We start from the raw sequence: 144,179 nt of genomic DNA, 5'->3' as shown, positions 1-144,179 counted from the left end.
AATCCTAATAAATAGATAGAAAAGGTAGATAGATGATAGATAGATAGATAGATAGATGATAGATAGATAGATGATAGATAGATAGATGATAGATAAATAGATAGATGATAGATAGATGATAGATAGATGATAAATAGATGATAGATAGATAGATGATAGATAAATAGATAGATGATAGATAGATAGATAGATGATAGATAGATAGATAGATAGATAGATAGATAGATAGATAGATAGAGGCATACCAGTGTACTACGAAAATGATTACCAGATACATTGTTGGGTGAAATAATTGCACAGAAAAGACACTTTCTAGTTTATCAATTTTTCTCATCCACGGTTTTTAATTTTTAATTTTAAAATTTATTTCATTTTTGAAATTATAATATAATTACATCCTTTCTCTTTTCTCTTCCCTCCCACACGCTCCTCCTTGCTCTGGGGTTTTGTTGGTATGCAACATGCTGAGGGCTTTGCTTAGTTGTGCACAGAATGTGTTTGTGAAGAGTCACATGACACGCATAACACTGCTTCTGTGGGAAGGAACTGTGTGGGGGTGTAAGAAAGAATGATGGCACTGTCTCCTGCAATAGTTAGGGTGTCCATTCATTTTAGTGTTTCACTGAGGATCCAGAAAAATACTTGATGGCTTTGGCCTTTGCCACGGCACGTGCTTTGCTGAGGATCGTGCACTTAGAGCTCTGCTTACCCACTCAAGGCTGCAGACTAAGCTACTGACCCTTCAGAGTAGCTCCTCAGCACTGAGATCACAAGAACCAACCCCGAGGTGGTCAACAGCCCTACCTGTCTTTATAGCATCATTTGCTTTTCTCTCAACAGCTCTTTCTTGCATCTCTTTTCAGTCTGTTTCAGCTGACTCATTCCTTCCCTGAGCCCATTCTGACTTAATATTTATTTCTGTTGTTCACAGGTAGTGGAGAGGGGAGGTTCCAGGAACCTGTCAGAGGTCCAGTATGATGTGCTCAGTGTGCAAGCACAGGGATGCATTATTCTATAGGACAGGACTTGATCGATAGATGCATTAGTTGTACATGGCCAAATGCTTTTCAAAGAAATGCTATAATATACACAGTAACAATTGACACCCCCAGAGTACTAGTCACACGCCAGGTCATATTCTCCAACTATTTTACATTTCTATCTTAAAGTTATTTTTTAATCTGTATAATTTTCCTTTGGCTCAAAGAAATGAAAGGCAAAAGTGTTCACAAATACACTCAAAATTGCGCAATTACTAGATGTGATTGGTAAGAAGTTGTTCATCATATTATTGCTCATAATGGCAAACTGAGATGTAAACCTGGTTGGCCTTATGAAGCCCAAACCCTTTTCCATTCTATTTCCAGATACTTGGTAGATATAAAAAGAAGTCACATTTGTTTCTTGATCCCTTCTGGTCTAGCATCAGCTCTAGGCTCATCTAATGAATAATCTGAGACCCAGCTGTGACTCACAGACTCTATCCAAGCACTTGCCTCTGTCAGCTCCTTAACTTCTCAAGATGGAAGGAATAATCCCCTTGCCTCATCACTCCTAAGACCATGGCATCTACGTATGAACCTCTCTGGCCTAGACAGTTTGCTGAGGAGCTGGGCATGGAAAGGCAGAAGTCCAAGTTGGAATTACAAGAATGATAATAATAACAGCAATAGTAATAACAATAACAATAACAACAATAGCCCCTATTGTCTGCTTAAGATCTGTGAATGTGGGATAGTGGCATAGTGTTTGACTACCATGCACAAGGGTCTGGGTTCTGCCCCCAGAACCTCAATCAATCAATTAGTAAGTAAACTGTTCATTAGAGAGAGGAAAGTACACAGTCTCTTGGGCAAGGTCAGAAACACCAACTCTCACTCTATAGTCAGAATCTACCTAGCACACCCCACCATGTTACAGAGCCATGAGCTAAGCATAGCTTCTATATATAACAGGGCCACCAAGGGCACACAAAAAACCGAGAGGGCTTATGTGGGGTAGAAAAAGAATAGGATGTGAGGTTGTGCCTACTTGACACATGGAGGCTCCCCTATGTATGTAGAATAAAGCATACATCTCATGTGAGGCTAGAGAGCCCAGGAAAGAGGTGAGCCACAATGCACATGAGAAAAAATGAGGGGGTTGGCGGGTGATATAAACCGTCTTGTATCCAAAACCCTTCAAGTACCACTAGCATCTGAATACACAGCACTGAGGAGCTCGAAGGAGGTTCTGAGCTATGCCAGACTCTTTCAGAAATGTAGTCTGAATAGATCAATGTCTTCTCTTTATTTAATACTCATTTTTGATAGTTTATATGGCACCCATTAATTTAGCACCCAGATCTTCACAGTGTGGAAATGTTTCTTCTCCTCCTTGATTTCACACAAACTCTTTGTGCTCCTGTTTGGGTCGCAGTGGGGCAAGATGAACATCACTTTTCAGCCAGGCAGAGCCCTTACTAAAAGCAGCTAAATAACTTATTCAGCTAAATAACTTTAACGTTTATGTGAATACAATATTTTGGCAATAAAAATTTATCTTAAGTCCCAAAGATCGATCTGTTTAAGACTTAGTAGAATTTTTAAGAGCTATTTTCTAAATATTCTTGTGGTACTTACAAAGGAGCCCCATTGTGATGCCTTTAGAATATAAGCCCCCCAAACCCCATATTCAATGGTAGGTGTTAGGACTTTCTTTTTGAGAAGAAATGTCCCTAGAAATTGTGACTAAACTAAATTTGTTGCCTTGAAAAATCTCTCTCTAGTCTGATCCCCTAACAACCCAACAACTAAACCGCAATTAAACTTCTGATTTTGTCTGGCATAATACAACTGTACTCTTCTCCTGCGGCCCTCACATAGAGTGTAACTTACCACGCAGACTTTGGGGATAATTGTAGCCCCCACCCAGCCCCGTTCTCACTACAGTTCTTTTTGACCCCATTATTCTCTGAACTTTGCGATGAATGTCTACTGTGCTGGTCTCCCTCCTTCCCAGTATACCCGCACCCCAGACTTTTTGCCTTCTGAGTTCCAGCTCCAGTGGCATCCCTAGCCCAGTGGCCATGTATTTGCAAAATGGCAACAGGGTCAAAATTCTGTAGCCTATGTTGATCTCCCTTTTGCTGCTTACTCCCAAGTCACTTGCGTATCTTCCTATTATGCACAAAAACCTGCTGTGGCCCACCAGTGCCTCTGTTTAATTTACTTTCTCCTGTGGGACACTTGCCTCCCAACTCTGGTTTCCTATAAATCCCTTCCTTTTCCAGGCCCCGTGTAGTGAATGCAGAGGTGCCTAGGCCTAGTCCCCACGGAGAGGTGCTCTCTCTCCAGAGGCCCACAACACAGCACCAGGCATCACACTGCCTTTGAATTTAGTTATTGACTGGGGCTCTTCTTTTCCTTATGGCTAATTCATAAAACAAGCCACGTATTTCTGTGATGGCTTAATATTTTTAATGACTTCTTTAGAATTCAAAGGAAAGCGTTAAAGGTATATAACCAGCTTCCCAGAAATATTCTATGTGTAAAAGAAATCCAAGCATTACACTGTCATACTCCAGGGCTGGTCTTAACTCTAGGTCATTGTGGCACTGGACTGTTGGCACCTGTGCAGCCTAGGAACTAAATTCTTAGATCTCACCCTGCTGGTCTAGTTAGTTGGTCAGCTATTCTGGGTGAGCCCTTCCAGGAGCCTAATGCTAATTAAACCTAGAGAAGGAGTGCTTTGAGAAAATGACAGTAAATCAGACTGGAGCAGGTAAGCTGGGATTTGAGGAACTCGTAGACATCCAGCCACCTTAAGTCCACTCTCATGCCTTAGGCTTTCCTACCCTCTAGTTGAAAGCAAGAGGCAGAAATGCCCCTCCGTGTGTTGGGCCTGTCACAGGTCAGTCATCCCAACTGCCTGGAAAGGTAAGGCAGAAGGATGAAAGTTCAAGGCTAGCCCAAGTAACTAAGGAGGACTCCGTCTAGAACAAAATCATATAAGAAGGCTAGAGTATATGTAGCTCAGTGACAGAGTGCTTGCCTCGCATATGTGAAGCCCTAGGTTCAATCCGTAATACTGAAAAAAGTGAAAGAAGAAACAAAAGGAAAGGAAAAGAAAGGGACAATGGCTCTTCTTGGTTGCTAAGAAGAAAGGGATTATAGCTTTTCTCCTAACCTTTGGAAGACTTCAGTTTCTCTGCCACTGAAGAGAGAAAGTCAGCTAGGCGTGAGTCATAGCTAAGTCTGTTTTCTGTTGCTATCGCTTGAGATCACGGAGTCAAGAGTCCATGAAGAATAAAGGTTCAATAGCTTTGGGCTGCGGAAGGTAGGAGGTCTAAGCTTAAAGAGCCCCACCCTGTAAGAACCTTCCTGCTGGTGGTGGTCTCTGTAGAGTTACAAGCTGACGTCACAGGCACAGACCGCCTTGTGAAGTAACCAATGAGCCCATCAATCTCTCTTTGTGTGAATTATTATATTCATGAGAGAAGGTGCTATTGAGAACAAGTCTCCTCCTAAATACTCCGCTGCGGACCTGCCTCTAAATACCACACAATGGAGCTTAAATTTCAGTATGAGTTTTGTTGGGAGCATTCAAACCAGAGCGGAGGGTCTTCCGTGTCTCAGGTTATCGCTTCAGTAGCGTGCAGGAGAGAGAACTACTAAGTCTTAGTACCACTATCTCCCATGAGCATGACTCAAGCAAGCATCCTAATATCGGAGTATCCAAGGAAGGCAGTGAAAAAACAAACTTCCCTTGGAGTGCTGGGAAGAAGTCCTCCTTCTGCTCTGCCCCAGGTCATCAGCTTTTCTGGCTTCTCTCCCTCCCACATCACTGTGGGAAATCAACTTCCTGTGTTGGTTTTAATTAATTGATTTACTTTTGGTGGGATGAACTAAAGTACCCAGATCATGGAGGTTTTATGGTGCGTGATGGGAGTTAGTTATAAGCAATTGCTGTAAACAGTTCTCCCATATCAAAAGCCTGGGCATGCTCCCAAGAACAGAACTTTCCACAGCAAAACATCATCTGATTTCAAAGTACTCTAGAGGTCAAAGGCAATCAGAGTATGGAAACAGTTAGAAGGTGCCAATTAGAAATATAGCGTTGTCTGACTGGGCTGGCTACTTTCAGAGCCCACAGACTTTCACCAGACACTGAAGGGCAGTCTGTGTTATAGGCAGTGTGGTAAGAATGAAGTAGTCAAGCACTGTTGATTTTTATTTTTATTTTCTTTTCATTAGAGTCTAAAGCTAGAATTTTACTTTGCTTAGTTCTCTGGTCAAACATCAATAATATTCAAAGTTTAAAGCCAAACATGGTTCACACCTGTTTTCACACCTGGTTCACACCTGTCATCCTGAAACCCAGGACGATGAGACAAGGAGAAATTACCAGAAGTTCCAGGAAGTCTGGACTACACCATGAGTTCCAGGTCAGCCTGGGCTACACAGTGAGTTCCAGCAAAGCCTGGGCTACACCATAGGACAGCCAGGCTATAGAGCAAGACCTTGTCTCAAAACAAAACTGACTGACTGACTAACTAACATAAAATTTGAGATATTTAATTCTGAGTAGTATTTAATTCTGGAACCTAAGTCTCTGTGACATGCTTTCAGCAAAGAAAAAATACAGTCCTCCTTGGGGATAAAAGTCTTATGGAAATGTTCAAAACTTTTATTTTATTGTTGTCCTATCTTTTATTTTTCATTTTCATTTGCAAAGCCATGCCTTTCCAATTCAGTTCCCATTAGTCACAGGCTAGGTGAGGTAGGCCACTTGGTTTCCATGGTACTGTCACCTGGGAAGCAACAGGGTAATTATTTCTTCCATTTTGTCACAGGAAATGCTCACTCCACCCTGACATGCTGTTAGACTCCACAGCAGCCTTGGTGTTCCAAAATAGACTAATTATGACTGATCTTCACGTAAGTCTGCTACTTTCCAAATCACAGCCTATCTGCCTGCCCCTCTTACATATCTTCATCTGTGAAGACGTCCTGAAGGCGGCTGACACACAGGATGAGTCTGATGTTCATTTTCTATTTTTGAAAAGGCCCCAAAAGCACTGGACCCTAGACCAGTCTGCCACTCAAGTGAAGCAATCCTGTCATTAGTGACTGAATGGCTTTTTGAGCTGGCAGGCCTCTGAAGAGGACCAGAGAGCAGGGGCTGGCAACTGAGAGGGCACTGGGTCTATGAGCCCTACCCATTAATCAGTTTCTGTGCAGGATGTGTGTGGGATGCAGAAAATGCCATGTTGTCCCTGCCATGGAGAATTTGCACTAGGCCTACAAAATGAGATAAGCTCACGGTCACAAACTCCTTCATGGCTTTATTTGGGAGCTGTGAGCAAGTTTCTATTGGTCTCAGATGGGTACCAATAACAAACCAAAGAAATTACTCCACCCAAGTCTAGACTGGTGAACCACTGTGTTTTGGGGGTGTTACTCACAGGAGCATGAGTGAGGGGTTATCTACAGGAAGGGGTGATTTGAAAGTAGCTACTTCACTGAAAAGCCTACCCAATATGGGTGAGGATTCCAAAGCCACACCCTGGTGCTCTCTGCATAACATTCAGGCAGCTAGTGCATCTTACCAGTAAAGATCACCACCAGTCAGAATTCGGGACAATTTCTGAAGCTATGAGAAGTTAGGAAAACAGTCAGGAATACAATCTCGGATTGACCGAGATAGAAGCTTTCTCTTATTTTGTGGTAAATGGTGCACAATCCTTACTTTTGTCTGTGGCACCCGGTGGCTAACAGCTAGAGGACATGGCCAAGCTCAAGCTCTTGCTGTCTGATCTCAGAATGCACATTAACTGAAGGGGTACGGTGTTCAGCACACTCTAGGGAAGAGCATGTCTGGAAATATCTATTGACAAATTACCGCTCTGAATAAAAATAAAACTACAACTTTCACTGAGAAATTTTTGTTGAAAATACATGTATAGCATATATGTGTAACATCCAATAAACATGGGCATCACACACATATGCACTGGGAAAGAGAATTGTCTATAATTCTAATGCCCGGGCAAAACTCCGTTAATTATTGGTCTTCTGAACTGAAGCAATTTGACTTTTGACTTATTTATTTAACAAGGTCTATAAGCTTTTTCAAGGTAACTAAAAGTCACCACAGACAGCATATCGATGTATGTGCCTGCCCTCTCTGCTAATCCCTTTACTGGCATAGTCAACCCTTGTTTGTAGCATTGCCATAGAAGGTATTCAGCAGAGAAAGTACCAGGATAACTTGCCCCCCTTTAAAAATTAACATTTATCAACTGTACAAAATAGTGGGCTTCATTATGCCATGCCCACAGCTGTATGAAATGTATGATTATAGATGCTTCCCTCTCTTGTCCCTAGTTTGATTATACCCTTGCTTTTTCCAAAAAATCCCCTTCCTATTTTCATGTCTTTAAAAAACAAATCTATAGTCAATGTAGGAGACGAAAAGGACAAAGTCTGTTTTTCTGGCAGCTTACTTTCAAAAAGGGCTAACTTTTCTGGAGTTGAGTGTTTGGATGATGGATGGGGGTTCATCATATTTTCTTTCAACGTGTATCTTTTCCATGACCAGTGACAATACACTGGGGGACAGCAATGTACTGACTTACTATTTGCATGTAATTTTAATACTTGAAATGGAGCGGTTAGTGGAAAGACAGGAGTAACTTTGAGGATGCCCACACACATTCCCAAGTTATCCTTGAGAGATTTGCACCAATCATGACCAGGGCAGAGCCTCCGTCAACCACACCATCTTAGATGATGATAGCTTGGAGGCAGCTTTCTACTTTTATTAAGAAAAATATACCACACAATTTCTGTGGTGAGGGGTAAGTTTGAACACATCAAAGTTTTCCGTTAGCTCCTTGTACTTCCTTCTTGAACTGTAATTTTGATCCATTTTTCCACTGAAACTTTAATGTTTTCTCATGCCCCCGAGACACATTCAACATTTAAAGGTTTGTGGCGTGAAGCAGTCACCCTGGGCTCACTTGGGCCCTCTCCAGAGGTGACCTGGGCATAGCTGTTTCTTCTGGCATTTTCTCTAAATGACATGACATTTCTTACTTTTTTTGTCTTTTGGTCCTGTTGTCAAATCTACTAACACATGTGATTTACACTCGAGAATCTGTATGCATTTTAACCGTGAAGTTTGATTGTTTTCTAACTGTGGCTAAAAACCAACACAGTTTATCCCCTTAACTATCATCCACTTCACAACTGAGAACACTGACTTGATTCATACTGTCAGGCAAAAGATCTTTAAAACTTTTCAGCATGCAAAGTTAAAACTACATCTATTGAATAATTCCCTATTTCTTCCTCTGCCCTGCTTTTAGAAATGACAATTCGACATTGTACTTGCATTAGTTTGAATGTTTTACAACCCTCAGGAGAGTGGCATTATACAGTACTTGTCTTTTTCTTTTTTTTTTCTTTTTTTTTCTTTTTTTCTTTTTTTATTTTTTATTTATATGAGTACACTGTAGCTGTTTTTAGACACCAGAAGAGGGCATCAGATCCCATTACAGATGGTTGTGAGCCACCATGTGGTTGCTGGGATTTGAACTCAGGACCTCTGGAAGAGCAGCCGGTGCTCTTAACCTCTGAGGCATCTCTCCAGCCCGTCTTTTTCTGACCAGCTTATTTCTCTTCACATGGGGTCTTAGGTTCCATCTATAATATATGATGGGGAATTTTCATTTTCTAAGTTGCATAATATTTCATTGTGGGTTTAGATGTTTTGAGGTTGCTTCCACATAAGATCTTGTAGATAACGCTGTAATGGCCATGAGGTTATAGATCACTAAGCCTTTGTATTCATTCTTTGGTATAAACACCCAGGAATAGGACTACTGGAGTATGTGGTAATCCTGTTTTGAACCCAGGGCCTTGTGAATACCAGGCAAGGGCTCCATCCCTGAGTTACGTCTCCAGCTCCTGTTGTCAGTGTACTGGGGAACTTCTACTAAGTAATAGGATTTCACAAATACTTCCTGCAGCTTTGAACTTTATACTTTGAGAAACAGATTTTTCTGCACTCTGAAAAATCATGCTTCAGCATAAACCTCTGGCATCTCAATTTCTAACTCTACCGTCTTCCATGAGTATTTATACTACAAACGATGGTGAGCTTACCGTTTTATGTTTACATTTTCACGGCTACAGGAGCATCGGTTATTCAGTTTGCAGAACTTTTGTTTTTCCAGGAGTTAAGGGTTGCTTTATTTTTGGTGCCTAGTCGTTTTTCACGTATTTATCATGTAGCAGATTCACTCTGAGGAAAGTTGTCCTCCGGGTAGCTGTGTACATCAGCAGCCTGCTGGTCACACACATCTCCCCTCTTTGCCCATTCTTGCTCCTCTGCTTCCTTGCACCTTCGGTGGAGATGGGATTTTAGAGATCGTTTCTCATGGTTATTCTTGTCATTTTTTGCCTGTGTTTTCCTGATTCCCACACCAGAGCTTTAAGGCAATCACTGGCTGTTTCACTTAAATTTAGAAGTTGTAGGCTTTAATAAAAAAAACAGTTGTTTTTTTTTAACTAAAGAATATGTTTTAATGTGTGTAAATAAGTTGATAACTCAATGAGTGTAGACAACTTCAGGGTCTTTAAATATTATAGTTGATTATATTTGTATATTCTTGGTAAAATGAGTGCCCTTTCCCATCTTCCCCTCCCCAACTCCATGCTCTCTCTCTCTGTGTCTCTGTCTGTCTCTGTCTGTCTCTGTCTGTCTCTCTCTCTCTGGAAAACAAACAGGCAAATAAAAACAAACTAGAATTTTTTAAAAAGAGAAAACACAAGAAATGCACACTCCCAGAACACAGACAAATGCAAATGCAAAATCAGAAACCATAATGTACAAGCAAAAAACAAGTAAGGCAAAAATGCCCAAGCAGAGCATTAGGAGAGAAGAATGTTGGGAGAGCATTGGGAGGCTGGTGGGATGGCCCAACTGTTGGAAGCACTTGCTGCTCTCCAGAAGAACTTAGCTGGGTTCCCAGAACTCACATCAGGTGGCTCACAAGCAACTGTCTACAATTCCATCTTCAGGAGATCCAACACCCTCCTCCGGTCTCTGCTGCCACCTGCACACATGCGACAAACACACACACACACACACACACACACACACACACACACACACACACACACACACAGAAGCACACATACCATAGATAAACTAAACAGAGGAGGGAGAGGGGCAAGACCTCTTGTTATATCCTAGGAACAACAGACTGATTACTTCGTATGTCTGGGGACAGTGGTAGCACAGGCTTGAATCATCTGCTCTTTCTGAGAAGAAGCCTTCCTTCCAGAACATGTTAATGATAATGCCAGTAATAGGGCTAACATGTGAGAAGTGCCTACTGTGTGTATGCCTGATAAATTCCCTACTTAAGTCCACAGTTTTCATTTGGCTATAAAATAATGACCATTTCTGCAGTAGTAGAATCTGATGATGTTGGGCAGAGTGATTCACACATCGGTACTGACAGAAGACTGCAGAGTTTGACAAACAGTTTTTATCCACATTTTGTCTTTTCTTCAGTTTTAGTCCTCTTTGAAAATGAAATAATGCTTCATTACCCATCATGCTGTGCAGGACTGTATTATAACTTATCATTTGTATAAAAAGGGATGGATCATGCATATATTACATAAATTGCATACTTTGCTTACATTTTTCTAGAAGAACACTCAATATAGTGTGGGCACCTCCCAGAAGGGCTGGGATATGTGAATATGTGTAGGTTAGAGGGGAGCTTTTAACGTGTTCAAACCTTCTATTGAGGGTGAACCCTTTCAGCCATGTGCAATTATTATGTTTCTATGGCTATAAACTATCCACAGCAAACACTGATCATATGAAAAGGCACGATGCACTAGTGACGTATTTTAGAACAATGATCACTCTACCAATAATTCTCCTCAGTGCCCCTTCTCAGGACATAGTCTCAAAGGCTGGACCTAGAGCTTTGTAAGGGCTTAAGAAACACCCACAGTGGGCATCAAGGTAGGGGTAGCTGAAAGACTGATCTTCCCCTCCACGGCCTGCTCACTCCTGACCTGTAGATGGCTGTGTCCTGGGTCAGAGATGGAGGTTCTGCTGATCTCAGGGCTCCCCTTGCATTCCTCTGCAGTGGTCACAGTTTGACAGAGTTACAGCAGGACTAAAGAAATGTATTGCTCTGGCAGTAGAGCGAACTGCTGAGAACAGCAGTCCTAAGCGGTCAAAGTGGAGATCTGTGGAAGGAAACCAACATGCAGACATGAGTACCAGAGGGTATTTAGTGGTTGTCGTCATGAGGAAGGTGGCTACCTTCTCTAGGAGCTCGCTCAGACTTTGAAATCTGCTTACTCACTTAGTTCTCCCAACCTCTACAAGGTGGACTTTATTCTAACCCCCACTGTACAGATGCAAAGTCCGAGGCTTAGAACAAGAGAGTGGTTTGCCAGTCATATAGTTCGTAGGTGTTGGTGACAGAATTGGCATAGTAGCTTTCTCCAGAAACAAGAGAAACAGGAACAGTGCCAAGATTAGGGACAAGTCATTCACAGCACTAACTACTATCTCTAAAAAGCATGGAATCACCAGTTGAGGGAGGAAAGCCAAGATTTGTTTAAATACAGTTTATAGCTATCATGTTTGACAAATACTTTAGGGTGAGATAAGACTTTTCTGAAGGAGAAAAGCTTAACTGAGGTCCAGATATTGACTTATCGCCCCGAGAGCCCAAAGCAGGGGAGTCTGGGAAAGAAAAGTAACTCCAAGGAAAATTAATAGGGCCAATTTCTCCTGGGACAGAAAGGGCTTGAGTTTGAGGAGAGTCCACATAGCAAACGTTAGCTGCTTTGGGCATTAGCCTAAGCCAGGGACAAAGCACTGGAAGTTGAATGGTTCTTGGCCGTTGTCAAGATATCTTGTATTTATGGGAAGGGCTCTAGGAGGGTCTCGGCTTCTTACAGAGATTCAACATGAGTGTGCTGTCAGTATTCACACTATACTTGTCTCTGGACAAGGACACGTTCATTCTGTCCCTCTGGCACCCCTTCCTTCTGTTGTGTCTCCAATTCTGTGGCAATGCCCTGGTTGTACAAAAATGAAGATGTTGGCCCTTGGGAAGAGGCCTTTCTCCCAACTCTGCCCACCTCTCCTTTGGAATGACTCACCACAGAAGCAGACAACTGAAGTAAATTTGGCTGAAGCCAAAAGCACATTTTGTTGCAGGGTGAGTTGGCTTTCAAAAGCAATACAAATAAGAGATGGACAAGATGCCAGGGCCCACAGATCTGTGTCTGTCAGAACCGAGCTGGATGGCAGCTGTGTCCCCATTTGGCATTGCCCTTCTGTACCCTGCCAGAGAGGCACCGGGGAGAATGCCTACAGCGTGGGGGGGGGGTGGACAACCGGCAATCTGCCTTCTCACTCTCCTTGTCTGGGTCTATGCACTGTGGCAAGGCCTCAGTCTACCACAGAACTACCAAGTTATACTTGCTGAACTGTGGAGTTTCAGCTAGTTTTTTATTCCTGTAAGATTGCCCACTAAATAACCAGAGGGCAGTGGGTTATTCAAGAAGGTACTGAAGCCTGGGTATAGTGCTGCATACCTTTAGTTCCTGAACTCCTTCCAGTGGGAGGTGGAGGCAGGCAGATCTCTGTGAGTTTGAGACCATCCCAATCCGTGCAGTGAGTTCTAGGCCAGTCAGGAAAATATGGTGAGCTATTATCTCAGAAAGAGAGGGGGAGGGAGGGGAGAAGAGGAGAGAAGAGGGGAAGGAGGAGGGAGGGAGGGAGAGAGGGAAGGAGGGAGGGAAAGAGAGAGAGAGAGAGAGAGAGAGCACTCTGCAGGCATTACAGGGATTCATCTTTGACCCTCAGAATGAAAGACAAGAGACACTCAGAATGCTAAATGGAGCCAGTGCAGGAACTGTTAGTTACACAAGGGGGATGTTCGCTCCATTGGAAGAAGATCCTCCCCAACCTCCTTCCAAACAGCACTGGACAGGTGAGGTCATGGCTTTCACACTGAAGCTGACTCTACTAACACTGAGTCTTAAACTAAAAAACTAGTCACCATCAACACTTATCTTCGGCATGGCCCAGCTGTGAATCGTGGAGTGGGAGTGTTGGCCATTCATACCTCAAGGCTGCCTCCTCAATCACTGACAGATGACACAAAGCATGATGGGAAAAAGTGAAAGCCAATCAATTTTGGGAGTGTCAAAGAAAGTCTCAAAAAGCCATCTTGTCTTTACATACTCTTCAGAAGGACTGTGTTCAGTCCTCCCTCTTGGAAGAGAGTTTGCAACACGTTATATAGTGTAAGGGCCCAGTCTCGCCTTCTTTAGCTGTCATCCTCCTGTGTGCCTTTGCTGGAGTCTTCTGATTGAGTTCCTAGCCGAGCAGCCACAGTCAACATTTATTCAGTTCTTACTCAGAGTCAGCCCCCATCCAAAGGAAGTCCCACCCTAGTCCCACAACACAATTACTTTCCTATCCTCACACTATAGATGAACTGAGACTTGGAAAGATTCTTGGATTGTCCCAAGTCTCACAGGGACGGAACCCAGAGCTAAAGGAACAGCCCAGTCCTGGAAATGCTCTGAGCCAAGAAATAGCAAACTATAGCAGATGTGAAATGTGGGCCACTCTGGTTTTATGTCATTGTTGTTTGCTTTTTGTTTTTATGTTGTTTTTGTCTTTAAGATCTGCGTAGCCCTGGCTGTCCTGGAACTCACTCTGTAGACCAGGCCTGAAACTCAGATCCACCTGCCTCTGCCTTCCTAGTGCTGGGATTAAAGGTATGAGCCACCAATACCCATCACTGTTAGTCTTTGTAAAATAATTTCACCATCTTTTTGCTATTTTCTGTGACTGCTCTCATGCTGCAAAGACGTTTATGCAGTTGTGACAAGAATTGTGTGCCCCTGCAAAGTCTAAAATTTACTGTCTGACTCTTCAAAGAAGGTTTGCCTGCCCTGTTCGTGACACAATATTTACTAAACAACCTCCTTTCCTATTAAGTCTGTTTCTCAGAAAGTACAGTTGGCCTTCAACATCGCTGCTTTCCCATTAACCTCAAGTCTATTATTTATTATTATTTATATTACTATTATTTACATTTATACTACATTTATTACAGTATATTGTATACTATATATAGTATAGTGTTATTATTTATAGTTATACTCCAATAGGCTGTATCATGCTTACTCAATTGCATGTTTAGTCTGTTTAAATAATCTTCAATCTCCTTCTGAATATGCAAAGACCTAGGCAAATTTGACATTTGCTGCAACCTTCCTTGGGCTAGACAAATCCCTGAGGTCAAGACTGATGGCTTTATCCGTGTAAGAAGGGCAACGCTGAATTAAAGTGAATGCTACCTCGGTAGCAATCTCTTGTTTAATACAGTATTCCTGTGAGCTCGATCTGCAGGGAACCGCCTGCAGGAGAAGAAAGAAAAGCCAGCATATCTCTTACCACTTTGGAAACTGGAAAGTACACATAAACAAAACCTTAAGGAGACAAGAATAAATAAGGGAATTCTACAGTAAGTCCCTGGCATCTTGCAGGCAGGCAGTGCTGGTTGGAGAAGCAAGAATGGAGGATAGAACTGATGTTTTTCCATAGCAGCAGGTAGGGGATGCTACTGGGGGTATTCAGACCAGGAAAAGGTCCCCAAAACTGAGTGAGAACATTCCTTTCAACCCTACCCAAGCTTTGCCAAAGTTTGTCTAGTTTGTGGCCACAAGAGCTGTTGGTAAGGGAACACCTACCTGGGCCTATTCTCTGGTAACTTCCTGACTATGTTACCTGACACAGAGCCTACCTGACAAGTGAGGGCTGCTTGCATGCATGAGTGCATATTGGCATTCTGGGATACTGGTGCTGGCACTAATCCCAACCATGCCTTTGCCAACTCCAGCACCTTATAAACCATTTGCAAATCAGATTAAATCTCTTTGAAAGCAGGGATGTGTCTATTCCCAGAATAGGAACCCATAGGCATTCAGTGCTGAGCAGAGAACTCTCTTTAAACCTCTGGTTATTGTGAACATGAAATGAGAGTGTGAACTGCAAGTCCCAACTGCTGTTAGTGTGAATGAAGAGGACGCCGGGAATAACATCAATGAAGCAAAATCAGTTTCTGACTCTCAGTTTCCTTGACAACAAAATAGTCATAATGCCCGACAGGACCACAGCTGTTCTAAATTAAGGGTAGAATGAACACAAAGCAGCCTTCTCACAGCAATTTGTGCCTGTCTCCATGATAGCATGTTACCCTTCAAGGCTAGTACTGAGATTCAAGGCTCTATCACTTAGTACAGACACTGAAAAATGGGTGTTCAACAAACACATGCCAAGGCTGGCAGCCATTGAAGGTCACAGAGCAGTAGAGCCATGGGAAGTGACTCTATACAACCAGACCTTTCAGTTCTGAATGTGGTGGACATTTTAGTTATGCAGTAAAGAATCTTTACAGAGGGCTGGAGAAGTAGTTCAGCAATGAAGATCAAGTACTGCTCTAAGAGAGGACCCAAGTTCAGTTCCCAGCACCCATATCCGGTGTCTCGAAGCATGAGTACTTGCACCTACTCACCCCCACATGCAAAAGTACACAATTATAAATAAAACAAAACAAAACTTTCATCTAAAAAGGGAATATAAGCAGAAAACAAGTGACTTACAAGTTATGGCTCATCTGCCAATGCTTGCATTGATGATCTCTTGCTTGGCCAACTTGTAGGGTTTCCCACTTACAGAGTCAGCATTTCAGATCCACGTGCTTTTCAAACTTTGGTTCATGTCTTTCATGAACTAGGGAAAAATGTCTGTTCCTGTCCAGATGTCTGACGTCTTTGGTATCAGCTGAATCATTTCATGGGTAGCGTTTCAAAATTTGCTGGTCCACTGTATCAGCTCACTGATTTTCCACAGATAAAATGTACTTCTCACCGAAGTCTCCAAAGCACCCTCTGGCCATGGCCACCAGCTTCTCACCAGGTTCAATGACTTATTTTTAGGTGCATTAGATTTCTGGACAAACATCTCCGGAGGTTTTACAGAACTCCAAATGCAGTTAACTCAGTACATCTATAAGATTTGTTTGGCTGGAGCCGGAGCTCACAGCTCACAGGTTGAGTACTTACCTAGCATGTGTGGGGCCCTGGGCTCACCCTCCAACAAAACAGAAAAGGAGCAATCAATCCTACAGCAACAAAGCATGCCTACTGCATTCTCTCCTGCTATCCAATGCAAGGGAGGGACGCCAGCCATCCTGTTGAGAAAACTTGGAAGTCACTTAAGTTTGTCATTGGTTAAAAAAATAGTGTATAGTACTGACAGGTTAAAAGAAACTAGTCACTTAGAGTCTGAGGTGCTTTGAATGAGAATTACCCATACAGGCTCATATAGTTGAATTCTCAGTCTCCAACTAGTAGAACTGTTTTGGAAGGAGTAGGAGGTGTGGCCTTGTAGGAAGACATTTATCACTGGGAGCAGGCTTTAAGGTTTAAAGGCCATACTAATTAGCACTGCCCCCTTACTTGTGGATCAGATGTAAGCTCTTAGCTACTTCTCCAGTATCACACCTACCTGGCTGCTGCCATGTGCCACACCACGACATTCACCAACTCTAACTCCCTGAACTATAAGCAAACCCAACCAAAGCAATGTATCCATGGTTGCCTGTTGGACCCTCCTGGACTCTGTCAGTGTTTGCCCCCTGCTGAACCTCGATGATGCATATGAAAGCCTTTGTTCTCTTGTAGGAACATCCTGGCCTTCCTGTCCACCACAGGGGGTAGCTAACACTGAAGGCTAGATCTTTTGATCTCAGCTTTAGTTTCAGTTCTGTTTCTCCATTGTGCTTCCACTCAATGGTTGGGGTATATATTCTGTGTACCCAGTAAAAGCTTTGGCATTCATTCTCTTGAAACATGAGTGACCCGAGTCTGTGTGTGTCTTCTTAAATCTTGCAGGCCTGCGCCCAGTTCTCAGTATCCTGTGGACTTTCCACCACCGCAACAGAAAAGTATCTGAGACATAGCCCCCTTGTATCTGCTTATAATGCGTTCATATATACAGACCTATCAGAATCTTCAAGAAAATTTGAAATATATGCAGTTTTACTGAAAAACAAAGCCAATCAATTAGAGTAAAATGTAAGGAATAAGACTCACGGCCAGCCAGGTAGATATGAGAGAGAAACACACAGGAATTAATTGACACAGGGAAGCACCTTCAGGAGCTGCAGAGAATGCAGTAGAGCCTGCTTGCTGCTGCAAAGGAAATACAGCTTCCATGTCATACAGAAAAGGAAGATTAAGAACTTTAGACTGGAGAGATCAATTGCTCTGGCTGCCAACAGCGAGGAAGGACAAGGCCTTGGTGCCTCCTGACTGACTGCCATTCTACTGGGAAAAGCTGGAGGCTGCCTAAGTTGGCCATTAGTAAACTCGGTGTTTCTGGTGGCAGGCTGAGGTAGACTAGCTTGCTCTATACTGATGTAGTCTGTGAGAACTTTCAAGAAAGTCTAAAATACAATAAATAACGCATTATGCGTAGACACTGCTATGACCTCAGTGTGCGTGTTCCCATCTCCCCAAATACAAACGTTGGGATTCTGTCTCCAAGCTGATGGGCTTCTTGTGAGGTGATGTCCTCCTGAGGACCATGCCTTTATAAAGAGGCCCCACACAGCTATTTCCTTTCATCAAATCAGAAAGCAACATGGACTGTAGGCCAGGCCAAAAGTCCCCACGAGACACCAAAGCTACTGGACCTTGATCCTAGAGAGCTTCAGGAAGTGTCATACACAAACTCCTGCTGGTTATAAATGATCTATTCTGTGTTATTTTGTTAGAGTGGTCCAACAGACCAAGACAGGCTAAGACAGGCTAAGGCCTTCCACACAGTCTCACCCAGAGTCTGACGTCATTGTTCTCAGTAAGCCTGACAGCTTTTGTCTAGAAAGCAGTTTAATGATACTAAATATCCACTTGCCTTTTGTAATGCAGTCTTACACCACACACACACTCACACATTGATTTGATTTACACACTTAAATTTTGTTACATTATTTGTGTATATTGTGGGGTGAGGGGTACTCACATTCTGACATGTGTAGAGAAGTTGGAGGACAGACTGTATTATCAGGTTTTGGGTTTTGTTGTTGTTTTGTTTTTTTCTCATATGGGTGGGGGTACGGCACTCAGATGGTCAGGTTTGCAGCAGGCACTCTAACCACTGAGCCATCTTTCCCACCCCATCCCCCAAATTAGTTGGGTTCTTGAGATCACTTAAGAGGAACTACAAATATGACCTGCAGTACAACATGAACTTGCAGAGAAAAGTCTAATGGATTCAAACAACTAATTTCATTCTTCTTCAAATGTTTATTACACGTTGAGTGGTAGTCCTGGGCTGGCTTGAAGAACACTCCATGCACTAAGATAATATCCCTCTGGGATCTTGGGATCTCGGCTGGCAAAGGATTGCTGGGGGCGGGGTGGGGTTGGGGGGTTGGGAGAGAATAGGAGGAGACAGCTGAAGTTTTGGAGGATCAGGAAGGCTGAATTAATGGATTTGCTTTGCAGGGCTGGGGATTGACTCCAGGGCCTTGCACATGGAAGGCAGACACTCTACTACTGTGATGCATCCTCTGTCCTTGTCCATGGGCATTCATTATTTAAGAGCAATAAAACTGGATTTTCATTAGTAAAGCACTGGACGCGGGGTGGGGAGGGGTGGATAAACAGTTCCATTTGCACAGGAGAACTAGCAAGATTTAAAGTGACCCATGAAGCTGAGAACAGCAAAAGCCAGGCAAGTGAAAATTTATGTAAAGCGTGTTTAAGGGCTGATCAGTGCCACCCCAGCTAAAGGGGCCTTTCAGATTCCTAACTCGGACCCTGGGAAGCCGGACCGCTGCCCCTCCTGCAGTCATGTGGCCTTCTGTGTGTCGGAATACAGCTCAAAGTTTTAAGTGGGTTGGGTTGTTTGGGGTTTCTTTGGCTGCTATTTGTTCTAAGAAGGCAAGGACAGGAGGGAGCCTTTCTTCAGATGTGGTGAGAACACCTGCAACCTTGAATTTGTCCAGACAAAAACTCAAGGATGGTGAGAGGGTCAGCTGTGGTGTGGGAGTCAGCTCAAGTCTTTCAGTGTGGAGCCTGCCCAGGAAACAGGTGTTTTAGACTCAACTTTTGCCTCCTCAAGCCTCTCTGCTTGTGAGCTTGCACACGCAGCATCTGGATGCACATTAAAAGGCAAAAGGCACCTTTCTGGGAATGTCCGTGGGAAAGACACAAATCCCTGCTTCCTTCCTTCATGTTTACTTTCATCTCATTAGTCAAAGGAGGTCAGATGGTCACACCCTTCTTTGAAGTAAGAGAGAAGAAACTGTGTGTGGTGGAAGGAGCCCCAAGCTCGTGCACCAGGTCTGCAGAGGGTGGGAGGGACAGCCCCCACCACTTCTCCAGCCAGCGGGACCTTTCTGTGGAGCCTTTATCTCCAAGGGGTTGGGGAAATGACCATATGGCAAGCCCTAGTGCATCCTGGTCATCTATATAGTTCACTCAGAGAGTTTCTTTCTGGAATAAGAATGGGCTTGTGTAGACTTTGTTCTTCCTAACTCACTAAGACAGTGTCTAAGAGTAGGGATGTAGCGGTGAACAGTCTGAGATAGGCACTGTGCGTGGCTGCCCATTTGTGTCTTGAACCTGCCATGAGGTGGTTGTAGTGGGGCCTTGAACCTCGAGTGTCCAGCTTTGACCAGTTATATTGTAAGGATCTGAAAATCGCTGAAGGAAGGCACCAGATTCAGATATAAATCTGTACCACCTCTTCTTTAGGTAGATTCAGGAAGGGAAACACTCCTCTGTGCTCCAGACAGAACAGCAGCTCCCAAGAAAGAGTTAGACATAGATAGTCTCAGGCCCTGCCCCACTGCCCCAGACCTACAGAGCCAGAAGTTTTTTTTGGGGGGGGGTCTGTATTTTAACGGTTCCCCCAGGAGGCTTTGCAGTTTTGAGAAGTATTAGACTTAGATTATGGGGTGTGTAGAATTCTTGAAAATCAATCACCAAATTGTTAGGATTTCTATGGGAGATTCTGGATCGACTAGGTTGTCTTGGAGCATGTGTAGGAAGCCTCAACACCAAAGAAAAGCAGATGGAAAAGGGACCTCTGAATACCTCACCTTTTTAAAAGGAAGTCCCCCAAAGTTCCTTCTAGGCTTAAGGTTCTGGAGTTCAGCTTTCGATGACTAGAGTAGGGCAGAGAGAGGGCGTTTAAGCAGATGGCTGGGTGGGGGTGGAGAGGTAGACTTGCAACCCAGGATGGCAGGACAAGGTCAGATAAGGTGACCTTGACAAGAGTCAGGCATGACACGCATTCATACACACATGCTACCACCACCATAACAACAATGGCTCCCATCTGAGCCTACCATCCTAAGTTCAAACCTTAAAAGGAAGGAACTGACTCCACAAAGTGGTCCTCTTTTTCCGCACGTGCACACACACGTGTCGTTTCATACATAATCATGAACAAACTTGAGGCAAGGGTGAAATGTTTCAGCCATAGTGAAGAGCAAGTCAGAAAGGGCAGGGTTTCCCACTCCTGTGGACAGACATCTCGGGGCAGGTCTCTGGGAGAAACGTAGCCCAAGGAGCTACACAAATCCTCACCCGGCATCATCCTAAGTTTATCCACGTCTTGTTTTCCCTCGGTCTGCAGGCTCCCAACTTACCCATTTCACTACAAGAAGCCCAACTATGAGTTGAAATAAGTCTCCTTGGCAACTGCTTTGTCCTGGCGTCAAGTGGAGAATAAGTGCCAAGACAGATCAAGACAGTCTTTCCCTTGGGGTTGAAAATAGGGAAAATTGTTCAGTTCTCCTCAGTCAATGTGCATTGAGAGGGTCAGAGAGCTGATCCCCTCCTGTGTACCTTAAATGATAAAAGAGAACTCACAGAATGTCTCATGTGTGGGGGGTGAACTGTACCGGATATAGGGGGCACATACTGTGTGGGGGTCCATTTTGTGAGGGTGTGGCCTGACTGTGTGTGTGGGTCTGTACTGTGTGAGGTGAACTGCACTGTGTGGGGAGTCCTGTACTGTGGGGGGGGTCATATTTGGGAGGTAACAAGTACTGTGCATATTGGGAGGGGTCTGTTCTGTTTTGGGGTGGCCTGTGAGGCAGGCTAGGCTGACTCCATGACAGGGTTCAAATTGGCAGTTCAGGAGACGAGGCCTAAATAACTGGGCAAGCCCAGGCAAGTCCAAGCAAGAACAACAACAACAACAACAGCAACAAAAAACGCCAAAAAACTAGGCCTCAGAAACTGCCCTGAGGCAAGGACAATGGGTCAGCAGTAGTTTCCAGATTTCACAAGTCACAGTTTCCAGTCCCCCAGAGCCCAACAATGGTTCTTGAATGTCCCTAGATATAGAGAAAGAGGTCACCTATTCCTTCCAGAACTCTCCTAATGTGCTTTAAAATCAGCCCTGCAAGCTCACTGGGGGGCCTCCATCTTGGAAGATGGTCGACCTGAGCATGCTGGACTTCTGCTGAATAAAAAAAATGCTTTTTTGCGTTTGCATACTATTTGAGAATCATGGACTCTTCTACCTGTCCTGTGTGTGTTGGGGTCCCTTCTGTGGGGGGTATCCCCATTGTTGCTCACAGCGTGAGACTTTGTGCAGCACAGCTATTTTGAGTCTTTTTCTGAAACAAAAAAAGATGCTTAAATTTTTTGAAAATAAAATGTATCCTGTTCTTCCCAACCTCCCATTTTTCCCTCACCAGCCTCAGATTACATTGAAATGTAGAAGAAAGGAAAGTAGGGAGGTTCACAGAAGGCTGAGCCTTGTGTGCACTGGGCCAACCAGGGAGAGCCTTCTCCTTATGTGTGACAATGGTTCAGCCTTCTGTGGTCCCATGTAGCCTTTGCCTTCCGGTCTATACTGAGAAGCCCCAAAAATGGACATTTAATTTTAAAAATTTTTGCTGAGAGGTTATTTCTCCACCAGTGAAATGATCCAATTCAAGCCAGATTAAATTATACTAAAGGCAGTTTTACTGGGAAAGGGTTCACAAGTGGGCCAGTTCACTGGCCCCAAGGAAGGAGGCCGGGGAAGTCTCAAAGGAAGGGGGAAGGAGAGAAAGTGCTCACACACAGAGAGAGGAGGAGGAGAGAAGAGAGAAGGAGATGGGGAGAGAGAACCCAAAATGTCTGGATTAGATAGAGAATGTCTGGGGGAAGGGCAGCCCAGGCCCTGGGCTGGAAAGTTCAGGGTTGGGGGCAGGATATGCCAGGTTGGGACTGAAGGATGCTGGGGAAACCTGGAGGCCATGTCTGCTTTGGCATGTAAAATACACACCTCAGTCTATTGTCCCAGGGTCCAAAACCAAACAACTGCATCTGTGCATATATGTCTATGTGTGGGGACGAGTGCCATAGGCTCCAGTTAGAACGTCAGAGATAACTTGTGGGAGTCCATTCTCTCCTTCCTCCGTGTAGGTCTTGGGGATTGAACTCAGGTCCCTAGCCTTGGCAGCAAATGTCCTCATCAGCTGAGCATTCTCATTGGCTGTCACTTGAATTTTTTTTAATTTAAACATGTGTAAACTGCTAAGCACAACACTTAGAGTTCTCCTGGATAGGTTTGACCATCTGCCTATGCAAGTGTTAGGACCATTATATAAATATTTTGAATACAATAACTCGCATAGTGTCTGAAACATGTCATAAGTTTTGGCTGCTGATAATCTCTCAAACTCATTTTTAATAGAAAATAAACACATCAATTCTTCAGATCTGTATTTTGAATAGTTAAAAAGTTAATCCTTGGCCTATGAAGAGTAGAAATATCCTATCATCAAATATTGTTTTATTTCACATGTCTGGCATAGAGTTCCTTTTTTCAGACCTACCAACTGCCTTCCCAGATTTCATTTAGGGTCTGGAAGCGTGGATAAGCCTTTCAATGCTAGTTTGCTTTGTCACTCTTGAAATAGGGTGTGTGTGTGTGTGTGTGTGTGTGCGTGTGTGTGTGTTGGGGAAGGGGTTATCTGTCATCCCACAAGAGTCAATCTTGATGTCATCAAGGAGTTATTCCACGATGCCGTTCTTGACAACCCTGCTCTGTCCCGGAAAACATTAAGAGAGTGTTGTCTTAAGCATAAGCTTCTGAGACAGATGGTCTCGTGGAGGGGGAAAAACCCAGTCTATTCTTTGGAATGTTCTAATGTGGAAACCAGTATCCAACAATGAACTGTGAAAAACATCGTCTCTGCTATTTTTGGAGCACCCACCCTCTCCCTTCTCCTCCTCTTGAATAATGAACCTGACCCTGACACCTAGACTTAGAATTCGAGGACCAAAAGCCAATAAGAACTATATCAGATTCATTTTTGACAACATTATCCCCGTTGTGCTCACAGCGATACTCGAAATTTTCCACTCTGTGGAAAAGGACAGTGTGGCCAGAGCAGGCGATTTCACGTGCTCACAGGTAAGGAGGGAGGATCTAGTGGGGGTGGAGAAGAAGGCGGAGTGCGTGACTCTGAGAACCAATCACCTGTGAGAACAGCTGCAGTCCTCCTCATGAGTAAGGAAGCAGAGCCGAGCCTGTGATTAGCATTGGTTCAGAGGAAAGTTCTAGGTGGCTGTGACCTCAAGGTGAGCTTTTTCTCCCCCAAATTTTTTACTTTAAAGTCTTGCCCCACAGTTCTTGATACTGGAAACTCTTTTTCTTCAGAATCGCCCCCTGGTCACCTGCCTGAGTCTTAAGGAAACTGGAGCCAGGCTGGAAAAGGAACACTGAAAGAAAGGAAACCAATCCTTCAAAGAAGTGCCATTTATGGGTGGGTGCTCACTGTCTCAGTTCCTCTATGCCCCAACTCCTGTCAGCCTGATGGGGCAGTCATAACAGAGCCCTGGGAAACAGCGTACCATGCTAGGATGGGAGGTGGTTTCTTCAAGAGCCCTGGCACGGGAGGACGTTTTCCCACTAGTTCTTGTGACCAGTACTCACAGATAGCTAAATCAACATACGTATATCCCCAGCCTTCTGTTTCATCTTTTCTGTAAATTGTTACAGCATTCTGGGCAAGACAGAAAGAAGTAGAGTCCTTCTCTCCCTAGTTCTGATCCCATTATACAAATTTTTGAGAAATTGGTGTTTAGTTGTGTGTGTGTGTGTGTGTGTGTGTGTGTGTGTGTGTGTGTGTGTGCGCGCGCGCGCGCACTTTTAACATGAATGACTATTGAGACCCAAAGCCTACAGCTAAGCTTTTACGAGTTCTGATAACATTGGCCCAAGGAATCCCAGTTGCCCATCTAAAATCCATTTTGCCCATTCCTCTGTGAAGCAAAGAGCTTGAGGCAATTTCAGATGGTTTATCTGAGCAAAGAATGCCTCAAAACAGAGGAGACTCGGAGTTCTGCCCAGCATGGCGCGCAGAGGGCTTTTGTGGGCTGGACAGGAGCAAAGTTGCAGATGCGATTGGCTGCAGCTAAGTGCTCCCTTATTTGGGAACGGTCTCACCGTTTGGCTATGTGTTACTAAATACGCTCTTAGATCAGATTTAGGTCATGTACGAAGTTAGGCTGTGGTTTGTTTTGTTGGAACTCAAAGAATGGAGACAGCCTCACTGAAACGGTCTCCTGCTTGTACAATTTAACACTTTTAACAGAATCCCTGTTTTCTTCTTGATATGGCTTTGGGGAAAAACAAACCACTGAGTCCCTGTTCAGGTGTTGGGCTCCTGCAGGGCAAGTGCTCCTCCCTCCCAGCCATTGGCTGGAGAGCAAGTATACCCGCCTCTCATTTGGACAGTGAGATGAGAGGAGGTTGCCTCTGGAATTGTCTCAGAAAGTTCCCTTTACCTTTGGTGCCTGGAGGACCTTTGCCATAGAGCTGATTAGCTTAACAGAGCCAGGCTCAACCTGACAGAGCCAGAAAGGGGGAATGCTGTCCTGAACCACACAGGTGAGCCTCGGAGTCATCAGCCTTGAGTTCTAGATGTCCTTCCTATTAAGTCAATTGTAGTTGAATCATTCCCGTGCTTGGAGGCAAAAGCCTTCCCGATGATACACTGCTAACATTTCTTCTTCACTTGGAAATCAAATCAGGCAGCTGAGGAACGTATCCAAAGTGTCCACCAGTGAGTGAGAACCGAGTTCAAAGCCATGTCTCTCTACTGTAATGACAGGTTCTGTCCTGCTAATGCATCTGAGGATGGTGCATAATCACAGGAAGGCACACCGGTCAACATTCAAGGCATTGGGAAATAAGAAAGATCTGATTTTATCAAATGAGAGGCCTGAGGCAGATCCCCTATGCAGTCAGGGAATGCAATATCCTGACCTTTGGGTAGGACAGGAATGGAAAGGACCCCTGACCCAGTAGGTCTTCTAAAGCAGTGGCTCTCAACCTATAGATCTGACCCCTTCAGGGGTTGAATGACCCTTTCACAAAAGTTGAATATCAGATATCCTGCATATCAGATACATGCATTATGATTCATAAGAGTAGCAAGTGACAGCTATGTAGTAGCAATAAACCTAAGTTTAAGATTGGGGTCACCATGTATGAAGCCACATTAGGAAGGTTGAGAACCAGTGCTCTAAAGGGACATTAGCCATTCTCACAATATTAAACACAGGATTCTGCAGCATTTTTCTAGAAACAAGTGCTTTTCTGACATGACCTTAATTTTTTGAATAATCCTACCAAGGTATAAATTTTCTCCCATTTTATGGATGAGGAAATTGAGGCTCTGTGCAGTTTGGGACTCGTCCCAAGTCTCTTGTTTAAGTAGCAGACCTGGGAACGTGATCTACAGTCTGTGAGATTCTAAACCTCATGTCCTTTCCTTGTCACTGTATCAGTGAATGTGACTCGTGTTCCTCAAAGGGACATGTTCAAAGGCATATCGTTTTTAAAATTTTGCAAATAGTTGGAGAATGACTATTTAAGCCGTTAATTCTGTAACTAAACATCTTAAACAGTGGTCAAGTCTCTCCCTTCTACAGGGGTAGAAAATGTGCCAACTGCCTTGTCCCAAGCAATGTGCGTCCTCAATGCCTGGAATCACCTATTGTCTGAGAACAGGGGCAGCCCATTAGGGCAAGTGGAAAATCTCAGTGAGGAATCAGGCCTCTTGTGGGATTAGAACCTGCAGCACTGACAGCGCCTTCATTGAAAGCACTTTGCTCTTTACCAGTTCCTGAAAACTGTAAGGGAAGTCTCCCATCTCTCTTCTGCCCACTGCCCCCAATCCCTTCCCCAGCAAAACTGTTTTACTGAGGAAATCTCATACCATGGATTCATGGAGAGATTCAGTACTGGTTTCCTACATGCAAGTTTTTTTTTTTCTTTTCTTTTTTTCGGAGCTGGGGACCGAACCCAGGGCCTTGCGCTTGCTAGGCAAGCGCCCTACCACTGAGCTAAATCCCCAACCCCGCCAGTACTGGTTTCCTACTGCTGCTGGCTGTGGTCTCGCTTTGGTGCTCTGTGAGCATGAGTAGTATATATCCTTACACATATTAGCCAGGTTGCCTCAAGTGAGCACACTTCCCAGAGACCCATTCCTTCACCCTGTTTATCCTCAAGGCACACTTCCAGAAGAGGTCCCTCCCTGACATTCCTGGGGAAGGATTAGTTGTTCGATTTGCTAAAATTTTCTGATTGTATTGCTTGTGCTTTTAATTAAAATATAATTACATCCTTTACTTTCTATCGCTCTTCCATATCCCCCTTCTTCAAACTCATAGCTTTATATTCCTTAATTATTATTGCTCTCTCTCTCTCTCTCTCTCTCTCTCTCTCTCTCTCTGTGTGTGTGTGTGTGTGTGTGTGTGTGTGTGTGTGAACAGATAAATGCAACCTGCTGAATCTACTTAGCATTGCTTATATGCATATATTTTTGGGAGTGACCACTCCATTCTGGATAACCATCTAGGGCAGATCATCCCCTGAGAGACTAATTTTCCTCCTCGCAGCAATCTTTAGTTGCCTGTAGCTTTTCATCTGGGTGTGGGCTCCCTGAGGTAGTCCCCATCCATGTCAGCATGTCAGCTGGTATTGTCGCTGTTGTTCAGGTCTTGTTTAAGCAGCCATGTTGTTGAGATCTCATGGATGTAGCTTTCATGTCATATCCAGAAGACCCCACTCAGGGCAGACTTCCTGGCTGACTCCTCCTCTGAGATGTTCCCTGAACGTTAGGTGTAGGAGCTGTGGCATAACAACTGGACACCCCGCAGTTGGTTATTCTCTGCGTGTTGTGGCTTTCTGTAACGGTCTCCAACTGCTACAAAAAGAAACTCTTCGATGAGAGGCGAGAGTTGTACTTACCTGCTTCCAGGACACATGGGTGTGCTAGAGAGAGCGTGTAGTTTTTTCGAAGACTTTTCTTTTAAAATACCAAGTACTAGACACTAACCTGTCTTTAATCTTTACTAACAGTACCTATTTTGGGCAGCGAATTTCAGAGGAACCTGAAGATTCGTTAAGATTTACAGAAGCCTAGGCTGACTTGCTTAGTGAACCATACTAAGTCGGAGTTAGAAAACTAAGGATCCCGTGAGGGTGAGCTTACATATACTATCTACCATAACCAAACCTTGATCACATTATGGCCACAAGGGGCCAGGACAAGACCTCACAGCAGGTCTGTATATTATATTACATAAATGCTTGGTGAGTCTGGCTGCCCCCCCCTCCCCGCTTGGCCCACAGCAAGTTTCCACTCCACTGGAGGCAAATGGCACAGAAGCTGCTAGTTGAAATCCAATATTAATTCTCCCCCTTATTTCAAAGTTGTAAAATTTTTAACTGAGTATATGATTATTAACTAAATCCTGTACTTTTGGGCATCCTTTGCAGCTACATGTGGCCCTATAGCAAAATTCTGGATAATGCAATAATTAAAACGAATCTGTAGAGTGAGTCAGCTGTGCATTTAAACAGCATGTGTCTCTCCTCCCATCGCCTTGCTCCCACCAGCACGTTGCTAGATGTTAACGTCCTTCTTGGTGCTTGGGATGCAGACAGAATGACAGAGTTGGAGACGTCACCTAGAATCCTAGAAATGTGATTCTACTGGTGCCACCGAGTAGAAGGAACCAGGGTACTAATGGCTGAAGCCCTGTTATAGCAGCCCTGGACCGGACTCTAGACTTTCAGCAGAGGCAGAAGTAACATGTATGCTGGTTATCTTTGTTAAAGCACTAAGGAACGGGCCCTTACAAACAACATGCATTGCTGCTGAAGGGTTAAGAATCTTCTCGCCTTAATTCTCTCACTGAATGCACTAAGCCAACATAACCTTAAGCTTCTTGGGTCCCTTTAGTGAATACTGAGTTCAGGGGCTCTGAGGAGTGTGTATTATGTTAAGCCTGAATGTTTTGTGACTCATGAGATTCATCACAAAGCTCTCTCCAGAGACACAAAAAGGAGACACACTTGCCAGATTTGAGCATATTTTTCAAAGGCTCTGTTGTGATGTTATGCAGCCTGAGGTCAACACACGTACCTGCCCATCAACGCTGTGATAGTCTTGTTAGTGCCACACATAGAAGGTGTTTCCTGCTTGATCCCAGGAGCCCCCCAATGCTTCACAAGGGCTGCCAGCCTGTGGTTGACACCCATACTGTTCCTCTTCGCCCTGTCATCCTCATAGCCTTCACCATGGTGCTTCCCCTGTCACAGCCAGTCACACAGATCTCACCACCCAAACCCCTATCCAAGCCTCCAAGCCTCAGAGGAAAGAGGGTCCACAAGTTCTTTGCGAAGCTAGAAGGGCTTGTTTTGTGTCTTTGGCCACTGTCTCTCCTGGACTGTCAGGCCAGTTCTGTCCAGACTCCTCAAGACACTACTGTGAGCACTGGGCCCACTTTCTATACCAGGGCTGTCACTCATCCAGAGAGCCAGCCCTGATAATAGACATCAGCTAACCTCTTCACTAGTCTTCTTCTCCAGGACCCCATCTCTACCCTTCTCTGCTTACCATCCCCAGGCTGCTATGAGAATCAAGGTAAGTACTTATAAGGTAAATTGAGCTTATGTATAGGGAATCTGGAAGAATGGAGACTCATGGACAGTCATAGATGACTAATATGTATGCAGTCATGGTTGTGTGGTAGTGTTGGGTAATAGGGTTAATGCAGGAGTCCAACAGTATGCTGGGGGCATATAGAATAGAGAAAATTTTCAGAGTAAAGCATTCCCAGGTGACTTCTTAGAGGAAGAATTCTTTTCCAGAGCCAGGCTGGCTGCAGGAAATTCAGAACAACCAGCCTTCTAAGCTACTCTGACGTCATCAAGGTGACTTGGTAGAAGCTGGTGGCAGAGCCTAGGAGTGAACTCTTGGAAGCTCTTCCTGCCTCTGTTCAGTTGCTTTGGTAGGTTTATCCAGGACTCCCAAACCTAACATGTCTGCTATGACCCTGAAGGAGATGCCATCAAGTGGAGCGAAGGCTGAGGTCATATGAGCAGGGCCCTGTATTAGTGCCAGGTTATGTGCCTATGTGAGGGTAGAAAATAAACACAAAGTTAGGACTGACTCGGACCACTGGACCACTGCTGTGCTCTACAGGGACAAGGATGGTGCAGACACAAGTCACTGCAAGGCTTGTTGGAGATACCCAGGATAGGTTGAAGGAGACTGTGTCCAATATTAGAGAGCAAGAGGAGATTCCACAGCACCAGATGCTACTCGGATGGTGACAGCAACGCTAGGGCTACTCACCTTTGGGTTTGGGTGAGTTTGTTAGTTTTGGGAAATCAGGCTGGGAGTGTGGCTCAGTGGCAGGGAGATCTCCTGGTGTATTTAAGATTCTCAGTTCCACCGTCACTTGTCACCTTCATGAAGCCTCTAAATGCAGGCTACGTACACACCTACATATGTGTCCCAAGAGAGGGGATTCCAGAAGTTAACAGATGGAGCTGGAGGTACAAATAGTTGAGAGGATGGACCAGTGCAGGAAGAGACATGGGATGAAGGATGAGGAATCAGGAGCACAAGGAGGGATGGAACTGTGGCATTATGGGAAGAAGAAATGCAGAAGCCAGTGAGGTGGATGATACAGAAAGAACAGAACGGAGATAGGAGGAGAGGACTCATGTACAGTCAACCTGGTTTGGAGAAGAGACTTCTGGGAGAGTGGAGTCACATTTTCTTTCTTTCTTTTTTTTTTTTTTCCGGAGCTGGGGACCGAACCCAGGGCCTTGCGCTTGCTAGGCAAGCGCTCTACCACTGAGCTAAATCCCCAACCCGTGGAGTCACATCTTTGAAGACACTGCAAATCCTGAGACCATCCCCGGGATCCATTTATTTTTTAAACAGCAGCGATACAAAAATTGCTGTGTTGGATTATTGTCAAGAAGAAAAGAAAAATCTTTTAGAATGATTTCCATAGACATCCATCCAGAGAATAAATCTTTTTGATTGCAGGAAACATCTTTGAAGCAATGGGAACGTGGTGGAAAGCTTCAGACAGGGTTGGAGGCAATACAAGTACAGACGCATAAAATTCAGCTTGGCAAAAGAGGAAATCAGGGTGAGATTAGCATTAGTACATCTAGGGTAATGGAAAAAAAAATGTCCTAAGAGACCATATTAGTAGAGCGGGGTTATCTGCAGTGGCGGAAGATAGCTAATGCCTGTCTGGTTGTGAAATAAAAACAACAGGCTTAGAGCACCGTGGATTGTTTTAGGAAGGATTGGAAAAGTTCTGTCGCAGTGCATCACAATCCCCTTTCCAGCAAGCGAGCGAAGCTTGTGTCCTCAGCTTGGCTTAGTTCTTCCCAGTAGATCCCAGTGTCAAGCTTGTGTGGACTGCTTGGTCTTCCCCACGCTCTCTTCAGCGTCTTAACATTGAACGGCGATGGTGATGATAATAAAGGACTCTATGCCATACAGCTGTGAAGGTTAAATGAGCTTAATGCACTGAAAGTCCTAAACCAGTATTCTGTATTCAGTGAGCTCCCCATAAATACTAACTGGTTCATCATTATCAGTACAGGACCATTCTGTTTATTGTGCACATTAGGAACTTGTGTGTTTAAATTCTGTTGATGGCATTAACTCATCCAGCTAGAAAATGCTAGGGCTGGGAGATACCAGGAACTGTCTTTTTTTTTTATTTAAGGAACTAATTGGAATGATAGGTTAACTGCTCCAGGAGTGAAGAGAGAAAGGTGAGGTGCCAGGATGTGTGGGTACCAGGCCCTCACCCACTGGTTCCTACTACAAGCAGTGGGTGACTCAAGTCTTGCTCCTTGAATCTGTCACCCACTGGGTGGCCCTGGTTTCTCCTGGGTGGTAGCTGTTCTTTGGAATTTTGTGAGCATCTGCTTCTCTCTAAACGAGTAGAGTGGAAGCCATGTATGGGCAAGATCTCTAAACCTTGGCCACAAATGTCTGCTAACTGGAGAGTTTTGATCACTGTCAGGGTGGTTCGTCATGTGAAAAGCAGCGTGGGTCACGGGACGTGCAAATGAGTCACAGACTAAGATTCCTTCAAATAAAGCATCAAATTGGGTGCCTGTGAGGAAAACATTGTGCCTAGTTGAGTATTCCCGTTCATCTGGAAAACTGGCTCCGTCTCAGTTCACGTCCCTCTAAAAATCCCAACACGCCAGCCATCGACATTCTAAAGTGAATACTGAATGAAGTTTTGTTACACTGTATAAAGACTTGCAGCCTGCACATAAGGATTCTGGTGAACAATGAGGTCTCCAGCTACTGACCTATTATGTCTGCATGACTAAGGGGGAAGCCTGGCGCTCTTGTGTGCTACCTCTCCATCTTTCCCAGTGTGTCAGTTGTTACTGTTGTCATTATAGATGTCAAAGTGCAGGTTTGTCCAGGCTAAGAGCTGGCACTAATGTTACCATCAGTCAAGGGGAGGGCTAAATGGATACATTTCCCCTTTTTTTGCCTGGTCTAATCCCCCACACCTTTGTCAGCAGGGTTCATAAATGTGACATAGTCTCCTCTCTAGAGAGTATGTGGTTGCAAGAAAATAAAATTCAACTTAATAGCTGTTTAAAGAAATGGAACTCTTTTGCATAACAGGCTTAGCAGCTCATACCATCAAACTGTCAGCATTTCCCCAGCCCTCCATTCTCCATCAACTTTTAAAAACCAACGTTATACATATTAAAGTAGCTCTCTGTAGCCAGCATATATTGGTTGCTCTTCCAGGGTCCGGTAGAACTCAGCAATGAACCGGTGCAGTCCTGGACATTTTGTTTGTTTGTTTGATGGGAAACATTTTATTACTATGCCAATCTCATGAGATATTCAGAACAGGGCCTAGCATTCCTCTGGGCTCAGTGATACATGTTATGATATCATCTCTTAATGTCTGACATTGTTGATTTGGTTCGTCTCTATCTTTTAGTTTATTGGACTAAGGGTTTATCAGTTTTCTGCCATCGGGGGACCATGGCTTTGTTTCGCTGATCCATCATTCTTACAGTGTCTGATTCATTACTTCCGCTCTGAACCTTTATCATCTGTTTCTTTTTATTGCCTTTGGGTTTGGTGTGTTCCTGTTCCTCTAAAACCTTGAGATTAGACTATACATTTTCTTATTTTTTTTTTAAAGGTAGGCACTTCAGAGCGAAACCTCTTCCCTGTGTCATACAGATATTTCCATGCTGTCTCCACGTTTTCCTTTCATTCTGGAATTTTAAGACCTGTGCTCCCCATGTCACTAGCCCTGATTGCTAGAAGGACCTTGTTCAATCGCTGCGGCGTCCTTTGATGCTGAATTCTTATTTTATTAAGATCTGATAAGGGCTTTTATAGTATTTATTTTGACTTGCAATTTATGGCCTAAAGTATGATCTATTCTGGAGAATGTCTCATCGACTGCTGAGATTAACGTGTGTTTTATAGATATTTCGCTGTTGGCTATTTTGTTTTTGTCCAAATGACTGTGAGTCACTGAATAATATTGTACTGTGGCCTCTCTGTTACTTAAAGCCCACCAATGTTTGTTTGATTAAATTGGGTCGAGGCCTTCTTTTTGGCACAATTTTAATTGTACTTCTTAGAGTATTTTTTTTTCTAACCATGACGTAGTTGAGTTTAAAGCCACCATTCGACAATATGCCTTCCATTTTCTCTGTTTCTACTTGGCCTTTCTTCAGGCCAAAGCCACTTCATGTACAAAACGTCTTTACACATTGAAGAAATACAGTAAGCATAAGACACACATAGGTGGTGCTGTCATAACACGACATACCATCTAACAGCAAATGTTTTTATGAGTAATGGTATCACATCCTAAATAAGGCACAGTACATACCTAACCAGGAACATAAATATCAGTATCAGTGCTCAGTGCTGTGTCTACCTGGCAGTGCAATGGGTTCGCATACACCAGTATCCCCACAGATGTAAATAATGTGTTGCCTTATCACAGAGCAGGGACCCCCCCATGTCATGAGTTTTAGAATAGGCACTGTCTACACAGAGCATCCTTCACATAATATTGTACCATTTCATGTATAAAATACCTTACCAATATACTTCATCACCTAGTATACTGATATTTATGTTCCTGGTTAGGTATGTACTGTGCCTTATCATTAGGATGTGATCCCATTACTCATAAAAACATTTGCTGTGAAATGGTATGTTGTGTTATGACAGCACCACCTATGTGCGTCTTATGCTTTTTTTTGGGTATATTCTTATATTGCTTTCTCATACATTTTACTGTTACACATCATGAATCTGAAAATATATAATTTTGTTCCAATAGCCAGTTATGTTTCAAAGAAAAAAATAGAAGTCTCTGATTGATGCTCAAGCACATATTTGCTATACCCAGTATATTTCATCCTATTGAAGACTCATGCTTCTTCAGTGAATCAGCACCAATAGGACATATGTAATCTATAGGATGACATTTATTATGAGTCTTGTCTCTTCTGGTTATGAAGACTGGAAAGGTCTGGGACTTGCTGTATGTAAGCTGATTGCCCTGGAAGGCTGGTGTCATTGTATCTTAAAGCAGAAGTTTAGAAACTCAAGGGGTTGGCATAAATCCTACTGGAAGTCAATTGTCCATGAAGCATTGACTGAGAACAAAGGCTGTGCTCAGGCAGAGGGAACAAGTGTGCCCTCTCTCTGCCTTTCTGTCTCATTCATGCTCGACTTAAATGATGCCAAGCCATACTGGTAAGAAGACCAGTCCAAGTCAGCAGATTGAAATGGGAATCTTTTCCACAAACATCTCCAGAGACACACCCAGAAATATGATTGGACCAGAGAGCTGGGAACTGCCTAACCTAGTCAAGGTGATGCATGAAATTAACTATCACATCTGTGAAAATCCAACCTCCACCAAGTAGTATTTTTCCCCTTTGCCTCCCAAATGTTATTTTACCAATTTTTAATATTTCTAGTAGAAATATTACTGGTAACAAATTCCTAATCTTCTATTTGTCTGAAACAGTTTTATTTTATCTTTTGAAAGTTGGTTGGTGATTTTGTTTGTTTTTACTGAACATAAAATTCCAAATTATAGGTTTTATTTCAACATTAAAAAAATCCCCATTGTCTTCTGGTCAGCATAATTTCCAAGGCCAAGCCTGTATCTTTGTACTTGTCCTCCCCTACCCACCCTTTGTCTGCTTTTAAATTTCAGTCTCATCATTAACCTTGCTAGAGCTTCATTAAGGTCTTCTACAGTGTCCTTTGGGCTTGGGTGAGTTTATTAGTTTTGGGAAATCAGGCTGGGGGTGTGGCTCAGTGGTAGGGAGCTCTCCTGGTGTATTTAACATTCTCAGTCCCACTTGTCACCTGTCACCTTCATGAAGCCTCAAAATGCAGGTATCAAAGGAATTCTGTTAAGATGTTTCTTGAGTCAAAATAACTACACTGATGTGGGTGCTGAGCCTGGCTCTACCTGTCCTTTTGAGTGTGTCTTTTTAAAAGAGAAGGTGATTTAAAGCAAATACCATTAAAAACAAAAACAAAGAAACAACAACAATAACAGCAACAAACCTGACAAGATGAATGGGAGGAGGGGCTCATAAAGTCCCACCCCTAATGGAGAAGCTACTGGGAATTGGTGGCTCTGAGGGTTTCCGAGTGGTGGGAACAATTTCTCTTCAGGGATGTGGCTCCTGAAACTCACGTGTTCCAGTAGTTAGACCTTCACCATGTAGGGCCCTGACTCAACTCAGTGGTCATGGAGTGAGGGAGAAGAGCTGAGAGGAGTAACTGCAGGGAAGTGAGGGGGTGGCTCTGATCAAAACACCGATTCATAGGTGAAATGCTCAATTTCAAAAAAAAAAGGTAGATAAAGGAAAATAAGACAAATGAGACATACTGGGGGGAGGGGGAACAGTTTGGAAACTATTTGGGTAGTGACAACCTGTTACCTATTTTGTCTCTCTAATCAAACTAGATTGGGATGTATTAGAATTTTCTTTATTTTTGCTTTTGTTTTTTTTTTTTTTTTTTTTGTTTTTCTGAGAATAGGTTTCATGTAGTCCAGAGTCGCCTTAAAATGGCTATGCAGTTGGCTTTCAACTCCTGATCTTACAGAGTGCCTCTTCAGGAATCGAGATTACAGTCACACTACCAGAGCCAGCTGTAGACTGGAATTTTTCTACCAAACTTTCATGACGTAAGAGAGCCAAGTACAAATGAACTCTGTGGAGACATCCATCTCACCAGGTGTTTAGGCAATGGCGCCTTCTGGGTCTTCCCTTAACTCTGCAGGGCCAAGCCTTGTTGCTGGACATGTTGGGAGAGCAACGGTGTGCTCCTCTGCATGGAACTTGATGGACTGCTCATGCTACAGGGAGGAGCCAGTGTCTACTGACGCTGCTCCTAACATTGTAGGTGATGACAAGGCGAATGTCGATGACCTTGTGTCGTCTCAGTCACTGCTTCCAGCCTCGTGCAAAGAGAGCTCTTTTACTAGAACAAACTTTCAGAGTTTTCGAAGCATATCCTCCCTCTGACCTCTTCACAGGAAACTGCATTTGATGTATTCACTTTCCAATTAAATGACTATTTACTGATCATCTAACACGTATTAGAGACCCTGAAATCAATTACTTTAAATGGCACAGCCCTCTGTAAGGATTAGCTTCCTTTGAGTCAGGGGTTGGAGGTATATATTCAGACTGTAGCACCCATGGGAAGGCACACCAAAGATGTTTTTTTTTCTGCTACCCAGTCTGACGACGCCTTCAGAAGCGGGTGGGGAAGAATGGATTATTCATCTTTTTGTTTTCCACTTTGCTCTTGGAACATATGATTCCGTTTAAAAGTTGGTCGTGTTTGTCCTGAATTTGTTCATCTGAAATGATTTAAGGCAACTAATTTAATGATTGGGACATTTGGGAGCTTTTTCCAGGGCACCAAAACTCCTAACATGGTTTATGAATTTTGTTGCACTCAGCTGACTGTTCCCAGCTGTTGTGTAAGCTTTTACACCTTTCTCAGCTCCCTGTGCGATTCCACCAATGGACCTCCTAGAAACGAGCTTTTATACCGACGTTTAGTGCTTGGTCTTAGAATGATGCTCTCCCTGATAATGATAAAATAGCAGAGTTAAGATTGGCCTAAGATGGGCAAACATCACAGTAAATATGGACTAGTCATTTTGAGATTACCTTTGGATAGACCCTAAATAATAATAAATTATTATTTAGAAATATCCTTGAACCTAGAATCTGGGTACATCCAAAATTACACACAAAGACCAGATAGGACTACGAAGTAAATGGAAAGGGAACTCCAAAAGCAAAGGTTGTTGCGATTACTTCTTATGGATAGGAAAGTAATAATAGTCACTTGTGGGCTAAGCTGTGGAAATCTAAAGAGGCTCCTTAGCTGAGTTGGAGCAAACACCCTGCTGGCTGAGATAGCTTTGAGACCCCACTGACAGTAGGCATCACCCCCCACTACAGAGAGTACCACTTCATTAATTTCTTTTCTCTCCCCTTTTGTGACCCTGAGAATTTTACCATACTTCCTTTGTATTCTAAATATTATTAAGTTACAGGAAAACCTTACAAATATTATTAATATTAAGCTGTTTTAAGAAGCTGAACATAAGTCAAAAAGAAAACCATTAAGGGCAGAGTTCCAGAAAGCACATACCTGAATGATTCATCCCTAACCCTGTCAGATGACCTGTCTTTGCCAAAGTGTAGCAATTAATATTCCCTCCAAACTCCGGAACAGCTAGAAGCTTCTAAAAAGTGATGTGATTTTGTTAGGAGCTTTGAGTTGTTCTAGTACTAGTGAAAGGTATTTTGGGCTCATTCTTTCTGCTCTTGTCCAATCTGGTCTAATTTGGGATAAGGAAAAGATGCCGAAGTCAAAACACAAATCAGTTAAGATTTCTTTTCTAGTTGAGTTTGACAAGCATGGCAGGTTTGGGGTTATATGGTGTTTTAACCAATTTTCCATCGATGTAACAAAATAACTGAGGAAATCAACTTAAAAGGAAGAGAGGTTTATTTTGGCTTGTCTGTTGTCTGTTGTCTTTGATGCTTGGGGGTCAATGGTGTCAAGTACATGGTGGAACAAAGAACAAAGTTACTCATCTTATGATGACCAGTTATCAACCAGTTATTTTTGAAAGGGGAGGAGGAAGCAAAGTCCCAATAAATGTTCCTTTCCACTGGACTCCACTTCCTGAAGATTGGTTCTGCCATCTCCCAATACCACCACAGGCAGTAAATGGAGAATTCAACTCATAGCCTTTAAGGACACTTTGGATTCAAACTATCTGGCAAATGGTTAACAGATGATAGGTCTGAACTCAAGAGGACAGAAAAAATCTCCAGCACCCAAAAGAGCAAACAAAGAATGAATCTTTTTCCAAGGCCTTGGAGTCCTCCAGCTTCATTAAGTGTTTACAATGCATCTGTCATAGCAAAGATCACTCCAAGGGTACATGGAAAACTCACAAAGACAATGAAATATGGCCTCTGACTCTCAAGATGTCAGCATGTGCACTTGATGTGGCGAGGCAGGGGAGGCAAGGACATGGACGTGTAGTGATGGAAAGACCTGACAGCCTAAAAAGAGGCATCCCTCCAGATAATTAAAGGGAATGGCTGCTGAGTACCAGCCAGGACATGTGAAGATGACAAATCTTCACTTTTTCTTACCATCAATATCTATGATATGGAAATCTAAAATAGCAGAAGCACATTTCTGTGTTAAAATGGAACTGAGGGGTGGCAACCAGAAACTCTCAGATGCAAGGAAAGCAAGAGCCTCCCAGGACCCCACGGGAATGACGTTAGCTGAAATACCTCACAAAGGAGAGGGAGAACCTGTGGAGACCATATCCAGAGGTTAGGCATGGCCCCCCAGTTGAGGGATGGAGCCACCCACCCTTCTCCAAATTTTTAACCTGGAATTACTCCTGTCTAAAGGAAATATGGGGACAAAGGGTGGAGCAAAATCTGAAGGAAAGGTCATCCAGAGACTGTCCCACCTGGGGATCCATCCCATATGCAGACACCAAACCCAGATACTATTGCTGATGCCAAGAAGTGCTTGCTGAAAGGAGCCTGATACAGCTGTCTCCTGAGAGGCTCTGTCAGAGTCTGACCAATACAGATACGAATGCTTTAAGCCAACCATTGGACTGAGAACAGGGATTCCAATGGAGGAGTTAGGGTAAGACTAAAGGAACTGAAGGGGTCTTATCTGGCATCAACAAAAGGGGAGGTCCTTGGTCCTGTAAAGTCTTGATGCCCCAGTGTAGAAAAATACTAGGGTGGTGAGGCAGGAGTGGGTGGGTGGGTGGGGGAGCACCCTCATAGAAGCAGGGGAAGGGGGAAGGGATAGGGAGTTTACAGAGAGGAAACTAGGAGAGGGGATAACATTTGAAGTGTAAATAAATAAAATATCCAATTTTATAAAAGGACTATTAGAATAGACTATAATTGGTGAGGCCTATTGAAATTTCTGAAAAACTTGAATGAATTCCACAGGTACATGAATTCCACATGAATGAATTCCATGGGACATGGAGATTTTCAATGTCATGTGATGCAAGAGTGAGGAGAATATCTATAACCGTATTTCCAGAACATTCTTCTTCCTGTTCCAAGGACCTCATGCAAGGTCAATTCCATGATCCCTCAAGGGAACCCCCGAAACCAGAAGGACTGAATAAAACATTATCGTCTTAGCCTTGTGTTCCAATAAAGGGAAGAAGAGACTCAAGTAATCATGGAAGCCAAAATGGATCCAAATAACAAAGGAGCCTCAATCACACAAAGAACAGAAGACTGGCTACCCTTTATCCTCTCGTGGGATGTCTCCTCTCTACCCCCAACCCCTACCAATTGATTTTTTCCTCTTTGGCCACCCGTAGTTCTGGAATCTGCCCACTGTGTTCACATCTATCCTGTCAGGCATCCTGAGAGAAGAGCACACCTGAGTTCTGTACATTGTTCAGCACATTGCTTCCTGTGCCATATGTACATCTTGATTTTATAATTAGATTCTTTGTGTTTGTGTTCACATGTGTGCCAGTGCATGGTGGGGCCACACGTCATGTGTGCACATGTATGTGGAAGTCAGAGGACAACTTCAGATGTCATTCCTCAAGTACTGTCCATCTTGTATTATGAGATTGGGTCTGTCAATAGCCTACAGTTTACTCGTTAGGCTAAGCCATAAGCTTAGCTGTCTTCAACTCCACAGTGGTGGAGTTATAAGCACACAACCATGCACAGTTTTTTATGGCTTTTATGGACCAAACCCCCAGGTCCTCATGCTAGCATGACAAACGCATTACTGGCTAAGCCATCTTTTCAGCTCTGTCATTAAATAAACTAACGCAGTTGCTAATTGACAAGAGAGTTCCTTGTATATGGCAGGCACCATACCCCCTGCTGGGAGATGCCAGTCAACAAGGCCCCTGATTCCAAGATGCAAACTAATATAAGATGTAATTACGTGTTGTGAAATGTCATAGGAAAGAGGTTCACAAAGTGCTATGCTGGGAAATAGCAGGAAGAGCATCTCTGAGGAGACCACCTTTAAACTGAGCTCTAAAACAGAAAAATTACCACACGAGGGACTGAGAGTAGGGGAATACTGCACCCAGAGATACACCGATGGAACAGGATTGGAAAGAGCATAGCTTCAAGGAAGCAGTGGATGGGCAAAGGGACCAAAGACTGGTGAGCAACCGTGAGGAGGCAAGAGACAAAAGAGAGGGTCAGAGCAAGCAGGGCAGCGAAAAGACCCAGTACTTTATTCAATTCTTGGGGTTCAGCCAAGACTTGCGAAGTCCTCCTGGTACCAGCACAGGGCTTTGCTTGAGTGGACTGGGCAATAGGAATGACTCATAGGTCACAGTCATGTGCTAGTTCTTCCAGAAACTTCCTGCCCATCATTCACCCTGGCATGACGTCAGATGAGCTAGGAGACTCTCTAAGGTGACCTTCAGCTTTGTGCTGGCAACATCCAGCCTTCACTCCGGCTTCCCCTAGGAAATGGAGAGTTCAGTGGGCAAGAAGGTTTGGGTAAGCGGACTTATCACTACCTGCCTTCCGAAAGGTGGGCCGACAGCCTGGAGCACATCTGAAAACAGAACCACAGGAGTCGACGTGAGCCAGCAGCATCTGAAAACAGAGCCACACTGTCTCTTTATTCTGCCCTCAAGTTTATGCACTTTGGGGAAATCACTTAACCCTTGAGCCATGAATTCCCTAGCTCTAAAATAGCTCTAAAAGGTTCAGTGAGAGACATTATATCAAGAATAAGATGAATGATTGAGAAGGACATTTGATGTCAGCCTCTGGTCTCTATGTGTGCACGTAGGAGACACACAGACAGTCCTTGACGGGGAAGCTAGCAGTTTTATAGTCTTCTGCTGTTGTAACTTGGTACTGTGTCTTCATACTCAGTAAAGCACCCTGGAGCTGAGTGATTTCTTGCCAGTAGTGATCCCACAATAGACACCATTATTGTGGGATTCCACATCAGTCTAGTTCAGTCTTAGAACTGTGATGGCCTGAGACTCCTGAGGACCTTTCTCTCCCATCAGTTACCACACTTTCATCTTTGACTTTTCCCACATGCTCCTAAAGACCTATTTGTCTTCACTGGTCTATCCTCTGAAGGTTCTTGTAAAGACACACCGAAAGGGAGGAAGAATTTGCTTCTTGAAGGTCCAGACATTGAAGGGCTAGAGAACCTACTAGAACACGATGATGCTCTTTAGAGCCCAAATAACGATTTCTAAGTTTCTTGAGTGAGTGTGGTCCTGTCAAAGAAGCGGGCCTGAGAAGAGAGATAGACAGCCACAAAGAACATAAGTATTGTAGAGATTTGGGGGGTCAATGTTCAAGACAAACTGTGTTAGGACCTTGCCAGGGACTGACTAGTCATATTTGTTTACTCACAAATCCCTCATCCCATTCTGAGTGTTCCACAAACCCATTAGAGATCACCTTGCAGAAGGGAGAACCTTAGCTAAGATCATCCCATTCTGACACATGCCTGTACTAGCTACTCCAACACCCTTTCCCTGATTCTCAGTGTGGCCCGTGAACCAAAGTCATGACCACCTCTGTATGTGCCTAAACAGAGGCCCCAGGAATTTCTGCCTTAGGATCTACTCTTGACCAAGTGCCAGAGAGGCAGCATATTGGTTTCTGCTACCAAAAACACTGCTGTTTCCTCTCAGTCTTGTGCTTAATTTAAAAGTAACTACAAATACAGGGTAAACACATATGCGATTTTTGTTTCTACCTCCCCCATGCACTTCCCCTTCTCTTCTAAATGGAGCACTGGATTCCAGGCACCAACATCAGCCCAGATGTTGCAATGACAAATATGAAAATGTTCTCCTGTGTCAGATAAGCCCTGACTGCAGGATCCTGCTTTCCTATAACTTCTATGCCCCACTATCCTCTTAGCTGGCTCTCCTAGGATGAGCAAAGGGGCCTTTAGTTTCTCTCCAAAGAAAGCAGTGACTTTTCAGGGCAGACATTACATGAAATCTGAACTACAATTGCATTTTAGCCATCACTATTAAATCCCTAGCCCCTGAAGTCACCTCACAAAGCTGTCCTCCTGGCTTTAAGAGTCCTGATAGCTTACAAATGACTAACACATAGCAGGTCCTCAGCAAGTCATTTAGAAATGCTAAATGGAGCTACACCATGCTAGGTGAGAAAACTGAAACATGGATAAATCAATACAACAGAAAGTAAAGGTATTATAAAACTATTCTTTTAAAACATTGTCAAGGATATTAAATAGCCATTTCTCCAAGTACATACACAGAGGGTCATGTTTGAGAGCCTCTTCTAAAGAAGGTAGACACAACCACTGGATTGCTTGGCTCTGACCCTCTAGGAAATAGACGAAGTAGGAGAGAACCAGAACCTCTTCAGCTTCATTGTGGGGTTCACAGGTTTGGAGGTGGCAGCACGACCCAGGCTACTATTGACTGAAGAATCTCTTAAGTGGAGTGACAGTTTTCCTAGCCACAGTGCTGCTGCCTTCCCTGAGTCCCAGGTACATGTGTGGGAAGTGTGGACAGGACCTGTCAGGTCCCCTGTGTCTAAAAGCCAAGGTGAGTAATGATTTAAAAGTCTGTAGACCCCTCCTCTTGCACTAACTCCATACGTCAGATGATTTTGAAAAACAACCAATAACCATTACTATCTGGACATACCTGTCTCCCTACACACACACACACACACACACACACACACACACACACAAACGCGCACAACACTCACACATGCACATGAGCACACAAATGTAATAAAAGAGAGATCAGAGAAGTAAAAACAACTGAAACCAACATTTATTTTGGATTTCTTCACCACGTACATGCTTTCGTCTTTCCTCCACATGATAAATATATAACAAAACTTCAATATACAAATAAAACATGTACAGCATGTATGTAAGCACGGAGTAGTGAGTAAACCCAGACAGCTCGTCAGTTCCTGTGCCTCATGAAGTAGGTCTTTCTTGAAACACGGCAGTTGTATTTGATACCTCCCCAGGGTCTACACCATAGCCAAGCTGGAGGACCTCTATTAAAGATGACAACACAGAGAAGCTGTTGTTTGTGCTAAAGAATAAGGCTGTCCACTTAGCAACACCCCCCCCAAGGACTTCACTTTGTTCTTTTGTGTGACACATTTTAAATTTAATGTAATGCTGAGATCAGGGGGCGCAGGTGGAAACAGAAAGGGATAAGTGGAGCCTAGAAAAGTCAGTTGGGAGAAAACAGACTTGTCTCTGAAACAACAGCACACAGGGTTTATACCTAGTTCATCTTCTTTCCCAGAAGGGAAAGTTCATGTTATGTAGGCTTTTGTAAAGGAGCAAAATGTTATGGGGGAATGGAGAGTAACTCTAATGTCTACAGAGATAAAATATCTAAGTAGCGTTAAGTGTTGCAGGACAAGAAGGGCATGCCATCAAAGAAATTATAGTTCACATTTTGGATGAAATTATGAGATTAAACAGCTGGGGACCAGATATAGCACATGATGCATAAACTCTACCAATTATAGTTCACATTTTGGATGAAATTAAACAGCTGAGGCATTGATACAGTGCTTGGTGTACAACCTTGAACATTTCTGTTCAAATTCAGCTCCTCAGAGGCTTATTCTCAGGGGACTGTGGATCTTCAACTTTATCTTTCCTCATACGGATGAATACAACCGCTAAAATTATACCTGAAAAGAGAAAACTCAGGGTCAAACAAGCACAGCCTGTAGATGTCCTAATACAGTCACTAATAGAATCTTGGTAAGTGTGGAAGTAGGAATCTCCATCTGTGTGACTAAACAATGCTTTGCTGTTCTAGTGAGTATAGAGCTCTGGGTCTTGGCCTTTATATAAGTAAAGAGGTCACTTGCATGAGAATGTAGGAAGCCCCAAGTTATAACCAACACGGAAGCTGGAGGCATTTCTACTAGGGAATAGAGGGCAATGCTGTAACTTCTCTGCGGGAAAAGAATGTGGAAATACATCTGTCTGAACCATGTATGTACCCAAATATTGATTCTAGTTTTAATCAGAACGATGGAGCTATTCAGACCTGATAACCTACCTAGAATCTACTTTCATTGTAACTACCAGATATGGATTACTTATGACTTAAAATTGACTTTAAAACAATTTTAACTTCAAAGTAAGGGCTTAGCATGCAGTTTAGTGGTAAAGCAGTCGTCAGATGCACGGCTTGGGGACCTTCCCTGCAGTGCCAGTCTATCCCGAGGGACCTTCAGTGGACTGCCTACACAGTCTGGTTTCTCTTACCTGTCTGAAGCCATTACAGGATTACGCTGTGCTTTTTAGCACTAAACTGAACTGTCAGAGCCCACTAGGAAAAATGTGGAGTTACTTTAAGGAAATTGCTCATCAATATGCTTACAGAAGGCCCCATGGCAGAGAAGACTGGACAGGCAGACACTTGCTGACAATCTTGCAGTAATTCACATGCCCCCATTTGAAAAGAATAAGGGTATGAAACAAATGAACAAACAAACAAAAAAACCCCAGTTAATTCTATATCTATATATCCTCAAAACTGCCCATTTTTTAACTTAGAGTAGGATCATGGGAATGAGACTGTGAGAAAAAGTTTCAATTTGATGTATAAACTCAATCTTCTCAAGGTAGGTAGGAAAAACAATAAAAGGAATAAAAGCAGAAGGATTTAGTAAAAAAAAAATCTCAAAATCTAACTCTGAGGCCGAGACAGAAAGCTTGCCTGAGTTCAAGGCCAATCTAGACTACAAAGCAATCCTTCTCAAAAGAAGGGATGCTCATCTCTGTTAGTATGAAATGTGTGCAGCAGAAGGCGTTCTCAAGAAGGCCAGCTGGTCTCCATGCATGACAGAGTGAATAGCAGCCACCTTGTCATAGCTGTCCTATGTCACCCATGTTATGAGGAGTTTGCATTGAAGAGTGTAAGGAAAAGTGAGTCTTCTCAGAGCCCTGTGATAGAGCTCAGTATGACAACTTGAGATATGAGAACAAACATCTAGGTATAAAAATAATAGTCAAGAAGATTTTAAAGAAAGAAGGAAAGTGAAACTATGTTAAGCCATTCGGTCATGTTCACATGAATATTAAAATATCTTTCTAATTAACCACTATGAGGACAGCTATTGAGACAGCATAGCTATCTTAGGCACTGACCATTTGGGGTTGGGGGAACAGCTACAAGAGAGGACTGCTCTCCAGGTAGGGAGAGAATCAAAGCCATGGTGCTGTGAAATTACTCCAGATTGTAAAGAAGCAGAGTCCAAAGTTATAAAAATAACTCAAAGTGAAATCCAACAACATCTCAGAATTCAGTTGTCACAGAATTTTTGTTTCACAGCCCATCCCTCCTTATTCCAACAGGGGCAGAGGAGCCTGTGACCTCTCCTGAGTAAAGGGTCATGCAGGCCTTGCCCATTGTATACCAATTCTAACAAACTCAATGTCTGACACAACAGCTTAAAAAAAAACTTAGTATCTAGGCTCAAAGTGCAGTAGTTCGTGTGTAAAGCTTGATATGGTTTCAATCTTGAATGGCCTTTAAAAGTTTCCATCAGCATTATCAGCAGATGACTTCCCCTAGACACCTTGAAGTTTGTACCCAGAAAGGGAACAGTAGGACCCTAGCCCTTTCCCCTCCCTCTCTCATTTGTTCCCAACAGGGAGGTGAGCAGCTTTCCTCAATAAAGTACCATCTTCCTGTGGACCCCAAAGCAACAAGCCAGTCAATTGTGGACCTCTGATAACTCTGAAGCCATGAGCCAAATAGAAACTTTAAAAAATTGTTGATTGTCTTAAGTATTTGTTACAATAAAGACGGGCTGGTTAAACAAAGAGCCTTCTGGTATAAATGTCAGCATGGAGCTCCAAGCAAGACAATGACAGGAAGATGGGTGATTCTGACTAAGTATCTCTCAACCAGGGTGCTTTGATGTGATTGACCGGCATCTTGTATTCTTGGTTGGCACCTAAGGCAAGAAACCCCCCATAGTATCGCCAAAGAGGGCATGATGAGCTCACATCTAAGACTGGGGACAGAAACCCTTGGCTCTGAGAAGTCACACTCACCAATGACCAGAAATGTGGTCAGAAGTATACCAACTGCCATGCCCACGGTGGGTATCCCAACCTGGTTGCCTGCTGGCCGGAAACAACTTCCGTCCACACACTGGCAGAAAGTAACTAAAAGACAGAACAGTGACAGTAGGTTAAGTCTTTAAGCGAAGAGTTGCAGAATCCCACTTTAAAGGCAAGCATTTCTTAAACTTAGGTAGCAGATATCCTACGTTGCCTTTACAAAGTACCTACCTGATAAGGAGACAATGCCTTCCATGGGTGGCTGCCCCCCATCATTGATGAGGATTGGGATGTCATAAACTTGTTCCTCAAAGCGTGTGTGCTTGGTGGAGAGTCTAGCATGTGTGCCTGTCAGAACAGGGAGAAAATGAGTCACATGATAATACAACTTCAGAATGCTCTCTCAGCAGGAATCAAGCTCATTTTTGCATTGTGGATAATTAGGTAGCCTGGAAAATAGTCTGATAATGGGTGATAATTTCAGTAATTTAACTTATATTTTTCCATGGCTCTTACCAAGAAAAATGGGTTAAAACACTCTTTAACTCTTTCCTTGTCTTTTTGTGTCACCTGCATCTCCTCCTTTTGTCTTATTGCTTTATCTAACGTTACGTTACAAGTACTAAACTGAACAGGAGTCAGAGAGGGTGGGACAGTCTTGTTTTGTTCCTGATTTTAGTGAGAATGCTTCAAGTTTTTCTCCATTTAGCATGATGTTGGCTGTGGGCTTGCTGAATATTGCCTTTGTTATACTGAGCTATGTCCCCTGTGTTCTTAGATTCTCCAATACTTTTATCATGAAGAGATGCTAGATTGTGTCAATTGCTTTCTTTGTATCTGATGAGATGATTATAGGTTTCTGTCCTTGACTTTACTTATATCATGCTTACTGATTTACGTACGTTTAATCATTCCACATATCTCTGGAATGAAACAGATGTGGTGGATAGTGCCTTTGGTGTGTTCTTGACTTTGGTTTCCAAGTATTTTATTGAGAATATTTTGTGTCCATGTTCATCAGACCTTTTGGGGGAGGGTATCTTTTTATTTTTTTTCCATCAGGGTAATAATATTGGCTTCATAGAAAATAGAACATTTCCAATTTTTAAAATGTTTATGGGAGCTGGGCAGTGGTTGTGCACACCTTCAATCCCAGCATTCAGGAGACATTGGGAAGCAAATCTCTGTGTTAAAGGCCAGCCTGAGCTACAGAATGAGTTCCAGGACAGCCAAGGCTATACAGAGAGATCCTGTCTCAGAAAAAAAAATATGGAATAACTTGAGTATTGCTGTTGTTTCTGCAAAAGTATTGTAGAAGTTTAAGTCTTCCTGGCCCTGGCACTCTTGTTGTTGTTGTTGGAAGATTTTCTTTATTGCCTCTGTCTCCTGTGATGTTAGGGGCCAGCTTGTTTCTTTTATCATCATTTAGCTCTTGTAGGACTCATGCCTAGAAATTTCTTATAGATTCCAGTCTATTGGAAGAGATTTTTTTCCAAGTATGTCTTTGTGGGTCTCTGAATTTCCCGTGTCTGTTTTTTTTTTTTCTTTTCTTTTTTTCGGAGCTGGGGATCGAACCCAGAGCCTTGCGCTCGCTAGGCAAGCGCTCTACCACTGAGCTAAATCCCCAACCCCTCCCGTGTCTGTTTTAATGCTTCCTTTGCATTCCTAATTTTATTAATTCAGATCTCTTCTTTCTTTTGGCTGAGTTGGTGAAAGTTCAGTCTTGTTAGCTTCTCATTTCTTTCGTTGATGTCAGCCCTGCCTTTATTTATTCTTGCCTGTCCTTTTTCACTTTTTATTTGTATGATTGCTTTTCCTACATTTATGTCTATGCCCCATATTCATGCAGTAAACACAGCAGTCAGAGTGAGTAATTGGATCCCCTAATGTTGGAGTTACAGAATGTTGTAAGCTGCCATGTAGGTGCTAGGAACAGAACCCAGGTGCTCCAGAAGAACAGCCAGTGCTCTTGACTGCTGAGTCCTTTCTTGAGCTGATCTTCTTGTCTGTTTGGGGGGGAGGTGGGAGGGTGTTGGTTTTTTTTTCTTTTCCAAAGACTTCAAGTACATTGATTACTTTGTTTTTTCATTGTGCCCCATAAATTTTGCTATATTGTATTTTCCTTTTCATTTAATTACAGAAACTTAACTTTTTTCTTGATTTCTTTTCTTGACCCAACTAGCATTTAGTAACATGTTCAGTTTCTGTGTACTTTTTCTAGTTTCTATTGCTATCCAGCTTTATACCACTGTGGTCAGATAGAACACAGGATGTGATCTCAATTTCCCTTTGTGTGCTGAGACTTACTTTGTGTCCCAATGTATAGTTAATTTTGTAGAAAGTTCTGTGGAATGCTGGGAAGAATGTACATTCTTTAGTGTTTGGATGGAACATTCCCTTTTGGGTTCATTTGGTTTATGATGACAGCTTTTCTGTATGACCTGTCTACTGAAATGAGTGGTATTGGATCTATCTACTATCACTGTGTTGGGATCAATTTGTGGTTTTAGATCTAGTAATAATTTGTTTTATAAAATTGGGTAACCCTGTGTTTGTTGCATATTTAGAATTGTAATATCTTCTTGGTGGATTGTGTTCCTTTAATGGGTATGGAATATACTTCCCAATCTCTTCTGACTAGTTTGGGTTGAACTGTACTCTGTCAGATATTAGAATAGCTTGACCTGCTTGTTTCTGAGTTCTATCTACTTGGAGTATCTTTTCAGCTTTTCTAGCCTGAGATTGTGTCTATTACTGTTGAAAAAGAGGCTTGTAGCTTAGAAGCATTGAAAAGGCGGATCCCATTTTCTAATCCAACTTGTTATTCTGTGTCTTTTTATTGAAGGATTGAGATGATCAAAATTCATGATGATTATTGAAGATTATGTGTTAATTATTGTCATCGTGTTGATTCTGTGGTGTGCTGATTTTCTCAGATGTCTTGATTACTTGTCTAGGTTTTGCTTATTTGTCCCTTGGGATATCTTGGGTGTGTTTACCCTGCTCTCCATATTGAAGTATTCTTACTACTATCCTCTGTAGAGCTGGTTGGATAGCTTTAATTCCTTTAATCTATTTTATTATGGAAAGTGCCGTTTCTCCTGCCATTTCAATAGGCAGTTTTATTGGGCACCACAGTATGGGTGGAGAGTTGCAGTCTTTTAGGACTTAAAATGCATGTGTGCCTAGTTTTTAGATGACTTAACCTTTCTCTCATGTAACCTTCGATATCTTTTATTTATTCTGTGTTATATATGTTTTAACTATAATATGTCGTAAAGTACCTCCTTTTGATCCAACCTGTTTGGCATTCTATAATCTTCTTGAACCTAGATGAACATCTCTTTCTCTAAGCTCTTGTCTTAGATAGGCTTCCTTATTTCATTCATCTCTTTGTCTTTGGGTTGTTTTAACACAGTTATAGTCCTTATTTCTAATTTTCTGTCTGAATACCCTTCTATGTCACTTTTATTAGAGAAATACAAATTATGAAATTTGTATTTTTGAAAGTAGGTGGGTGTTTTTCATGCTGTTTTTGTGTTGGTATTTGTGCATCTGGTATTAGTTTGTTGGTTGAATTGTTCTGAAAGTTGTTTAAAAACCTACTATTGTTAAAAACTTGTTACATATACATACACACAAATAAAGACTTTAAATTGATATAACCCATAACAGGGTAATAATTCTCCTACTGGATATTATAAGTTAACAATTAAAAATGTGGTGCCATGAATAAACAACCTCTTTTGGAGTCATTTATCAGTGATGCCCTATAGACTACCAAACATTACTGGCTATTTACGATGCTCTTGGTTACTATCCAGAACTTGAAAGTGAGATCCTATTGTTGGATAGATATACCACATATTTAAGTCATAGAACATGAAGAAATCAATCTAGTATTGATTTACCTGAACTCTTAATGCCTACAGGCTAGCATACATAAGTAGAAGGCACTACACACAGTAACTGTATGCCAATGGGTTAGAAAAGCAAAACGAAGCAGAAAAATATTTGAAAGCTACAGAGTAGAGTAGTAAGATCAACCAAAAAGAAATGTGTAATCAAATAGACTTATATAAAAAAGAAATGAAGTACACAGTTAAATTTTGAACCAAAAAATAAAAATAGAGGTTGGGGATTTAGCTCAGTGGTAGAGCACTTGCCTAGGAAGCGCAAGGCCCTGGGTTCGGTCCCCAGCTCCGGAAAAAAAAAAGAAAAAAAAAGAAAAATAAAGAAACCATCTATCTGTTCCCAAATGTATTCATCATTAAATAAATTCCTGAACTTTAAGGAAGAAATAGTCCCAATTTCACACACCAGCTTCCAGATAATTGCATAGGTAGAGCATCTCCTAACTTACTCTATCAGATTAGCAGTTGGTGATATTAAAAACAGGCTTTTAAAAAACATTGTAAGAAAAAAATTACAGGGCAGTTCATATAGATTTGTTGATATAATCACAAAAGTCTTAATTTTACCAAATTAGATTCAAAATTACATAAACTATTTCATCACCAAATAGACCTCATCCCAGGAATACAGTTGTTCCGAGATAAAAGCCACTATAATCCACCAACCACTAACAAAACCTCCAACTCAATCAGAAAGCAAAATCATTCTCAGGAAATTGTGGATAGAAAGCCAAGTATCAAATACGGATCACCATTGAAATACGCTTACAAACAAAAGATAGCAACTTTCCAGGAGAACAAGGCAAGAACCTGTGTCCTCCTTACTTGTTCTTACTGAAAATTTGGGCCAGTAATAAGGCAAGTTTGGAAAGGAAGAAGTTAAACTGTTAGCAATAAGCAACACAATTAACCTACACAGGATATTAATGGAATCTAAATAAAATAAAAATTAGTAAACAATGCCAATGTGTTGTCATATGAGAATAATATCCAAAACTCACCAGTTGTATTTCTATATCCTAGTGATGTATAGAAACACAAATCTTAAAACTATTTAAAAGAGCAAAGCACTACTGTAAGAACTACACAATGAAAGTTAAGATAAAGAAATGAAAGACCTCAGTAAGTGGGGACAGGCACCGTTTTCATGAATTGAAACTCCCACTGCACCCCAAGCGCTCATACAGTCTTGCAGTATCTAATCCCAACCTTAACAGATTTCTTTTTGTGTCGATAGTCAAGTGGCATACTAACATTTATTCTGAAATGTAAAGGGCCTAGAACAGATGAAACAGCTTTGAAAAAAAAACACACAGAAAAAGTTATACCACCTGATTTACAGTCTTATTATTTAGCTATAGGAATTAAAAGCAATATAGTGTTGTAAGATAAATTTTTCTCATTTGAATTTTTCTGAAACTTTAAAGATAATCCATGCAAGGAATGTACGGTGTTAGAACAATTAGGTAGACATAGTAATATAAAGCACCTTGATTGCGGCCATTTACCCTATTGCAAACATTAACACGAAGTGGATCTTGTTTTAGTGACCTTGTGTTCAGCAAATTTTCTTTCCTTTTTTCTTTTCTTAATTTTTTAAGAAATCTCCCTTCAGAAAAGAGAAGGCACATTTAAAAAACACAGATTACATAAAAGATCAGTAATTCTGGGTTTGGCATTTTTTATTTGCTGTTTAACGATACTGCAAGAGGAGCTGGAGAGGTGACGCAACAGTTAAAAGTGCTTATTGATCCTGCAGAGGACCAGAGTCCGTTCCTAACACACCATGTTGGCAGCAGAACCACTGTAATTCCAGTGCCAACGGACCTGATGCCCTCTTACCTGCACACTGTGCACTTTCATAAGGCACATGTATATAATAGAAAATAAGTCTTTAGTGAAGAGAAGACATTGCTATAAAAATACAATTTCCTGATAAAGCACAACACACACGGGGGGGGTGGAGTGAAGGAAGAGACAGGGAGAGGGAGAGGGAAATGGAGGGGGGGGAAGGGGAAAGGAGAGGGAGAGAGGGAGGGGGAGGGGAGAGGGAGGGGAGAGGGAGGGGAGGGGGATGGGAGAGGGAGAGAGAGAAAGAGAGAGTAAGGGAGGGAGAGGGAGAGAGAGAAAGAGGAAGGGAGGGAGGGAGGGAGGGAGAGGGAGGGAGGGAGGGAGAGAGAGAGAGAGAGAGAGAGAGAGAGAGAGAGAGAGAGAGAGAGAGATCAACAGTGGAAGCTGAAGATCCCCAATCTGGGAACAATATTTGATCAGATCACTGATGTATGGATGACAAGTCACGATTTGAGAAGATGAGAAGAAGAGAGGCTTAATGCATTAGTCAGCAGGGAAATAGCAATAAAATCTAGCAGGACACTGATGTGCACCATGAAAGGCTAAAGGTAACTGAGCTGAGCAAATCCACTGGGGAGAGTGCTGTGCTGCTGAGGTCTGGTGTGCTGGTGGGAACACAAAGTGCTAAGAACAAACTGGGAAATCGTTTGCCCTTTTCTGAACTAGCTAAGCATTAAGCTACCATTGATGCAGTCACTCCACTCCTTGATGTTTAACTACGAAACATGAGGAATCATGCTCCTACCACACTAGTCCACACATGTGCCCAGTGACCAACAGTGACTGAGAGGATGGGAGGCACTGTGATACCTATACACAATATAAAAATGAAGCTCTGGTCCACACAGCAAGAACGGACACCCAAATAACCATGCTGGGAGGAAGAACTTGGAAGTCCATGAAGTTGTGAAAACAAATCTGCAGCAACAGAAAGATGGGCTATTGGCTGAGAAAAAACAGGGTGAGCTTAGTGAGGTGGGCAGGGGCAATAAAAATAGGGTAAGAAAAAGCTTGAGAGTGGCAAAAAAAGTCACTTGATTGTGCTGATCTTATGTGTGTGTATGCGTGTGTGTATGTGTGTATGAGTGTGTATATGTGTATATGAGTATCTGTGTGTATCTCTGTGTGTATATATGTGTGAATTCTTATAAAGTTGTATGTATACATTGATGAAATGTAACATAAGTTCACTATATGTTATTCAATAAAAAATATTATAAAATGCACTTCTTAGCTCCACTGGAAATTTACAACTGATGTTCAAATTGTTCATCTATCCATGTACATCAACCAGGATGCAGTGGTGTCAAGCTTCCCTTTCTGTAAAGCCTAGGGCTTTGAAGACTTTCCTTGTGTGCTTCCAGAGCATGGCCTGCTTTCTTGTGACAAGAAGAAAATTCTATGGTGAGTTATAAAGCCTACCAAGGCGTGCGCACGCACACACACACACACACACACACACACACACACACACAAAATTCCTTTATCTACCATTGATTTTTCTCGTTGTACACTTGATAACTCACCATTGATTTTGGACACTTCCCAGTCACTTTGTAAGCTTTCTCTGCCAAGGGCAAACGTAAACTTGGGCCTCCGAACTGACTGCTGGTCATCATCAGTGGCTTCAAAGATGAGGCTCCCAGGGGCACTTAGGGGATGGCAGAAGAACAAGCCTGTGTAGTCCTTAGCTAGGCGAGGGGGGTTGTCATTCACATCCATGAGGACCAGGTGGAAATATGCTGTAGAACTCAGAGAGGACCCACCTAAGAAATTGAAGGGTTAGAATATAATTCCAGGCATCATTGTCATCCTTCATAAGAAGTCATTTTCTCTTTCCTTAAAAATAAAAATCAATATTTAAGTAGTTGGGTCTATTAAAGTAGTAGAAAGAAGATTTTAGAATTACACACTTAATTTTAGTATTGCTTAAAATGTTTAAATGGAACCAACAAAATGACTTGGTGGGTAAAAGACACTTGATGCCAAACTTGGTGACATGGGTTCCATCCCTAGAAGCCACATGGAGGAAGCAGAACTGATTCCCATAAATTATTCTTTGATGGACACACACACACACACACACACACATACACACATACACACACATACACACACATATACACACACATACACACACATACACACACATACACACATACATACACACACACATACACACACATACACACACATACACACACACAAACACACATACACACACATATACACACACATACACACACATACACACACATACACACACACATACACACATACACACACATACACACATACACACACATACACACACACAAACACACATACACACATATACACACACATACACACACATACACACACATACACACACACATACACACATACACACACATACACACATACACACACATACACACATACACACACATACACACACACAAATAAATGCAATAAAAATATTTTAAATGTTCAGCGATAATACTAATCAAGTGGTGTGTGTGTGTGTGTGTGTGTGTGTGTGTGTGTGTGTGTGTTCAAAACAACTCTGAACTTTACAGAGAAGAGTGACGCTCAAAAGCTGTGTGACCTAGTTATGTTCACACATAGTGCACAGTGGAGTGGTCCCTACCAGCCACATCCCTGATCACTTCCCACTGCCTTTCGCATGCTAACTCAGTGTTCTAAGCTTCATTTCCTCAGCTGAGAAACACATGGCTACGTGAAGATCTTAGTGGAGATCTCATTCACACACGGAGAGAAAACAGCAAATGGTGGCACTGATGTCCTGCCCGCTGTAGTGATGAAGACCAAGTCTGTCCTCCTCATTGTGACCAATGGTGGCTGTGTGCTCTTGGGCAAATCAATTTCTCAATGCCTTGGTTTCTTTGTGCACAAAATATGGTCAATAGCAGAACTACACAGGCATCCAGTGTGGTACAATCGACCCTGACTGTCCCCGCCTGACCTCACGAAGACGCTGCTTGTGTTCCTGTAAACTGTTTCATGGTTCCTGCTTTGATTCCAGGAAGCCTTGTTTTCTTGCTTTTCTTCACAGAAACTTCTATGTCTCTGACTGTTCTTAAACCAAAGACAAGACCACTGATGTCCTTGAAGTTGTTTGGTCTATTAACATTATTATTCTTTTGGTGCCAAATGGAATAGATTTTGGCTCATGGTCACAACCCATGAGACTTCTAAAACATGAAAAGCACTTAGAAACGTGTGCAAAGTGAAATGTTAATTGTTGTGCGATCAAGGCGAAGGCACGGCATCAAGGTTTAGACAGAGACCTCCCTCGGACTTCCTGGAAGCTTTTAAATCACCAGTTAAACGTACATCCTGATGGCAGAATGTGGCAAGTGGCAGAGACTGAGTTGTTTCAGCAAAGTCTTGTCTATTCATAGATCCCATCCAATAATGAATAGTCTTGCTGTAGTTGAACGTAGCAATAGTCATTTGGGTTTTCTTTAAATTTTTCCCCCATACATTTTTATGATTCCTTTCTCTGTTCCCCGTGTCTGCCTCTAATTTGGGGCTTTGTATTTTAAAAGTTTATTATTTTTTGGTCTAAAACTGTCTGATAGTCATTAGTTCTGCTCTCATCTTTTTGTTATAAACCAAGCAGATACATCACTAGCTAATTAGAGTCCTTGATCAGCTCAAGATCCACAGAATTCCTACTACAAGATGGAAAATTCCATTTAAAGACACTCAACATTTTAATTAGCAACCTTATCCCTGGATACCATACTCTTCCTGTGAGTTTATTCTTTATTTTAATCTTAAAATTTTCCTGGAACTCCATGTTCAGAGCCAGTGGGCAACTTGTATCACAACTGAATTAAATAGGTTGCAAGGCTTATGCAAGGATGGTCCCAACATCTTGGCATATCTTTACAATTGCCTTCCTTGCAAAGTTTATCTTGCTTCATCAAACCAGCAGATACCCAGGTCCCCTGACACCTGCTGAATCAGAATCCCCAAGGATGGCCTCCCAGGTGGACAGTCTTGCATAAAATGTTTTGTGTTCCAAAAAATCATGAGCGCCAAGAGGCTGTAATTTAAGGCTCTGAGGGTCACTGGCTTCCAGTTTTGTAGAAGCCCTCAATCCCCTTTGAGGAGGTAGTGAGGGAGGTTAGCTAGGGACTCTATAATGTTCCAAGAAGAGGCTCCAGTCCCCACAGAAAACCAGAGCAGACAGCATCCTTGATACCCTGCCAGTCTCAGGGAAACTGCCTAGAAGCACAGATTGGCACAAGTGTTCTCTAACACATCCACGAGGAATTGAAAACACGCACTCACACATTCACACACTCACACACTCACACACTCACACACTCACACACTCACACACTCACACACTCACAAACACACTCACACACATACTCGTACACATACACTCACACTCTCACACACATTCACTCACACACACTCACACACACATACTCACACTCACATACACACTCACTCACACTCACACACTCATGCACACTCACGAACACACTCACACACTCACAAACACACTCACACACATACTAGTACACATACACTCACACTCACACACACATTCACTCACACATTCACTTACACACTCACTCACACGCACATACACACACTCACACACTCACACTCTCTCACCCACAAACATTCACTCACACACTTACATACTCATACTCACATACACACACAGTCACATACATACACTCTCACACACACATTCTCATACTCACTCACACATACACAAACACTCCCTCTCTTCTTCCCTCCCCGTCCCTTTTGTACCTGTTTCACCATGGCTTTACGGTCATACTCAGCAACAATTTTTAACCTTCTCTTGCTCTCCCACTCATTTTTATTGATGCCACCCCATCCCGATGATCTGTAATCTGGTCGTGATTTGTTTTGCTCACCTACTTCAGTGGCCACCACTTGTACTCGATACACACTTTCTGTTTCCCTGTCCAGCGGAGCAGTGCTAAATATGTCGCCGGTGACGGAGTCGATTTTAAGCCAACCTCTCTTATTGTCTTTCAGTGAATAACTTCATGAGGGGGAGAGCAGAAGAAAACCTGTTACTTTGCATGAAAATGGAAGATAGTCTGTGCTTCTAGACTCTGACATAGCATCATCATTTGGGTGAGCTACGGAGCAGAATCACAGAGTCAACATCCCATTTACATCTCTCTCTTTGGAAGAAGAGCTGTCCTCACAGCAGTGGTTCTCAAGCTGTGGGTTGCAACCCCTTTGAGGATCAAACAATCCTTTCACAGGGTCGCCTAAGACCATCTAAAAACTCATATTTACATTATGATTCATAAAAGTAGCAAAATTACAGTTGTGGGGTAGCAATGAAAATAATTTTATGGTTGAGGGTCACACAACATGAGGAACTAAATTGAAGGGTTGAAGCATTAGGAGGGTTGAGAACCACTGCTTTACAGCATGGTTCTGTGCTGGCTTTATTATTTATGGCAGAGTGACCAGCTCCAGGAGAAAAGTTATACTTCCCCGACAATCAAGATTCTAAACCGAAGTATATGTCTTCTGAAACCTTTCAGTACACCACCCTGCTAAGGAAAACTGAGCAGCTAAGGTTGGTGACATGGGCAGCTGGTGGCCCGGAAATCCTTTACTAAAGAAACATCAACTTCAGCACATAGGGCCAAGGCAAGAATTGAAGAATGAGGCCTTTAGATACATAGATAAACCATTCAAGTGTGGTAAGTATAGTATATATGCTTAGGATCACAGAGAGATTACTTGGACATAGAAAAGTCTTTCTGAAAATGCTGACACAGACAAGAAGGATACCACAAAGATACACAAGCCAGATAGAGAATCCAAGAGCATCCTGGTGTGTGTACAGTGCATAGATATTAACTGGCAGCAGTAAATGAGCCTCCACTGAGCCTGGGAGAGCCAAATCATACAAGAGACAGCCATTGAGCTGTGTTGAGTGGAAGGGTAACCTGGCTAAAACTGTGGCTTCAACAGAACTCATTGGTGGATGTTGAAAAGACTAATCTGAAAGGAACAAGTGTTGTCTGAGGAAAGCCAGTGAGTCTAGCTTTTCTGTAAAGCCTCACATATGGCTGTGAAGATGTCTATAGCTGCAAGCCATTCAGTCAGTCCTGGAAATGTCACCTTGATAACAGGTGACATGGATAGGAGTTAAGGAATTGTGTATGTGTGCGGGACTTCAAAACATTGCCTATAAGTTTTGAAAATTCTGTTGGCCTATGTGTCCAGGAATAGGAATGATTATAATTATATATAGTTAAATTGGTTTTCCCATTATATTTTAGCATGCTGTATATGTCAAGCACTGTATTCATGTTTGTGTGTGAATAATCAACCAGAGCTCCTAGCTACTTGGGATTCTACCCTGACAGAAGTGAGAATCCCAAGGGCAGGCTTGGACAAGGAGTTGGACAGTTGGTTTACTTCATTTTAAAGGCTCACATTGCCTACAGTGCACGGTCGACTCAGATGGGATATGGAATGATAGGAAAGGAGGGTTTCACAACAGAGGTGGCAATGCCTTGGACCCCATTGGGAATAGTCAGAAATGCCTGGCTTCTGGATCTGTGGTCATCCATGGGCTCTGTAATATTTGAAGCTGGGTTGGATTTGAATCTACTGAATATTGATGGGCTCTCCAAGTTTACCCAGCTGGAGAGTTAAATTTCTCTGTCCACAATGTCGGAGTCAGTAAAGTTAGCTCTTACCACGTCATGCACCTCAGGGCTGCCTTGATTACTCCTCATTCATTTGCCTTCTGCAAACACACTTTACAGGATGTCGATTCTCAGTCTCCCTTGACCACCTCATCTCCTGATGGTAACTATGGTTCTATACCAGCTTTTGAGCCACCAGAGGAATTTCCTTAAATCCTTTTGTTTTCTCTATACTAACATGCACATACCTCCGGCTGGTAATTTTATTGATTTATTTTATCTTTTAATTACAACCAGCAATTTTTAGAGCATTCCCCTGGGAAAATACAGAGGTATCTGTTAGATAATAATGGGCTGTGGGATTTGGATAATCTGAATTCCATCATGACTTGTGACCTGGGTGTATATCGTTGTTTCTACACTGAATAATGTAAGATAATCCTCACCACTGTTACACCTCAGTACGATATGGACATGATTTGAGCCTTCTCTCTCCCCCACAAAAAATGTTCTATGTTAGAAGCCTCCTTCTCAGATGGTAAATTTGCTGGGTACAAGACTGTTGAGAGGTAGGGTCAAGTGGGCTGTCTTTGTAACTTAGGGAAACTCCCTTGCAGGAGTTGTATGAATGCAGTGGCTACAGCTTCCTGTCTGCAATGTGATCTTTTCCCTGTGCTTGTGTTGCTGTTGTGTTAATAGTCATACAAGGCCTTCAAAAGACCCAGGCTGTACTGGTGCTAAGCCGGTAGGTAGATGTCCAGAGCTATGAGCTGAATAAATTGCTTTTCTTTGTAAAGTTACCCAGCTCCCCACTTTTTGTTATAGTAAGAGAACTAGTAATATACGTTATGCAAGAAAATCAGTAAAGCCCATATGACCCTAGGTGTCTGCAGGACAGCTCGGTAGGAGGCAAAAGTTCACTCAAATATACAGAGAAACTTAAAGACTTGGAAGTACATGTATCAGCTACATCATGTAGAAGTATTTGTTTATGTCCGGGACAATATTGTGTAAGACAAGCAAAAATGCTCTGAGTTCAAGTCCTATCTATACTGATGTACCATGTGATCTTTAAAACCATATAGGTAGTATACAAATGTGTACATGTGTATTCAGTGAATGAATTAATCATGACTGAAGCAAATATGCGTGGGGGCATTTGCACCAAAAAGAAAGTATTGAGAACGACTAAGACAGAAACATTAGCAACTCGCCTTGAGCGCTAACACCCTCAGAATGAGGGGGAAGAATCTTGCTCTCCAGGGAGAGGAAGAGCCCAGACTCTCTACATCTAAGACATTCCCTTTACCTCTAAGGTGGCTTTCTCTACTTCTGGGTTTTTATCGCTCTACGACTCTAGTCTATTTTTCCCAAGAAGCTTCTCTAGAGCCCCAACAGTTCAGAACTAGGGCCTGGCCATGGGTTACCCAATCTCAGGGAGTGGCGCTCCCACCTTCTACCTCTGCCAGATCTTAACTGAGGCCTCCAGCAAGAAGACAGAATGGCCCCTGAAGCCATATGTCTGACCCACTGAACCAAGGCCAGAGTCCCTGCTTCTGATGTCTGTTCCATTGTCCCAGTCCTGAAGCCAGTGCATGCTGCTTCTCTGCCTCGCCAGCCCTCCTGCTGGCAAGCATGCCAATAGGTCTTCCCAGCCCTGCTGCCTTGTACCTCACAGTCAGGCCTTCCGGATCCCTGGCAGTCACAGTGCCCACTTTAGTGCCTATAGCAGTATCCTCGCTAACGTTGGCTTGGAATATTTGCTGGGGAAATACAGGCACTTCATTCACATCCGTCACGGTCAGCTCGAAGGAGGCAAAAGAACTAGCATTGTACTCTATGCCATTCACCAGCGGCTCAGGGTTTTCTGCTTTGAACACAATGCTAGTAACTGGTTCGGTTTCAAAATCAAGAGGCTGTGGAGGGAGAGAAAACAAGGGGAAATTAATCTTGGAGTGAATAGCTCCCTTAAAGGATTTATTTCTTTTAAAAGTCATACAATCTTAACTGAAATCATCTTCTCAAGGAAACCAGAACACAACTCTACTTCGTGTGCATTGGCTTGTCCAGAAAGAGACTCTAACACGGGCCTCCCCAGATTTAACCATGGAGCACCCTACATATCTTCTCTGCAAAGTCTTGATTGTCCTCAGACAAAGACACCTAAGAAAATATTTCTACTACAGAGATGTTCACAGGGTATGGAACAGTGATTTCAGAACCAAAGACCCAAAATGCAAGACCCTGGGAGAGGTGAACAGAGGCCATGCCGGCAGGAGGATGTTTCTGTTCCACCTGGATAGATAGGACCAGGAGTAAGAACAGGACATTGTTTCTGGCTCTGTGTGAGGGAGACTTTAACAACCAGGCTCCCTAAAATGGAAAGGATGGATTCAGAAAACGGTCCATTCCGAATTCTGTAAGTTTTCAAGCATACACTTAACTACATGCCCTAGCACTGAAAGATTTAGCTATCCTATGAGCAACTGGCCCTATGGGACCTCATATCTCCCTCTAAGCAGGAGTCCACTGTTCTATAAGAAAAGAGAGGCCAAGAAGTGATGGCTCCTGCAGTGTAGGCCACCATCTCAAGACTCAAGGATCCCATAGGACTCTGAACTCCTATAAACTAAAATCTAAACAGTGTGTGTGTGTGTGTGTGTGTGTGTGTGTGTGTGTGAAGATGGGGGCACATGGACCTTTAAATTTCCATTATTTATTTGTACGCATATGCATGTTGGTACATGCATCCCATAGTACGTGTACCAAGATGAGAAGGGTAAGCTGTGGGGTTAGCTCTCTCCTTTCACCATGTAGGTAAAACTCAGGTGGTCAGGCTTATGGAGTATGTGTCTTCGTCCACTGAGCCACCTTGCCAGCCCCAGTCAAGTAGTCAGGTAGTTTTTTATTGCTCTCATTTTGTTTTGTTTCGTCATCAGCTTCTCAAAAGGACCTAAAACACCAAAAACTAGAAAGAACCAATGCAAAGCCCAAAAGGATGTTGTGGAGGTTTGAATAGGCGTGGCCTCCGTAGACTCATCTGTTTGAATGCTTGGCCCATAGGGAGTGGCACTATTGGAGATGTGACCTTGTTGGAGCAGGTGTTGCCTTGCTGAAGGCCATGTGTCACTGTGTGCAAGCTTTGAGGTCTTCTATATGTTCAAGCTGTGTCCAGTGTAGCACCCAATCTCCTCTGTTGCTTTGAATCAAGATGTAGAACTCTCAGTTCCATCCAGCACCATGTCTGCCTGGACACTGGAAGGCTTCCTACCATGACAATTATGAACTAAAGCCCTGAAAATGTAAGCCAGATCCAATTAAACATTTTCCTTCATAAGAGTTTCCTGGGTCATGTTGTCTCTTCACAGCAATAAAACCCTAACTAAGACAGATACTATGTGTTGAGGAAGCAGCCCTCATGACTTTATGTAGGTGTATTGTTCTCAAAGACTCAAGACCTCTGGGCCTTCTCTTGTATCATTCTCTCATCAGTACGCTGTAATGGTGACATCCATTCATGAAGTATAAGACAGACGTAGGTGGCATTGACTCAGCCTGCCCTACTTACATCTGAATATTCATTTCCCCCAGGAGCTGAGCAATACTGGTCTCCTCATCCCACCACATAGCATAGATAGATGGGCTAACCTCCTCTGCAACTACATGAAACTCCAGCCAGGGCTTTGGCTGTGTTGTTCTTATTCTGTCCAATTGCTGGCCATCAGCTCTGTGAGAGGAAGGACTGTGGCCTAGTCACCTCACTTCTCATTCCTACCTGACACACAGTACCCATAGTTTATCAGTTAGGGGGTACAGAGATGAAGACTTGATCCTTGAGAGTTTAGATAGAAGGAAAATTGTAATACAATTGTATGTATGTATGTATGACTATATATAGTCGTAATTTGTGATACATATATATCACATCTTTTTCTACATCCAATGGGCTAAAATCCATCCCTGAGGAATGGTTGTTGCACTTCAAAGAGCCTAATCTGAGGTCCAAGCTCCAGAGGAAGTCTCCAGCTACCCCATCCCTTAGCACTGTGTTATGTCCATTACCAAAATGCTCTTGCTGAGATATGCTTGGTTGGCGCTATGGGAGGAGAGACTGTTAGGCACTTAGTTTGACGTAAAATACAGAATCTCTCTTGATCATTGTCAATAGGAGGATAAGCCTCTGGTACAGCTGTGACCTTCAGGGTTCCAGGATGCCAGCTGTGTTCTGAGATTACCTTCCAGTGGTCAGCCTGCCAAATTGCGACACTCAAGTTCTATTGTTACAATGCCTGAGGAACAGAGAGCTGAGACTTCAGGTCCCTAACTTCAGGTTCTACAATTGCTTGTGTGATTATTAGTAACTGGACATGAAACGAATTTCAATTAATCATTCAGTCAAGCAATACTCAGTATCCTCATCTGCCATGTGTCGAGCAAAATTCTAGACACAGTAAATACAGCAACACACAAAACAAGGATCGAGAGCATTTGGCGAGTGGCCTGGCTCCACTTTAATGGTACCTAATGTATGGCTTATGTGGAAGGAGAGCTGTGGCTCTCCGCTGCCATCATCTCCCTAAAGGACACAATCACTGCACATGGTCAGGTTAGCTGTCGATGCTACATGAGAAGATACCACAAAGAAAGGAGTGACATGCAGTTGTTTACTGGGACAGACATCCCCTATCTTCTCTGAATCCCCAGTGTGGAGGGAGGAGAGATGGCCTGGTCCTGCAGCAAAGACTCACACCACCATGCTTGGCAGACTATCCATCCCAATTCTGAAAACACCCCTTCCTCCACCCTTTCCTTCTTCTCTCTCCATGTGGAGAGCCAGGAGTAGGAGGAGCACAGGAGAAGCTGTGATCATATGCTCTCCAAATGTCAGACTTCCACAGACGGCTATGGGTATTATACCCTGAACTCTGCCGAACCCAGTAGGCACCCTTGCCAGATGGGGTACAAATGGCAATGCACACTCTTTTCTTGTTGTGACCAAATACCTGACAAGAGGCAGCTTAAGAGTTACTTTTGCTTACAACTTATGAAGAGACTCAACCCATCTCAGCAAGGAAGGCCTGGCTGGTCACGTGTCTGCTGTCAGAAAGCAAATAAATGCGTAGGAAGTAAGGCTGGCCCATAAAACTTCTAAACTCTCGCCATAGTTTCTTAGACAAAGCTTCACCTCCCAGAGGATCCAAAACCTTACAAAATAGCACCACCAGCTTGAGGCCAACTGTCCAAACAGGAGACTAAGGGCAACATATCATTCAAATAGTCAATTTGATCCTGTCTGTGGCTGGTTCCAGACGAGCGTTATTTTTCTCTCCTTCACTTGTTTTCATTTTCTGTGCAACTATTCTGCTTGGCCTTCACTTTTAGCCTTTACTCTCATCTTTCCATTACTCTAGTTCAAAACATTTCTAAAGCCTTTTTTTTTTAAAATCCCAACCAACAAGCAACATCCCAACAGATTCTCTGTTGCACCTCTCCTTGTTTACCTGGAAAGCTTTGAGCTCTCCCCATGGAAAGTGCTTTAACTCAATACCTATTGCATGGTGTTGGTTCCAAATGAGTCATCTGGTAAACCCATGATGAGCTCTAACACAAATTATGCAGTTACAAAAGAGAAAAATTGAAACTCGGGTACAGGATGAGAAACAGGAATAGGCTGAGGGAAAGTTGGAGAGACCCTGGAGAAAGACATGGGGACTGTGAGTTAATACTTTATCTCCAAAACACTCTAGTCTTTATAAGAAGCAGAGAAAAGCCAACTGGACTTAGCAACATGGTAAAGGACGGGGTTGCAGTTCTTAAAATTTCTTTGTGGTGAAAAGCACTGGCCCCTCACTCAGACTCATAAGTTAACTAAAATCAGGACAAAAGTCTGTCACCTTCCTTCATTTCACATCTTTCTCCTGTCTTAAAATTTCCTGATCACCTTCCTAATTAGCTCTGTTCATGGACATGTTAATTACATAAGGAACATCTGTCTACAGTCTCATCTCTGGAGACAGAGAGGAGGCTTAGCAGATAAATATTTGAGGAGATCTTAGTTTGGTTCCTAGAATCCACATCAGATGACTTCTGTGTTCATGTGCAAGTGTCACCTCTGCCTATTGGTCATGACATAATCATGGGTAGAATAATCTGCTTTATTTATTTATTAATAATCATTAAGTGGGCTACCTACCTTTCTGATCTTGACGTATCCTGTATTGGTCATGGGATCTGTGACAACTTCCAGTCTTCCCTCAGTGTCTCCCTGTACAATCTTGTACAGAATTTTAGAGCTCCCGGTAAAGGGCTCATCATCATCAGTAGCTTGGATGATTAAGATGGTGGATCCGATGGCTGTGTCTTCAGAAAGAGTCTTGCTTCCATACTGAGGAAGAAACAAGAAAGGTAACCGAAGGTCCATGTCATTGAGTTTACTGGCCAAAGGGCAAACAACTCAGAGATCTCAGAAATCACAGATGGCTTTAATACCCAGCATGGTTTTCCTCTGGATGAACACACTACAGTTGACTTTAACATTATTTGTTCTTATGAACTGAAATCCACACCAAGGAACATAACAACTTAGACATCCTAGAAGGATTCTAAAATAGACTTCCCCTCCAACATCCACAGGCTTAATAACTATGACTATTTGAATAATAACGATATCAATAGCTGTAATATGTAAGTGCCTATGGTGTGACAGATACTTCTAATTCCTGAATCAATCAAGGGATAGACATTAGGAGCCCAAAATATTGAAGTCAGAGTTGGCTACCGATCCTAAACTTGCCGTTTGTTAGTTGAATAGTGCAGTTATCTCATTTCTTTAAACGTGGGCTCACTCATCTAATAGGAGAATGCAACCTGTGGTCACTAGGGGACAATGTGTGTAGAGTCTCTAAATGGCTGCTATACAGTGCTTATGAAAGATGAGTGGCAAAATACACTATAGGGCCACAAACTTACCAGTGACACTTGACAGAGGAGCCAACATAGTCAACCCGACCCAGGCTAACACAGCTAGTATGATCAAAACCAAACCCCCAAAGCCTGTGTTCCTCACATTCCCATAAAGTATTCTGACTCCCCTGAAGCCCCAAGATCCACTCTTTCCCACATCATGATCTTAAAAATGGTAACAGCCAGGGTCCAAGAGAAGATGCTGGCCACAGAATAAGCTAGCCTAGCCAGGTTTGCATCTCCAAGCTTTTACTCCCCACTGAGAATTCTTCTGCTCAGTCTACTTGACCACTGCCTGCTGAAAGGCAGGGAACACACAACACTAGGGAGTGAAAAATACCCCAGAGGATAGAAGCTGGGAATAAAATGAATTCTTTATTTCATGCTCGCTTCACCTCAGTGGCTGTTAGACAAGATACGTTCCATCACACTTGTTAGGGTTCTGAGCTCTACTGTAAATTAATTCCTTCTTTGTTATAGCCTTGTCTCTGTTTTGATTTATGGACATCATCAGGAGGCTCTGGGCTTCCTCAAAACTGACTTCTAACATAACAATCTAGTCAAGTTGGCTTCTCTCTCTCCCCAGAGCTAAATAAATTGAGACATTCCTTTCAGGGGTACAATGATCACACCCCATTGTGACCACAACCATTTGCCCTGATGTCCTTCCTGCCCTGACGTGTGTTACTCTACATTCAATGCTAATTCTTGTGGATATAGGGAGCACATTTCTCTTAGGCTTAAGCCAGAGATATTTTTCCTCTTTCCTTTCCTCTTACCTGGTTAAACACAAAATGAGTTGAAGTCGCCAATATGTCTAATCCCAAACACTTGGCATAGATCTAGTAGCTCTATCTATTGTTCATTGTATGCAAAATCTACAACAAGCCACAAGCAGCCATTTAATTTTCCATCAGAAAAAGATTGTGGTTGTAGCTTTTAAGGAGCATTTAGAATAAATGAGCTGCTGACAAGAGTTTATAAATAGACACCCCCCAAATACTCTCTGTAGACCTTAGTGCCCCTAAGGACGTATGTGAAGATGGCAGCTGGTTTTTATTGATGCATCAACCAGGCTACCTGGCACATTGTCTGCATTTTTATTTAAATGAAAGGCTCATTAATATGATCCAAACCAAAATAAAACAAATAGTGACATCTACTCACGTCTGATCTTTCAAAGATGGGAATCTGATCGTTGATATCAATAACGTTGACTTGAAGAGAACAGAGAGTCTTGAAATCTGGAAACCAAAGTCATGTCACAGAATTCTCATTGGAAATCATGCACTGGCAGCAGGACTTGGTAAGGAAAGTATTGGTGAGAGACATGCATGACAACTGCTGCCACAATTCCACAGTTCATGTGAATGGAGGCTGCTCTGCCCCCCACCTCACCCACAAGCAGGTCAACGAGAAGAGATGGGAGCCAGACTAGCCCTAGAGATGCTCTCCTGAGCACCACACTGCCCTATCCTTGGGAAAGCTTTTCAACAACCAGGATGGTTGCTTTTCTCTGAAGTAGCTCCCTTACCTGAGAGGTGAATATTATATAATCTCTGATACCCAAAGCAAAACTGTCACTGTGTACAATTCTGCTGAGCATCCTACAGACTGCCTTCCCCTCTCTGAGTGCATCTGTCCAGCATCAATTCCAGCCAGTATGGTGAGGAGGTTCAAGGTCACCTGCTTTCTCTCGGGATAAACTGGCATGATTCACCTCCAAGCGAGGCTAAGAGGTAGCTCACAGAAATGGCCCAGGCTTTGAGGGTGGTTTGACAATTTGAGGACTAATTGGAACCAGTCGGTGGATCCTAGATGCAAGGTGAGCTTGGCCTGCAAGTCTACTATGGGACAGTATCTAGGAAGACCATCACAATGACAGTAGACAGTACATCCCTTTGGATTGTTAACTTGTGTATCCATCTTTCTTGACAAATAGGGTACTCCCTTAAGGACAGACACTTGGTCGGTTTATCTGTATGTCCCTAATGCTTCATCTGGTACCTTCGCAAGGCAAGTGATTAGATACTGAAGGCACGGGTGAGAGTCAGTGTGAGAGTCTGCCACCTCTCCATGGACAGCGTGATATAAATTTATCTCATTGAACCTCTTAACATAGTGATAAACAGCATCAGACCTTCATTGTGTGTCAATTCACTAGCTACCTGACTGACAGGCAGTTTGTACTGGAACCTGCTTAACTCACTCTCCCAGCATCCAAGGGAAAGGGAAAAACGTAAGAAATACATATGAACCACTGGTCCTTTCCTTTCCACACCTATGTAAACTGTGTTCCTCAGAAAACAATTACAGAATTATTTCATGAGCCAGTTACCTCCTAGGACTCTGAGTACCCCAGAGATAACAGTACATTTGTCTGTGGATGTGGAGATGCGTTTGAGAATGGGAAGTTCCCGGGAGCTTCTTAAAGATTCCTCTGCTTCAGGGAGAGGAGAGGTTAAACAGGACCCACTCTGACAGTATACAGGGATTAAGGGAAAAGGTCTCCTGTTGTTGTCTAGCGGGCAATTTGAGGCTGGCCAGAATTGGCAGAACTCTCTCTCCAAAGACACATTTCTCTACTTCTTTCAGACACAGATCATTTTCAGCCTGGAAGTAAGGATAAGGCTAGAATTTTTCCTGTCCTGTAATTACAGTAGTCGTGAGACTGTGCCTGGTGACTGTAACAGTTGAACTGATGGTGTCTGCACTGTTAGGCTGTGACCAACACTACGCTTGTGCCTCATCTTCCATTGGCTGCCACCAGACAATTACTGAGCAAGTAGTGAAGCAAAGACAGGCCTATCCCCAGAGACAATGCCCTGCAGAATTCCAGACAGCCATTCGGAACTCTTCTTAGAGTGCTTAGTAGTCTAGAACATTGTTATCAAAACTCCTTCCATCACAATCAAGCCACTATTGCCATCTGGGGATGCCCTAGATTTCAAAGTTTCCTTTCTATTTTTCTTAAAGGCATTCCCTTTAAGATGGTCACTGAATCCCTCTTGATACCTAGTTCCCATAGGACCAAAGACAATACAATGTCTCCTGATCTGAACCTCTAGCTCTTGAGAAAATCTGGAACTTCCTCACATTCGCAAAGATAGCATAGAATGCTTCTGGCATGAGAAGAGCCTCATGAATCCTAAGTAGGAGGAAAACAGGTATGTAAAGTCACCACATCAGGTACAGTGCTTACCTATGTCAGACACCTCTACTGTTAAGTTGTACTGAGGACTGTCTTGCTTCTTCAAGGACCGTTTACCCAACTGGACCTTTCCTCCATATTCGTCAATGAGAAAGAGTTCATCTGAGGGAACTTTGGGTGTTTGGTCTACAAGTCTGTACTTCAAAATACTGTTGATATTGTTAGCTTCATCCATATCGTGGGCAGCAAAGATCCCAATGCTACTACCTATGAAGAGGAAAGGACAACAATTCACACTAGTTCATAAAGCAGCTTCCTAGAAAACATGGGGAACAGTTGTGGGTAATGAAAGAAGACATTTAGATTTACTTTGGCTCCTTGCATTTTTCCATGGTATGCTTCATTGAACACTGTGGCATCCAAGACTGTCATACAGTATTGTTAATTGAGAGACTTAAACAAAAATCTGCCTTCTCAGACACCTAGACGCTGGACGCATGATGTCAAGGTGTTGAGGAGGTTGATTTCCTTTAAGCTTCTCTCCCTAGCTATTTCTTCCTCCTCCCTGTGTACCTCCCCTTTGTACCTCAGCATCCGAAGTTATCATAGGAACTCCAGTCAGATTAGATTAAGGCCACCATCAGGTCCTCATCCTACTTGTCTTGTGTTTGTGCATATACATGCATATCCATGTGATGTGGGAGTCGGAGGGCAATTTCTGCCTCATCCCTCAGAAGCTATCCTCCTTGAGTTTTTGTTGTACTTGTTTTTCTTTTGTTTGGTTTGTGGTTGTTGTTTGCTTGGTTTGGTTTCGTTTTTTAAAAAAGGGTCTCTAGCTCCCTCTCTCTCCAAAATCTTGCTAGGTTTGTTTAAGTTGTCTGACCAGTGAACCCCAGTAATCTACCTGTCTCTTCCTCTCCAGCACTGGGATTACAAATATGTACTATCATGCCTGGCTTTGACTGTGTCAGCAGATCTAAGCCAGGTCCTTATAGTTTCAGGGTAAGAAATGTACTGACTAAGCTATCTTACCAGCCCCCGACTCACATCCTACCCAGCCAGGCATCCTATTCAACCTCCTCTTTAAAACATCTACATCCACATAGCCATATTCTGAACTTAGAACTCTACCCCATGAACTGGAGAGGGGAAACAACTTATCCCACACAAGATTTAGTGGAAACTACATGGTGTACCTCCTGCTCCTCACCCACCTAAAGGAATCTACATCCACCTCCAACCTCTGTGGGAGACCCTCTTTGAAAATAAAGCCATTCGAAATATAAGCAGCTACACTGAGGTGAAATCACCCATACATAAAGGGAGAATGTGGAGACACAGAGGGAGGTGAAGAAGAGGAGGAAGGAAGAGATCTGCAGGAGAAACAGAGAGAGAGAGAGAGAGAGAGAGAGAGAGAGAGAGAGAGAGAACAAACCCTCAGAAGTTGTCAACGTTCTTGTTGACAACAGTATTGTTCCCATGAATGTAAAACTATCAGGAGACAAAATGCAAGATCAAAATGGCAAGCATGCCTGAGGCTCAACTTCACTCGCCAGCTCCCTCTGTTATCACTGGCTTCCTCCAAAGGGATTACGTTGAACTTGGTATTGTCTACTTATTGTCTACTTATTGTGGGATCTCTGAATGTGGATGGTAGGATCAAGATCTTTAGCGAGCTGGGCGAGGTTATCTCTTGAACATGAGCTGTTTAGAAGTCCAGTAAGATAACTGAAGGGAAAACCTTGCAAGGAGGACCCTTCTGGACATGTGGACAGGATGCTGCTGTGCAGTGACTGTCACTGAAACAGTGGCTGTGATGGCAGTTCTAAAAGCATCCACCTAAGAGGACCAGAGATAGTGTTCATTTCAAAGCACTGGACCCGTATGACTTTCAGGATACCTTCGATCTCTGTGCTGTTCTAGACATGGACAATGGACTGCAGAATAGGTCTACCTGAGACTCCAGAGGCTAGAGAGGGATCCCAGAAGCAACAAGGAAGGCAGGTCCATGCCACTGAACAGCTCACATGTCTTACCCAAGACTTCATTCTCCTGGACTTCAAATACAGTCACTTGAGAGAGACATGTCGGTGGGTTGTCATTAATGTCAATAACTTTCACACGAATTTCCAGTGGATATGCGAGGGGTTTTCCATTCTCATCCTTGGCAGTGGCAAAGAAAACATGCTGCAACATGAGGGTCAAAGGTCAGAAGACGCCTTCACTGTCCCTTTAACAGGTGGAGAAGAGTAACTGATTTACTAACCGGTTCTCAACCTGAGTGTCAACATACTTAGAACTGAGAAAAGAGGGTGAGGAGAGTGAATTTCATCATCCACAGACATACTCACTCCCCCCCCACACACACACATACACAATAGTCAGTTCTAAGTATGTTGGTTAGACTTGTGGGGAAGTTATCGAATCACCATGCCTTTGAGAATGCATAAATGTCAAGGATCCAGAACATAGTTTTGGTTTGGTTTTTTTGCTTTTTAATGTACTGTAAGTAGACATAGGATTTGTCTTGTGGCCATGGAACGTCCCGTTTCACTCACAGAGTCCTTTTCCTCACGGTCCAAAGGCTGAGTCACGTAAATATTTCCTTCTTGGTCGATCGAGAATGGAAACTGTGGCAGCTTCTCCTTGTTGATTAAGGAATAGTGGGCCCCTGGGTCATTCCACTGCACCTGCATGGCCAAAGCGAATGGTGGAGAAAGACAAGAGGACAAAGAGACTGAAAAGGTGATCAACAGCTTCCATATTCTCACTTCAGAATTTCTCACAACTCTGTCTGCACATGAGGAGTTTATCAGGGCAACTCAACTTTAGCTCAACCTAAAAGCAGGCAGACAGGGGAATTCTTTCTTCCCTCAAGCAATCTTTACAAACTTGAAGAAGAGTCTGTGGGCTGTTTTCTTCTAGAACTCTGACTGGGTGTAACATTATGAAGACAAGTGCACTTCATATGATGTATGATGAACTTCTAGAATCCAAAGTTAAAATGAGTTCTGAGCAATAGAAGATTCTTTAAAGAGGTGGTTCTCAACCTTCCTAATGCTGTGACCCTTTAATACAGTTCCTTGTGTTGTGGTGACCCCAACCATAAAATTATTCTCATTGCTAATTCATAGTTGTAACTTTGCTACTGCTGTGAATTGCAATGTAAATATCTGAGATGCAGGATATCTGATATAAACCCTATGAAAAGGTTGTTCAACCCCCAAAGGGGTCACAACCCCCAAAGGAGTCACAACCCACAGGTTGAGAAGCACTGACTTAGACTCATTCATTCATTTAATTGAGACACATAGTGAGGTGCACCCCTCAAATATTAGAGGCTGAAAGATCTCAGAAATAAAAATAACTACCAGTCCCTAGAATTATTCTCCAAACAACAACAACAAAAATACTCAAAAGTAAGACCTGATACATAGGCAGACAGGGCCTGGTTTCTCTGGTATTATTACTAACAACATATGTTGATGCTATATCACAAGTCATTCAACCTATTAGAAAGCAGCTATCTTTCACACTGCTAGGTGAAAACAATAAAACACCCCAGTAAAGTGTGTGTGTGTGTGTGTGTGTGTGTGTGTATGCGTGCGCGCGCGCGCACGCGCTCGTGCACTCGAGAGCAACATGAAGACCACAAAGATAGGTCTCTACACATCAAGGTATGGGTCTGAGATAGCTGTAGATGTCACTTAGACACTACCTGAGTGATTTTGATGGGGTGAGGATCAGTTAAGTTTTCTCGAATCTCCACAGGCTCTGGTGCTTTCCAGATGTTCTCTCTGACAGTAATATCCACAGATGTGGTATCGCTGAAGGAATTCTCATTCTGGCCCCCCATGTCCTTCACAGAGACCACCAGGTTGTAGTACGGATTCTTTATTGGATCCAATACCTGAGAACCTGTAGAAGTAGGGGAGGAGAAGGAGAAAAAATATGTGTCCCCACAGGTGACAGACCTTCCTCTGACTGAAGTTTGTGAGGGCTTGCCTTGACTCACCTTCTGGGGTAAGCGAGATTGCCCCTGTTTTGTTGTCGATCTGGAAGTACATAACATTGTTGATTTTGGGAAGCTGGATGACAATTTGATAAAAAAGCTGGCCATTGGGAGTAGCCGGGTCATCCAGGTCTGTAGCATTGACATACATGAAAGGCTTTCCTGATAACAAAGCAAACACAGAAGAAAAGAATTGGAACATAAACCATGTCCATCTGTGTCCTGCTTTGGGAGATGCAGAGAGAGAGTGGAAGAAAGTGCCCGAGTTCCTAGCTGGGAAAATTAATTTTTATTTTTCTTCCTATCCTTATGGTAGGGTTTCTTCAAGGTATGGTCCAGGAGCCTATCAGAGTCCCCGAGCATATTTCAAGAAGTTTATGGTGTTTGAAATCATATCTGGAAAAGATCCATTTATGAACAAGATAATTGAGTCGATTTTAATGTAAAATTGTACAAAACATATCATTAATATATTGCTACTCGTCGGCAAGAAGTGCTATTAGAATAGTCCTCATTTCCTAAAGACGATCTGTGTGAGGCTAATTTTCCTTGTATACTACTTCAACCAAAGCAGCATGTGGTGACAGTATGGTTGCAGAAACACACCTTCAGCCCAATTATTTTTATTCATCCTGACATCAAAGAAACTTGCAACGATTCAAACAACGTCATCTTTCTTGATAAACTATTTTTGTCTCGAAAAATATACTTTCCATTAAACACTCCATTTCTTTTAAATTATTTACTAAATAAGTGTTTTACTTTCTAGTTAGCCAGTGCCACACTGGACTCATCTTGTGAAAGCACAATTTTGAATTCCAGAAAATTTCCAGTCAATTGTTTTTCAAAAGTTGTTGTAAATTTGATTACAAAAAAAAATCATGCAAATAAAAACGCCATATACTGAAACTAACCAGACCTAAAGCCTATAGACTTATGTATTAATAGCACTGGTAATTTGAAATCGGCCATGCTAAGGTAATCATACCATTAAATCTTGCAAAGGGCACAAATCACACATCTTCCCACTCACCCCAGGAGAAACAGCTATTAAACACTGACCAAGATACACCTGGAATAATTCACGGGTTTAAAATTTTCTATATGCTTCCTCCAGCTTTTAAGGCAACACAGGAGTTCCGCGATTTTGAAAATCACTTCTCTAGGAGATTTGATTCATGGAGAAAAAAGGCTCTTCTGTCTAGAAGAGTCTGTCTAGAAGCAAAGTCTACATAAGTGAGTCATTGGTCTTCCATCTAGGGACAGGGACAGTGCAGCCATGTGCTGGCTACTTGGCGACTGAAGACTGAAAAAAGAAAAAGTCGCACAAATGATTCCATGATATGAGTGGATGGAAATATCAAGGGTCTAGACATAGAGGGTCAGTCAACATAGAAGAGTGGGCCCCAGCTGGGGAACACAGAAGGAAAGAAGCCAACAGCGACTCTAAGTACCCCGCAAGGATGTGAAACAGTAAGCTCATCTTTCCAGAGAGCCCTTGGGTGTTCTCAAGCCGTGTGGTATTTGAAAGTTCACCAAAGAATCATAGTTTTGACTTTCACTGTACATTTGTCAACATCTAGTGACTCTTTTAATGATTTGCTTCATATTTTTTTTTTCGGAGCTGGGGACCGAACCCAGGGCCTTGCACTTGCTAGGCAAGCGCTCTACCACCGAGCTAAATCACCAACCTGATTTGCTTCATTTTTAATTGGGGGGAGGGGTACTGCACACAAACGTGGGTGCCCTCAGAGGCCAAGAGAAAACATTGACTGCCTTAAAGCTAAGGTTATAGACAATGACAGAGCCACCCAGTATGAGTGCTTGGAACTGAGCTCAGGGTCCTTTGAAGAGCAGAAAGGCTTTTGCTAAGCCCTATCTCTCTAACTCCTAGAGGTATTTTTTATTGTCACAGGTTAGAGAGGGGAGCGGTTCTGACATCTCATAGACAGACATCAGAGATACTTCAAAGCATCCTGCAGTACCAAGACTAAACAAGGCCAAGGATGGGAGACTTTGGTCCAGAACAACTGACGCAATAAAATGGCGCTCACATCGCTATGGAATTTACATAAAGTGAGTCTTGAGGAGCTATAGTGACGACTGCCAGCCACACAATGCCACCCTTTCATCATTCCACAGACATATCCAGACTGCCTATTTTACCTGGGCGAGAGTTCTGCCTCACTGAGCCTTCATATTTTGTCTGGAGAAATGTAGGTCGGTTGTCATTGATGTCCTTGACTTCTATGATGATGGGGACTGGGCCATCCACTATAGCTCCCTGAGAATCCAAGGCTGCAAGCTGTTGTTGAAGAAATGAAAACCACCTTGTGACCCTGGACTTCAGATACATGCCCAAAAGTCACTTATAGGAACTTAAAATTCAAAGGACCGAAGGCCTGTTGACTGCAGAAAATAAAAACCCACAAAAGCCCAGATTAGGTGCTGCTAAAATAGGGGTCCAATCAGTTAAGTCAGTCTGATGGCAGAGGCTTTCTAGACGGGCAGGGGACTGGACACAGGGCACGACTCATATGATGGTGTGCTATGACTCCTCAGAGATGGCATGGTGGTCAGTCTACAGAGCCCATGGCAGAAAGCAAAGTAGACACTTCCAACTTTCTTTTTTTTCAGTTAGCGCTCTGCCCTTCTAGCTACTCAGAACCCAGTAGGAAGCTGTGGGGAAAGGAAAGGAAGGGGACTTCCAGTGGGACCATTAGGTCCTTCTGCATCCTGGGGTCCCAGTGGCTCTGCGCAGCACTGATGCTGCCTTCATTGTGGGTGTGGAGCCCATACAACAGCCACATCCCAAGCACCAGGGCACATGAGACACACAGTGCTGAGTTTCAACCCCAGTAAGGTCATCTGAGGATTTTGATCATGTAAATTGCATGACTATGGTCAAAATAGTCCTCTGTAATTGGTTTCGGAAAGGTGGGGAGAAGGAGGGAAGAAGGAAAGGGGGAGGGAAGGGAGGGAACAAGGCGGGAGGGAAGAAGGAAGGGAGGGATTGCAGTTTTTAATGTCGGGAGAGCTGAACAAGAAGCAAGGAATAAAGGTGCTGGAAGATTCTGGGACTGGGGTGCTACAGAAGTTTGAGTGTCACCCACTGGTCTCAGCTCACCTGCAGATGATGAACCGCCCTTGTTTCTCTGTCCAGGACTCTTGTGTGATAAAGAAGTCCATCCTTTTCTATCTTAAATATACCATCCGTCTCTCCTGTTAGCTCAAAAGTCACAGCTGGAGGGTTGGCCTTAAACTGAGACAAAGCAAAGAAATCAGATCAAGTTCTGAGGAAAACACAATGCTGTAGAATCTGTACAAAGACACCAATCCTCATATTTCCTTTGTACAAACATGAATAATAAGAAACCCTGAGCCCTTTATGGTAGCAAATGCTAACATCTTGTCTGGGCATTCTTCAGGTAGCATTCAGAACACATTTCTCTCAATAAACAAAGTATCATACTACCTGAGGGAAGGCTGTGGTGCTTTAAACTGTAGCTAAGGCTAAAAGATAGTTTTCATTGAATATCTGAGAGCCCTGATGTTATTAGCACCTAAGAAACATTGAGAATTCTAGCTTTATTGCCAGAACCAAAAGATGTCACTCAATACTTTAAAACTTGTGACAAAGGTGAAGACATGGGTAAATGTTGAGGAAAACAGTCTACACGTGCCTTCACTGTCACATATTCCTGAATGATAATCTTCATGGTGACCTTCTATAACGTAGAAACACTAATCAACAACTTCTTATGGATAGTCAAAACTCCTCTTAAGACAATAGCAAATAAATAAATAAATAAATAAATAAATAAATAAATAAATAAATAAATAAAGGAATTCTACATGAAACTAAGAATATAGAAAAGTTGTTCAACTTTATTAATAACTTTAAGTACATCTCATGGTTATTGGGCTGCAAAGAAATAGATACTGTTGATGGGATATAATTTATATGACCCACCTGGAATGACTTGAGATGTAAGATATAAGTCTTTGATAGAAGACAGTAAATAGACTGTTACCCAAGTACACAAGAGTAAAGTCAGGCTGTGGTTGTCTCGGACACAGAAGTGTTCATGTCAGCAATGGAGGTGAGAACAGCATGGATAAACAGGGCTTTACAAATTGACTTGTTGATATTACATGGCTATTAATAAACAGTGCCACCGTTAGTGCCTTAAGACAAGTCTGACATCAATGGAAGAGGTGGAGTAAGACTGTATGAAAATGGTGGATAGTGGCAAACACCAATGTATCAACCTCATCAGAGCATCGGGACTGACCAAAACCCTCCTAGATGACAACAAGCACCCAATTCTGATGCCTTAATTTGCCTGATGCCATTGACATTTGGCTCAGTGTGAAAGAGGATAGAAGGGACAGGACAGCCTCACCATTGCAGTGTGGCAGTGGGCAGAGAAGACAGGAACTCCCAAAGCCACTGCCAGAGAACCACTATTATCTAGCCTGCTGGTGCCTTATTTATTTAGTTAGTTCTCTGTTAGCATCCTCGGACTTCTATGGGAAAAAAATGCAAAACTGGTACACATAGTACTTCACACTTGCGATCTCAGCATTCAGGAGGCTGAGGCAGGAGGATTGCTGTAAGCTTGAGACCAGCTTAGGATATATAGTGAATACCAGGCAAACAAATAAAATCCCTCACGAAGGCTTAGGTAACATCACTGAAAAGAGGCTGAAAAAAAGTATATATATATATATATATATATACATATATATATATATATATATATATATATCTGAGTGAAGAAAGGAAAATGTTGTTTTTTGGACAAGAAATGGATGTTGTACACATGAACTAAATTAAAATTCCACCATGGGTGGGGGCAGCGCTACAAAGGCCCAGCCCTCCCTTAGGAAATATTGCAGTTGCTGGTTACTGCAGGGAGGGAGAGTCACTATTCTTAGGAGAGGTGTGGTCACTGGCACACCACGCCCCAAAGGATGATCTCATACTATACACACATATATGCAGCTCTAATTGGAGTCAGGGGCTAAGAAACAAACATTTAAAAGGAGGGCATGAAGTTGGGAAATGTGTGGGTAAGAGTCAGGGATGGGGGAATTGGAATGAAGAGTGGGAGATGGATATGATTAACATACACTGTATACAAGGTATATGTAAAACTTTCCAAAGGGAAATAACCTTCAGAACTGTCAGCCATGGCTCCTTCTGAAGCCGAGGCAGGAACAATAGCGGAAGCAAACGAGAGACTGGTCACGCGTTTAAAGGAAAGGGTAGAGAATAAACTGTCTGCAGGGGATTTTGTAAACCGTGTGTGTTACTCCTTGGAGGCATCATCCATTAACCGAGCTGCCAGCATGGCCAGAAAAGGCCAGAGAAGGGTCTAACCCTCACCCCCGGCTAACGTTGAGACTCTGCACAAGTTTGAACTGAAGGGAAAGTCAAAGCTGTAAAAAAAAAAAAAACTATACGCCACACAGCTGGCGATGTTCTGCAACATGTTCCAAGTGCCTGTTGGTAAAGGCTGAGACTTATTGATCTGATGGACCTAACATAATCTCTGTCCAGCCATTCGCTGAGCACCAAGCTGAGCAGGAATTCCAGTGGCCGGATATAATAATGAATACTGACTTTTCAGACTTAGCCCATAAAAGCCACTAAACAAGAAGTAGAAGCAATACGCTCTGAGGTAGGAAGAGATAGGCTGTCTGGACTACCATATCACATCGTTTAAAATGTCTACTCTTCTCACATGGAGGGACCCATGGCTCCAGCTGCGTGTGTAGCAGAGGATGGCCTTGTCTGGCATCAATAGGAGGAACAGCCCTTGGTCCTGTGAAGGCTCGTTTCCTCAATGTAGGGGAACGCCAGGGCATTGAGGTGGGAGTGGGTGGGTGGGAGTAGGAGCGTCTTCATAGGAGCAGGGGGGTAGGGAGTATGAGAGGGGAAACAAAATTTTTAAAAAAGGAGAAAAGCCTATTCTTCAATGATTGTGTGACATACAACTAAATAAACAGCCAAATAAGTAACATTGTAGATACAAAAACTGTTCCTAAGGAAACTCTGGTGTTGAACTTGCTAAAGATCCTAAACGATGTATTTTAACTAGGTCCAGAACTAAAGGAAGTCATCTTTAAAAGACTAGGGAAATAAAGAAATATATCTAATAAAAAATTTTTAAAAAAAGACTAGGGAAAGCATGATAATAAGGCATACAAAATAGGGAATACAGACACGAAGATTTTGTGTTGGTTTTTTTTTTTAATAAAATTTCTCGAGTTAAAAGTATACTAGCTAAAATAAATGTTCCAGAGAACTTGAAAAAACATGTGAGCTAGTGGAAAACCAGAGGACTTGAAAATGAGCTACCCACCTTAAAATACAAAAAGAAAAAAAAAACAATATCAACAAAATGAATGCTCGAAAAGGCACCATCAAGCAAGTGAGCACATGGGCTGTAAGAGTCCCAAGAGGGGAGAAAGTGAAAAGGAGATAAAAGACTATTTGAAGACAGAATGCCTACTCGTAGACCCATCCATTAAGCTCAGTAAACTCCAGAAAGGAGAAAGCACAGACACATGATCCTAGTTGCAGCACAATCAAATATTTGAATGACAGAGTATGCTGGAAAATATCAGAAGGGACTGTAGTAAATCGAACATCATGACACACAGAACTTTTTAATAAAATGAGGAGATTCCTCAGTAAGGCCAAAGACTGTGAGATAACACATACCAAGTGCTACACTTTATGAGACAAACAAGGCTTCTAATCCAATAAAACAATTCTTCACAGCGAGGGTAAGTTAAGCTAGAACCAGACAAAACAGAGATTAAGGCAAACTTGTTATAGATAAAAAGAGCTAGTCAGGGTAGCTCATACCTATAATCCCAGCACTTGGGAAGCTAAGACCGAAAAAGAAGATTTCTTTCTAGCCTGGGCTACAGAATAAGTTAATAGTCTGAGCTACAGAATGAGATCCTGTTCAAAAGGAAAGACAAGATACAGAATTAATATGCAGAAGCTATAGCTACTGTATTGTTCTAAGTGTATAGCATTTATATACCTAAGTGTTAGAGACGGTCTCTAAAGTGCATCAAAGACTGGGAGAGCGGACAATGAAACTGCCATTACTGACGATTTCAATACTTTCAATAATGTGCAGAACAAATCAAGAACCAATAAGGAAAGAAAGCGTTGAGTAACACCACAGACAAACTAGAAGCTAACCAACAGAGCACGCCATTCAACTAAAGCAAACTATACAGAATATTCTCCAGGATAAACCCTACACCAAGTGATAAAGTCATTTAAAAACACTTTAAAGGACATAAGTCAAATGAAAAACAATGGGCTGAGATTAGAAACCTATAATAAGCTAGAATCAGGGTTTTTACAGATATGTGAAGTAACGGTATGCTTTCATAGCCAACAGGTTAAAGATGAATTCTAAGTGGAAATGGACCTAACCTAAATGTCCATTCCCTGGCCATTTCAACAGAACAGTATAAACACAGGTTCACAAGTAGGACACACAACCCTTTGGACATGTGTCCAGGTATAGCATAACTGGATGACAGGGTAATTCTATATGATAAAGATAGTGTTTGCCATTCCCACACCTAAGGCTCAGGAAACACTGTGGAAGGAAACACTGTGAAGGACTGTAAGAGTCACAAGATGGGGGAGTCTCCTGTCAGATTGTGTCTCCTAGTGACTTCCACATAAGGAATAAGTATGTCAGAATATCGTGTGTGTGTGTGTGTGTGTGTGTGTGTGTGTGTGTGTGTCATACTTATATACTTGGGATAATAATTAGTGAAAAAGCCATAAATTTGAAGGAGAGTTGGGAGCGTATGTGGGAGGGTTTGGAGGGAAGATAAATGATGTAGTTATATTATAATCTCAAAGAAAGGGTCAGAATTCATGCAAATGATTTGAGCTGCACAAAAGATAATTAATAGGAATCAGACTCTGTGGGATTAAAACTAAGGCATAATTGGCTTTGGAACCAATTAAAATTATTTAAAAAGTACCTGTTAAATGATTTCCTACTTTGAATTATTTAAAGAAGAAATTTAAATGCATAATACTGTTGCTAAGAATGATCCCTAGTAGGGGCCATCAAAGGGAAACTTTAAAGGAGAGATAAGTGTTGTGTGCTGTGAACTCTGGGGTTTTACAGATCGTAGGTAGCTTATCTCTGGACCCTTCCCTGCTCTCTCTGCTTCCTACCACCACAGGTCAAGTTGCTTTCCTCCACCGGCCCTGCCTGCCACAGGTTGGAAGCCATGAGTCCAAATCTTTTCTCTTCAAGTCATTCTCCTTCCACCCCCCAGTAGTTTGTCATTGTTGCTTGAAAGTGAAATGCTACCCACAGGCTTGTGTGTTTGGGCGTTTGGGCCCCAGCTGGTGGCCATGTTTTGGAATTTTTTGGAAGTGAAGCTCACTGGAGGAAGTGCATCACAGGGTCACCAGAAAGAAGCTTAGAGGTTTTATAGCCTGACCCTCTCTTCCTGTTTCCTTTCCACTCACAGAGCAGGTATGAAATTTGAGCAGCTGGTTTCGCTCCTCCTGCCCTGCCTTCCATACCATGATGAACTGTATCCTCTTGGATACTGTGAGCCAAAGGAAATACTTCTTCTAGGTTGATTTTTGTCAGAGTATTTACCACAGCAGACGGAAATAAAACTAAAGTCATCACAGTAATGGAAAAGGTGATTAACACGTCCAGTGTGCCTTGGGAAACCCACAGGCAAGGACATCAACCTGCATTCAGAAGAGGCAGGAAGGAAATCAGGCTGTGGTCACACAGAGAAGTCCCCCCCCCCCCAAATAAAACCAAACACAACAGAACAAAACCATCTCACAGGCCAAGCTCGGTGAGCAGATGTCCTAATGATCAGAAAGCCAGCACCTCTTGAAATGAGTAACTTTTCCCCTCAGGGTAGAGGCGGAGTCCATAATGCCCACCTCCTCTTGAGAGGAAAGGAAGCACTGGCCACAGGCGGTTAAGGGAGCCTGTGTGAGGATGCCATATCTACCCCACTCTGCAACTTAGCTTCATCAGAGTCACATTTGATTAAAAAAAAACAAAAAACAAAAAAAACAAAAAAAAAAACTGTCGGCCCGCCTCCATGTTCCTCCCTGCTGTTCAGCAGAGATGAGAGCAAAGTTCCACTGTGAACAGGAGATATCAAAGTCAAGATATCAAAGATTAGCCTTTACCTGGAATATGATTTGACTCGGTTCTTGGCCTTCAAAAATAGAGAATGTCATGGGTTTCAGGGGGCCGCTGAACTTCCCTTCTTGGCCATATGCGCCAGTCTGTTAATAAAGAGAGAAAAGGTGCTGAGTAAGAACGATGGGCATCAGTCGCAGAAACAATACACTGAGCCGAGGGTTCCACGATGGCTAGAAACAATGTATATACCTGGTCAGCGCACAAACTGGTGTAGTGTTTACTGAGGGACTCTCCTACCCTGCCAAAGTAGTCTGCTGTAAGTTTCAAACTGCTTTTCCTCATTTAGCCATGACAACTACCATCCCACGGGAAGAATGTTAACTCCCATGTTACAAAGGAGACTTCTAGGAGTGAAGCCCAGACTAAAGAATGGGTGTGACGGGCAGGGACGGCAGATGCTCCACCTTAACTAAACAAAAGTCTGCAGCCTCCCAGGAGCCGCTCTGCCTTCTAAATTATACGTGGTCACACCAGCCTTTTTAAAAATACCCCCACCACCACTTAAAAACGTTCTATGACATTTGTGACGTGTCCCCAGCATCCTGGAGTCTTATAGTCACCTCTAAGGCAGTTGAGATTATCCGAAGGGAAAGAATATGTGGACAGTTTCTCACGGTGCCCACGTGGCACAAAATCACCTGGTAAATTCTGGTCAAACTGGAACTTTGGCAAATCTCATAACTGACCAACGCTTTACATTCATTTGCAGACATTAAAACCATAAAGTGTTTACTTCAAGCAGTGGTCTCACCTGGTTCTAAAGTCTAAAGACCTTAGAAAGCTAAGCAAGTCTACAGTCACTCAAACCCAGACCAGGATGTAAGGAAAGTTTATAACTGCTAAGCTGGTATTCATGGGAGCCTGTCCTAAGCGTATTGAATCCTGGCAGTAACCCTACGCACTGACTAAAGTATAGCACAGTCAGCCCTGGGGAGACTAAGGCATAGAAAAGTTTGAGGGATCGAGAGATGGCTCCGTAGTTAAGAGCCTTGACTGTTCTTCCAGAGGTCCTGAGTTCAAATCCCAACAACCACTGGTGGTTCACAGTCATCTGTAATGGGATCCGATGGCCTCAGAGCAACAGTGTAGTCATACACATAAAATCAATAAATCTTTTTTAAAAAAAAAGAAAGAAAGAAAAGTTATTTGCCCACAGAGTAACCAGAGCCTGGATTTGAACCTGCAACTCTGGAACCAGACTTCACAACCCATCAGCATTATTGCCCACCAGGGATGCAAAAGTGAGGGAAGGAAAGCTGGCTGTAATGGAGTTGTGCCAGAAGGCATGGCTCGCATCATTCCAACCCCTGGGGAATACCCCACAGCCAATGGCTGCTATCGCTACTACCCTTACTACCAATCCTGAAGGGAGACGGGGTGGGGGTGGGGGGGCAGAGTAGAGCAGGGGGACAGGCAGCCAAATCGAGAAATCTGAATGCTGGCCTCTCTTCCCAGGAGCTCTTTGGGCCCCCAGTTTGGGGTGGACTGAGACAGGTTAGAGTCAGACACATTAATGGCAAGTCAATGTGTTTGAAATGAAGACTATTTGTTTCCCGTCCTTCAGGGAACAACCCAAATAGTATGCAAAGGGCAGGGAAAGGTCCTGGCCTGCATCTTAGGCACTGGACCTTGACTGAGTTGACATTGTCAGATAAAAGACATTAACAAACAAAAAAGCAGAAGGCCTTGGATTTTGGTCTTTTCTGCCCTTAGTCGTGGCTGCCTCGCAGGCGAGCTGCCCTCTTCGCTGCTGCCCACCACAGAGGTGAGGGGGTCAAGGGATCCCCTTGCAGGCTCCCTTGCAGACAAAACACTAAGACTCGTACTTCTTGTTTGTGACAGGAATGAGGAAGCCGGGAGGGAGATGAGGAGGCCAGGCACTGTTTCCTCATGGGAAAGGACAGCTACAGCTGAGATTTTTTACCCCTCCCTGATGGTCTCAGAAAGGCCATTGGCTTTGTATGTGCACCCTGAGCTGGGAGGTCCAAAGAGAAAAACATTTCCAGTTCTAATAGATCACAGAATGGTGTTAACCCTGCTCTGAATTAATATCACTGGGGCTTCCTGTTATCTCTGAGAAATAACCTTTCTTTTATGTTAAGTTGCTCCAAATCCCAATTTCTTGTTATTTGCAGCTAAAAGCATTTTCAACTTCCACAATAATTTTCCAGACTTCTAGCCACGAACTGGCTGAGCTTGCCTTCCTTCTGGAGCCTTTCTTTCCTTCTTCTCAGGTCTTCTCCAGCTCCATTACTGCTGGAAGGTGAGGCAGGAGAACTGCCACAGGCCTCCAGTGTCACCAGGATGGATCTAAGACGAGGGCAATATTTTCTTCAATGCTACCAGCAGGCTCTGAGGCTTGACTCCAAGACCACCCAGCAAGCAACCAGCCATGCCATTACCCACACCCATGGAAACGTCCTTAGCCCACAGACCTCACAGGCAAGGCTACATTGTACATATAGCTGTATAGCTAGCACGCTGCAGAGAGGGAGAGTCAATTCCAGGGTTCAAAGTTGCATCCTTGTATCGGGGCAACAAATCTCCTTCCCTCCCATTAACATGACTATTGGGGCTATAAAGATTTCAAAATGAATGTGTACAAGGTGAGTCACCAAACCACACCGTCAGAGCTGAGAAGGACGGCATGGTGGAAGTGGCAAAAGGACAGTTTTCATCTACAGAAAGGAAGGCAAGGGACCTCAGGCAAGAAGAAAACGAGGCCACCACCAGTAAAGTGCCACAGCCAACGGTTCATTCTCTCTGATCTCGATGCTGCTTCCTAACTCATACTCATGCAATCACCTCCTATCTCTGTGTAGGTGCTGAGAAAAACCTGTTAAGGTGGCCTCATTCATTATGGAGGGTGGGTCCATACAGGCGTTGGACATTTGAAATACATACAACTAATGACTCTTACGTAGTCAGAGCGTAGGCTGTGCTCCGTAATTTAAAAGCTCCTCTATGTCGAATGCTAGGATTGGACCCATTCCACAGGACAGAAAACTGAGGTTTAAAGCTTAAAGCTACTCAGTCCATTTCCTATCATGGGCAAGTGGTAGCCACAAACTAGAACCTGGCTCTGACATTACTGTCCTTCTATAATAATGTAGGTAGGAAAGACAGGAGAGCAATGGTCTTCACTCAGTCCCAGGCTGAACGCAGTCTCCTCTTTAACCTTGAAGGAGGCTCTGGAAAGCTTGGTTCAGTTCTATAATATGGAAGGTGGGGGGATAAAAATATATTATATAATGTGTTAATATATATGTGTGTGTATAATGTATATTAATAAAAAACATTAAAATTTTTAAACTGTATAGGAGGATTTTGAGGACTTAAAATTTGGTGTGTTGTTTTTGGGTACAAGAAAAAAAGGAAGCAAGATTTTTAGGTGCAACAATCTACAAACTTCCTTTTGTGGAAAAGAGCAAAAAGACACCCGAGATCTTGGCTCATAAGACAGTGAAACTTTGGACATCCTTCTGCACCACAAGAACCATGTAAGTAAAACAAATATGGTACCCCACTGCCTACCCAATAGCTTGAGCCCAGTTTCCATTCTGTCCCATGCTGAAAGCCTGTCTCTGACAATTGCAACAACAGAAGACGAGGCTAAAGGCAAATTTAACTAGGGACCTCCAAGCCATTTATGAAAATAAAAATACAGAGCACAGGAAGGTGAAGACAGGAAAGGTGAGGTGTTTTGGTGGATGGTTTTCATAGCTGTTTTTAAAGTTGGGTTATAGAGACTTATAGATGAATCGGTGTAATTCCTTTCCGGGCCAGAAGCAACAGGTAAGAGTAGTTTTGTTTAGTCTAGACTCCTGGCTGTAGCTCTGTGGTAGAACGCTTGTCTATGTACAAGGTCTGGGGTTCAGGCTTCAGTAGCAGAAACAGAAACAAATAAAACTATAACCATAGAGCTAAGCCTTGCTATTCCGTGACTTATTACCTTCTAAGAGCTGAGAATAAAGGGCACCCTTCAACAATGGACAATCACGGGGCTTGGGGTCACTTCACTGGACACATCCCAGGAGAGAAAACATCACATCTTTCTGTACAATTTATATAAGCCACCTTTTAAAATATTGGTGATAACTGTTCATTTCATGATAAGGATGTCAGGAAATAACCTGCAGACACCCTCCCCTCTGTGCTTACCAAATAAAGCGTGAGAAGACACAGGAAGTGAAGCTGGGCAGAGACCATGTTGCTCTCTTCACTTGGACTCCTGTGAGTGAACCAGAGAAAAAGCATGTTAGTTACCAGCCTGCTAAGTCCTATCTTTCCAATAGTCAGGATCTTTGGATGACCTCCTGTCACAAACCTCACAAAATAGGGTCCTTAGAGGCCAACTCTCCACTGTGTGGAATGGCCGAGCTTCCGGAAGCTTCTTGCTCCCCATCTACAGCCAACGCACCAGCCGGCATCTCCAAACCAGCTCTGTAATGTCTATGATTACCTCACTTCAGAGCCTTAGATCACAGGCAGAGCAGACCTCTTCCGCTCATGTCTGCTCTGCGTTTTGTTTTAGAATTTTTATTTGTTCCCATAGGTGAGGAGATGGACTGTGGCAGATGCCAGCGAAGCTAGGTCAGATTATTTTCATGATTCTAAATCAAAGTTGCAAATACATGAGATTCTGCAAGCGCAAAGAAAGCCAAGAACTTCTATAGCTTTCTGAGACCTTACCAGCTGCCCTCTTGGTCTTCTGAATAGTATTACAGCCTGTACTTTTGAGAGCTCCAAAAGAACTCATACCAGTTCCTCTTACATTTCACAGAAACGATGGCTCAGGAAGAGAGTGTGGAACTGAAGAGTAAGATTACCATGAGCGGGTGACCCGAGATCATTATGTAAAGCCAAGGACAGCATGCTCGGTTGACAAATGCTACACGTTTTCTTTTATATGCTGAACCTAGCCTCACAATTCAATGTGTGTGTGTGTGTGTGTGTGTGTGTGTGTGTGTGTGTGTGTGTGTGTGTGTGTGTGTGTGTGCTTCTATATTTGTGTCTACAAGTCAGGAAATTGGAAAGACAATTATGAGGGGGAAGGAAGAGATCTTGAGGGACGTGGGCGATAGAGCAAAGTAAAACACAGAATGGGAAAGCAGAGAAGGAAACCCACAGGGAGGGGAAGGAAACCGGCCGGAGCTAACCTTACATGTTAATCACTTTGAGATTAAAACCAATTATGCAGCTAGGTAATCTAGAGCTGGTTCAGGGTGTACACGAGGAGGTGGCTGGTTGCACACAACATCACATCCTTTGACCTTAGGGGCTTGAACAGCATAGATCTGGTAAGTGTAGAAGTCCCTAGACACTGCAGTGCTTGGGCTTAACCACCGTTTTAACATGAGCCAAATCTGCACAATCATTTATCAACCTACAGTTTCTTATTCCAAAGAAAAGAACAGCACTGAGCCATTGGTGGTCCCACTCCCCAAATTTCTCAGTATCCAGGTTCTTCACCCGCTCTGACAACTCTCTTAGGTTTGCTTATCTGCCACTCCCTCCCCACACCCTGGCCACTGTACCCTTTGCCCAGATCACTGGATCTGTGTCCTGTGCTAGCTGCTCTCCCCACCTGCCAGGGGCCCAGGCACAGACAATGGACAGCAGGTATTTGCCTAACAAATACCTCCTTGAGAGCTCATCTCTCACAACTGTTCCTGCTTCTCTCTCGCCCCTCAGCAGGGTCCTACTCACCCCTTTACTTACGGACTTCTATGTGCACCAGACAGGATGCTAGGAACTCAGTTCCCACACAAGAAGCACAGCTAGACCCTGTTCCTACTTCCTGCAGGAAGTCTTCCTTGATTTCCAGACAGGGGCCTTTTCCTTTTGCATTTCCAATTTTTATTATTTATCTTTTATTTGTTCATCCTTTATTTATATTATTTACTTATCCTTTATTTATCAGTGCTACTGACTCCCCTAAAAAATAGAGGTCTTGTTACTTTTTAACCTCCCAGAGCGTTCCATACCATAACTTGCTTACATTAAGACCTCAACAGATGTTTGTTAAATTCTACAGTATCCATCATTGAATAAATATCAGAATAAATATTCTCATAAAATGACTATTCATTAATTTGAGATTTAAAGCCTTATCTTGAAGGTACAATTCTTTTTTTTTTTAATTGTTGAAAAGGGTTATTTTTCTGATAGACGCGGTAAGAGTTTTGCTCCAATAAACGATTGAGAAACAGTTGGGATATGTTCTCTTTCACTGAACCAGTGTTTTTTAGGATCTTTAATCTTACAAAGAGTTACAAGCTGAAATGACAGAAAAATCAACATTAACAAAATGAAGGTCTTAGTCAGGGGTTCAAACAGAGAGGGATCAAAAGTCGCCCATTCTTTCCTGGGGGAAATAACAATGGTCACTTGCTGCCTCTTTGGAAAGGGCATCATGGTTTGTTAGAGGACAGCCTTCCAGACCGTGAAGCTGTATGAAGCATGAACCCTGGAGGTTGATAGTTTAGGGCCTGGCGTCTGTGCTGACTTATGGCCCTGGTCACTCACCGTAAAGCAAAAGGCAGTGAAAGTATCTGTCTTTGAGAGTGACAGGATTCAGGGAGTTAGTATTGGACAGCATGCGCCATCTGCAATCTGTGCTTTCTCAGTCAGAATTTAAACCATGCCCTGGATGTCTCCTTCCACAGCCTACTTTCTGACAGCTCCCCATAGCCTACACACACACACACACACACACACACACACACACACACACACACACACACACACGGTGAAGACTTGACTCAGAGCAAACTGCACCAATGCTAAGGTTCTGTCCTGCCTCAGACAAGTCTTGCTTTCACTTCCTCTTCCTAGGTACATGACTCATTAGGTGAATATCTGACCATGGGTCATGAGGACAGGAAACCACTGTTTAAAGTTTGCCTAAAGTCACTGGACACCCACATCATAGGACAACTTGGGGACACTAGCTGGACAGGGCTCAGTTGGTCGTTTCAGAGAACTCTGTGGTCTCTCCTCTGAGATTCCTGGAAGGGTTGACCCAATCATTTGCTTAAAAATTTTGCTTCGCTTTCTGTCAGGGTCTGCCTCAGGTGCAAAGACCAATTCTGACAGTTCCTGTGGTGACTATCTGAAAGGCCAAGCGTACCTGCAGTGACACAGATCAAAGGCTCTGGGCTCTTAATGGGTTTTGAGAAGACCTCAGTCACCTTATCCAGGAGGTAGCTTATCAGGACCTTGTCCTCAAGTGTGGAACTCTCTTGGAGAGGTGTCCTCCCTCAGTCCACCTTAGCCTGGAAGTCACAGATGTCCCAGCAGACTATACAGGATCACAACACAAAGGCAGTCAGTCGGCATTTATTAGAAACGAGCTACACAGTGCTGAGCCTTTCATTGAATTATCTTATGATTTTTCCCCCTCCAGGAACTCTCTGAAGCAGACACCACATGCATTTGAGATGAAAATATCAAAAAGCAAAAGTCAGCGAAGTTAAGGGACTAGGCCAAGGTCACGCTGCCTTGTTCATTCCCAGGCCTATGCTCTCACTGCAGGGTCTTCTAGCCTGAAAATGTCTCTTTTGTGCGCTCTCTCTGTCCACAGATTTCAAAAGATTCTGCTTTTACTTTGTGGTTGCTTGACCTTTTCCTACACCAACATGACTCACCCTGTCCAACACACACCTCCCACTGTGCCAAGTTGTGCAAGGTGCAAGAGTTGTACCAGCTGGAGAGATGTTTGTTCTTATACTGAGCTTCACCCCGGGTGTTTCCCAGGTTTTAACCCAGCCCAGTGCGATCAGACGAATAGTCATCTTCCTCCCAAGTTCATATGTCAGTATGCTAACTCCCTACTTCCTCAACATGCTACCTCATTTTGAGTTCTTCGTAGAAAACGAAGTTACAATGAGACCACCAGGGTGGGCCCTAATCCAAGATGGCTGCTGCCCCCCTCCAAAATGGAAAATTTAGCCATAGATTCATACACATAGAAAGAACACCACTTGAACATGAAGATAGCTATCTACAAGCCCAGAGAGTGGCCTGGGACAGAATTTTCTCCACAGACCTCAAAAGGAACCCTACGGACACCAAGGTCTTAGACTTGAACTCCAGAACCATAAGAGGGCAAACTCTGTTTAAGCCACTCATTCTTGACTTTGACTGAACCAGACACTGTCCTCTCGGAACAGAGATTTGGTCAAAGGAAACTTTACAGTGCTATTATACATCTCATGGCATCCTAGAGGAGACACAAGAAACACAAGCATGGACAATTCTCTCTCTAGTCTCCGACGTTTTCAAATGGCTTCATGTCATTTTAAGACACCCTTGTCATTTCTGCACTTATCTGAGTAATTACAGGGACCCTCTAGCTCTCAGATTTCCAAACCTAAAGAATTCAACATTCGAACATTGGTCCACACCCACACCTGGTTAAAGACTAAGTGCTAGGCAAATCTTAAACAAGTTCAGCCATCTCTTCCTCTTTTTACCTGTCTTTTTAATTGGTTGGTTGTTTTGGAGGGTGGTAGGAGACTATGAGAGGGACAGCAATGGGCTTTGAAATAACTCATCCAACATCAAGGAATGAGCCCAAAGCACGAGAAGATGGGAGAAGGACACAAAATTAGTTTATTACAGGGTAGTGTGGGCAAGAAAGAATGTGACCAGACTCATAATGCCACCAGGACTAAGCAGTGCCTCATACTCTGTGTGTCATTTATTTTACAGCGGCATTGTATATTGCGAAGAGAAGCATAAATTCTAAGGCAAGGCCAGATATGAATAAAGATCAGATTAAAACTTGGCCCACACCATTGTTCACCAAGCCATGCCGAGGTCACTCGAGCCCATCTTTCTGCCCTGGCTCACAAATCACTGGCACCAATTATGCTGCTTAAGTAGGAGCTGACCAATTTGTGCTCCTGACAAATTAGGGACCCAATTAAAGCAGCTCTTAATAAGCTAGAAACAAGCACCCAGGCAGAAAATGAGGTCTGCTACCTCATGCTGCCGACTGGCGACTCCCCCTGAGGTGAGAAACAGTCTGGTGTGCTTAGAGCTGAAGGAAAAGAAAAGAAGAAGGAGGAGAGGGGACAAACAGCCACTATCTACCCCAGACGCCTACCAAGAAAATAAGCTTCTTGGTCTCACTAAATGTTACTGCGGAAAGGCATACGAGCGTCTGGATTTATGTATCCAAAATTGAAGGGTTTTATTTTATCAGTAGTTTTATGATGAGATGCGTGAATTCACAAGGGGATAGATAGTTCCCCTGGATAACTTAAAATTATTTAAATGTGTATAATTAAATATAATAGGAATTATCAACATAATTATCTTTACTAAAGAAAAAAATAGAGCTCTTGGGAATATTTTGAGAAACAGTCATGCTCTTTCTCAGTTGGCTTTCGTCTCACTTAGCACTCCCACAGGAGACAAGGACTGGGCGGGCTAGAAGAAAAGGCCTCCACTCAGAGGCTCACAGGACAGCGAGCTGTAGTGATTTGAAGAGAAACCCAGAGCTCTGGGGCTTTGAATACTCGATCCCCATTTGGTGCACAATTTGGGGAGATGGTACAACCTTGATGGGGAAGCACGTCACTAAGAGTGGGTTTGGGAGGTTCACTTCTTGTTTACTCTGTGGTTCATGTTCACAATTGAAGCTGTGATCCTTCAGATTCTTCTTCCTGCCTCCATGTCTCCTGCTGGTTGCCAAGCCCCACCCACTGCCCCCATTATGGACCCTCCTTCTGAAACCAGAAACCCAAATAAACACTGGCGTCTACACTGCCGTGGCCATGGTATATTATCACAGGAAGGCAACTGATGTAGAAAGTATCTAATATTCCAGCCCCCTTTCAAAAGGACAAATGTCCCCAGTCTTCAGAGGGTGGGGGGCTTTGATTCACCTTTCTTATCCCAGGAGACAGGATTTAGGTCTGCATTCCCTGATATGATCAGGGTCACAGCCCAGGTGCCCTGGGAGGGGCGCAGAAAGACTCCAAATATTAGCCATACCACGACCATGAAGGTCCTCTCTGACCTAAAGACCAGGGGTAGGGATTTCTAGTTTTCCTAAAAGATGGATTAAAATTTTGTGACAGTTTCTTCATGTGTATGTGGCGTAAAGATAAGCGCATTGCGGAGATAATCAGATCATACTTGCTAGTCTCAGAAAGTCAATAGAAATCCTATAGCACAGGACGGACACATTGAAGGATGAAAAACAGTCACCACTGGCTATTATTCTAGTTAATTTGCAAGATGACCTTGAGGCAAGTATTGTAGCAGCAAAACCACAATCTTGCTGAAGAACAGGAGGTTAACATTCTCCTTCCTGTAATTAAACCTTGATGAGTATGCAGAGGACAGGAAGCAAAAACGAACATAAGTTAATTCCACCAAATGAAGGGTACCTCATCCCTTAAAGGCGCATAATGAGTCAAATGTCTTTAAAAAGCTTGCATTTACTAAACATTTGCTAAAGCAAAGCACCTTGGAAAATCTATTCATTTAAACACACAGTCTTGTAATGTGGTCCCATTATCATACAAGGCAGGAAACTAAACTAAGGGAAAGGTTTTACTGACTGAATGTAGAGATCGAAGAAGGAAGCACGGTCTAGGCAGTATGCCTGTGAGGAAGATGTTCATTTTCAAACTCTTCCAAAACACAAATCTAGAGTTCTGAGTCTCTTCACTCAAGAACCACACCTGGCACTTGCCTACCATGCATGTGGCCCTGGGTTTGATCATATCAACAAGTCATAATCTTTTAATATGGTAAGAAAGTATTGAATCTGGATATCATAAATACAATTCAGATTGTCATCATAAAAGAAAAATTAAGGTTTTCTTTACCACCCATTCAACCACCAAATACAGCTTAATCTGTTAACATGTCATGTACATAAAAATATGAGTCACTGGGTGACTGTCTCATTGTAGTAAGTTAACATGGCTCAAATTGAAGTAACTATTCCTGTTCATTCTCACGACTTACAAATGACAGATGGGTCTGACACCTAACACAATCTATCACAGCCTCTTCCCTTAGGTAATCAATGAGTAGGTCACAGAAAGGCTAGAACCATTCTAAGTTAAACACCGGATATTCCTGAATGAACACATTTTTATGGCAACATATAGGCACATTTATTTGTGGACCTCTGAGAAAAGGATCAAAAGGATGTTCAGCATTGTTCCTCAGAGTCACCTGTGCCAACACGAAAGTGGAGCGGGTTCTTTTTATGGATCCTATCTTTGGCAGTAGGACGCAGGACAAACTTTGACCTTGGTAAGAATAAGAAGATACTGCAGATGCAATTTTCATTTTCAACAGCAATGACTCCCCTCAGAGCTCAGATCTTCCCTCAGATCTTCAGACTTGAAGGTTTACATGGGAACCATTTGAGGGACTTTTAACTTTTGAATATTATTTACCAGAACCCAATCATCTTATCCTTTTTATTACCATGTTAGATCCATGTTCTTTGCATAACCTTGCACAGGGGGAGGGCATTGTGTATTGTGCCTGTGTGCGTGTCCAATAGAGGATGATCCCCTTAGAAGGCTGTGGTGGTACACACATATGATTCCAACATGCAGAAGAATCACAAGGACAAAATGAGTGGCCTATACTGCACAGCAAGTACCCATCTAAAACACCTTTCCTGCTATGGCATTACAGAGCCTACAGTAACACCTCAGCTTGACCTGACTCAGTATCTGGACTTTCTCCTGGAAAAGAAAACCAACATTCATGAGTGCTTACCATTGCAGCAAGCATTTTACCTGTGCATTTTTTTCTCATGATCAGCCACTTGGGCAAGTTATCTGTTATCTAAATGAAAAAGATTAAGGTTCAGAGGACATAAGTGCACAGCCTTGTGTGCTCCAGCCTATCAATGATGAAATGGACCCAACCCGACTGACCAACCCCAAAGACTCATAAAGTGTATGTCCCCCAGTTTACTGTAGACTCTCCAGAAAAGGATTCCATTTATTTCTTTAGAAAGCCTCAGTGCTGCCTGTTTTTCTTGGCTTCCCAATGTGCACTTTCTTCTTTAAACAGTGCCTCACTTGCTACTTCAATTTTATAGAAAAGTATGACAGAAGACATGGCCTGAACAGTTTGCTTCATACACCCTACTACAGAGGACATCTGTCTCATCCCTACAAGGTCACCTATAATCAAGACACACAGGCAATCGCCAAAACTATAAAGATTCCAAGTGATATATGACATCTTGAGAAACCCTCATTAGCAAACAGCCCATCCGCTATGAAGGGAAGCAGAAGCTGACACATACACAGCAATCTCCCTTTCCCAGCTGCAAGGTGGGACTGGTTTTCTCCCTTTAAGTCTTCTAGTGCTTTCTTTAAAAGGTTCCTTTCTCCTCTGGGCCAACCCTTCCCACCTCGTCCCAGACAGTCTTAAGAATCCAACACTGAATTTGTCCTCTCTGAAAAGTAGACTGAGTGATCCTTCAAGACATGTGAGAGACGCCATGATTTATGAGACTGAGATTCTGACTTCAACTTCTACAGTGTATTTCTAGAGTTGCTCTTGGACAAGTTTCAGATGCTGATCACTAACGATGGGTGTTCACACTCACTTAAGCCTCAAAGAACCCAATGTTTCCTTTAACTCCATCCCAAACTCAGTTCGACCGAAAGCCACCAAAAGCCACTGAGTGTTAGAGAAAGGAACCATGCCCTCCCGAAAGGCTACAGACATGAGGAACACTCACCTTTTGTAGCAGTGCTACACACTGGCCTCGAGGGTTACATTAGCCAGCTCTTCTTAAACCATAAGCCACCCATCCCGTCATCTAAGTTATCATTCTTATGAATTCCTGAGAGAATACTGAGGACAATCCACCCTTACCTTTCTGTAAGTAAGAAAATACTGCTTAAAAGTCGTTGTCGTCCATTCAGCCGTGGAGATACTTGCTGTGGCTGAAGAACCCCAAGAGACACTTCCTCAACCTGCTCTCTCCTCTAACCTCTCCCTTCAACCCCAGTCAAACATTAACCACAACATTTTTATTGATATCTGAGAGTCACTGGTATCATAAAAGGTATCGTTACATCAGTCCAAGAAAAAAGTTACTTTATACCCATTCATATTGAACATGCTTTCAAACCGGTTGCTGAGTTCTTGTTGTTGTTGCTGCTGCTGCTGCTGCTGCTGTTGTTGTTGTCATTGTTGTCGTTTTAAAAATATGAGCAAATTAGAAGAAGCGTAAATAAGGACGTTGAGTGCGTATCCAGCTATCTCTGGAGTGTGAGCTCTGTGGCATCAAGAGAGTTGCCAACATTTTAGACAATCACTCTCAGAGTAGCTGTAAGGAGACTCTGTCAGCAAGATTTGGATAGGTTCTATACAAGTCCAAACTTCAAGGTAACACGTCTGGTGACAGTGGCATCCACTGTCAGCCACTGACAAGTGATTCTGTAGATGGCCCAGACGGTAGCTACCGCCATAGACATCTTAAGTCAAGGCTTCATTCTGACTGATGGCTATGTCCCATACTTTAGTGCCTCTAGGAGGCCATCTTGAAAATGAGAAGAAATGCCAGGCAGAGGTCACCTAGATCAAACTTTGTCCTGTTTCTAAAGTGTGTCCGGATGACTCCTGAGCTGCTGTTGTCTTTGCCTTCCTTTGCTGGGTTCAGGGCATCTTGATGGGAGCCCCCTCCCTCTAAGATCTCTCGAACAGCTTTCTGGGTGCTCTAAACTACTGACAGAAAGACAGTAGCTTAACGGGAAAACGACTCCATTGCACAGTGATTGCAGCATCTGTGGTAGAACAGAGGGTGCAGGGACAGCACCCCCTCCTCAGTCTCATGCTAATCTCACTGTGTTTAGAGAAGTAAGATTGACTCGGCCAAGAACTTCTCAAATTTTGACCATGTCTGCTTTCCCATCAGCTAGATAAAATGACCTTGGGCCACAGAATCAAATAGCTTTAGTCTGCCTGATGATTCATTTCCTGGAATCAATCAATTGCATCTCTCCTCACAGGACTTCTCTGGGAGGAGCTGGCTTCCTGCCTAGTCGTCTTTTAATAATAGTGTAAAAAGTAGTTTTTAAGTCTACAAAGTTTTTGTGGGGTGGGGGAGGTTGGGGGGTTGTTTTTGGTTTTGTTTTGTTTTAAGAAAAGGAAATGTGTAGCTGGATAAAATTTTAGACTGTTGTTTTCAGTGATAATGCCATGCCACCAGGGCCATGGCACATGGGCAAACCAGCTAAGGGTGTCTTTTCAGCTCGTCTTCCCATGTCTATGAATAAATTCCAGCTTAGACACAGGAAACAGAGTAAGGAGAGATTCTCTATCTGGGTGGAGTCACACAGCCTGTGACAAGATAGTCTATCCCAGCTGGTCTAGCTGATTTAAAACAAAGACAGCATTCAGACATGGACTCTGCTCTTCCTGCTCCTGCGAATAATAAAGTAAAAATCCCCCAGGGGTCCATTCTTATCAGAAGATGACCACGATCCTGCTTGTGTCCCTATCTTACGCTACTTGTATCCTTGACTGCAAACTCATAATTTGTTGGTTAAACTCTAAAAAGTCCCAAAGCAGCCATCCTCTTCACATGTGATTGAATTTCTGAATTGTTTCCTGTCTTCTCTGGAGTATGAGGGTCACATGGTTCTGAGAGCAGTGTCGAGATTCATCAGACCAGTATTCCCCCAGACTCACTCCTGAGACTGATGCTTCATGCTGACCAATACATGGGTCAGGGTAGACAGCACTGTGCTTTAGAAACCCATTTGCATGCAGTGACAACAGGAGTTTAACACCTTCCTGGTAATAACAGGATAATAACAGGAATAAGGTCAATATCGGTAATAAGATTAGTGATTCCCCCTTTGAAAGCAAAGAACATAGGGTTTTTTGGTTTTTTTTATGACAAGAACTGTTGAATGAGGGGCAGTCAGTGCTGAGCTGTGCCTGCTCAAGCAAGCATGAGAAGCAGAGGTTTGACCTCTAGTACCCATGTAAAAAGCCAGTCATGGCAGCATGGACTCATGGAGATAGGAACATCTGTAGAGTTTGCTGGCCAACCAATCTTGCCTAAACAGTCAGGCCCTTAGTCCCAGGTGGGAGACAAACCTCAAAAAGACAAACTCCTGAGGTGCATGCATGCATGCATATCTATGCAAATGTATGCTCTCACACACAAATGAAAAACTTCTATTCATATAAAAGAATTTAATTGCAGTTACCCTATACAGGGGATACATTCCTCCCATATGCCACAGGTTAACAAAACAAAGAGCCCAATGTCAAGTGTAGGATAAGTTGTTGTTTAGAGGTATCCTAGAAACTCCCCGAACAATACACCCTATGTCTATTACTCTTAGTTGTTCTTAAAGCAGAACTTTAGGCTAAGCCCTCTTACTGAGGACTCCACACACTTTGACCATAGGACATTGAGAAAATCGAGTTGTTATTGTCCAGAAAGCTTTCTCTCCATTAATTAGCTTTCATAGTACCAGAAGATTCTATGCAGGTTTCTGGGGTAGAAAAGTCACCAAGGGTCTCACCAGGTGTGATCCCTGAGAGCTACAATAACAACCAGCATGTCAAGATACGCTCATGGGTACAAAAGTGGCACAAATGTCACGTAAGCAACCAACTATGATCCAATTGTATTTAAAACCTGTTCCACAGGAGACACATAACTGATACCGTAAATCGGGCCAAGAGCCCAAGGTTGGGAAACTCAGAGAGCCAGGGGCACATCTACTACTACTATTTTTAATCATATCTCTGTACCTATAAATTTTTATCTCTTTACCCATAGATTAGTGCAGCTCTCAGGCTTCATCAGAGTTTTTTAGTGCAGTAGACAGAAGCTAACATGGAAACTAACAATTGGTCAAAGCACAAACTAAACGTAGAACTCTCAGCCACAAATAGGGCATCTGTATTTGTACCCTACCCCATGCTACCATTCCTAAGGCTCAGGCACCATAGGGGAAGGAGGTAGAAAGACTGTAAGAGTCAGAGACATGAAGGGAACACTGCATCCACGAAATCACAGCCCTCATGGTTGCCTACACAGGATCAAGCCAGGCAACGTACCAGCATGGAGGGGTGGTTCAGGGGCTCAAGTCTAATCTAGGACTTGTAGACAGTTGATGGTTTCTGGAGAAAGAAGAGTATCTTTCAGGGTGTGGTCCTTGGTAGGTTGACCAACACTCCAGTGGATGACCCCATATCCAAGAGTATTTGAGCAACACAAACAGGACTCAGGAGATTATACAAAACAAAGGGGAAGGATAGAAAATTTGGAGAATGCCAGCTAGACCCGAGAGAAGTTAAGGGAAGAGAGAGATGGGTATGATCAAAATACTTTGTATTCATGTGTAAAATTTCCAAAAAGTTATTAAAATATTTTGTTTTAACAAGTAAGCAAGAGTGTTTGAAAGACGCTTTTAATTGTAGATAGCTCATGAAGGTGAAACACTTCAGAACTTTTGTCTGTAATGATATTTTAGTCATTCCTCTAATGTTGGCCATAGGAAATTCAGAAGTAAAGTCTCATTTATGGATAAGGTTAGTGAGGAAAAAAGTGTAAGTAGACTCGCAGAAACAATATGACAACTTACAATTGTTCTTAAGATTTAAAGTGTGGAACATTTTTGTTATATTTAGCCTTTCAAGAAACGAGAAGCAGTGAGTTCTGACATTTTCTACTTTGAATCACTTGAAAATATTTCTCTAAATCACGTGTTATACACTGTGCATCAGCCTGTCAACAATCACCTTGCTTGAGAGAAGTATGAGGAAGTATTTTAGTAATGAAATATTTGTCCAGCATCTGTTAACTTAATGTTGACAAAAACAACACCAAAAGCTTCCATTCACTGCTTCTTAGGAATCACTTCTTAGACCTGAAGGCTCATTGGTCATGTAATCTAACAGCTCTGAACTGTCAAGCTTATAAACCTACAGGCTCAGCCAGCTGACAGGAATCCAGACAACCAAATGACTCTACACACCTTTCAAGGAAGAGTTTACATTTTTTTGTTCCACATGTTTTCAGTTGGATAAAACAAAACTAATTTCCTGCTGGTCAGTACTTCAAGCTGAAACCAAATCCTCCATGATTCCTTTCACTGGCCCAGACAGGAACTGTTTTGTGACTAATTCAAACAGAACAGTTTCTCCTTTCTCATAGTTCTTATATCTGCTGCTGAGTTTATTTCAAGGTTCCTTCTGGTTGTTGTTGATTTTTTAAGAAATTTTCTAAGCTAGATTAACAATAGTAGGTATCATTAAAGAATTAGGCTTAGATAATAAAATGGAATATCAGCTAACAGCATAAAACCATACATGCTGCTTGTCTGAGTCACTGTTCTATTACTGTGAAGAGACTCCATGATCATGGCAACTCATATTTTTTTTTAAAAAGCCTTTAATTAGACACTTGGTTACAGCTCAGAGGTTAAATCCAGTATCATCATGGCAGGGAGCATGATAGTAGGCATGGGAGGCATGATGTTGGAGAAGTAGTTGAGAGCTAGATCCTGATCTGAAGAGAGAGAAAGAGAAAAACAGAGAGAGAGAGAGAGAGAGAGAGAGAGAGAGAGAGAGAGAGATTGATTGATTGATTCTGGACTTGGACTTGGCTTTTAAAACCTTAAAGCGTATCTCCCATGGCATATTTTCTCCAGCAAGGCTATACCTCCTATTTCTTTTAATCCTTTCAAATAGTGCCACTCCTTGGTGACTAAGAATTCAAGTATATGAGCCTATGAGGGCCATTCTTACTCTAAGCACCATACTGCTGTTGCAAAAACTGTAGAAGGTGGCCACCTTACACTGGTCCTAAAAATATTCATTTAAGAACTTTGGAGGCTAAAGAAATGGCTTAGGAAATTAAGCATGCATACTGCTCTTTCCAGAGGACTGAAGATCAATTCCTAGAACCCACATCAGGCAACTCACAACCGCTTCAGCTCCACAAGACCTAGTGACCTCTTCTCATCTCCTCTTGTAAAGGCACTCATGGGCACAAACCCACACACAAACCCACAACTAAAGATAAAACAAAATTTTTAAATTAAAAAAAAAGGAGTTTGAAACTAATAACAAAACCATGCCCCCTTGGCAGACATAGACCTGATCAGTGGTTTTCAGTCCAGGGACATGATCTGTAATAGCCAGTCCACATAGGTAAGCGCTCATGTCCCTGGCTACGCATTGGACTGATGGCTGCTGGACCTTCCGAACCTGATAGTTTATCAAAGCCTAGCTTCCATTCTGAAATATCAGCTCAGTGGCACTAGTCGTCCAGGGAACTGGTATTGTACCAACAGTCTAGATTTCTGACACAGATAGCATGAGTCCTTCCTTGAGCACAGAGCTTAGTGCTCTGAGGATCAAAGAACAGTCTTCCTCAAGGCCTGTGCTTGTCAAGATTATGGTTTCCCACACGGAAGACCCATTTCTGCAGAGATAACCTCGGACAACATGCAGATCTGGAACACACAACATGCCCGTCTTGCCACTAACATTTTTTTTTCTCACAGTCAGCTAAACTCTTGATTTGACCTTGCATGCTCTTTAAATTCCAAGGGCTGATAGTGATCTCACTGGTTTTCTGAGATTGCCATCAGATTCCACCAAACAAGCTTCTGCTTACATCTAGCGAAGGGCTCATGTATCTACATCTGGTGTCCTCTTCCATCACCACAGAGACAGCACTTGACAAGGTAACCAACAATTGTCTCATGAAAAGTCAGAGTGGCGCCCTCCCATCCATGCCTTTGTGACCTCGCATAGCATTCAACACCATCCCTTTTACCCAGGGTGTCCTCACCAGAACTGTCTTGGGTTTTCTTTTACCCTTTGAGGCAATCTCTTGCAACCGTGTATGTGGGACTCTTTGGGTCCAAGCCCATATTACCTTGCCTTGTACTTCAGTCTAGAGATTGGATGTGTCAAAGTTTTCTTTCCAGTCCAGAGCTCTCCTCTGGTCAGAAGTATGACTATCTTTTCTACCCATAGCTGTAACCACACCCCATATTCACAACAAACATCACAATCTGTAGTTACCATGTCTTCTATTTTTTAAGATTCATTTTTGCTTAGTGTTTGTGTGGGAGTGCCTACAGAGACCAGAAAAGGACATCAGATCCCTTAGAGCTGGAGTTAGAGGCAACTGTGAACTCTCTGATGTAAGTACAAGGAACCAAACCCCAGTCCTCTGAAAGGGCAACAAGTGCTCAGAACGGCTGAGTCATCTCCAGCCCCTACCTTAGTGTTCCTTTTGCGTGCTCCCCTTTCGTGATAATTCTGGCAGCCTTTAAGCTTTGGCTTAGCCAAACCATGTGCTGCAACTTCATTACTCTTGCCCCTAAAGGGCTATGTCACTAAGCCTTAAGTCAGAAGACCAAGGAAACAAACTGTCCTCCCTTTTGCTTTCTAGTTCAGGAAAAAGTTAAGTTCAGTCCCAGCATCAACCCAGAAGAACTTCTGAAGAGGTCACTATGTCTTAGAACTGGAATTTTCCAAATGCTATGTGACAGAACACAGGAAGTGAAATATCACAACTCTCACTTACACAATGCCCTGGGTAATGGTGGTCCATTATTCCTTCATTCCTGTAACACCAGATTCTCGAAACACCACCTGGAGAGAAGCTCCCCACTTATATGCCGGGTCCCAGTAGCCTCACCCTTTGGTTTAATGTTGACTGGGTAGGCAGACTTCTGAGAAAGGCCTTTTATTCTGGGATCTTTCCAAGTCTGCTCTTCCAGTCATGGGAGACACAATTTCACAGAACCAGGATCATATCCAACCAGATACACAATAAGACAGAGGCAGCTGTACCTATCTTCAATCTTCTAAATAACCATGGTAAACCAAAGAAACACAGCAGCAGTTAACACGACATAGACTTAATGCCTCCTGCACCTCCTATGCCCAGAAAGACTCTGCTTCATAGAACTATGACTTTCCTTCAAGGTTTCTATACCCTGGCTGCATGCCATCATGGGGATTCTGGCTGTTCTGGGGTTTGAGGAAAACTGTCAGGATTTTCTTTTTAAAGTCTCCTTAATTCTGATATATGGGGACATTAAGAACTAGCAGGTTAAATGCATATCCTCTACCAGACACATTTACAAGCGTTCCATATATATTATCGTATTCAATCTTCACAACTAAAAACTAGGGGGAATGTAAAAAACACGAAGACATTTTCTTCGAGTTTTATTTTTATTTTATGTGCATGGGTCTTTTGCCTACATGGATGTCTGTGCACCACATGCATGCCTGATCTCCAACGATACTAGAAGAGGGCATCTGAGTCTCTGGGACTAGAGTCACAGATAGTTTTGGGCTGCCATGTGGGTGCTGGGAATTGGACTCAGGTCCTCTGGAACAGCAGCCAATGTTGTTAACTACTGAGCCATGGTTCCAGCCCCCAGGTCTAGTTTGAAAAGAAAATATCAGGGAGCAGTAACTCAGTGGTTAAGAGCACTTGCTCTTACAAAGGACCCAAGTTTGGTTCCTAGTACCCATGTCTGAGTGGCTCACTGGGGCACCTATCACTCATCTGGCCCTCGTAGGCATCCATAGACACATGGCAGATGCTTAAACATACACTTAAAATAATTCTTAAATCATCTTTTTTTAGTATCAAAGGGTATACTTTAAATAGAAGCTGCTACCTTCTGCAGAATCTCAGTAGCAGGCACTGCAATGACCGTCTCTCATCCTCTTCTACCTTCCTACAGAGAAGAAAACTCCACGAGCCAGCTAAAAGGCTCATAAACTTAGAGACCATACGAATCTCAGTGTGGAGGCTGGAGAGAGCCAGCAGGTAAGAGTACTAGGTATTCTTCCAGAGGACCCAGACTCAATTTCCAGTACCCACATGGCACCCCACAACCACCTGTAAGTCTAGTTCCAGGGGATCCAATACCTGGCCTCTGTGGGCACCAGGAATTCATGTAGGCAAAAGGACCTAAAAAAACAAAAATAATAAAACAGCAATTATAGAGAATATCACCATGGCCAGGTGAGTGGAATACCCCCAGAGGCCCACTCACCACATGGCCAGCCCACAACGAGAGTCACTAGGAGGAGCAAGCACACAGTGGAGAGAGGGGAGAGAAAGAGAATCAGAGCAGTTTGAGCATCCTGGAGAGAGGCAGAGCTGGAGGCATAAGGGTGGAGAGGAGCAGACTAAGGTGAGTAGCCTGAGATGCCACTGAGGCCATGGCGAAGTCCCAGCCTGTGCTGCTGCCAAGGGCCTTCTAGAAGAGAACGAAGCAGAGCAGAGCAAACAGCAGTGGCTTCATGGGGTAAAATAATCCAGTGCTGGCAAGGAGGCGGAGAAAGAAAGCTTTGGTGCTGGGGGCCTAGAGTAGAGTAGGTATGATGAGAAGAGCGGATCTATACACTCCACTACTAAGTAGATCCAAAGAAAAGGAATTTGGTGTGCCAAATCCATGCCTATATCCCCACATTTATTACAACATTCTTCGCAATAGCTGAGATATGGATGGGACCTAGCTGTCCATTCAGAGAGATGGATAAAGGAAGTATGGCCTAGGTATGAAGTTGAATATCATTTGGTTATTTAAAAGATTAAAGTCAACTTAGATGGAACGAGGCTAAGTGAAATGACTCAGGCACAGAAAGATTAATACTACATGTTCTCACTTATATGTGAAAGATCAAAATACTAACCACAGGTGTCATAGGTAAAATAGTGGTCACTAGACGCTGATAATGGTAGGGGACAGGAAATAAAGGGTATTGTTAGCAGGCTTGGATGAATAGAAGAAATAGACTCTAGCCTTCCAGAACAGTAGAGTGTGAGAGTAGAGAGTGCTTCGAATAACTACTAAAAAGGATTCATAAAACTCTCAACACAATGAAATGAGAATTTGAGTTAATGACTGCTCCGTTGTATACTGTAAACATGGTCTGATAATGGATATGATCTATTACATGATAGTTATACAGTAGATACATAGATTAAAATGGCACACTAAAGCCAAGTCTATAATTCCAACACAACAGAAGCTGAGGCAGGAGGACTGCCATGTGTGAAGTCAACCTGAGTGACCTAGTGAGGACAATCGCTATCTACAATTATAGACCGACTTCTAGGATATACTCTTAAGTAAAAAACACAGCAGAAAAACATATGTAACCTAGTACTACTGGTGCTTAGTAAGTTTGATCCCGATGCCCCTCAAATGTAAGCATAATGTTTTGTCACCCACAAGGAGTAAGATACACAGTGTAAGCAATTCACACACGTATGCACACCTATGTGGACCTATGCATTGACTTCTGCAGTAAGAAACAGAAAGATGAGCCGCATTGTTGGATTATCACAGTAAGAGAGGGGCCAGGTAGAAAGAGCTAGAAGTTGAACTTCCTCTGAGCATAATGGTATAGTGTATAAATCTGACTTGAGACCTGTGCCGGTGCCTTATGTTATTATAAAACGTCAACTCGACATGGACAGAAGCAGTTCTTAAGAATTGAAGTTGAACCAGTGGAAGGGGAAGCCCTGGGTCCTGCTAAGACTGAACCCCCAGTGAACTAGACTGGTGGGGGGAGGGCGGCAATGGGGGGAGGGTTGGGAGGGGAACACCCATAAGGAAGGGGAGGGGGGAGGGGGATGTTTGCCCGGATACCGGGAAAGGGAATAACACTTGAAATGTATATAAGAAATACTCAAGTTAATAAAAAAAAAAAAGAATTGAAGTTGAAGTGAGACAAATGGGCCTCCTCAGTGTGTGAGCTGGAAGTGTAATTGCTCAAGAGTTAATCCGAATGAAATGTGAAGTGGTCTTTGACTATATCCCCGTGAGCCTTATGGACAGACTATAAGAACTTTAATAGTCTCTTAAGCATTTTCCAGAAATGATACTGTCACCTGCAGAACTGAGATCACCGTTCGGAAACACATAATAGTAAAACAGGTAAATCACTGCTACTCTTGTTTAGAACCAAGATTTAAGGTAAAAAGAGATGATTATAAAATCAAAGAGGTGAAATAAAAGGCCTGCAATACCAAATTCAAAATATTAGTTTAGACTCGTGATATTTTTTTCTCTTAACTACTGCATTCACACACATATACACACACATACACACACATTCACACACAAATACCCCACACACACATTCACACACAAATACCCACACATACACTCACATTCATACACAAATACCCACACACACACATTCACATACAAATACCCACACATACACTCACACACAAATACACACACATACACACACATACACACACATCACACACAAATACACACACATACATATTCATACACATACATACACATTCATACACACACACACTCACATACACACTCACACACACACACACACACACACATTCACACACACACACAAAGAAGTAGCAACTCTTCATCAATGAGCTGTCCTTCCACCAGCTGGTGATTTTTAAATCTCAGTTTTAAGAGTTTTTTTTTTTCATATACCAGCTGAGATGAGGCCTCTAACACATATACAGTAGAGGACTCCCAGGTCTGGGTTCAGTCAGAGAAGATGCACCTAACCCTCAAGAGAGTGGAGGCACCAGGGAGTTTAGAGGACTGGTGGGATGGGTGGGGTGGGTGGAGTGCGGACATCCTTGTGGAGACGGGGTGGGGTAAGGTGTGGGGGTATGGGATGTGGAACAGTCAGGGTGGACTGAGGGAGGGGAGAATAAAATCTGGAGTGTAAAAATAAATAAATAAATAAATAAATAAATTTAATTTTTTTAATTTTTAAAAAAGAGATTAAAAAAAATTAGTCTTCTTAGATAATCTGATGGCTAATGGCCTGGAGTGGAAAACACACAAGATGTGAGGGTAGCATTTGTCAATACCACACCAAGAGAAAGCTTCGAACCTGAGAACATCAAGCACCCAGAAGCCAGAAGGAGCCCTTGATGGCAAAGCACATGGGGACGTCAGAGAAGCAGGGAAAATAATGACTCCAAGCCAAGCATGGTGGCCCACACATGTCTAGCACTCAGGCAACAAGTCAGGAAAATCTAGGGTTCTAAGCCAGCTTTTGCTAATTAGAAAGGCCTTGCCTCCAGAAAACAGGGTAGGAATAATAATGTCAATGAATTTAATACATTGAATACATTAAGCGTCCATGAGATCACGACTGTGTTCAGTAATATATGCCCCACAAACCCCACTGGAAAATGCCAGGCAGCCCACTTACTCTAAAAGTTTAAGTTCGGGGCAGAAATCAAGAAGTACCTTGGCTAATATAAGCGTCTCAGAGTAGCCAGATAGATGTTGTTTTAGCTCATGACACATTTAGCTTGTGACATTAGGTAGAATGGAAAGTCTTGTGTGTACTAAACCAGCTCTTGACCATGGACACACTTACCCAGTCACCAGTGCTCAATCAAAAGCTATTCTTTATGTGACTCTTCTAACTAACAAATGGAGCAATTATATTTTTTGTAGGCATTACTGAAAGAATGGATCATACTGGTCCATTTTGTGTTATATAACTAAGTATCTTCCTCTAGTTGCTGTATAAAGTAAGGAGATCTATTTGGTACAGAATTCTGGTGACTAGAAGATGACCTCATTCTGGCAAGAGCCCTGGATGTGTCACCCCAAAGAAAAGAAAACTGGGACCTTAGGAGGTGAGGGAGCCTGCTGCCCTGGTTCAATTCCGGGATGGAGAGAACTCATTCTCATAGAGTGTGGCCTCCACACATGTGCAATGGCATGTTTACACACACACACACACACAAACACACACAGAGAGAGAGAGAGAGAGAGAGAGAGAGAGAGAGAGAGAGAGAGAAAGAGGGGGGAGGGGAAGAGGGACAGGGACAGGGAGATGGACAGGGAGAGGGACAGGTGTAAAAAATGTTGAAGAACAAGTCACAACTTAAGAACAATCTCTTAAGTTGGTCCCACCTTGGAATATCCTTCTCCTATGAGAATTTACTGCCAAAATTTGTCCCTTCCAAAGGTAATCATGAGCCAACTGCACAACCCCGAACACTAGATCCCACCTTTTAATGCCCCTCCCACACACACCCCTGCTTTGACCCCACTGCTGAGACTCATGCTCACCAAGCCCTGCAGGGCAAGCATGCCTAAGTAATAGCCAATCCGTGTTCTGGGTCTCAGAATACGACGGTGGTAGGTGGGGTTTTTAAATACTTGGATCTCCAAATAGACACAGGAACAGTTATGAATGAAGCGGATTTTAGTCTTGGATCTGCCTCAGAAGTACCTATTCTATTCAGGTGGGTGTAATGGTGGGGAGTGAGCAAGGTGAAAGGTCAGGCACAAACAGATGACACCCAAATCCAGAGTGGATGAAGACAAAATAGGATGTTCTACCTTGGATTTTAGATCCTTTAAAAATAAGAACACTGAGACATAAGAAATTCATGCCTATCCCTCCGCACCACCACCACCACCACCACCACCCGCCTCTTTCCAGGGTTCACGGTGGACTAGGGGTGAATGTTTCTTTCTATAACACTGCTAACTTCTTTAGGAAGCGATTGCGAAACGATTCTTCTACCACCTTGCCAATGCTGTGGACACCTCCACGCTCTGCAGAAAGCTTGAATGCAGATTCCTGCCAGAAGGGAAATCTAGAGTCAAGAGTACAACCTGAGGGGGCCGGAACACTGAAAAGAGGCTGATTCTTCAAGCCATCCTGGAACTGCCTGGTTCCCTGTGCTGAGCAGCGTCCTGCCCCATCAATGTCTGTGAAGTAGGGACAGAAGCTGGGCTGGGGAGTTGGAGGGTGCTGAGCAGACAAGGAGAATGCAAGCTCAAGGTGACCATCCCCTTCAGGTTAGGCGCGGTGATTTGCCAGAACTATGGGTGTGTCTTAAGGCTTTAGAGAGCTTCGTCTGAACATCTGCATGGAGATATGGCCTGAGAGCAGTTACAAGTCATCACACTGTCTATAGCCTGTGAGTTAGCACTGTAGACCTCCCCTGGGCCATGACAGACGTAGAAGGCAGTTTTCTGAATAAGAAGAAGGTTAATTGAAGAAGCTAAAGAAGAAAAGTTTGTGACTTGTCCAGGCTCATGCACCCCAGAGAAATGATCTGGCCTGGAAACCCTCATCTCTGCAGTCTGGACTTGGTGAGCTTGGATTTGGACAGTGCTTTGTGAACACCGCTGGTTGGCAGTTTCTTCACAAAAGCCATACTCAGAAGTATGGTAAACATTCTAATCCTTGAAAGCGAAGGCAACTTCATCACCCAGGAAAGCCAGTGAGTCAGAAAACAGCTCTCTGCCCTGAGCCACCCATTAGTCAGAGTCCAAGAGCAGATGAGAGGATGGAGGGAGCTGGGCAGATGCTGGTAGAGACAAGGGAGGAAGACATGTGCTTCCCAGATCCCTGTATCACTTTTAGAGAGACTGTGAACAATATCCTAGACAAATGTAGCCTCCCTTCCCCCTGTGGCAAGGAATGCAATAACAGACAATGCACTTAGCACCCTATCAATGAGAAGGGAACGGCAGAATACCATGGGAACTGATGGCTGCAGAAATGACTCGAAGGCATCATGGTGTCGTAAGGGGCCCAGGGCATGCCATCAACACGCAATTATACCCAGAGAGGCAGAATGGTAAACACATCTCACTGAATTAATCCAACAGTTTAGCAGCAGTGGTTATATGACAGCCACAAAAACAGAAGACCTGGACACCCTGAATGCTGAACTCCTGACCATGCTGACCTTTCTGACACCGAATCAGGAATCAGAGCAAGGTCATAGCCATTCACCGTCTCACGGATTGTGGAGAATCAGGCTTATGACTTCACTGGAAAGAATGTGCTATTAATAAGTGGAAACCAGACTTTCCACATCACTGCACTGTCTCTAGGAGGAAGGGCAAGCAGTACAAGTTGGAGCCACGGCGATGTTCATTGAGTTGATGAGGACCTGACATCTAGAGTTTTCCTGGTTATGACCTCATCCATGCAGGGCTAAGGAGGTAACTTGAGGGTAAAGGGTTTGCCTTGTAGGCATGAATTCAATCTCCAGAACGCACATAAAGAGCCAAGCACGGCAGCGCATGTGTATAAGCCCAGCTCTGGGAGGTGAGGCAAGCATGTCCTTGGGGCTCACTGGCCAGCTAGCCTAACCCACTTGGTGAGCTTCAGGCCAGAGAGAGACTCTGTCTAAAAAAATAAATGGGGGACATCTCCTGAGGAGCAACACTTGAGGTTGACCACAAGTACACATCCCCCTCCCCATATATACACAGCGAGATAACATATTGAAGGAGATTGATTATACATTGATAACTACTATTGTGACCATATTATACTAAATTGATTATAGAACTAGACTGGTAATAATTGGCATGCATTGTCTTTTGTCTTCAAAAGTACAATGGGCATGTGAGATTCTATAGATCCATGGTTGCCCCTTTGGTGGAGCACACTGTGAGGAACATACTTGGCTGGATGTACGCCCGGGTCTGTGCAAGCCAACATTCCCTTATACAGTCTTGAGGATGCTTTGGTAGAAAGGCATGCCCACATATCCCAACCCCCACACTCTCTCGACAGTTGTTGTTGAAACAACTGTTGAAGAAACTTACTGAAGCCCTGGAAAGCCATCACCCAGGTGCAAGCTCATTTCTGCCCGTGGGAGCTTACTGTAATTCAGCTGTTCAGCAGCAGCAAGAACGTTTTTCAAAGAGCTAGTGAGATGCGGCCAGTTAACAGCGTAGCTGCACTATGGCCTCCAGCTGGTCTCAGGCAGTGGTAACACACCTTAGAAACCTGCGTCTTGGGATCTGGCTCAGATGGGCTCTCATTCCCGGCTGCATCTCAGAGGCGGAGACATAAGGGGCGGATCATCATGAAAGCACTCTTGCTGTCTGCCTTGAGGGCTCCTTCTGGCATCTGGGCTAAGAAGGCCATCTCTCTACAGGTCTAGTACCTGTTGCTAGCCTAGTATATCAAGAGATGTGACCTACCCTTTCCCTCCTTGATTCTGTGGCTTCTCTTCAGTAGGCAGGGGCTAACAGCATGCAGAAGAGGCCAAGTACCTGGCAGAGTACCCAAGTACTGTGATGGACAACCATCAGCCCAGAGAGTGGGACTCCACCAGGGTAGGTAAGAAATGACGGTTCTGCACAGTATCCTCTAGGGTGAGTGGATAGAGATCCCTGCTGGCCTTCCTCACAGTTGCCGATGCACCAAACACCCCAGCCAAGCTCAAACCAGCGCGGGAGCTAAGCCGCTGCCAGGGCAGCCGGTGCAGTACATCAGAGCCACAGAGAGGGAACCCAGGGCCTTAATGCAGGGGTAATGAGTAGAAAGCAGGGAAGTGGCATTCTGAGTCTAAAAAGCACATCAAGCAATAAAGGAATAATCACGTGAGGACTCATGCTGTACCAGGAAAAAAAAAATAACAATGCGTTAACTCATCCAGGTCTAAAACAGCGGACTCTTAAGGTACATGCTGTCATTCTCACAGTCTTCTATAGGGAGCCTCGGACCTAGGGAGCTGGGATAAACTCACACCAAGTAACTCAGCCAGGGACGTGCTATAGCCAGGAAAGCTGACTCAAGCCAAAAATCTTTTTTTTTTTCATGTTCAATTAGCTTTTATTAGATCCCAACCTTGGAATCTTTTTTTTTTACATTGAACATAATTATGCAACCCTTCTATAGAAGCAGAATATAAATTCTTGGAATATCTAGCAAGATGAGCAGGCATTAGAATGAGAACAAACAAGCACAAATAAGACTTGTTCCATCGGTTACCCGAAAAGAAAGCGGAAGGGATGTGCTGGGTTAAGAAGTGGAATAGGGCATGGTAACCTACATAATTCTTATTTTGGCTTTTCTTTTCAACTTTAATCAAAGTATAATGACATTACTTCTTTTTTTTTTCATCTTTATTAACTTGAGTATTTCTTATTTACATTTCGAGTGTTATTCCCTTTCCCGGTTTCCGGGCCAACATCCCCCTCCCCCCCTCCCCTCCCCTTTGCTCCCCTCCCAACCCTCCCCCCCTTGCCGCCCTCCCCCCATAGTCTAGTTCACTGGGGGTTCAGTCTTAGCAGGACCCAGGGCTTCCCCTTCCACTGGAGCTCTTACTAGGATATTCATTCCTACCTATGAGGTCAGAGTCCAGGGTCAGTCCATGTATAGTCTTTGGGTAGTGGCTTAGTCCCTGGAAGCTCTGTCAAGCCAAAAATCTTAACCACCTCCTGTGCTGCCTTCCAATTTCCTAACTACTTTGAGGTTAGGGGACATCGTATAAGTCTACTGAGAAACTGAACTGAGATTCGGATGAGCTTTTATACAGGGGAGATTTCCTTTTTACTTCAGCATCTTCCTTCAGGTTTTAGATTTTAGATTTTTAACCACACCATAGAAAGAGTCTTGCTCAGCACTGTAGGCAGTGAGCCATCTGCCCAGAGGTCAAAGGTCTGTAAAGATATATTAAAGGCAAGGATGATCCTAACAAGCTGAGAGGCTCAGAGAATCCAGTATTATTTCAACGGACCCTCGAACAGCTCCAGTGGGGACACAGGACAGCGTGAAAACTGGAGTGGAGCAGCTGCCACAGGACCACTGGTGCGATGAAGTTATGTCTGACTCAAGCCCGTCAGTATCCAGCTAGTACTCAAAGTTCTGAACCCTAGTCTCAACGCTCCATGTTCCAGGACGGCCTGCACCCTGAGCGACGTGACTCCAAACCCCTGAAACAGATCTTCCCATCCCAGCAAGCCGTCTGTGAAGGATGTCAATGGCTTATCTAGGTCCCTTCTACACCGCCTGTGGAAAGAGTCAGTGCTTCTGTTACTGTGTCACAGCATGGCTAGTCTGTCCTGCCTTCACTGAGTAAAGATACCCCATTCCTCGCTCAATACAGACCTCAATAAGGTGAGAGATTAACGTTCCCTGTGAGAAGCCCAGGCCTGTGGTGGTCACAGTCAACCTCAGGAAACCTGTCCTCGCCTCTCTCTCCCACTGGAAATTCTCCCTCAAAAATGTTTTCTTGAGGTAGAAAAAAAAAGCCACTTGAGTTTTCTTCATGTTCCAAGAAAAGAGGCTTGCCTGGGACTTGCCGGGTCTCCAGGGACAAGATGGCACTCCCTGCTCCTCGCCTGCTTGGGCTCTGCCATTTATTTTATTTTTTCAAAGTTCTCAAATCCGTTCTCCTGTAGCTTGGAGGCTTCAGGATGAAGCTGCTGTCCCTGAGGCCCTGGCAGAGCTTAGCTCTCCCAGCATGGCGGGGGCCTTGGCCTCTGCACAGCAGGCCAAGCAGGTAAAGATTAATTGAATGCTCTGTCACTGCTGTAGCTCCAGGCCGACAGAGATCCTGCTCTGCAGCCCTCGTGTGTGAGAATTAATCTTGCTTTTGTGGGAAGCTGGCTGTGGAGACAGCTTGGTTCCTGTCCCCAGGTTTCAGAGTATGACTGAGTCCCTTCCCTGATGACTCACAGACACAAACCTCATGCCCATCTCTGTGGTGGCTGTGACCTCTCTTGGCATCTGTCATACTGGGACTGACTTCACAGCCATCAAAGCTACCTCCCCAGGGCTGAGCAGATTCATCTCCAGGCAGGGCTGTTTACTCCACTGTAGCTGCTGCCCAGCTGCTGGCTACCTTAAAAGGTTCCCTGGATCCCACACATTTCCTGTGCCTGATGATGCAAGCTGATCCCAGCTTATCTGCTTGGGAGCTGATGAAGACCCAGATTCAACTTCCAGGAAAGTTAGGACTCATGTACCAGCCACCCACCTACTGCTGGACCCGCCCTCCAGAGGGGCCTCCTTTGCTTCCAACAAAGGGCAGCCTGACTTTGAGCCCTAGGAATCTAGAAAGCTTCAAAGTTGGGGAAGTGGGAGGACACCGAGTAGCATCATAGAAGGGTTCTGACTTTGGACCCGAAGTCACCTTATGCTTCTGTGCGTCATGGCTAAGCTAATGCACTACTCCAAGCCTGAGATTTCCCATTTGTGCAACTCTACTCTTCCTCTGCTGCTGACGAAATGGTGTCTGAAAGGCAGGCACGAGGCAAATGGGGTCAGGTAGATCACCTCTCTCTCAAAGATGAGGGATAGTACACAGGGAATTGAGTTATTTCTACCCTCTTCGCCTGTGCTACTTGTAAGTTGGGGACCTACTGTCTTTCAATGGCTTCTGTATGGCAGTGTGGAGGTGAGCAGAAGCCTGCATTTGAGGGCACTACTTGGGTGTCAGCTTCATTCTCAGAGGTCAAAACTCCAAGCTTTGGGAGAAAGGGAGGCCTTTTGGGTTCTGAAATGTGGAGACCAGGCTGAGGTTCAGAGGCAAAGAAGCTGTACCTGTGAGGCCCAACTACCTCACTTTAGCAGGCTCAAAAGCAGGGGTGTGCCTGCCTTCCGCTAGCTGTTAGGAGGGGTCTCTGGGCTTATGGAATGACTGTGAATCTGGAATGATATTTGGACCTTGAACACCCATGATCATGCCTATTAAAACCCTACTTTCTAGAGGTATGCCGTCATCAAGTTTTCTTCACAGCCAGAACCCTGATCTCCCCTTGACTGACCCCTTCCTCCAGTGTAAGACCAGGAAGGGCCCTCCCAAAGAGAACCTTCCCTCTGTGTCAGAACAGAGCCTGCCCATATTCCTGTCCAGAAGTCAGTTTGACAGCAGCCTCATGGAGACCTGAGATCAGTGCTGTGACTCCAGGCAAACTGGTCACCCCACCCCCACCCAACCCCCCATGCCTGTTCTTTCTCCATAAAATACCAATACTGCAGCACCAACTGATGTCGCTGGAAGGCCTTCTGGGGATATGCATGGGATAGAACACAAAGTAGATAACAAATGATATCTATGATTTCATGGGTGTAAGAATCTTAATAAAACCTGTGACTGAAAACTACAAAGTAGTATGGGCAAGCCCAAGAATCAAAAGGCTGGAGTCAGTCCAGTCCTACTACCTCATAGCTATGTGTCCTTGGACAAGTCCCTGGGCCTTCGGCCAATGAGAAGGAGAGCCTACCTCTCCCTGTGGTCCGATGATGCATGGAACCATAGGATTCTTTGGGTTTGGCATTGTTGTATAGACTTAGATAGAGAGACCCTGGAGGTATATCACAAGGGCACATGTGACCCTTATTTAATGTCATGTTGCATTAATGCAGAGCACTGCCCAAAGCTTGGCAAATGTTTGGTTGTGAATAAATGTATGTAGCCTAACTCTCTTAACTTTATAGGGACAAGTGTCCTGTAACTCAGAGGTGACTAGCCACATATGGAAATGCTGGTGCTGCCTCCTGGTCAACTTTCTGGAGAATACCATGATTCAGGACTTTGGTTCTCACTTGTCCTGAGCCCAGCTGCTTACACTCAGTGTACAGAATACAATTTCCCAGACTGCATCTCTGCAAAGCAAGGTGAGTCTGGAGATCACAAAATTCGGAAGCTGTCAGGGACCCTAGGAGACTCCAGGCGGCTTGCTTCACAGGGCATTGGTGAGTGCTGGTGACTGAAATTAATGACATCCATTTCCTGCTTATCAGCTGCTCCTCCTGATGGGTGACCACTCCCTGGGTGCACAGCAGCATGTACAAAAGTTCCACTGTCTGCCTGAGAGAAGCAGGAAGAGTTGACGCAGCAACAGAAAATCTAATGACACTAATTCTGAAAGCCACCGAGCTCTGCAGATAGGAAGGCGCCCTACTAGGCGTGCAGGCTCCTGTCTATCTTTACTCCTTCCGACTTCAATCCCATCTAGTAGGGGTACAACTCCAGACAACACCAGGTGTCCAGCCACAGTCAGGCAGACGCCTGGCAGACCACACCTTCTGGACTCTGTCCCCTGAACACAGATCTGTGAGGCTGGGTGTAGTGTTTCATCCAGTGGGGAAAAAAATGGACTGAATTGCTTGCATGTTGTTGGCATTGTTGGAAGCTGGGGAATCAGCTGTTAACACATTGAAAGACAGTTTTTCCTACCTGCCTCTGGAGTCAAACCAGGTCTCTGTCACAGAGTTTAGACCAGTTCACCAAAGAGGGGTTAGGAGACAGGCTCTACCTAAGTCTTTCTAAAGGAGAACTTTAGACTTGCCTTCTATTGGTGTGATAAACACCATTACCAAAAGCAACCCGGGGAGGAAGAGTGATATTTGATCTTACGGCTTGTAGTAAATCATGAAGGAAAGTCAGAATGGGGAGACAGGAACTGACTCAGGGCTGTGGAGGAGTACTGCTCACGGGTGTGCTCGCAATGACTCACTTGGCCTGCTTTCCTGTGTAACTCAGGGCCACCTGGGTGTCTATGGGTAGCACAGTGGTCTAGGTCCTCCCACACCAGTCACTAATATCAAGAATGCCCCCACAGATGCTAGCCCAAACCTCGGTTTACCCAAGATACAATGCACAGACCACATGAAGCACAAAAAGAAGGATGACAAAAGTGTGGATGCTTCAGTCCTTCTTAAAAGGAGGAACAGACATATTCATAGGAGGAAATAGGGAGACAAAGTTTGGAGCAGAGACTGAAGGAATGGCCATTCAGAGACTGCCCCACCTGGGGATCCATCCCATATACATACAGCCACCAAACCCAGACAATATTGCTGATGCCACGAAGTGCACGCTGACAGGGGCCTGATATAGCTGTCTCCTGAGAGGTTCTGCCAGAGCCTGACAAACACAGAAGCAGACTCTCACAGCCAACCAATGAACTGAGAACAGGGTCCCCAATGGAGGAGTTAGAGCAAAGATTGAAGGAACTGAAGGAGTTTGCAACTCCATAAGAACAACAATACCAACCAACCAGAGCTCCCAGGGACTAAACCACCATCCAAAGAGTACACATGGACAGACCCATGGATCCAACTGCCTATGTAGCAGAGGATGGCCTTGTTGGGCACCAATGGGAGGAGAAGCCCTTGATCCTGCCAAGACTGCCCCCCCCCCGCAGTGTAGGGGAATGTCAGGGCGGGGAGGCAGAAATGGGGGGATACCCTCATAGAAGCAGGGGGATGGAGGATGGGATAGGGGAGTTATGGAATGGAAACCAGGGAAGGGGATAACATTTGAAATGTAAATATAAAAATATCCAAGAGAAAAAGAAAGAAAGAAAGCCCCCACAGCCTTGCTTACAGGCCACACCGATGAAGGCATTTAATCAATTGAGGCTCCCTCTTCCCAGCTGACCCTAGCTTGTGCCAAGTTGGAAGAAAAAAAAAACAAATAAAATCACCAAACAACAACAACAATAATAATAACAACAACTGACTAGCACAAGGAGTTTGTGTGAACGTTTTCTTCTGTTAACGTATGAGAGTGTTTTCTCCCATACGATGCCCCCAAGGGTTTCTGGAAAAACAGTTGTGGGGAAATGCATATTCTCTAATCTGCCACCTGTGAATCCTAACAGCATCAAACTCTGAAAACGTTTTCAGAAAGAAAGAAAGCCATCCACAGTGGGGAATGTAGCAAGCCCATACCTGCTCTTCAGCCTGAAGATTTGGGATTTTCCCTTGGGAAGCCATGGCTCCTTTTCCTCTCTTACCCCTGCACTTCACATGGTCCTGTTTGCTGAGACCAGGAACCACAAAACTGCCTGACCACTCACACACAGTCCACCTACAGGTCGCTTGTCCATCTCGTGCAGAATCACACGCTTGGGAGTCACAGCCTATGTGGCTTTGGGATTGACCGGGCTGGGGAAACTGGAATAAAGAAACAACAGACACACATACGGAAAATGTTGGGATCATGTAGGGCATGCGTTATGATGGAAATGCATGCCGGGATCACGTGGCACATGCGTTACGATGGAAACACACCAGCAGCCTGGAAACTTGGCCCTTTGTTGCACACAGCTGAGTGCAGAAGCCGGCTGTAGGAAGTGGGAAGTTGTGATTTGGGGCTGCATTATCCACAGTTGTGGCTGATACTTGCTGACACACTCTACATTCTTACTTGACCAGGGGAAGGCCTTTTCTTTACTCAGTCTGATTTGGAGAAGGCATTGCCACTCCTATGGGTTTGAGACACCGGGGTCCTTGCCATGGCCTTGAATGTCAGCATTACACCTCACCAATGACCTCATCTGCTCTCAAGCAGAGCTGACTTGCTCAGAATGCAGCTCCACAGATGGCATCTATGAGTTCCTCCTATTTTTAAGCTTTCACAAGCCTTCTCAGGTCCTCTATACCCAGAAGCTTAAGTATTTTACCTTACTTTAGCTCTTTGAACTACGTATGTCCCCTCTCCCCATTTCCCCTTTTCCATATGCTAACCTATATCAGTTTCTATTGCTTGAGACCAAAAAGTTCTAGTTAATACAAGAAACCTGTTTCTCATGTGCAAAAGTGTGAAATTGGACCGTCACCCTATATCAAACCAATTCAAGCTCTCGGTAGGTGAATAGTGATCTCCACTCAGGAGCACAATGCATTTCGTACAGTATGAAGTCTGTAAAGGGCAGTGTTGGCACACTGCTGAGTGATGCGATGTCTATACATTCTGCTACAACCACACAAGGTTCTGAGTCCCACATCTGGCATTAAACCCTATAAAGTGGACTGTGGACATGAGTGTGTATAGTGTATTCAGGGCACCACAAAGCTTACACAGAGCAATGTGAGCTATAGTCTGATGCATTACACCAATTTGTGTGTGCCTGTGTGTGTGTGTGCCTGTGTGTGTGTGCCTGTGTGTGTGTGCCTGTGTGTGTGTGCCTGTGTGTGTGTGCCTGTGTGTGTGTGCCTGTGTGTGTGTACCTGTGTGTGTGTACGTGTGTGTGTGTGTGTGTGTGTGTGTGTGTGTGTATGTGTGTGTACGCTCACATGCACTGTGAGTTCTACACAGCTCGCCAGGAGCTCTGAATATAGGGCATTATTGGCTCAGTCCAACCATTATGAGTTCTCTTCAGAACCACCATGAGGAAGTACACGAGAACTATATAGAGCACCAGGAAATCTACACAGGCGTACTATGATGCAATACGGGGCTCTGTGGTTTCTAAACGGGGCACTATGCGGTCCCTGGCATTGCAAACTCCACCCAAATGCACTATATGCCCCATGCAGGAATAGTATGAACTCAGCGCAGGGTATTATAAGCTCAGTAGAAGTATGCTGTGAGGTCTATACAGGAGACTATGAGTGCGACGCAGAATACATGATCTCTATGTGCTATTACATGATTAGGAACCATATGTATGTATAGAGTGAACTTGACACATGGCACTATGACTCAATGGAGCTGCATTATGGGTTATATGTAGGCCACCACACATGCGCACATACTCAAAGCACTGAGACCTGTGTAGCAGGAACTTTAAGTTCCATACCAGTGTACTGTGAGCATCATGTGGGTGAGGTATAAGCTGAAAGGAGGCACTATAAAGTTGTCAGAGGTGGACTATGAACTCTGCGGAAAGCACTATCAGTTCACTGCAGGTGTACTATGAGCATGAATGGACATTTTCAAGGTCTCTGAAGGGCACTGTGCTTTATAGGTCCTTAATGACTCTGTCTAGGACACTGTGTGTTCTATCAAGTTCGCTATGTCCTCAGTACATCTCACTGCAAGCCCTGTACAAGACACTATGAGATATACACCAGCACACTACTGTCTGTATGCTGCTTCACTGTGAGCTCTGAGCAGGTGTGTTGTGACATAAACAGAGGGAAGTGGGAATACAGGCTGGGAGCTGGGAGCTTTGTGTGAATGCACTATGACTTGAGACATGGCTCTGTGCTTTCTAGCTAGGGCACGGGGCACTGTGATGTATAGACAGGGCATGCTATGCTCAACACAGGAGTACTGTGACAAGAACGCAGGACATTATGATCTCTAAATGGGGTACTGTGAGATCTCTACAGACATACTGTGCATGAAGTTAGTTCACCACGATGTGTAGGCAGGACACTGTGAACTCTATAGGAGGCTGTGAGCTGTACAGGTACACTGTGGCATGGGCACAAGGCACTAATGGCGCTCTGTAAAGCTTCACTGTGATATGAACTCAAGGCACTGTGTTCTCTAGATAGTACTGGGTACTTCATCCAGGTGCCCTGAGACATGACTCCTGAGCAATGTGATGTCAAAATGAGATGCTGTGGATTCTATGCAGGTACTTTGTGATGTAAAGGCAGGTCACCCTGTTGTCAGGACACTATGATATAAAGACACCGATGTCCAGAGAGAGCACTGTAGCTCAGTGCAGGTTCACTGTGATGTAAAAACTCTGATGTCTAGGTGTTATATCGTGTGCTCTGTAAAGGTGCACTGTCAATGCACGCAGATGTATACATGGTCACTGTGTACTGTTCCCTAGCAGGTGACGATGAGATGGCACTGTGACAACTCGATGAGACACTGTGAGTTGTGTGCAAGGGCACCATGACATGCCTGTGCTCTATGGTTTGTACACCCTTATGATGGCCACACCTGTGTACTCACTTTTTAATCGGACACTCTGATATCTATACAGTGCATGCTACATGCTGGCCTAGGAACTTTGCACTGTATTCAGGAGCACTATGAGTTCATAACAAGGAGCTACCAGTTTTACACAGGCCTCTATGAACTGTCACATTCTGATTTGTATACCCATGCACAATGAGCTCTGTATCTATGAACTGTGAGTTCTGTATCTGTGTACTAGGAGGTCTGTACCCGTGCACTATGATCTCTAAACACATGCATTGTGAGTTCTGTACCATGCTCTATGGAAATCAATGTGGTGGTTCCTCAAAAAGCTGAAAATCAATCTACTACAAGATCCAGCTATACCTCTGTTGGGGAAATACCCAAAGGATGACATGTCTTATACAGAGATACTTACTTATCCACCTTCATTCACTGCTGCTCTACTCATAATAGCCAGAAAATGTTAACAGCGTAGATGATCATCGGCTGATGAATGGATAACGGAAATGTGCTATATTTGTACAATAGAATATTCTCCACTGTTAAGAAACATGAATTTCTGAGCTGGATGATGATGCATGCCTTTAATCCCAGCACTTAGGAAGCAGGGGCAATCAGATCTCTGTGAGGTGGAGGCCAGCCTGGTCTACAGAGTGAGTTAGAGGACTGTTAGGACAACACGAAGAAACTCAAAAATAGTCTGAAATTGGCAAGAAGATGGATGAAGAAACTATCATCCAGAATGAAGTGAGCCAGATTCAAGATATAAATATTATATTTTTTATATGTGGATGTTAGCTTTTAAGCTTTAGATATGTGTTTCAGTAAGGATAACCACAGAGGTTGGGCAGCTAGTAAGGGACCAGGGGGAGGAAGAAGGCAATAGGATATGCTATTATAAAGACATAAAGAGGGGATTAGAACAGGAGAAATAAATGGGGAGGGGATGGGAAGGCAAGGTAAGGAAGGACATATGACAGGAATAGATAACTAACACTATGCATGCATATATATGTATACATACATACATACATGCATATACATACATACACATACATACATGTGTGTGTGTGTGTGTGTGTGTGTGTGTGTGTGTAGTAAAAAACTTTAAAATCCTGGTGCAGAGCTTTTTCCCTGCCTTAGACCATTTATGTTCCCGGGTGAAAGACACACACAGTCTATACTTTTAATATACCTTAAGCAGCACAGTAGCTGGGCAGCTGCCTGCCCTCCGTGCTGTTAGAATCTACCTTCCTACCAATATCCCAAGTTATCACTAACTATGTTTCATCTGGTCTGCTCTTAGCTCCAATTGGCCAGCCCTCATGGCCACATTGTTATAGCCCAGATAATCCACGGTGGCTCTCCTTTCTCCTCTCCTGAAAGTTCTTCTATTCTGTGGAGACTTCTTCCTGTCTGCTCCCTCCTCGTAGTCCTCTCTCACTCAAGCCTGAGAAACCTCAACCCTGTCTATGTCTCTCCTGCCCAGTTATTGGCTGTCGGCATCTTTATTCACCAATCAGAATTAAGTTGGGGCAGGGTCCCAGGGGCTATGTGCAGACTCCAGGTCTTGGGGGCCACAATTAGCATTACAACAGACACTAAAAGACAAAACCTCAACAAACCCCCCCCACACACACACACACGCACACACGTATATATAAATGAAGTCCCCAAATAATAGGGAACACAGAGTCCCAAGTAGACATTTCATACCACCAAATGAAATCTCCATTTCAATGGGCTCCATCTTTTTGGGCTTTTGGCCAAAGGGATCCCAAAGACCCCTCAAACACCCCAGCTATTGTCAAGGCCATCCACTACTCCCCATAGCCTGATGGTAAGGTTCTATTGCTGAAGACATACTTTACTCATGTCATCAAACACGGAAAACTGAGCTGGTACCCAGCTAGAAACTTCACCGCCACGGACTAGTGTTCATGGTGTCCGGAGGTACTTTATATGTAGGATGATGTCATTATACAGGCGAAGGCAGGTACAAGATAGAATGAGGCCTGTCATTGGATGAGAGGGAAGGATAGGAGGGAGAAAAGTTTTAGAGAGAGGAGGAGACCAGAGCGAGGGAGGGAGAAGCAGCAGAGAGACCATGGAGGCTGATGTTAAGATTCCTCTCTGCACATTTACAGGTTGTTATGAATATTCTTAAGGGATGGATGCGTACATGGCTTTGCATGTCTAGGTGGGCAATTATATCTTATCAATTGGATCAGAGATTATTGTATTGTGTGTTCTTTCATGTGGCGATTTAAGTTCAAGAGAGTGTGTGGTGGCTGGAGACGTGTGTTTGTCTGGCATGGTGGCAGCCTGCCTTGGGAACTAGACAGGTAGAGAGATTGTTGCCGGGCTCAGAGAGTAGCCATCAGCAATATGTTATGGAATGGAGCAAAGTAGGTGAGACACTTTGATGACTGAGAAAAAGATATCTACCAGATATCTTGGGACACTACGGTGTCAGATCTAGGGCAGGATAAAAGATAGCATTTATTTTTTTTTGTAATTTTACAGCAACATTTATATGCTACCAAAGAAGAAATGTTAACATCAACATAAACACAACTACAAAACCTGAGACTTACAAGTGACCTACCTCAAGATAAACTGATGCAGCTGTGAAACAAATATTATGGGAGTCATTCGGATTGGACTTGAGGCCTACTCCATGGGATGGAATCCATTTCTAACACTGCTAATGTTTAGGACCTAAGATTAGATAGGTCATGACCCTATGGGCAACTTACTTTTATTTTTCCGCTGAAGAAGCAGCAATAAAATGGCTCCTAATGACATATTGCTATACCCATTCACAAGTGCCTAGCTCAACCCACACAAAAGAAGCTTATTCTTGTAGCAGTTGAGAATTAACACTGAACGAACATCACAGCTAGACAATGTACAAAGAGTAACTGACTTGGATTACTCGACCATAAAGGGGATTTCTTCATCAATCCCTTCCCCCTCAAGACTCAGGGATCCATGTGGATGAGGAAGTGGAACAATTCTAGTAGCCAGAATGGCATATGACTTCAAAGAAATAGCATGGTCTAGACATAACAGAGTGAGCTCAGAGACTGTGATAGCATACACAAAGGCTGGTCTAGGTTCAAACCAGACACAATCCCAGCACTGAGAAGGGGGAAGCAGATACAAAGTCCCACCCTAACCAAGAAGCTATTTGCAATTCACCCCTGCTGGGAGAGAGAAAAATCAGCTTTCTTCAGGGGATATCACTGAGTTTATCAACTGCACTCCAGGACAGGCCCCATGCCCAGAATCCATGCTTTTGGGGTTTGTTTGTTTTGGTTTTGTTTGGTGTTTTGCTTTTGTTTCCTTAAACATGCTATTGTGTTGTTATGGTATCTCTCTGTCTTCTGGCTGTTTTCGTTTGTTTGTTTGTTTTGATTTTTTTTCCTTTGAGAAGGGCAAGGAGCTATGGTGAAGTTGGATGAGAAGAGAGGTAAGAAGGGTCCAGGAGGATTGGAGGAGGAGAAAGCATATGATCAAAATACATTGTAGAAAAATTTCAATAAGAAAAAGGAAAACAGCCACAATCTGTAGAAACGGTTGTTAACATTTCAAGCAGAAACCAGGAAGTGTTGCTGAGGCAACGAGGAGCTACATTCCTCCCACATGCTAGCGGCTGATGCAGCCGCTAAGGAAAGCAGATCATAGTTCCTCAAAAAATTAAAAAAACAAAACACTTACTATTTTACCGTATATGCTCAAAAGAATTGAAGTCAGAGGCCTAGGATGTTGCTCAGTAGGGGAGAACTTGTCTCGCATGCCTGAGACTCTGGGTTCAACCACAAATACCACAGAAATAAACAGGAATTGAAAGTGGGAGCACAAACAGGTATTTACACCCATGTTCCCAAACAGAAAGCCACCTAAGAATCTATTACCAGTGAAGAGACTATGTATAGTATATAAATTGAGAGAGAGAGAGAGAAAGAGAGAGAGAGAGAGAGAGAGAGAGAGAGAGAGAGAGAGAGAGAGAGAATCTCATCTGGACCGACAGTGCTCCTTCTAAAAGCTGAGCTGAAGGCCACCTAAGAAAATCCCCAATACCAAACCTGAGAAGCCCTCCTTTGAGTTGTTGGCCAGGACTGACTGAGAAAGTCCGAAGGCATACATCTTATTACTGTTGCCATTGGTTACACTCCAGCGGTGGGAGGTTAAGTCCCTATTGGTGAGGACACCATGCACTTCAGAAACAGCACTGAGCTGGAGCTGACCTGCACACCCCCTCCCTGAGGACTAGCTTTCATGGTACTAGAAGGGGCCATGCAAGCTTCCAAAGAAGAGAGCCAACTGACCTATGAACACATCAACAGCCATCATGGCATGATAGCCCTATGGGTGCAGTAGTGGCACACACACCTTGATGACAACCAACATCTCTCCAACCGGACTCAAGACCAACCAACAAGAGGGAGAGCATACCTGGCACTGGAAACCTAGCTAACTAATTAGTGATGTTATGGTGATTGGAGGAGAAAATCTACAACCATTCATTTACTAAACCAGCATAGACCCTAACAGCAACCAAGAAGCCTTTGTCCTTATACTCACAAATAAGTACAGCCTTCACCACCCATCAAGGAAACTTCTCTTTGCAACAAAGACTGCAATCAGTGAAAATACAACATTGTGGAGCCCAGTCCTGATGTATGCATCTACAAAATGCTCCCCCACTTAAGGCTCAGGGAACACTGCTGAAGAAGGGGAGGAAAGACTGTAAGGGGCAGAGGGGTGGGGACTTTTCTGTGAGATTGTGTCACCAACGTGACTGCCCAAATGTGAGCTGAACCAGGATGACACCAATGAGTATGCCAAACCAGATGGGGAAAAACCCTCAAGGCCTCAATCCTACACAAAAACTGACAGGAAACCGAGGAAAGCTGGGATCAAGAGAGGTGGTCCTCCCCAGGGAAAGCAATTCACCCCTGGTTGTGACACTGGTAGTCGCTCGCTGCTAAAAGGTCAGCCCTGAAAACACACATACAAGTAACACTATATGAACTCAACAGGTTATACTTAGGAGAATGTATGAATAAACAAATGCATACATGGATGCAATGACAAGTAATGAAAACAATTACCATAAATTTGAAGGAATATAGGGAGGGGCATATGGGAGAGTTTGGAAGGAGGGAATGTGTGATTTAACTACAATAGCAAAAATAAACAAACAAAGAAAGGGATCAAGAAGAAGGAGCAGGAAGATATCTTATGCACGCCCCAACCTGGATGAATCCTAGAGACATTATATGAAAGAAGCTAAGTATGAACCAGGAATGGTGCACACATGTTATCCCAGCATTTGGAGGCTAAGGGAAGAGGGAGGGGGGTTAAGGAAAAGCTGAACTTCATGGCTAGAGTCTCTAAAAACAAAGTAAAAAGAGAAGCACAGTGTGCCATCCACTCATATGAGCTGCCTGGAGCAGTAAAATGCACAGACACCAGAAGTAAGTTGGAGGTTTCTCAGGCTGTGAATGGCGTTCCCGCCAGAGACCAGGCTGGATGAGGGGAATCTGGAAATGGGTGGTGTAACGGCTGCATGGCCCTGAACATACCTAAGGCAGAAGAATGAACTCTTAAAGCGGTAACTGTCACCTTAGGTGCATCTTTAATATACTTGCTACTGTTTATGTGAGTGTTATAGAAGCACACAACGTATTTTGATCAAATCCATCCCCTGCTCTCTTTCCTCCCATCCCTTCTCCTCCCCTACTGCTATTTCTCCATCCCAGCTGTAAGCATGTATTTCTTAAGCCACCGAGTCCCATTTTACTACAAGCAGAATGTTCAGAAGTCAGTGGCAGAGTGGTTGCCAAGCACGCACAGGACCCTGGGTTCAAACTTAGTACACATTTGACCATAGACTCCCCTTTCATTGAAATTGACATGAACTGAGAGTGAATGGCCTGGAGAACTCTCTCTCGGATGACGTGTAACACTGCACCTGAACCTTCAGGGATACGATCCTGAGCTCAGTCGAGTAAGGCTTACACTTGAGAGAAGTCCGATGGGCTAATCACAACAGGAAGATGGCTGCCTCTGTGAAGTGTGGGTAAAAAAGGGAAAGCACAAAAAACATAAAGGAAAAGGCTTCTGCTTCCACCACAGGCAACGGAGAACAGAGGTGAGGTACAGCTCAGTGAGTGGGATCTGTCAGCAAGTGTAAGGCCCGGCACTCACTCCCCAACGCCTCCGGTACCTGTGAGGTACTCCCGGAGAAGCAGAGGTTAAGGCTAACCCTCTCTTGGAAGTTTAGAAGCTTAGGCACAAGATTATAGGCCAGAGGTCTTTGGCAATATAAGTCCAACTCATGCTCCAGGAGGTAGAGGCTGCTGTCCTGCAACATGACAGGCCGCCATCTTGTTCAAATCTCAAGCACAGGCTACCTCACCATCTTAGGACTTCCTAAAGGCCTTTCAAATTTTTCAACCTGTTCTCAGTTGCAGGGCTTGGGGAGGGCACCTTTGCCCAAGGAGTGTGTTTTCTGGGAAATCCAGAAATATGAAGAATAGAGAACGGGATTGGGGATTTAGCTCAGTGGTAGAGCACTTGCCTAGCAAGCGCAAGGCCCTGGGTTCGGTCCCCAGCTCCGGAAAAAAAAAAAAAGGAAAAAAAAAAAGAATAGAGAACATATTTAACGTATGTACTTAATTCCTTCATTAAGATGTAAGAATCTGGCTGAAGAAAGCTAAACAAGCTAGGCAGATGATTCAGTCAGTGCTTGCTGAAAAAACATGAAGACCTCGGTCTGGATCTCTAACACCCGCACTTTCCAAGAAAGCCAAGCACATGTCTGCAACCTCAGCTTGTGGGGTAGGCACAAACAAGAGGGTCCTGGGTATCACTGGCCGGCTGGCTTCAGATTCAATATGAAGCACTGTCCCAAAAAAGAGGGTAGGCAAAGATTAAGGAAGATACTTCATATCAAAACACCTGGACACACTGGCAGGGCATGGACACACACATGCACACGCATGCACGCACGCACACACTCACGCGCCCGCATACTAGAAAACAAGAAAGACGAAAGTGTTACAGCCAGAATGCAGTGGCATTTTAGCATGTGCCCCTTTCCAGCTATTTCACCTAACAGCATCAGTCAGCCTGCCTGTGCCTTCTATGACAAACATCTTGCCTTACTCAGAGTTCTGACCAGAAACACCTTCGAGGCCCCAGGGACCCATTTGTTTATGGGATGGAGCGCTGTTCTCAACAGCAGGGGAATGATCCAGTTCGCCCTCAGTCAAAGGTTTTTAAATCAGTCAAAGATCTTTCTCTGCGTCACTAAAAATAGAGTGCTAATTGACAGTCTGTACAGAGGCTCTCGGAGGCATAACAAAGGAAGTCAAATTAAGAGTTCCCTCCCTCAGCTGCCAGAAGAGACTGACACTGTCTCAACAGCTAATGTTTCTAACTGACTTTAAGTGTTCTGAGGGACAGTGATCAAGGCCAGTGCAATGTAGGCAAAAAAAAAAAAAGTGTTTGGTCTCGATGCTGGACAGTGCTAGGCAAGCTAACGGTGGACATCAAGAAAACCACAAAACCCAAGGGCCTCCCCATGCAACTGAGATGCCTGGAATTCTCCCTTAAAGATCATCAAAGTAATTGAAGGGCAGACAAGCTCTGGGTCAGCTCCTGCGCACAGCACATTAATGGTCCTGTAGAGACTAAAATACCCACTCTTTATCCCTTATCCCAGTCTGTCATCTTAAAAAACCCTCTGGAGTCTGCATTGTTCTTCCGTGCTGCGAGAGTTTAAGAGTTCATTAATAGCAAAACCAAGGCTGATATCAAGAATTCCTACTCTGAGCCCAGTGTTTTCTGGATATAAAACATAAACCCCTTCTCGGCTTCTTTAACACAATCCTCTCACCTGGCAGAAGCCAGAAGCCTTGGACAAGTGAGTTTTGTTAGACGCGTGCTGGGATGAGTGGGCTAGAGAATGTCATATACATAGGAGCATGACCAAAGAGCGCCTCTGCCTGCCATGTGGACACTCAGGTGACACGGTGGTGTACTTTTATCATCTCGGCAACGATCTAGACCTGTAGCTCAGGGTCCCAAGCAAACAGAGTCACTGAGTTACCTGGAGCAAAAACCACTTGTGACAAATTCAGGATAGTTGTTTTTTGTATAAAAAGGAGCAGGGGGCCCATAGCCAAGGTCCTCTCAACCTCTAAGTGTGAATCATCTTTTGGAATCTAGAGATCTACATGTGCTGCCCTGTGACAGAGCCCAAAATAAACATTAGCCACTCCCATCCTCATCACCAAAGTCTGTTGGCAGTGACTCAAATAATTCACACATGACAGCTAGCATATGCCTCTCAGGGAGCCCCATGCCATGGCAGCAGGGCCGGCCGGCCGCCTGCCTCCTTGGCTCTCTATTCTTGGATGTTTGCAGTTCTTGTCCAAAGACATCTGGAGGCCCTGGTTTCATTTATTCTTATTTTTCCAACCCGGCTCAGGACTCCATTTTCCCAGTCATTCCTCCTCAAGTCCAAGATCCTTACACCCTGCTCATCTATAATCAAATAGATGAATCACAGAAGGCAGTTGCCTTTGGATTTTTTTAAAAATAAGATTTCCACTCCTACCTCCTTGCTTTGACTGGTCTAGTGTTTACAAAGAAAGAAATGACTACTTTCAAATATGTTTGATTGCTGGTTTTTAGCCAAATTTAGAGCTGACAGCTTAAATTGAACGCCTCCTTCCCCCGTCCCATCCCCATTTCTGATATCCACACATGTGTACTTCCTTGGTAAATCTGGATGCTCACATTCCCGGAAGGACATCCACACACATCATAGGAAAGCTAGACACCCACAGGGCCTCTGGATGAGGCTCACAGGACCACTCCTCGGTATCTCCACATGTTGTGATTTTTCCCATAGCCCAATGGTAAATGTAGGGGTAATCACATGCTAGAGTAGGAGATGCAGGGACACCTTGGTGTTCACTTGTGTACTTATGTACTTAGGTAAGCCTAATTGACAGTAGCCCGGGTGAAGTTTCAGAAATGGGGATGTTCCTCTCGGATGCCCAGTGTTCTTGGTGTGTTCTGGAACACCTTAAGCTACAGATAGCCTCCCCATTTGGGGAACACAAATACTGAGAGTCAGGTTGTCTCATCGATACGTGAAGCTAGTCTGTATTCAGTTCTCCACCATGAGAACACACAATACTTAAAACCTTGTCTTTGCTTTCCACACATTTTCTTTCCCATAGCATCCACCAGGTGTCCTGTACAAACTTCTTTGCTTCCTTGAGGGTTACACCAGCCAATCACAGAAAGTTTAGGGGCACATGATCTTCTGTGGCTGTCCTCTATGCGGTTATAGCTGGAACCCACATCCTTACTCCAGTGAAATCATCTAAGTAGAGCCTTGCCTGACCCACTCCATGCAGCTTCTGTGTCTCACCTAAGCCCTTCGGTTCTGATATCTGGAATTTATGGGGACCAGGCCTTACTACTTTGCTAGTACTCCACATGTAAATAAATCTATGCTGCTAGGTACACGAACTCCAAAACGTCCTCTTTAACATGCATGCACATCCTAAGAGAACCTCGTCTGCACTTGAAGGACTCTGCAAAGATCACCTCGCTCAGTACTCCCAACCAAAGCTGCCTCTTGCCTGAGGTGAATCTCTCCTTCTGGTTCCAGCCAGCTTCCTCAATCCCAGAGATGTCCCGAAGTAGCATCAGGGGCACACCCTGTGTGGGAATATTAGTTACTTGAATTGCTTCCTGAATCAAGGCAACACTTCCCAGTTTGAAGTTCAAAATCCTTGCAACTTCTCCCTAGGTTATATGTCCAATTAACTCCGTCCCCACTAAATGAAGAAAGAGAGAGAGAGAGAGAGAGAGAGAGAGAGAGAGAGAGAGAGAGAAAGGAAAGGAAAGGACATGGCTGCTCCTAGGTATGGTGAAGGAGAAAGTGTATTGTAGATAAAAGGGAGAGCATAACCAGAAACAGAAATAGGAGTATCTGGGGGAGTCTAGAGTGGACATGACCAGACTGAGCTGGGCCATGTGGGGAGAGGAAAGGGGAAGAGAGAGGGGCCAATGGTACAAAAGGGGCAGGTAACCAAAATGTCTGGATTAGACACAGAAGAGTCTCTGTGGAAAAGGCGGCCTAGCCCCTGGGCTGGAGAGGTCAGGGTAGATGGGGGGATATGCCAGCCATACTTTGTAACAGAGGGATGCTCAGAGAACCTGGAGGCATGGACTACTTAGATAGGTTAAACTGGAACCTCGACCACATGTCCTGGGCTTGAAATTTAGCACCCAGCTCTTGAAAGATGAATTAACAAGTAAGCAAGACACATTAAGGCCTCGTGGTGTTCTTGGGAGTTGAGAGGCACTCCCTCGCCTTCCAGCTGAATGGAGTGGGCTCAATCAACTAGGACCCCTTGTTCTAATGGACCCATGGAGCCTAGTTTTCTACCATTGCTGGTGTGAGCATAAGCTTAGTGGCTGATACAACAGAAATCAGTGCTATTGCAGTTCTAGATGCTAGAACATGGATCCTTGTCGTTTGAGACACGCATCCTGTGAAGTCTTTAGGGGAGAACCCCTTCCATTGCTCTTCTAGCTTTGGTGGCTCCAAAAAGTCTTCCGAATGTAGCTCTGCCCCAACCTCTACGTGGTCGCCTCCTCTGTATGTCTCCTTTGTATCAATATCTCTCTCATACATCATGCCTGTGTCTGTCTGTCTCTCTGTGTATCTGTATGTCTATGTGTATCTGTATGTCTATATATCTGTCTCTCTGTGTATCTGTATGTCTCGTTCTCTGTCTCTCTGTGTATCTGTATGTCTATGTGTATCTGTATGTCTCTATATCTGTCTCTCTGTGTATCTGTATGTCTCGGTCTCTGTCTCTGTCTCTCTGTATGTCTCGGTCTCTGTCTCCCTCTCTTCTCCCTCGCTCGGGTCTCACACAGCGGTTACTGACTTCCACAGGACACTCCAGGTGCCTGTGCAGTTGTCTTCATCACCATCCCGCCCACACCCCACCATTATGGACCATACCTGTATTTAAGCTTCTTAAAGACAAGCTGCTTGGACCCGTCCTGTGTTCCCTAGGTATGGCTAAATGAGGTTTTATTTCCCTCCCCCGCATTCCGTCTCTGTTCACTGGGGACAATCAGATTTACTGCTCATGAGGTTTCCAAGGCCAATCACAATGTCTTAGTCATCTCTGCATTCCCAGCAGTGAGCAGTGCCTGGGTGTGTGATAAGCTTGAGTGAGAGGAGGGGCCTGTACTGAGGCAGAGTGGGAGGGGTCGCAGCTCTTCCGGGTAAAGCATGGATCTCTTCAACTCCCACAAGGCATTTCTGACCTTACAGATGGGAAAATGAGGCTGGGAGAGATACAGAGTTACACTTGGTGGTACCCAGTGATTGAAAATTCAGGTCTGTTTGTCTCTAGAGCTCTTAAGCAAAAGCCCTTTGGATTTGTAGCATAGCCCCGTGATCTTCAGCCTGGGCCAAGCTGTGAGCCCTGGCAACAACACTGACCAAGTCTCTGTGCTAGGCCTGTCTTCTGTTAGCCATTGAGGGGAAGAGGGAGTTGTCTGAAAGAGTTAAAAGGAAAGTTGAGTTTTAAAAGAGAGAAAAGTAATATCGGAATTATATATGTCGTCTGTGTGTGCTGTTTGTAATTTGTACACATATTTGTTCACAGTACGTATACCAATGTGTGTTGTATGTGTGTGTGCGTGTGCTGTGAAGAATTCTGTCTCCTTCACAGGATCACGAAAGACCTGTGAATTCAAGAGGAAACACCACGAAAGTCCAAATCTGTGTAAGGTCTACACTGAAAAGTAGGAGTGTTAAGGGGAAAGGCACCGTAGTCTCTGATTTGAAGGGGTTTCCATTTGAATTTGGAAAAAAACAGACTCCTAAAGCCAGTTCAAAGCTTCAAAGAAGGAAGGATACATAGCACCGAGCAATGGAAACCAACGTTTCTGCAGCTCCCTACTGCACAACGGAAACAGATGTCACTCTCACAACCGCCTCAGAAGGAAGGGATGGTGAGCCCATTTCACAGATGACAAAGCTAGAAATGTTCAGTCGTCAACCCAGAGACACACTCGGGCTCAAGGGAAGGTAGAGCCAAAGTCCATCCCGGGCCTGGACAACCTGACTCTTTCCTGTTAGCTCCCTGTGCAACTTCCTGGAGCAATCCAGAGACACAAAGTACACAGACATGGAACCTTTGCCCTCAACCTGGAAAAAAAGGAGCCAAACAAAGTATGGCAGCTGCCTTTGAAAACCACGGAAGTTTGAGGCGGTTCCAGAGACCTTGTGTCACTGTTAGGGTGTCTACAACCTGAGAAGGACAAGGGACTGGAAGTGAGGGAGTATGTGGGGTTGAGGGTGGGCAGAGGAGAGCAAACGAGGACCACCAGAGGCGTCTATTCCAACAAGGGCCACATTGCCCTTGCAGAACTGCCCTGAGAGCCGTGCCAAGCCATATTAGTGGCAGAGCAATTTGGTTTAAGCTTTACCTGGCTAGGTCTCAGGCTGACAATCACTAATCGCCACTGCCCTTGCCAAACACACACACTCGCGCACACACACACACACACACACACACACACACACACACCTGCCAAACACACACACAGACACATAGACACACACACACACACACACATAGACACACACACACTGCCAAACACACATACACACACACACACATACACACCCCTGCCAAACACACACACACACACACACACACACACACAATTTTTAAATCCCTCCTAATGCTTTAGCGAAGCCCTAAGAGCCTTCAAGGGACAAAGCAAGGTCCATCTGTTCGGTCAGGAATTTGCCAGACCTAAGTACAAGGACAATCGGCTTTGATTCTCGCTCAGCTTTGTGACCCCAAATCCTTCCTGACTCAATCAGCCAGAAAGAACTCTTCTGTGAACCGTGATTCCAAAGGAGAGAACTTGGGGAGTCTTTAAAAAAAAAAAGCTAAGGACTTCGCTAGTGACCGGGAAACTGTCTGTCCATTGTGGATGCGGCTTGCTCTAAAAGCCAGAGGGAAATGCTCAAGGTTGTCTTATGTGGCGGGAAAACAGAATGCTTTCCTTTTCAAAGATTTTATTTATTTTATTATAAGACATATAGGTAAAAACTTGCATATTTTGAAAAATATAAAAAAGGTAACAAAACAGACATTTTTCTCAGTAAGAAATATGCTCATAAATAGGCTTTATCAAAGGTTAAAATGGTTATTTGCAAAATAATAATAAATATAATTCGGCTGTGGCGTACAAGGAGCAACCCAAAGGATGGGGCATCTTTATGTTTGGGGGGGAAAAGCAGGCTTCTGACTATATTTAAAATTTTGCACTCCAAGTTATCAATATAGTTGAGATTTTTTTAAAAAAATATTTTATGACAGCTTCATGATTTCAAAAAAAAGACATAAAAGATGATTTGACTAAGTAGGATCTGGCAAAAAAAAAATAGTTTCCTCAAAATAAACACTTCTAAGACACATAAGTAAACAATTTTTTGAACCTATAAGTGGTACACGCATATCAGCGTCTAAGTCTAGGAATCTCTGTGGTCTTTAAACAAAAACTGTCAGTAAGCCTCAGTTTCTAGCAAATTCTAACAATTCTCTCCACAGTTCGATAGAGCAGTAAAAACTGCAAGGAGGCCAGTTCCGCAGCTGCAGTTCCAGGAGTATAAGTTTGCAGAGAGCCCTTCTCCTTCCAATAAACACCATTTTCCTACATTTCTTTATGACCCAAGGACCTCAGATTCACACAGAACACTGAGCAAAACTTCAATGATGAAACACTTCTGTCCTAGGCATTCTTCACAAGATTCAATATTCTGCTGCCCAAAGGAGAGAAAAACTCGTGTGAACCCCAAACGTGCCCTTAAGTGAGTCTGGGGCATCCATCTAGCATAGCAGGTCAAGCTTTTCCTACAAATAAATACTGACTCTCGACAGAGATCTTTCGCCACCCATGCACTTGGTTGCCCATGAGGCTAACCTCTTGGTTCCCATCTGTAGTAGGGGAAGCCGCGTCTTAACAATGCTTCTGTATCCAATCTAATATAGATCACTGGTCCCAAAAGCCTTCAACGACGTCCATCAAGGGGACATCTGGACGACACTGGGTGCCTAGAGCACAGACAGGTCATGGCAGGATTTTGACTTGAGCTTGAAAGCCATGTTCTTGTTGTTTTTGGCTACAATTTTGCCCCAGAAGCGTCTGGCTTTCCTGGGGATACTCTCCCGCCTCTTCTGGTAGGCCAGCCTCCTCTCGTTCTTTTCCTTGCTGTCCCGACGCAGACGGACCTGCCGCACAATGCCCTCAAACAGTTCCTTCACGTTGTGCTGCACGGCTGCAGAGGTCTCGATGAATTTGCAGTCGAACACCACGGCACAAGCTCTCCCTTCTAGAAAGGAAAGGGAGAGAAGTGAGTCAAGGGTCATAGGGTATGGCCACGCTGGAGACCACCGCTCGAAAACTGTCCTAGGGGTAGCATGGGGCAGTAGGCTACATTACAGGTAGAAGGACGCACAACAGCATGCACCCTCCTGGGTCTGAATAGAAATAGCCCATAAGAGGATTCCAGGAAGCCGGCTAGAACCGGCTCACCACAAACTCACGATGTGAAAGTCCAGTTCCATCAAAACCCAGGCTAAGCTCTTTCCAAACACTTTTCACTGCTCATAACAGTCTTGAAAATCATACCCTCATTCTTACCAGATAGAGGAAGAAACTGAGTGTGTGTTTAAAAAAAAAATGAAAGAACTCATACAGCCAACAAGGACAGGAAACTCAGCCCTGCTTCCTATACACTTTCTCCTGATTCAGTTTCCGTCCCTAAAAACTGTGATTCTAACTCTACTATGTAGCTTTCCTATCTTTTGAAAAATGTGATTAAATGATATATTTTTAGGGAAAATGATTGTGTAAAAATATAATACAGCTACATCGAACTGTCCAAGCTTTTCTAACACTCTCAATTTCAGATACTCCATGGTGTTTAATGTCCACATGTCCGTGTTTTAGTTTGAAAAGATGTGAACCCTGAACACTGTTGCGTCCTAGTAAGACATTCCCACCAGTTGGGAACAGTGCCTTGACTGAGTAGAGACTGAAAATGCCATATTTTACTTTTTTTACAGTTGTACTAAATCTACACTGACCCAATACAATCTCGAAGCCCCCCCCCCAAAAAAAAGAATATGGAGGCCTACTCATCAAATAGAAATTATACTTGAACTAAGGACCAAGAAGCATGTGTGGTCCCGTCAGTCCGATGTCCTCACAGAAGTTTACAAAGTAGTGGGCGGCGTTAGAGAGTATTAAATGGAATGCCAACAGCTGTTTCTCTGGAAACTCTCTCTTCTGAGTCTCCTAATCCAGAGTTCCTCTCCTTGCATTCAGATATGGCTTTTCCTCCCCTGAACTTGGGATCTGCTTGGAGAACAGGAGGATGAGCAAAGGCTAAAACTGTCAGGAAATTCCTGAGGATGCTCTCCTCTCTAAAGTAATTCCGGGAGTACACCTAAGGGGGATTGGGTACCCTGGACCTTCAGGATACCCAGAGGATACAGAGAACAACACATGACTGATACAAACAATGAGAACCATGAGAGTCTTAGCCAATACACATTAAGCTTCACGGAGCACCCCACTGAGGCCCTGGTTGCAGCCTTGCAGGGGATGAGGAAGAGAACCTGCTAGTGGGCCGATGTGTGCTGTGCAGGGGTGGACCCCATATCACACACCCTCTCACCTGACACAGACACTTCTCGACACCGCACTAAGTCGCTTTTGTTGCCAACCAAAATTATAGGAATGTCTTCTGTCTGCCGGGCCCTGCGGAGCTGGATCCTCAGCTCAGACGCCTTCTCAAAGCTCGCCCGGTCTGTGATGGAGTAGACGATCAGGTAGGCGTCCCCGACCTGCATGCAGTGGTCGTGGAGCCATTCATTCTCCCCCTAATCAAATAAAAAGACCTTCCATGAACTCGGGCTAGCCTAAAAGTTGAGGTGCCATATTGCAAAGAAATCGTATGTCTATCCCAAGTAAGAGAAAACAAGAAAACTGCTTCCAACACCCCAAAAGGCATTGGCCTTCCAGGATGCCTAGAGATGCAAAGAAAGGCAGTCTGTACTGTTTTTATAGCAAACAGCTTACTTTCCAGTTACTACTACAGCTTGGGCTGATATAATACAAAAGTACTTTGACAAACAGTATTCCCAATCCCAATCTAAGTCGCCAAGAACCAGCCTTTTCTGACTCCCTGGAGTCCTCCTAATTAAGAATATTTTTGTGGGAATAGGAAGGTTCTCAATAAACAATGATCTTTCATATTTGCTGGGAGACCCAAAACCTGTCAAAAGCCATGTTGGAATCCAGGATTGAGAAAGCCAACTTTTCACAAGGTGGTTCTGTGTCATTGAAAATAAGTGGCCATGCTTGTTTGAACTTTCCCTAAAACAAATATGCCTCTTGTGGTTTTTAATAGAACTCGGGGGAAAAAACCACTGCAATTTGTTTGTTCTTCAGGGTTCATCTGTGAACGACCTGTTCCCCAGCACAGTCTCGTTCTTCAGAAGTAAATGCTTTCAATCAAGGAAATGAGCCCTCCTTGTCTGGAACATCTACTATGTAGGACAAGGTCACTCTGGCACCAAGCAGCCTGTTGAAAGGCAAGCCCTAAAGGAATGCACAGACAGCTACAGGCTCTGCATACCTTATTTTCCCACATGTCCAGTAGGATAATGGTTGCACTCTCTCCATCAACGACCAGGGTACGCTCATATGTATCTTCTAGAAAAGAGAGATTTGATATCAGTCCGGTGGATAAGAGATAATTCGGCATGAGAGGTTCCTGTTGACTTTACTCTAGAATTTATACTCCAGGAGACTAGGGATGCAGCTCGGTCAGTGAGTGCTTAGTACAAGCACAAGAACCTGAGTTCAGTCCTCAAGAATCCATGTGAAAAGCCACGCATTGTGGAAGGCAACTGGAAATCCTTGTTTTGGGGAGGGAGAAACAGGCAGATAGATCCCTAAGGTTCAATGACAGCCCAGCCTAGCCGACAGTCTCTGTCTCCCAAAACAAGACTCATGTCTATGGAAGAACAATACCCAAGACTGACATCTAGAACCCAAATGCACATGCACACATATCCACACATATGTGCCCCCACATGAGCGTATACATACACACCTACAGAGGTGGGGTTAGATAGAGACAGAATCAACTTCAAAGAGCTGGGAACATGGTTCAGTGACCTCTAGTCTCTCTGTGTATACACACACACACACACACACACACACACACACACACACACACACACACACAATTGTTCCCCTTCAATATGCAGCACGCAGTCCTCCAGTCACTAAGCAGACTTCCCACAGCTCTTGTGGAAGGCTCAATAGCTCGAGTTAAAAGGGAATCATTTTCATCATTCTTGGGCCTTTTATGGAGGAAAGCCATTTATAAGGATAAATAAACTCCCTAAGACCTTTTGACTCCAGTTCAACGGCTGAAGCTATGAGAAAGCATTAACCATAAGCTGCATTATGGGATGTTTTAACTATAAGCCCTATTTCCATAATCTTTATGGGAGCTCCACTGTGTTCCAGTTGGGGGTGGGGCAGGCCTGAACACACACTGGAAACTTCATAAACTCTGAGCTCAGTGATGTTTCTCCTCTTTGCAGAAGCACAAGAAAAAATATTTTGAGGTGGTCCCTAACTGGACCATTATTTTCTTTAACTCTCCGCCCCATTTCCTTTGTTGTGTTGAAATGGATTCTTGCTAGTAGCCCTGGCCAGCCTAGAACTCAGGACACAATCAGGCTGGCCTAGAAGCTGCCTCCTGGGTGCTAGGAATGTGCCATTGTTATATAGAAAGTAATGGAAACTCCCCTCTGAACTCAAGCCTTGATTGGCTGTAAGTGATGGATGACAACATCCACAGGCCAGAGGAGCGCCATCTGGAAAAACAAGATGTCTTGGGATATTTGCAAGAGGATTTCCCATCAACCCTGTGCACTAATCCCATGCCTACTCTGGGGTTTTCTGTTTTTAGTTCCATCCTTCGGAACTAACTTTCATAACAATTTATGTCTCTTTGGCTCTTGGGCCTGAATCTCTTCCCCTAGATCTCTGTAGTGTTTGCCCCGGCTAACTGTGCTGTCTGGGTGTGAGTTTAAAATCGCATCAGAATCCTCTGCTTCTTTTCCTGCTCTATGAATCTCTGTGTTACTTGCTCTCTAGCATGCAACACTTGCCAGGTCCTTACTACCCTGTGCCACGTCCCCTTCCCTGCGTGTGCATTTGCACCTGCTTTGTTTCCTGTGCCTCCTTCCCTGGTCCCCTGACCCATCATGTACCTGACCCATTGTATGTGCTCCATATAAACCTGTGTCCCGCATGGATGAGCAGCAAATACCATGGTGCTGTGGCTATGACCACACACAAACCTCACCTCAAATCTAGGATCTACCCTTTCTTACCTATGTGGCTTTAGACAGTGCTTCCGGGGTCCCTAAGGCTCAGTTTCCTGACCATGGGAACTGAGGCTACAAACGGAATAGGGAAACATGAGCTGCAGAGTGAGCCGTAAACCAGGTCGATTCCCTGGGCCACACACGCCAACACTGTGCTGCTGCTCTCTGCTCTCTCCTTCCGTCCCTGTACTGCCCTAGGAAGTGCCATCCCAATTATACTGGGGAGGAAGCTTCCTGGGGTAAAGAGGCTAACCCAAGAGCATTTAGTTAAGTCTGTGTGACCTGGGCGTGGGGGAGTCTCAACCCACTCATTACATCCCAAATCCAGAGCTCTCTCCCTGTGTTTCTGGGCACCTTCCCACCCAGCTCAGGTATCCTAAGCCCTAGTTGTCTTCAAGGCCAGTTCAGAGAGCTTTACTTCTACCGAGCCTTTTCTGATTCACGCAGGCAGAATTCTTTCCTCCAAACTCCACTTCCTCCCTGTAACTCAAGATCATCGTCCTAACCCGGCTTGCTTTACAGTCAATGGGCGTCTGACCTCCATCGCAGACTGTGAGTGAGACTGCTGAGGAGGAAGCTCCAGGGCTCCCCGCACGTGCCTCCCTCTTCCACTGTGCCTCACCAAGTGCTGGGCTAACGAGTTAGAAACGAATGGGTCAATGAATGGATGGATGGGTGGGTGTACAGATGGAATGAACTATGCACAGAGGACCGTACGAGCGTTGCAACATGCTGGAGTAACATTCTTCTTTATTAGGAGAGATGATGGGGAAGGCTATCGGGCACATCCCCCTGGTAAATACTGAAAAGAAAGAAAAACAACACATGGGTGTGCTTTGGAAACACAAAGCTAGTGTGTCAATGTGAATGACTTCTAATGCACCTCTAAGCCAAATGAGTGTAATCAACTCATTTGTTGGTGTCTAATGTAGGTAGCTTCTCTTGATCAGACGCTCAGTGTAGTAGCAGTTAAGGAAGAGCCCCTCCCGACTCTCTCCAAAGAAGTTCCCGATTCCTCCCATTGCCCTATGCCTATGGGATATTGCCCTCCGCAGAGATACCACGCCTTCTGATGGGTAAACGCTTCTCCTGGGCCTACTATCCACTAACTTTTCAACTCTTCCCTCTTAAAACAAATAAAACAGCCTTGCCCTTACGTCAGCCCCTTGGAGCGATTATTCTCAGTACTTGCTAATGTCACCATGCTGTCTGTCAGGTACACTCAGTGGCTCTGAGCTCCTCACCACTCAGCCATCCCTAGGTACCCAAAGTCTACATGGTGCTGTCCTGTGTGCTACATACTTAACAGCATTTGTTTGTTTGTTTTATTTTATTTTTTTATTTTTCTCCATCTTTATTAACTTGGGTATTTCTTATTTACATTTCGATTGTTATTCCCTTTCCTGGTTTCCGGGCCAACATCCTCCTAACCCCTTCCCCTTCCCCTTCCCTTCTATATAGGTGTTCCCCTCCCAACCCTCCCCCCATTGCCGCCCTCCCCCCAACAGTCTAGTTCACTGGGGGTTCAGTCTTAGCAGGACCAAGGGCTTCCCCTTCCACTGGTGCTCTTACTAGGATATTCATTGCTACCTATGAGGTCAGAGTCCAGGGTCAGTCCATGTATAGTCCTTAGGTAGTGACTTAGTCCCTGGAAGCTCTGGTTGCTTGGCATTGTTGTACATATGGGGTCTCGAGCCCCTTCAAGCTCTTCCAGTTCTTTCTCTGATTCCTTCAACGGGGGTCCCATTCTCAGTTCAGTGGTTTGCTGCTGGCATTCGCCTCTGTATTTGCTGTATTCTGGCTGTGTCTCTCAGGAGAGATCTACATGGACATTGAACTACCTGAGGACCCAGCTATACCTCTCTTGGGCATGTACCCAAAAGATGCCCCAACATATAACAAAGGCACGTGCTCCACTATGTTCATAGCAGCCTTATTTATAACAGCATTTGGAAGTTAAATCCAGAGGCCAGTGAAAGAATGTGGGGTTTAGTTTAAACCACAAGAGGGTTTAAATGCAAGCCCTGGGAGTCACTTAGCCTCCACGCCTGTGGGGATGTCGATACCACGTGGACTCTATTCTTGTACACGTTATCAAGGAAGTGCCAACACATAGCATAGGCCCCACATTCGTAGGATGAGTGAAAAGCGCCAAAATAAGATTATTAAACCCCAGCCTCTACACTCAGCTTCCCTGAGGGGTGATTCGCCATCTGTCACTCATCCTCCCCAAGGCCCTGTTCACTCACAAATGAGCCTAGGAATTCTGTAAGGACTGAGATAAACAGCAACCATGAGGCCCTTCAGGAAGGCCCCTCCCACTGCAAATACCCATCCTAAGTATTCACGCCCTCCTCTTTCGCTGACTTCTAGCGCCCATTGTACAAAGAGCAAAGCAGCCACACAGTGCCAACCCTGTTTCTCTCTTGACCCTCGCTTAACTATAGTCCACGAGATTCCGGAAGTGGGAATAGAAATGGATGCTACATTGGTGAGCCATCGTTCGTGGCTTTCCTTGGGCTGCCCTTTGACACAGTAACTCCCTAACACCAAGACAACTGAGGAGCATAAACCCTTTCCAAGACGTGGGCCATTGTAGTGAGGAGTAAGATTTGCATACATCGAATAGGAAACGAGTCACCACTGAGCCATCTTTCCCATTCTGAACCCTCTCTGCCCCCCAAGTCTGTGTGAGGGTATACATCTTAACTGAGAGTCGGGACAGACCATGTGAGGAGTTCCAACACTCCTTTCTCCATTTCTACAGCTGTTAACAGGAGGTGCAGCTGTTCTGGGTATGCATGAGATGTTGGGGCTCTAGCTGAAGGACACTGTATGACAACAACTGGCTACCCAGTTGTAATTTATTGTGTAATATATACAATATATTGTGTAATGTATGTTTGTATAAAATGGGTCTAGGAATAGGTAAGGATTAAATAAATAAATCCTTGAACTAGGATTTCATCTGGAAGAGAAAATCATCTGGAAGGCCTGTCAGGCTCTACATGGGGCGTTTAATCATCATCTTTCCATTTCAAAATTTTTAAAGTTATTATGTTACTTCAAGTACAGCATTTGACCTGCTTACACTCACAAATGTTTCTAATGTTAGTGGAAACAAACTAATTGATCCACTCTAACAGGTCTCTTTCCCCCAAAATCAGTTTGGTTTTATGCATAGTCACAGGAAAATTATCTGTGGTGATGAACTCTCCAAAACTGGTCCAGGGCAGAGTCAGCCTTTCTGGAACCTCCCAGACCTGACCTTCAGAAAGCCTCTTGATAACTTGGGTCACTGTGTACACATATTCCTCTGTGTGTGTGTGTGTGTGTGTGTGTGTGTGTGTGTGTGTGCGCGCGCGCGCGCGCGCGCGCGCTGGGCTCTGTGCCAGTAGGTAGGTTTCTGTCTCCCATCTCAGTACTGAGAAGGCATGCGTTTCTCCCCTAATTCTGAAGATAACGTTTTGTTTTAATTTGTTGGTTTTTTGAGACAGAATCACATAGCCCAGGCTAGCCTCAAACCTCTCTATGTAGCTGAAGATGACCTTGACTTCCTAGTCCTTCTGCTTCTTCCTTCACGGTGCTGGGATTACAAATGTGTACCATTATGCCTGGCTCCCAATTCTGCAGGGAAACGACCCACTCCCTCTTGCTCTTCCTGCTTACAAGACAGAACAGCACCGGGAACTGGGCCACCTACCTCCCAAGACCTCACAGTCGCTGTCCATGCTGTCATGTACACCTGCAAAGATGTTGGCCAGGGTGGACTTGCCCACTCCTTGCTCCCCAATAAGCACCACTCGGTAGTAGGTGTTTCCTGACTCGGAAGAGATAACCGAGTCTGTGGACTCGGAGGACCAGCTCCGCCGGCAGTGGTCATCGGGAGCAGTGGAGTGGTGGTTGTGGGGGTTGCAGGGGTGGGGATCCTTCTGGACCATCAGATGCCTGCCATCAGCAGGGATGCTCCAGCGTTGCTGTGGCTGCATGCCCACAGTGCCTTGGCGCATGGTGACGTTATTCAGAGTCATTGTGGGATCCTGGGAATCAGAGCAGTAAAGATGGCGACATTGTTAAGAATGAGCCAGGCCCAGGGAGTCTCAATACTGTCATCAGGGGTTCTTCACTGGATAGGTATGAATTCTTAACGTAAGGAACAACCATGAAACTCTTCCTAAGCCTGGCAAGCAAAGTCTTCAACAACAACAACAGCGCGAGTGCGCACACACACACACACACACACACACACACACACGGTGACTAGCTTCTCACTCAGGCTGTCATTTGTAGTACCAGTAACACCATCCATTGCTCAAAAGCTTCCTCCATCCTTGAAGGAAAATCCCACTGGAAGTTGGCACAGAGGAATCTGGAAGGAACCCATTGCCTCCAGAAATGGCTTTACCATCAGCAACAAGTCAGTACTGCTAGGGACCAGCTGGCCAGGTTAGCTGTTCTTGTCTAAACAGGGCTCTTCACTGCCCAGTGTCCTGCAGTCTTTTGTGCCTCAGTGGGAAACACGTGGCAATGACATCACTCCCCTGGCTGGACTGGACAGGCGCTTTGGGGGAACTTCCATGTTTAGTAAAGTTGCCCTGATGTTCTCCAGCTGCCTGAAGAGACCGTTATTTGGGGAGTGGGACAGTTTGAGGTTTATGCCTCAGCTCTGCTCTCTCACCCACAGATACTGTTTAGCATAACCAGCCCTGAGCCTGGTTCTTCTGACAGGGGAAGGACCTGCTCACGTTCAGATACATCAAACTTGTACAAAAAGTGCTTCATTCTTAAGGAATCTTGTCCAGTCCAAGATTTAATTAGCTCAGAATTCCACCTTTTTGAAGTAAATCAGAAGGTCAGAGATTCAGGGAAAAGCCACTCAACTTCCTACAACTTTCTCCTTGCAAGACCGCCTCCCCTGCTGACAGGCAGTCCGTTTTGCCAAGACTGCCCGAGATAACACAGCAGCATCCACTCCATGGTTAACTCAACAAGCTCCCCGCGCGTGAGTGCAGGGATAGCACTCCGCTCACACATGACACCTATACCACTAGACAGAACAAGCCGGTTTCTTTTTAAATCTTAAAAACAATCCCTGGGTTGACAGAGTTGTGTTGAGACCTTGAAGTCTGCCGCCTGGCCACCTAATCTGTAAGGTGACACTCCTCCGGAATTGAATTAAGGAACCCCCATCAGAAGCGCATCCTTTGCACCTGAACTTCTTTCTCCTATGGGAGAACCCCTGGCACAGACTTCATGGTCTAGGGTCTCCCTTCCCAACTTAAAAAGTTCAGTGACCAGGAACGCCCCTTCCCGCGGAGGGTCCCACTGGGACTGCCCCTCATCCATGTCCCCTTACTTGGCTGTACTGGGCGCTGGGTGGGCGTTTGCCGTCGGTCCGGACAATGCCTGCTGCCTGCTGCAATGCTTGCCGCCTGCCGATGCGGGTTCCGCAGTCTAAGGCTGTGTGATGTCCGCTGGCAGTGCCGCCTCCTGAAGCCTCCGCGGCCCGCCGCCGTTTATAGCGCGCCCGGCAGCCCCGCGACGGGGCTTTTCCGTGACGTCAGCGCTCCCGCCGGGAGGGGGCGGCTCTGCAGCAAACTCGGAGTTGCAGCCACTTGGCTAAATCATTTACTCGTAGTCATGTGACTCCCTTAGCCCCTTGAGGAGAGTGTGAGGGAAAAAAAGACAGTTCAAACGTTGGCCTCCTTGATTTTGTTTTATTTTCTTTTTATCAGGTGGACACTGGAAAAATACACTTAGTGCATCTTAATCGCCCTTCCCAGCAGAGCACTTGTGAGCTGTCTGAATAAAGGATGGGGAAAGAAGCAGGCCTGAGTCGCGAGTCCAGCTGTGCCAAGAAAACAGACCCATCAGAGTGAGCGGGACTCCGGCCTCCAGGATGGGGCTACAGCCACCTGAGTGGACAGGCCACCTTTACAGCATGCTCTGAAAAGCAACCAGGCCCTTCCTGCTTCCTGTCACCTTCTCTCTGGATTGGGGACACACAGTTTCCCTTTTCCTGCAGAGATCCAAAGAGAACGGGCCAGAGAAAAGAGTGGGGAAGACCTTGAAAAAGGGCAGTTTGGCTCCAAGCAGCTTGCGCTAAACACTGCTGTCCTCCTGGTCTGGCCACAATGCCAATCAGAAATTTAATCACACCCCGATCGGTGCATCTCAGAACCGAGCTGCTTAGCATGGCTGGATGTGGCCTGGAGCCAGGGCTTCCCAGCCATGGGGAG

General features: G+C 44.0%; 2 protein-coding genes and 1 long non-coding RNA gene across 12 annotated transcripts; 1 reads left to right on the top strand and 2 right to left on the bottom strand.

Moving 5' to 3' along the window:
* Nucleotides 1–42,847: 42,847 nt before the first annotated feature.
* On the bottom strand, nucleotides 42,848–130,530 carry Cdh17 (cadherin 17). Of its 7 annotated transcripts, none has more exons than XM_063287082.1 (19): nucleotides 130,458–130,529; nucleotides 86,125–86,194; nucleotides 81,948–82,046; nucleotides 75,849–75,983; nucleotides 74,888–75,026; nucleotides 72,725–72,883; nucleotides 72,428–72,627; nucleotides 71,268–71,399; nucleotides 70,746–70,896; nucleotides 68,761–68,976; nucleotides 66,726–66,802; nucleotides 64,789–64,980; nucleotides 60,267–60,511; nucleotides 56,829–56,959; nucleotides 53,442–53,681; nucleotides 46,382–46,498; nucleotides 46,142–46,255; nucleotides 43,649–43,758; nucleotides 42,848–43,104 (listed from the first exon to the last, which is right to left on the bottom strand). In XM_063287082.1, exons 2-18 carry the CDS (start codon nucleotides 86,170–86,172, stop codon nucleotides 43,670–43,672), a joined length of 2,484 nt encoding a protein of 827 aa, XP_063143152.1. In that variant the 5' UTR covers nucleotides 86,173–86,194; nucleotides 130,458–130,529; the 3' UTR covers nucleotides 42,848–43,104; nucleotides 43,649–43,669. The 7 variants fall into 7 exon arrangements, with proteins under 7 accessions (XP_063143152.1, XP_063143151.1, XP_063143150.1 ...); XM_063287081.1 differs by lacking the exon at nucleotides 130,458–130,529 and adding an exon at nucleotides 94,840–94,939; XM_063287080.1 differs by having other exon boundaries at nucleotides 42,848–43,758; nucleotides 130,458–130,530.
* On the top strand, nucleotides 43,895–88,043 carry LOC102552377 (uncharacterized). 4 transcript variants are annotated; one of them, XR_010051707.1, is made up of 5 exons: nucleotides 43,895–44,068; nucleotides 53,210–53,319; nucleotides 56,953–68,725; nucleotides 84,198–85,463; nucleotides 86,747–88,043. It is a non-coding gene; the product is annotated as an uncharacterized LOC102552377 (long non-coding RNA). The 4 variants fall into 4 exon arrangements; XR_010051706.1 differs by having other exon boundaries at nucleotides 54,605–68,725; XR_001837904.3 differs by having other exon boundaries at nucleotides 53,210–68,725.
* A 1,989-nt stretch (nucleotides 130,531–132,519) lies between the features above and the next one.
* Gem (GTP binding protein overexpressed in skeletal muscle) lies at nucleotides 132,520–143,433 on the bottom strand. Its single transcript, NM_001106637.1, has 5 exons — nucleotides 143,297–143,433; nucleotides 141,644–141,980; nucleotides 136,170–136,246; nucleotides 135,207–135,411; nucleotides 132,520–133,856 (listed from the first exon to the last, which is right to left on the bottom strand). Exons 2-5 carry the CDS (start codon nucleotides 141,969–141,971, stop codon nucleotides 133,579–133,581), a joined length of 888 nt encoding a protein of 295 aa, NP_001100107.1. The 5' UTR covers nucleotides 141,972–141,980; nucleotides 143,297–143,433; the 3' UTR covers nucleotides 132,520–133,578.
* Nucleotides 143,434–144,179: the final 746 nt, after the last annotated feature.

Source organism: Rattus norvegicus, chromosome 5 (genome assembly GCF_036323735.1).
Source record: "Rattus norvegicus strain BN/NHsdMcwi chromosome 5, GRCr8, whole genome shotgun sequence".
Taxonomy (NCBI): Eukaryota; Metazoa; Chordata; class Mammalia; order Rodentia; family Muridae; genus Rattus; species Rattus norvegicus.
This window is presented reverse-complemented; position numbering and strand designations above follow the sequence as displayed.

Excerpts from the sequence above, each read along its gene's own strand:
- Cdh17 (XM_039109161.2), bottom strand. The coding sequence starts at position 82,245 with ATGAGGAAAAGCAGTTTGAAACTTACAGCAGACTACTTTGGCAGGGTA. Across the intron at positions 53,682-56,828 it reads AGTGGTGGCCACTGAAGTAG|GTGGGTCCTCTCTGAGTTCT; the intron begins GTGAGCAAAACA and ends TCAATTTCTTAG. Across the intron at positions 46,499-53,441 it reads GGAAGTGTCCAAAATCAATG|GCACACATGCTAGACTCTCC; the intron begins GTGAGTTATCAA and ends CTGTTCTGACAG.
- Gem (NM_001106637.1), bottom strand. The coding sequence starts at position 141,971 with ATGACTCTGAATAACGTCACCATGCGCCAAGGCACTGTGGGCATGCAG. Across the intron at positions 135,412-136,169 it reads TGGACATGTGGGAAAATAAG|GGGGAGAATGAATGGCTCCA; the intron begins GTATGCAGAGCC and ends TTATTTGATTAG. Across the intron at positions 133,857-135,206 it reads TCGAGAAGTGTCTGTGTCAG|AAGGGAGAGCTTGTGCCGTG; the intron begins GTGAGAGGGTGT and ends TTTCCTTTCTAG.